Raw genomic sequence first — 144,179 nt, forward strand, 5'->3', positions numbered from 1 at the left:
TAGGCAGGTGGGAAGGAGTCCCAGCAGTTCAGTTCAGGAGAGATGAGCTGAAGGAGAGAAGCAGTTGCAGGCTGAAAACCCTTGGGCAGGGAGGTCCCTAAAGTACTGAAGCAGGCTGAAATTCCTTGGGTGAGAGGAAGTCCCAAAAGTATTGAATTCACTGTGAAGCTGATGCAGGGGAAAACCCTTGGGTAGAAGGAGTCCCTAAAATATTGAACTCTCCTGAAGGTAAAGAGGATAGAAGGTAGAAACTGCTGCTTGGTGACTGAACTGTGATGATGAACTGAAAGAACTGTTTGTCGTGGGAATTGAATTACTGTTTATTGTGCATTGGATAAAGAGCCCAGACTGGAGCCTGTAAGCCTGTATTGAATCCTGGTATGTGCTATGCTGCTGTTGGAACTGTGTACTAGAAACCTGCATGGAATAAAAGTCCTTAAGATTGAAGTTACTGGTGGACATCTATTTCTTCATTGTACCGGGTACCTGTGGCTGGAGGAGATTGATCTATCCTTGGCTGCACAAGAGAGGCGCCTGGTTACAATCTGTTCATATAACAGCATAAATTTGCCCACAGGTGAAACTCGGAGAAAAACTAGTATTGTAATTCAGGCAGCCAGGGCTGGTGGTAAAGATGCTGAGACCCAGGGCAGAAATTTGGGAGACCCAAAGCCCATTCAACAGGCTCTATCTCCTACTGCATCAAGCAGACTTGACTACAGCAAGAGCCCTAGTGCATTTTGCATGTCTGTACCCCGTTAATGCCAGCCCTGCAAGCAGCACAGCGTAAATGGGATATTTAGTAGTGGAAAAGTGAAAACAAGACAACAGTCAAATAGTATAGGCAAGGTATTATTGCAGCAGGATAAAATGTACTGGAAGCTTTTTTTTTAATTTTCAAATACAATCAAGTAAAACACTTGAACAGAAAAGAATTTTGGTTTAACTTCTTCCACCACCAAATGAAAAAGGAAACATTTACCAATTTTACTCAAGTCCACATAATAGAGAGCTAGATGTTTCAAAATGGAGATAATAATTCAAAAAAAGAAATTTGCTTAAGAAATCTGCTCGATGAATACCCTATTGGTTCATACATTTATATAACAAGAGAACTGATGTTAAACCCTCCATTAATTTTAGCTGATAGAAAAGTTGTTAACTGGGCTGGCTCAAAAAACCCCCCATACTTTGTAGATTGATATTTAACCACACATTTACACGGAAATCTCAAAAAGAAAGTAGCCCCTAATTGTAAAACTCCTGGTTTCAAAAGAAGAAACTGTTGACGTATTTTCTGTGTATTTTTGGAAACATCTGGGAATATTTGGATTCTCTGTCCCAAAAATAACTTTCCTTTATTTTTTTTTTTAAATTTTTTCTTTATTCGATTTTCAAATTACAAGTATACAAACACTTGATTAGGCAAAATTGGATAGAGGAGGAAACATTATTATAAAGCAAGAAAACTATTTACATACATAATTTCCTACACTCCAATACAAGTCCACTATTGGGAGTTCAAAATGTACAATAAGTTGAAGAAAAATAGCAAGCAATCTAACCTAATTAAGTTGAGATAACGGACGTATATAGGTTCCTTTATTAATTATCAAACGCTATCACTAGTTGGAAGCACTGTTCCAACAGTCTTTCTAGCTGTTATAAACATTTCCAGTTGGGGTGGATCAAAGAAAATAAATTTTTCTGTTTGATAGGTGACTAAACACTTGCATGGAAATTTTAGGAAAAACGTGGCTCCCAATTTGATCACTTCTTGTTTCATCTGAAGAAACTTTCTCCAGCGCAGCTGTGTTTCCCTTGATACATCTGGGAAAATATTAATTTTTAAACCCTTGAATGACTTTTCACGGTTTTTATAAAACATTCTCAAAATCCAAGGTTTATCTGGCAGTAAAGCCACTGTAGCCACCAAAGTGGCTGGCACTGCTAGATATGTGACTGATGTCTCTAATAATGCTAATACATCAAGGGGTGATTTTCTTGTGTTGTTGCTGTCGCAAATTCCAGATGGTAGATAAAATACTTGTGTGAAAGGAGGCATATTCTCCTCTTTAATTTGAAGAATTTCTTTAAGGTATGATTTTAATATCTCTTTAGGAGCCATGTTAGACACATAGGGAAAATTCACAAACCATAAATTATTGTTCCTAGTAAAGTTCTCCATATTCTCTGCTTTTCTTCTTAAGTTAACTACATCCTTTAACATAACATTTTGAACTTCTTGCAACTGCTGTATTTCTTTGGCTTGTTTTTCAACCTGTGTGTTTAACCGTTTAACTTTATCTTCAACACAATCTACATCTTGTTTAAGTTTTGTATTTGCGGTAACAAAGCTTTGCCCAGATCTGCAATTAAGTTCCAAAGACAATCAAGTGTCACTTCGGGAGGCTTACTTTGAAAAACTGCCAGTGAAAAGGCTCCTACCTCCGATTGCAAGGAAACTTCACCCCCGCTGGAAATGACTCTTTCCTCCATTGTTGTCTCAGCCAACGTGTCCAGCATCGCTCCTTCGCATTCTTCAGCCCTCGGTCTACCTTCCACTAATTCCCTTTCTGGGATCAGACTTGGTGACGCCGCTAGCAAAGAAGCGAATCCTCGTTGCGCTGGAGGAAGAGGAGGCGTTCGAACGTCGTGGCTCAAAGATACTTCCAGCTCCAAGGATCCCTGCACGCCTTCAACTGCAGCAGAAGACACCAGCGAGCCGCTCACCGGTGTACTTGCATCCTGAACCCGCTGCAGAAAACAGTCTATTGCACCGCTTTGGGTCGGGGTTCCCAGTCGCTGGTAGGCTACGGCAGCAGATTTCCCCCTTCTCTTCGGCATTATTAAGGTACTAGTAAAAAAGGCCCGTTTCTGACACATATGAAACGGGCACTAGCAAGGTTTTCCTCATAGTGTGTATGTTTTGGAGAGTGTATGTGAGAGTGACTGTGTGTGATAGAGAGAGTGAAAGTGTGAGTGTGTGTGTGTGTGAGAGAGAGTGAGTGTGTCTGTGAGAGAGTGTGTGTGTGAGAATGAGAGTGTGTGCAATTGGGAGACACAGTGTGATAGAGAGAGAGAGAGTGTGTTTCACACAGATACAGTGTGTGTGAGAGTGAGTGTGTGTGTGAGGCACAGATTGTCTGTGAGACTGAGTGTATGAGACCAAGCGAGTATGTAAGTGACTGTGTGACACATAGAGAGTGAATGTGATACACTGTGAGACACAGAGTGTGTGAGAGTGAGAGACAGAAAGACATTGTCTGTGAGAGAGAGAGAGTGTGTGTGTGTGTGACAGAGATACCTCCCTCCCTCCCTCCCTCTCTCTCTATGGTGTCAGGCCCCCCTCTTTCTCTGGTGTCTGAGATTGCTGCCACTGCACCTAAGCAATTGGTGTGCTGGAAGAGAGGAAGAGAGAGAGAGAGAGAGAGTGTGTGTGTGTGTGGGGATGTGTTGGAGGGGTTCAGCTTGGAAGAAGAGGGGTGTGGGGATTCAGGATGCGCTGCCGATGAAAGTGAGAGAGTGAGTGTGTGTGTGTGTGGTGTGTGGGGGGGGGGGGGTTCAGGAAGCAATGCCAGATGAGAGAGTGAGGGAGTTGTGTGTGTGGGGGGGGGGGGGCAGGGGGGTTCAGGAACCGCTGCCAGATGAGAGAGAGAGTGAGTGTGTGTGTATGGGGTTTCATGAAGCGCTGCCAGATGAGAGAGAGTGTGTGTGTGTGTGGGGGGGGGGTGGGGGGGGGGGGGGGGGTTCAGGAAGCGCTGCCAGATGAGAGATAGAGTGCGTGTGTGTGTGTATGGGGTTTCTGGAAGCGCTGCCAATGAGAGTGTGGGTGTGTGTGTTTTTGGGGGTGTGGGGGGTGTGTGTTGGGGGGGTTCGGCTTGGAAAAGAGGGGTGTGGGTGGGTTCAGGAAGCGCTGCCAAGATGAGTGAGTGAGTGTGTGTGTGGGGGGGGGGGGGGGGGCGGTTTTTCAAGTTTTGCCAGATGATAGTGAGTGTTTGTGTTTGTGGCGTGTGTTCAGGAAGCACTGGCAGATGAGAGAGTGAGTGAGTGTGTGTGTGTTGGGGGGGGGGGGGGGGGGTCAGGAAGCGGGGCTAAATGAGATGAGTGAGTAAGTGTGTGTGTGTGTTGGGGGGGGGGGGGGGTTCAGGTACGGCTGCCAGATTAGTGAGTGACTGTGTGTGGGGGGTGGCAGGGGTTTCAGGAAGATCTGCCAGATGAGAGAGAGAGAGTGTGTGTGTACGGGGTTTCAGGAAGCACTGCCAGATGAGACAGAATGATTGTGTGGGGGTGGGGTGCGTGGAGGGGGGGTTCAGGAAGCGTTGGCAGATGAGATTTTGTGAGAGTGTGTATGTTGGAGGGGTGTGGGGGGTGTGTTGGGTGGTTCGGTTTGGAAGAAGAAGGGTTTGTGGGGGGTCTGGAAGCGCTGCCAGATGAGTGTGTGTGTGTGTGTGGGGGGTGCGGTTTATCAAGCGTTTGCAGATGAGAGTGAGTTTGTGTGTGTGTGTGTGTGGGGGGTTCAGGTAGCGCTGCCAGATGAGAGAGAGTGTGTGTGTGTGGTGGTGGTGGGGTGGTTCAGGAAGTGTGGCTAAATGAGAGTGAGTGAGTGTGTGTGTATGTGTGTGTGTGTGGGGGGGGTTCAGGAACGGCTGCCAGATTAGTGAGTGACTGTGTGTGGATGTGGCAGGGGTTTTAGGAAGCGCTGCCAGATGAGAGTGAGTGTGTGTGTATATGTGTGTGTGTGTACGTGGTTTCTGGAAGCGCTGCCATATGAGACAGAGTGTGGGGGGGGGGGGGGTTCAGGATGCGCTGGCAGATGAGATTTTTAGAGAGAGAGTGTGTGTGTTGGAGGGTTGTGGGGGGTGTGTTGTGGTGTTCAACTTGGAAGAAGAGGGGTGTGGGGGGGGGGGGGGGTCTGGTAGCGCTGCCAGATGAGTGAGTGTGTGTGTGGGGGCAGGGGTTTCTGGAAGCGGTGCTTTGAAGATGAGTGAAGGAAGCGCTGCCAGATTGCAGGGGTTTGTTTTTTGCCGTCACTGCCTCCTCCGCGCAATGTTCTCCCCCCCCCCCCCGCCGCCATCCCACCCACCGCGATGGCCCCCCTCCGCCGCCATCCCACCCACCGCGATGGCCCCGCTGCCACCATCCCACCCACCGTTGCGTAGTTTTGCTGGCGGGGGACCCAAAATCCCGCCAGCAGAAGTCCTGTGTTGTCTGCTGACTCAGCATGTTCTTCAGCATTGCTAGCCTCTGCTAGGCGGGGTTATGTGCATCTGACGTCCTGCACGTGCATGACGTCAGACGCACAGAAGCCCTGCCTGCAGAGGCTAGTAATGCTGAAGATCACGCCGGAGTCTGAAGACAGGACTTGTGCTGGCGGGGTTTCGTGTCCCCCTCCAGCAAAGCTACGCGACGGTGGGTGGCTTGGGGGGGTGGGCGGCTCGGGGGGGGGGGGGGTGTTGCACCTCCTGCTTTTTGTGGGATTGTCTTCTTTTCTTCTGTTGAGTTTTGTTGGTTGTTTTGGGGGGGCGTTGCGCGAGGGGGGGCAGGGGGGTGTTGGACCTCGGTCATTCTGTTGGCGGGGCTTCATTTTATCTACGTAGCTTTCGGGTGGTTTTCGAGGTTGGTGGCCAGCGTGTTTCCCTACTCCTCCCCCTTCCTTGATGCGGTCCCTTCTTTCATTTTTCTGTTGGTTTTCCGCCCTCGACGTCATGACGTTTGACGCGAGGGCGGGGCAGCAAGTCGTTCAGTGGCTTCACCACCATGAACTTACGAACCGTTCTGGGAGTCTGAGTGACTTCAGAACGTTGTCCTCAGAACGTTGAGGGTGAGTTTTATTATATTAGATTATTTGGTGGAGAACCACCCAAACTAAAAGAGGAAACAACTTTCTGCAGGAGCTCCAAAATACGTCCGTCCTACTCGGCGGCCATTTTGAACCAACAGACCTTTCCTTTATTTTTAAAAAACAAAGTCAGTAACCAATTTTTGTCCGGAGTTAGAGCAACCGTAGCAATTAATGTTGATGGTATAACTGTATCATTACTCGAGGATTCAAGAATAGCTGAAACACTAACTCTTGAATTTCTCGATTTTGTTATTGTTTATCTGGAAGATAATAAATCTGTGAAAATGGCGGAATGGCCTCTTTACTGGAAGCTTTTATCTGCATCCAACTTTTATGGTTCTTTGTATATTCAGAAATAACTAAAAATAATGCAAAACAACCCCCCTGAAAAATCTATTTAGAAATTTGGGAACAACAGAAAGATTATAGGAAATTCAGCTGTAGGTTAAGCTTTGACCCTAGAGAAAAAGACTATTTCCATTTGCATGAGCTAATCAGTATTGACTGTATCTGGCAGGAGGTACAGTGCTTTATCAGAAAAATTCTGACTGAATTTCTTGTCACTCAGCAAGCATTTCCTCTCTTAGTTACGCATATAAAGATGAGGTAAGTGGCATAACTATCAGAAGCACAAACACTGGTTTACAGACCAGCAGATGAAATTATTTTTAAGATAGACTTCAGCTGGTTTTCGTCTTAAGTTGATGATAATCCAGGAATCTTCCATCAAGGACCTCAAAACAACAGGACACAGCGAATACTGAAAAAAAAAAAAAAAAAAAAAAGAAAGAGATTATTATTAATTTTAAACCTGATATTGGAAGCCAGTTAAGGCATTTGCCAGCACAAGGAAATGCATAACTTAGCATTTTTCAGCCCTTACATGGATAACATCAGGCTGTTTAACTAATCAGCCAAATTTTATCCATATCTGGGCCGATGATCAGAAGCAAATCCAGGCGCTAGAGACTATTAGCACCATACTAGCACCCACGTTTGGTCGCAGGCTCTGACCACAGGTAGCATGCAAATACATGATAAACAGGTATTTTATTATTCCTCCCCAATACTCAGCGGGCAGCGCAGTAAACCTACACAAACTCAGAGCTGGCATTATGGGGAGGAATGGGGAGCCCTGTCCAGCATGCATTTGCATGCTAGCAGGCCCTTCCAACAAAACCCCCCGCAACTCCCCACCCGAAGCCGGCGGACCTCCAGTCCTCCCGACCCAAGTTCACGGAGAGCTGGAGCCCCTCTAACTTCCCCACACACCCAAAAAAAGCCCTGGTGGCCGAGTGGCTGCAAATGCAAGCTTTCCGCCCCCCCCCCCAACCTGGTTTAGTGGCCTCCATATCTTTACGGTGGAGGAGGGAGTAGCACACTCCCTCCTCTTCCAGCGCCACCTGGAAAATGGCCCAGCCCTGCCCAGTGCATCCTGGGATGCACTGGACGGGGCTTCAGCACCATATAAAGGAGAACTCTCACATTTTTATCCTATGATCAGAGATAATAGTGTGTTTAAACCTGCATACTATTATCTCTGATCATAGTGGTGGTAAAGCCCCGCACTGTTTGGAACAGTGTGGTACTTTTGATCATCTGCACCATAATGAGGGGCCTATGCTGGAAAGGGACAAAGGTAGAGGCAGCATTTATATGTTAAGCGACAATACTGGGCTGTTAAACGGATAAGTTATGTTTATTTATTTATTTTATTTACCACCTGTGGTGAAACAGGGGATTTTCCTGCTTGTAAATTATATAGCTATTACTTATGATGTGCATTTGTTTTGTTTGGCCAGCAGTTAGTGACTGTCTGTTGTTTATAAAGTTGTTAGAGAACTTGTTAGTTTTTTCTTCCCGCCTAAAGCTGTTACCTTAAGCTGTAGGTATTTTTTTTTAGTTTCAGATAAGGGAGTGGAAAGAGAAAGTTTTCTTTTCCTGAGACCCTGTGAACAGTTAGCCTTCATAACCTGTGAGCAACTATATCTTGTTCCTGAACTCCCCAGGTACTATTTAGGTAGTAGATACATTTTATATTTGATCCATATTCAGTTATCTGTTATTGCCTGTTAATTTTCCATCTGTTTTATACGATTCACTGATCAAATCTTGTGACAATAAACCTATTAGTTATTGGCTCTGATGTCCTGGACTGACTAAGAATCCTGGTGGTTTGTGTGTTGGGTCTGTGAGTGCTTTCTAGAAACTGTGGGAACACTGGGAGTGTGGCCCTAGTAACCTAGAAATCACCGGGAATAACTTGAGAGCGGGAGACTCGCCCAGAGGCAGTTGGGATCCAGTCGGTGGGAGGACGGTGCTGGGGATAGACCCTCTAAGTGGTTGCATGGCTGTGCTGGGGATAGACCCTCTAAGTGGCTGCATGGCTAGCCTCAGGCGAGTGGCTAGGTGTTTCGTCACATCGCCTTTTGAAGTAATTCACTGAAGGCGGCGTACAGCAAGAATAAGTCAAACATAAGCAACAGACAATTACAACAGTAAAAATATTCAAACACTATGGCATAAGACATTGTCAACACAGTATGCAGTAAAACATTTTAATAGACAGCATAGTGTGTAAGCAAAGATGGAACATATAGATAGAGAAACAGGAGTAAGAAAATAAGGAGCTAATATAAAGAAAGTTGCAAATGAGGTCAGAAAGGTGCTTGAATATTATTTAGCTAGGGTAGGAGTGGATAAACATGTCCCGCTATAGTATGTGCAGCCCGTGTCACTCCTTTTGTGTGTGTGTGTGTGTGTGCCAAGCTTTCATCTGCTTCCTGAAGTACAGATAGTCTTGTATTAAGTGAAGCCTTTCAGGGAGTGCATTGTTAACATTAGGCCTGCAAGAAAGCTCAGTTTATTTTTACATTATCCTACTGCTGCTGCATCTTCACCCAGACCAGCCGCAACTCTAGAGGCAGTATCGGGAGGGGTGGGGGGGAAGCAACGATCCATAAGTACTATTCTGCAGCCATTAAACACTAACCAATATTCAAAAGCATTTAACTGGCCAGAATCGGCACCAGGTTGGTTCAATGCCTCATAACCGGCTATAGCCTGCTGACTCCCGCTGAATATTGCTGGATAGTGGCTAGCCGGTTATATCAAGCAACATAAGCGGCTATCTGCTGATTTTCAGCCCCATTTTGGCAGCTATATTTGGCCACATGAATACATGGGATATCTCTGGCCGATTTGAATATAACCGGCTAAGTCTGAATATCGACTTAGCCAGTTATGTTCAAACCAGCCAAAAATAAACTGGATATTTAATGCTGGCCACCAGAAATGGCTTGGCATTGAATATCTGGGTTTAGTGCTGACCACGGGAGGTAGCTAACTCCTACGGTCTGAATATTGGCCCCTAAATATTAGGGTATCATTTATAAAGCATCCAGCTTTCAACCCTTAGACCAGCTAAGTTTAAGTAAATTTATATAATGTTATTACATTTATAGTCTAATGTTTTTGTTCTTATAAAGCACCTTTGTCCGGACTGTAAAAGTTCAAACCCTTCGTTGATTTTATCAAAAGGTAAAGTGTGGGTCACCAGTCCATCCAAGTTAAATTTCTTTGCCATGTAATCAGAAACCAGTCTGGGGACACAGTCCTTACTCTTCCAGCCTGGAAAACACAATAACCAAAACACACAACGGTCACAGGAAGAAGAACCACTGAACCCACCACCAAGAAAGGAAGTAGTTCAATCCTTGCTAATACCAATCCACTCTATCACCTTAATGCTCTTCTCAAGGTGATTATAGTATATACAGACTGGACAATGAATGAACATGCAAGCTCTTATCATGGTACATCATATGAAAACCTTTTGAATAAAGACAGTTGAGTCAATATTCAGCATGGTTTAAGAAGGCTGGAGAGTTGCAGCCCACTTACACTAAGCTGAGTGGGCTAGCCATGAGATATTCAATGGCATTTAACTGGGTAGAACCACTAAATATCAGCTCTGACCACCACAGCACTGGCCAGGAACAGGTCATTGGAGACTTTAGAAATGGCTATTTCAGTTGAATGTAGACAGAGAAAGTCAGTGTGAAGTGGATCAAGAATAGTTTGAGATGAAAAAGTCAAGACAATGGTGGTGAAGAGCATGTTCAAGTATCCTGGATAGGAAAGGGAGGAGGAAGATGGGGTGATAGTTGAAAGGGCAAGTAGGGTCCAATGAAGGTTTTTTTGAGGAGTGATATAACTACAGCATATTTGAAGGCATCAGGAACAGTTGCAGTGGAAAGTGAACGATTGAGGATATGACAAATAGAAGGAATGCCAATAGAAGAGATTGTGCTGAGTAGATGGATGGGAATAGGATCAGAGGAACAGATAGTCAGTTTGGAGTAGGAAAGAAAATGTGCAGTTTCCTCTTCAGTGATTTCAGAAAAGGAGGCAGAGATTGAAGGAGGGGTTGACAGAATGGACTGGGGGAAAAAGAGGTGGAAGTGACTTGGTTGAGAACTCAAGGTTAATCTTGTGAACCTTATCATGAAAGTGCTTAGCCATAGTCTGGGGAGAAAGTGAAGAGGGGGGGGGGGGGGGGGTGGGGGGGTGTTGGAGATGATGGCACTTTGAGGAGAAAGTTCAGTGTGGCAAAGAGACATCAAGGATTTGAGCCCAGAGTTTTTAATCAAGTGGATGCAGTAGTCTTGCTTGGCAAGTGAAACAGCAGACTGGAAGGAGGTCAGCAAGAATTTGAAATGTATGAAGTCAGCATGGACATGGGATTTCAGCCAAAGGCGTTAAAGCAGATTGGGAACAGGAACATAGTGGATTCTAGAGGTCAGCCAAGGCTGGGGTTTGGTACACCTCACGGAATGGGAGGAGCAAGAGTATCCAAAGCAGAGGAGAGAATAGTATTATAGGAAGAAACTAGTAAAAATGGCCTGTTTCTGAGACCAATGAAACGGGCGCTAGCAAGGTTTTCAGCGGAGTGTGTATGTTTGAGAGAGAGTGTGTGAGACTGACTGTGTGAGAGAGAGAGAGAGGGAGTGAATGTGCGAGTGTGGGTGTGTGTGACATAGTTTGAGGCTGTCTGTGTGAGAGTGTGTGTGTGAGAAAGAATGAGAGTGTGGGGCAGGGCCCCCCCCCTCCGTCAAGGTGTTTTGGAAAAGAAGCAGGAGATCCCAAGGGGTCACGTTGTGACGCGAGGGCGGGGCAAACACTCATGGAGAAAAAGCGATCTACACCATGACACATTTAGAATGTTGGGAAACTTGAGGCTTCATTAGAATGTTGGAGGTGCGTTTTATATAGAGAGATAGCCTCACTGACAGACTTGGATAGCATCGTGGTTGAGAAGAGGGATGAAACACTGGTGGAGAGAGTGCAAGAGTTAAAAGCCTGAAGATTCCTACATGCATTAGTGGAGATTGTACAAGACTAGGGGGAGGGTGTTTGAGTGTGAAAGTTATCAGATGGTCAGAGAGGGGCAGAACTGAGGTGCAGATACTGGGCGGTGAGAAGTTGGAAAAGAAGACAAGATCAAGACAGTGGCCATTCTGGTAAGTAGGGTAGTGAAGCACAGCTGAAGATTGAAGGAGGATGTTAAAGCAAGAAACTGAGAGGCATAAGAGTCAGAGAGATCATGAGCATGAATGTTAAAATCCACAAGAATGAAGGAAGGAGACGAGGGATCGAGAAAGAAGGAAAACCAGGAGTCAAAGTAAGGAAGAAAAGGACTTATCAAGGGGTCGATAAATGACTACTACTCAGAGAGGTAGAGGAGTGAATAGACGGATGGAGTAAACTTTGAAGGAAGAAAAGTAGTGAGACTGAGGTGGTACTGCTAGGTACTAGTTTATCTCTTCCTCAGTACAGTCTCTAATAGATTTCCCACCACATAGCCCAGATTAAGCTGCTTGTAGTATACTATTTCCTCCCTGATATCCTTGGTAAAACTGGTATCATCTACCCTTCCCTGGTTCTGTGGAACCACTTCCAGTTTCTGAAGATTAACTTAAGAGATCTGTCAAAAATTTCACTGAGTTCCCTAGCTACATCTAAAGTTCTGATGACTGATGCTACAACTCACAAGCCTAAAGGTCTGAGCAGCGGACTGAGAACCAGGGGACCCGGTTCATATTCAACTGCACTAAAAGGCCCCTTATGATCTTGGGCAAATCATGTAGTCTTCCATTGCCTCAGGTACAAACTTAGATTGTGAGCCTTCCAGAGGCTATTCTACCTTTATGAACATTGCTTTGATAGCTTTCTGATGATATATAAGAAATTAAAGAACTATTTTCACATATTTTCCTATGTAATTACAGTCACACTTCCTTGAAGTCATCACAACCTTGCACATTTTCACATTTTGCTATTAAAAATACAATTAAAAGTACATTAAAGTAGGAGTTTGTTTCATTGATCTATACAACATCCTCTACACCATCATAAAATTACAGACTATTCAAGAATTATGAATAAGAATCAAAAAAGTCTCACTGCATGAATCTTCACATCTTTAGCCACAGCACACCTAAATTAGTTCTGTTTGAAAATCTGTCTTTACAAGGCACTAATTTGAATATTTTTGAATGAAGAATCAAGATGTTTTGCTCTATGAAGTGAAGCAAAATTGTAAAAGTATTGAATACAGAGTTGCCCAAAGAAACACCAGAATAAAGTTATTCAAGGGTAGAGGCTGGGGAAAGGTTGTAAGAAAATTTCAGTGTGTTTGAATAATCCTTGGGGCACTGTCAGGCTCATCATTGTAACAACAAAACAGTTTGGCGCTATCCAGACATTGCCTCATTCAAGGTAATCCTCCAAAGTCAGCAGCCTTAGGATAAGGAAACTGCTGAGGAAGGTCACTCTGGGGGTAATTCTACACAGGTCACCTAAGGTTAGGAATCTAAAGTGTGTGCACTAAGCACAAATCCTATAATGACAATTAAATGCTTAACTGGTGTCACAGAATACTAGCATAGGTCTGTGGTTATGCGCCTAACTTCAGGAGCAAGTACCTACACCAGCTCTATGGGACGTGTAAATGCTTGTACCTAAATGTGGCAGTTACACACCTGACAGTATTCTAAAAGCTGAGTGTGTAACTGCTTGGCAGTTACATGCTAGAATTTAGGTGCTAACATTTCAGAATAGCACTCAGGAACTGTTACACATAACATTCTAGAATAGCGATCAGGTGGTTAAACACAACTGCAAATTAGGGCTAATTAGTGACATCTGGAATTCTCTCCCACAAATCATTACAGTCTTATCAAATTACAAAAAATTCAGGACAATGCTTAAAAATCTTACTACATATTTCTGAAAAAGCTATGACAAAACTTATCCTAATCTGTAAATTCAAAGGTATGCCTGGCTATTCTCCATTAACCACAGTGAGCTGTAAAAGCTATGTATGAATACAAACAATTTTAACTCCAATAACTGGCAATTATTCATTGTTAGTGTCAAATTAATTCCTAATTATGTGCATAACTGGCACTACTCTATAACCTGTGCATAGCAAAAATGTGCACGTTAGAATGACAGGGTGCGAGATTGAAGATTACTTTAAACTAATTACAGAGCTTTATGGCCGAGACTGGGGGAAATATTGACTGTTCAACAATTTCAAGATGATTTCACAAACATGGCCTGTATGGGAGAGTGGCAAAAAGGAAGCCACTGCTGAAGTCACAGGTGTCACATGGAGTGGAGGATTAGCCTGGTGGTTAGTGCAGCAAGCTTTGATCCTGTCAACCTGGGTTCGATCCTTGTGACCTTGGGCATGTCACTTAACTCTCCATTGCCCCAGGTACCAAAAAAAACCCAAACCAAAACAACAAAAACCCTTACATTGTGAGCCTCCTAGGGACAGAGAACGTACATGTACATAACGTGTACAGCGCTGCAAATGTCTAGCAGCGCTATAGAAATGATTAGTAGTACTAGTACATGTGCTGCATAGTCTTCATGAAGAAACACTTAGGGAACACTGCATCTGGGAGAAGAATATTTGCTCTAATGAAACCAATGTGGAACTTTTTGATCTCTGTGATTAGTAAGGTGCTTAGTGTCATGGTGTACTACACCACACTGCTAATAGCACCCCTACAGTAAAGTGGCAGTAGGGACACGGAGGCTAGTGAAGATTGAGGGAAAAAGGGATGGTGCAAAATACAGGCAGATCCTGGAGGAAAACCTGTTCCAATCTGCCACAGACCTGATCCTAAGCACATAGCAAAAGCAACAATGGAGTGTCTTAGGAAGAAGTGAATGCACTTGAATAACTCAGCAAAAATCCAGAACCGAATCCAATAGAAAATCTGAAAACTGCAATGCACAGATGATACCCACCTAACTTGAAAGAGCTTGAGCTATTCTGCCAAGGAGAATACGTGAAAACTGCACCATCCTCTTAGAAGCCACTTATCCTAAATTAATTATCACTGTTATTTCCACAACAGAGGATCCCATGCTCCTTGTTATGTTGGGCAAGTCAATCAACCCTTAAGTACAAAGTGTAGGAGGTAGTTTTAGGTATACCTTTCCAAGCACAAGGGTTAGATTCTATATGTTGGCACCTGAAAATATTGAATGGAAAAAAAATACGCCTAGGCGTATTCTCTACGGTATGCCTAAATTTTATAGAATAGGCTTAAATTTCCACACGGTATATGGAATTATGCCAAGCACATCTCCACGTGACCAAATCTAGTGGCAGCCATTTACGCCGTGTTTTACTTGGTGTAAATCCCGATTGCCTAAATTAGGTGCAGAGCTGTTGTATTTTACAACAATGTGCATAGAGTTTAGAAACATGGCCACACCCCATTTTCAACTATGCGACTTAGAATTTATGTACACCATGTTACAGAATGCGCTTAGTGAGTTGTGCGTGTAAATCTTAATGTCAATTAGTGCAGATAATTGCTTAACATCTAACTAACAGTGCTGATTAGCTAGTTAAACAATTAATATACATACATTGTTGAAGAATATGCTTCGATTTCCACATGGAAATTGAGGCACAATATATAGAATCCCGGGGAAAATGCTGATTTACACAAGGAAAAGGCCTCCTATAAAATTAAGGGAACTATGGCAGATTTGACCACATAACATTCTTGCTATATTTTTTGTGATTTTAGCTTGTCACCCAACACAGCATCCCAGTCTATGTGCATCTGTCCTAGCTTCTTTCCTCTCTATTTCCCTCCCCCAGTCAATCACATCTCCCTATAATATTGCCCCATTGATATTTAGACTTACTAAAGAAGATCCTTGAGGCTGTAAAGGACTAAAATACAAGCTGATACACGCTACCACCTTCTCTTACATGAGTACACAGTTGTGGAATGCACTACCTAAGGCCCTGAAAACTATTGACGAAATAACTAATTTCCGCAAATCTTTGAAGACACACCTATTCAACAAAGCCCACAAAGAAAACCCATAGCCACACTAAACTCATCCTACCCAGCTATTCAAGTCCACCGTTAACACTATCCTGCCTAACACTTTCCTTCTCTCTTCCCTTACTTAATGTCTGAACATTGTATCTGACATCTTGGAATGACTAAGTCATAACCAAACTCTGTAAGCCACATTGAGCCTGCAAATAGGTGGGGAAATGTGGGATACAAATGCAATAAATAATAAGATGGTTTCAACGCACTTGTTTACTCTGATACTTTAAATCTGACAAAGTTCTTTGAGGATTCTCAGGATCTACTTCCTATTGTTATTGAAAAGCTTGAATAAACAGAAATTATTTGAACACTTTCAACTAGAATGTCTACCCTTTCTAAACCAAATTTGAGGCAGCTGAATAAAAAGGCAGCTGCTTCTTTGATTCAATGCTTTCCATTTGAATTTCTCTCTTTTATATGTTTTTTTTTTTATTCACACTTATATGCACCTGAAACAAAGGGCTAAGTATTGTTTCCATCTCTTTCCTAAGGTTGTTTCCCATTCTTCCTTACTTTTGTTTGTCTAGATTTCTGGCCATTACCGTGTTGATGTCAAAACCTAATAGAAGCTCTTGAAAGATAAATAAGAGGCGGCTTTTCAAAGAGCTGGCCTTTGGTTGCTAGCTGGTTGCTCCCGTGAGTGCTAACTTCAGTGTTAACTTTTTAACACATTTAAAATGGACCCAAGGGTGGGCAGTGATTATTAATAAAATAATGCAATAGGAGAAAACCAGTCATTGTTTGCAAATGGTTGTATACGTGCTTATATGTGAGTGCTTACCTCTATCGACCAGCTGACAGCTAAAGGACAGCTCTTTGAAAAGCTGAAGCATCTATGATTAGCAATTCTGCTTAAAACATTCAAAACATGCTATTGTAACCCAGGGCTGCCAAGAGGCAGAGCCAGGCCCAGGGCAGAATCATCATTGCCACCCCCCCCCCCCCCCACACACAAAATCATCATCGCCACCGCCACCCCCTCCCTCTCGAAGTACCTTGGCTGGCCCCGCCAGCTGCAGGAAGCGCAGCTCCTTCCTCTGTCCAGCATTGCCTGCTCTTGCGGCTGCTTTCCTCAGGTCGCACATGCTCAGTCTCAAAACTGAGCATGCACAGCCTGAGGGCCCAGCAGCTCCTAGGCAGGCAATGCATGGGGGGGTCCAGTGCCAGAGTTTTCTCTCTCCTGCTCCTGTCAGGACACGATCACCCGGGTCCCATCAGGATCAGGAGAGAGAGAGAGAGACCCCTGCACCAGGGCCTCCTGGAGGCCTGGGCCCTGGAAATTTTGCCCCCCCTCTCGGCAGCTATGTTGTAACCTCTTTTTGTGCCTATACAATCTGAGGAACAGTTGACAAAATGAAATCCTAGGCCTAGGTTCCCTCCCCTCCCTTCCCACTAGTACAGGTGCATTGCCTACAGGCAGGATAGCTACAGTACTGATACCAGAGCAGTGGTTCTCAGTCCAATTCTCAGGACACCCCCTCCTCTCCAAGCCCAGTGGTGTGCTGGGAAAAGTTTAGCAACAGGCTCTCTCCGGGTGTAGCCAACCCTGCAACTAGTGGGGAGTGGGCATTTTCCCATTGGCATTTACATCTCCTTTGAATCATACACAAGTGTAAGCTAACTGTTCACTGGAAGACAGATCAAAACCTCGTGCTGTTCCAAACAGCACTCCAACCATAGCGCTGGAACAGCGCGGGGCATTATTAGACCTATGATCAGAGATAATTACATGCAAATTTAAGCACATTATTATCTCTGATCATGGGGTAGAAGTGTGGGAGAATTGTGCCTGAGCATTCGCTCAGCACAATCCTCCTGCACTTGTTTGACAGGTCTGGGCTGTCAATAGCCCAAACCTGTCAAACACAGGGGCTGGAGGTCCATGGGACCACCAGGTCCCAACTACCCCTGGCCCGAGCAACGGGGGCCGGAGGTCCGGCGGACCTCTGGTCCCCCCGACGATCCCCCCCCCCCCAGGTTCATGGAGGGCTGAAGATCCGGTGGGTCTCCAGCCACCCCTAACTCCCCCAGCAAAGGGTCCCTGCTGGCCTAGTGGGTGACCAACCAACCTCCCCCCTAGCGACAGGGGAGAGGTAGGGGGGCAGAGGGAGGACAAAGAGGAAGAAAGCAGAGAGGTGCTGCATCAGGACGGTGGAGAGAAGATGTCCGAGCTACAGAGGAGGAGGACACCAGGACGGGGCCTGAGCCCAAGTTTTGGGAGCCAATTGTTAAAATAGGCTCTCATGAGCCAGTGTAAGCCTGCTCCAGCACACCACTGCCCCATATTTATAATAACTTGGAAACACCTCTTTTGGGATCGTTCTCAAGGACTGGGCTGAGAACACTGTACTAGAGCCTTGGTGAAGTATACTGATTTGGGGGGGGGGGGTCCTTTTACGAAGTTGTGGTAAAAGGGGGCCTGCGTTAGCATCAGTGCATGTTTTTGACGTGCACTGAGGTCCCCTTTTACCGCAACGGAATAAAAGGCTTTCTTTTTTTACAAAAAGAAATGGTCGTGCAGTAAGTGAACCACTTGCCACGTGGCCATTTTGGGAAGGGGGACACCTTACCACCACCCACTGAGTTGGCGGTAAGGGCTTCCAACCTAAACCAGCGGTAACTAGGCAGTGATTACCACCAGGAAAGCACCAGCACTACAAAAATAAAAAATATTTTTGTAGCGTCGGAAATGGTGCACTCTGGATGGGGGAATGGGGGAATACTGCCAGGCTCCTGCGGTAGTTCTGAATTGGTGCATGGCAAGCCTGTTGCCATGTGCCAACCCTTTAGTAAAAGGGCCCTTTGGTGCACAAAATCATGGTATATCTTTTTAAACAAACAGAAGCTTTCCTGCCTCTGATGTACAACAGTTGAGCACTGAGAAATATGTTTACATTCATAGCACTGGTCTTCTGCCATGTTTCTCACCACATTAATTATTACCTCCAAAAATGCTCCCTTTCCATGTGCGACCTGTGAAAAGCAGTACGGGACTGAAGGAAATCTCTGCTCCGGCTGGTGCTTCTCCAACAATCACACTAGTTCCATAGCCTATGTGACAGGCCTCCAGGGCAGCTTTCTGAACAGGACAATAAGCAATTAAAAGCAGCACAGAACTGCCCAGCCTGCATCACCAAGCCAAGACTGCAGTATAATAGTATAACGCACAGAATTATGAACCAAAGGTGTGTGTGTGTGGGGGGGGGGGGGGGGGGGGGGGGGGGCCTGCAGAGAAGGTAAAATTATGTACAGTGGGGGAAATAAGTATTTGATCCCTTGCTGATTTTGTAAGTTTGCCCACTGACAAAGACATGAGCAGCCCATAATTGAAGGGTAGGTTATTGGTAACAGTGAGAGATAGCACATCACAAATTAAATCCGGAAAATCACATTGTGGAAAGTATATGAATTTATTTGCATTCTGCAGAGGGAAATAAGTATTTGATCCCCCACCAACCAGTAAGAGATCTGGCCCCTACAGACCAGGTAGATGCTCCAAATCAACTCGTTACCTGCATGACAGACAGCTGTCGGCAATGGTCACCTGTATGAAAGACACCTGTCCACAGACTCAGTGAATCAGTCAGACTCTAACCTCTACAAAATGGCCAAGAGCAAGGAGCTGTCTAAGGATGTCAGGGACAAGATCATACACCTGCACAAGGCTGGAATGGGCTACAAAACCATCAGTAAGACGCTGGGCGAGAAGGAGACAACTGTTGGTGCCATAGTAAGAAAATGGAAGAAGTACAAAATGACTGTCAATCGACAAAGATCTGGGGCTCCACGCAAAATCTCACCTCGCGGGGTATCCTTGATCATGAGGAAGGTTAGAAATCAGCCTACAACTACAAGGGGGGAACTTGTCAATGATCTCAAGGCAGCTGGGACCACTGTCACCACGAAAACCATTGGTAACACATTACGACATAACGGATTGCAATCCTGCAGTGCCCGCAAGGTCCCCCTGCTCCGGAAGGCACATGTGACGGCCCGTCTGAAGTTTGCCAGTGAACACCTGGATGATGCCGAGAGTGATTGGGAGAAGGTGCTGTGGTCAGATGAGACAAAAATTGAGCTCTTTGGCATGAACTCAACTCGCCGTGTTTGGAGGAAGAGAAATGCTGCCTATGACCCAAAGAACACCGTCCCCACTGTCAAGCATGGAGGTGGAAATGTTATGTTTTGGGGGTGTTTCTCTGCTAAGGGCACAGGACTACTTCACCGCATCAATGGGAGAATGGATGGGGCCATGTACCGTACAATTCTGAGTGACAACCTCCTTCCCTCCGCCAGGGCCTTAAAAATGGGTCGTGGCTGGGTCTTCCAGCACGACAATGACCCAAAACATACAGCCAAGGCAACAAAGGAGTGGCTCAGGAAGAAGCACATTAGGGTCATGGAGTGGCCTAGCCAGTCACCAGACCTTAATCCCATTGAAAACTTATGGAGGGAGCTGAAGCTGCGAGTTGCCAAGCGACAGCCCAGAACTCTTAATGATTTAGAGATGATCTGCAAAGAGGAGTGGACCAAAATTCCTCCTGACATGTGTGCAAACCTCATCATCAACTACAGAAGACGTCTGACCGCTGTGCTTGCCAACAAGGGTTTTGCCACCAAGTATTAGGTCTTGTTTGCCAGAGGGATTAAATACTTATTTCCCTCTGCAGAATGCAAATAAATTCATATACTTTCCACAATGTGATTTTCCGGATTTAATTTGTGATGTGCTATCTCTCACTGTTACCAATAACCTACCCTTCAATTATGGGCTGCTCATGTCTTTGTCAGTGGGCAAACTTACAAAATCAGCAAGGGATCAAATACTTATTTCCCCCACTGTATAATCATACCTGATAATTTTCTTTCCATTAATCATAGCTGATCAATCCATAGACTGGTGGGTTGTGTCCATCTACCAGCAGGTGGAGATAGAGAGCAAACTTTTGCCTCCCTATATGTGGTCATGTGCTGCCGGAAACTCCTCAGTATGTCGATATCAAAGCTCCATCCGCAGGACTCAGCACTTAGAGAATTACACCCACGAAGGGACACTCTGCCCAGCTCACCACCGCCGAAACGGGGGAGGGGAATTAACCCAGCTCATCCCCACACAAGTGGAGGAGGGGAATCCGTCCAGCTCATCCCCGCGGAGCGGGGGAGGGACACCACACCCGCCGATGCGGGGGGATCTGGCTTATCCTGCAACCGCAACCGCGGGAGGAGCTGACTGACCCTAACACCGCCGAAGCGGGAGGGGTACAAAGCTGCCCTACAGCCGCACGAAGCGGGAGGGAGTGCAGGCAGAATTTTAAGTCTCAATCCAGCCCCGTAAAACGGAGGGGAGAGGAATGCAGCAGCTCACTGTAACACAAACTCGTCTTAACTCTTGAAGAATCCAAGTGAAAAAACTTGAACACGAAGTCTTTCTGAAGTAACTGAAGACTAAACTTGAACCTGAAATGCAACCAGAATAAAAACAGTACAGATATCTGGGAGGGGCTATGGATTGATCAGCTATGATTAATGGAAAGAAAATTATCAGGTATGATTATACATAATTTTACCTTCCATATCATCAAGCTGATCAATCCATAGACTGGTGGGATGTACCGAAGCAGTACTCACCCAGGGCGGGACATTGAAATCCCTGACCTCAACACTGAAGCTCCAAACCGGGCCTCCGCCCGTGCAGCCACAGTCAAACGGTAATGCTTGGAGAATGTATGAGCCGAAGCCCAAGTTGCCGCCTTGCATATCTCTTCCAAGGAGACGGATCCGGCCTCTGCCATCGAGGCCGCCTGAGCTCTCGTGGAGTGAGCCTTCAGCTGGATAGGCGGCACCTTCCCCGCGGCCACATAAGCCACTGCAATGGCTTCCTTGACCCATCTTGCCACTGTAGGCTTAGCAGCCTGCAGACCCTTACGAGGACCTGCAAACAGGACAAACAGATGATCCGATTTCCGGAAATCATTGGTCACTTCCAAGTATCTGATGATGACTCGTCTCACATCCAGATATTTAAGAGCAGAGTACTCCTCTGGGTAGTCCTCCCTACGAAAGGAAGGGAGACAGAGCTGCTGATTCACATGGAAGCGAGAAACGATCTTGGGCAGGAAGGAAGGCACTGTGCGAATAGTCACTCCTGCCTCAGTGAACTGCAGAAAAGGCTCTCGACATGAGAGCGCCTGGAGCTCGGAAACTCTTCTGGCTGAAGTGATAGCCACCAAAAAGACTGCTTTCAACGTCAGGTCTTTCAGAGATGCCCTCGACAAGGGTTCAAAAGGCGGCTTCTGCAAGGCTCTTAGTACCAGGTTGAGATTCCACGCAGGCACCACTGAGTGCAGAGGAGGGCGCAGGTGATTAACTCCCTTGAGAAAGCGCACCACATCTGGCTGCGAAGCCAGGGAAGCACCCTTCAGGCGGCCCCTGAAGCAAGCCAGAGCCGCTACCTGGACTTTAAGGGAACTGAGCGACAGGCCTTTCTCCAGACCTTCTTGCAGGAACGCCAACACTGAAGAAATTGGAGCAGTGAAGGGAGAAAGTGAGCCTGCTTCACACCACGCTGCAAAGATACGCCAAACCCTGGCGTAAGCAGTAGAAGTAGAGCGCTTCCTCGCTCTCAGCATAGTGGCGATGACCTTGTCTGAGAAGCCCTTCTTCCTCAGACGCTGCCGCTCAATAGCCAGGCCGTAAGACCAAAGGGGGAGGGATCCTCCATCACCACGGGACCCTGATGTAACAGGCCCTGCTCCACTGGCAGCCGCAGAGGATCGTCGACTGAGAGCCTGATCAAGTCCGCATACCAGGGACGCCTGGGCCAATCCGGACCCACCAGGATTATCCTGCCGGGATGCTTTGCCACCCGGTCTAGCACCCTGCCCAACATGGGCCAGGGCGGGAACACATAGAGAAGCTCTTGTGTCGGCCACTGTTGGAGAAGAGCATCTACTCCCAGGGATCGAGGGTCCCGTCCTCTGCTGAAAAAGCGCGGCACTTGGCAATTGGCCGATGACGCCATCAGATCTAGGCTCGGCTGGCCCCAGCGCTTCGTGATGTCCAAGAACGCCTGAGCAGATAGCTGCCACTCTCCGGGCTCCAAGGTATGGCGACTGAGAAAGTCCGCCTTGACATTCATGACTCCGGCAATGTGGGCCGCTGAAAGCTGCTCCAGGTTCGCTTCCGCCCACTGGCAAAGATTCATAGCCTCCTTGGCTAGAGGGGCGCTCTTGGTACCTCCCTGGCGGTTGACATAGGCCACAGCCGTGGCACTGTCCGACAGGACCCGTACAGGCTTCAACACCAGTACCGGGATGAACTCCAAAAGTGCCAACCGAATGGCTCTGAGTTCCAGGAGGTTGATAGACCACTTTGCCTCTGCAGGAGACCAGAGCCCCTGCGCTGTCCTTCCCAAGCAGTGGGCTCCCCAGCCCGACAATGAGGCGTCCGTCGTGACGACAATCCACTCTGGGGTCACCAGAGGCATTCCCGCAGACAACTTGTCTGTCTGCATCCACCAGCTCAGCGCCTTGCGCACTGCTGGGTCCAAGGGAAGGCGCACAGCATAATCCTCCGACATCGGAGTCCAGCGCTGCAGCAAAGAGTGTTGTAGTGGTCTCATATGAGCCCTGGCCCAGGGCACAACTTCCATCGTGGCCGTCATAGAGCCCAACAGCTGCACATAGTCCCAAGCCCGAAGGGGAGAGGCTACTAGGAACTGGTCCACCTGAGCCTGAAGTTTGACAATCCGATTGTCTGGCAGGAACACTCTGCCCACTTGGGTGTCGAATCGAACTCCCAGGTACTCCAGGGACTGAGTCGGGCGCAGCTGGCTCTTCTCCCAGTTGATGATCCATCCCAGGGAGCTCAAAAGAGCAACTACCCGGTCCACAGCTTTGCCGCACTCTGCATAAGAGGGGGCTCGGATCAACCAGTCGTCCAGATACCCCTTCCTTTCGTAGGAAGGCCGCGATGACCACCATTACTTTGGAAAAGGTCCGCGGAGCAGTAGCCAACCCGAAAGGGAGGGCTCTGAACTGGAAGTGTCGTCCCAGGACTGCAAAACGCAGAAAGCGTTGATGAGGAGGCCAGATGGGAATATGCAGGTACGCTTCCTTGATGTCCAAGGATGCCAGGAACTCTCCTGCCTTCACTGCCGCTATAACAGAGCGGAGAGTCTCCATGCGAAAGTGCCGCACTTTCAAGGCCCGATTGACCCCTTTGAGGTCGAGGATAGGCCGGACAGAACCTCCTTTCTTTGGTACCACAAAGTAAATGGAGTAACGTCCCTTGCCAAGCTGACTTTCTGGCACCGGAACGACCGCGCCCAGGCGGATCAGATTGTCCAAGGTCTGCTGCACTGCCACAGCTTTGACCGGAGACTTGCAGGGAGAGAGTACAAACCCGTCTTTTAAGTGTCGGCAGAACTCTAGTTTGTAGCCGTCTCTGATGACTTCCAGCACCCACGCGTCTGAAGTTATTGTGGTCCACTCGCCCAGAAACGAGGACAGCCGTCCTCCAATCTGCACTGGGGCGTGGACCAAGACCCCGTCATTGGGTACGAGACCCTGGGGGAGGACCGGAGGGAGCACCTCCGGGACGGCGGTCTCTGCGAAAGGAATGCTGCTTGGGGGAGAAATTCCTCTTGAAGGAAGAGGGGGCAGAGGAACCCGACTTGCCCGGGCGGTACCGACGGGCTTCCTGCAACCGTCCTCTGGAGGTACAGGGACGAGTACTAGCCCGAGCCCTGACCTCTGGTAATTTCTTGCCCTTAGACGTGCCGAGATCGGTCACGATTTTGTCCAGCTCGACCCCAAAGAGCAGCTTGCCTTTAAAAGGCAACCTAGCCAGGCGGGATTTGGAGGCGTGGTCAGCAGACCAATGTTTCAGCCAAAGCCACCGCCGCGCAGAGAATGTCTGAGCCATGCCTTTCGCTGAGGCCCTCAAGACATCATACAGCAAGTCTGCCAAATAGGCTAAGCCCGATTCCAGGGCCGGCCAATCAGCCCTCAAGGAATGATCCGAGGGGGAAGCCCGCTGCACCATAGTCAGGCACGCCCTGGCCACATAGGAGCCGCAAACTGAGGCCTGGAAACTTAAAGCAGCCGCCTCAAAGGACGACCTTAAGGCCGCCTCCAATCTTCTGTCTTGGGCGTCCTTTAGGGCCGTGCCACCTTCCACCGGCAACGCCGTTTTCTTAGCCACCGCAGTGATTAAAGAATCCACGGTAGGCCACAGATAGGCCTCACGTTCACTCACAGCCAAAGGATAGAGGCGGGACATAGCCCTAGCCACTTTAAGGCTCGCTTCTGGGACATCCCATTGAGCCGAAATTAAGGTGTGCATGACATCATGCACGTGGAAGGTTCTAGGCGGGCGCTTCGTCCCCAGCATAATGGAAGAGCCAACAGGGGCTGAGGGAGAGACGTCCTCCGGAGAGGAAATCTTCAAAGTGTCCATGGCCTGTAACAACAGGTTGGGCAAATCCTCTGGGCTAAAAAGCCGCGCTGCAGAGGGGTCATCCGCTCCATCCGAGCGGGGATCCGTCTCCTCCAAGGAATCCGCAAAGGACCGTTGGGAGACCTCAGACACGCTGCCCTCATCTACATCGGAGGAGACAAATTCCTCCAAGGCCTGGGAATCAACCCGAGGGCGTTTACCTCTGGGAACCTCAACCTCTTTACCAGACGAGGGAGCAGGGGCAGCGTTGTGCCTGAGGAAGGCCTGATGCAGCAGCAAAACAAACTCGGGGGAGAAACCCCCCAGACTGTGCACTTCCGCAGCCTGGGCAACAGCCCTAGACGCACCCTCAACCGGCGCTCGCAATAGCGGGGGAGAGACATGCTGCGCATCCAAAATGGCGTCCGGCGCGAAACTCCGCGAGGGAGCCGCGCGGGAAGAACGGCTCTTAACTTTAGCCGCTTCTGTGCCGTCGCCCAAATTAAGGGCGTTCATGGCATTAATGTCTCCAACCTCAAGGGCGGCCCAAGAAGAAGCCGTCCGAGCCGCGTGGCCGGCCAAGATGGCGGAGGCGAGGAGCGGGGGATGGGCGTTTATGGCGGGAAAAACCGCCACTCCGGAGGAAGGACCGGGACATTCATCGGTCACGAAACTGTCACCCAACAAGGGCGAATCAGGCTTTAAGACCCCCGCATCCCCTCTAGAAGCGCTCAATCGACCCGGGGAGCGACCCTTTGCGCCCTCGCCCTCCGACGCCATATGCCACGAGGAGAAGAATCGGGGAACCCCCTGCCCGCTATAAAAAGGTAAAAATTACCTGCTGTCCGCTCCGAGTTGTAACGACCTGGTGTCCCAGTGAGTAGCTGCAATAGACGCTTAAATAAACGTCGAAATAAACGCCTTTAAGGACGTTCAAAATTTTTTTTTTTTTTTTTTTTAACGGAGCCAGCGGGAGGGGGGAGAAAAGGAGGGACCTGGCACCACCAGGTTTGCACTTGCTCAAAAGAGCCCTCAACCCCAGGCACTCAACAAAACCTAAAAATTAGGCTTGGAGGCCTAGCCAGAGCTGCTGCTGTGTGTAACCACCACCTGCTGAGATAGAGAACATACTGGGGAGTTTCCGGCAGCACATGACCACATATAGGGAGGCAAAAGTTTGCTCTCTATCTCCACCTGCTGGTAGATGGACACAACCCACCAGTCTATGGATTGATCAGCTTGATGATATGGAAGAGCACAATTTTATAAAGGACTTGAGATGGCAGAGAAACATTTTATGCAATCTAGTATGTGTTTATAAAAATTGCCCAGGGGTATATGTGAATAACATATCACAAACTTTTATGCGATATACAGATAGGCATTCCCAGGATTGGATTGGGTTATTGTATAAAAAGCATAGGCAGATATGTTGCCTTCATAAACAGATGCAACGTAGGCTCCTATGCTGCTCATTTTCAAAGCAGATAAACATTTTTAAAATGCTAAAAAACAAAAGGTCCATCTGATTAAAAACGTCCAAATCCTGATTTTGGAAATTCAGAATTTGGACATTTCACAGTGCAGTTTGTCCAAATAGCAAGGGAGTGTGTTGTGGGCATGTTTGGGGCAGGACTAGGAAAGGCCCAAAAGTAGGATGTCCAATAGGGATTTTCAAATGGGAAGAAATGTCCATGTCTAAAAATAAGGACATTTTTATCTAGACCTGTTTTGGTCACATCCAAGTTACACAACATTGCTCTAAATGAGCACTGGAGGGATTAAGGCATGGCCTCTCCTTAATCCCCCCAGTGGTTGCTGTCCCCCTTCCCTCTCCCCTGAAAGTGAAACTGGAAAGGAAAACCAGGCTCTCAGCAGCAGGTATTACAGCCATTCTGAACAAAGCAGTAGCCTAGTGGTTAGTGCAGTGGGCTGTGAACCAAGTGACCCAGGTTCAAGACCCACTTTGACTCTTTTGTGTTAAATAATTTCCAGAAACAGAAAATACCTAATGTACCTAAATATGACACCTGATGGCCTGAAGGCTATTGAAGTAGTATATTTTCCAGGTGTTAGCGGGATCACATTTACAAAAAAAAACCAAAACAACAGAAAATGGAAGAAGGAACCAACTGAAAATAATAAGAAACAGCATAAGGAATGCCAAGTCAAATGCAAAGCGCTAATAAGGAAGGCAGAGAGAGACTTTGAAAAAGTTGGAGGCAAAAACACATAATAAAATTTTTTTAGGTATATTAAAAGCAGGAAGCCAGCAAAAGAATCAGTTGGACCGCTAGATGACCGAGGGGTAAAAGGGGCGATCAGGGAAGACAAAGCCATAGCGGAGAGCTTAAATGAATTCTTTGCTTCGGTCTTCACTGAGGAAGATTTGGGAGAGATACCGCTGCCAGAAATGGTATTTGAAACTGACGAGTGGGAGAAACTGAATGAAATTTCTATAGACCTAGAAGATGTAATGGGGCAATTTGACAAACTGAAGAGTAGCAAATCTCCTGAACCTGATGGTATTCATCCCAGAGTACTGATAGAACTGAAAAATTAACTTGCGGAACTATTGTTAGTATTATGTAATTTATCCTTAAAATCGAGCGTGGTACCGGAAGATTGGAGGGTGGCCAATGTAACGCTGATTTTTAATAAAGGTTCCAGGGGAGATCAGGGAAATTATAGACCGGTGAGTCTTAGGTTGATGCTGGGTAAAATGGTAGAGACTATTATAAAGAACAAAATTACAGAGCATATTCAAAAGCATGGATTAGGGAAATCTTTCTCACCAATCTATTACATTTCTTTGAAGGGGTGAACAAACATTTGGATAAAGGTGACCAGTTGATATTGTGTATCTGGATTTTCAGAAGGCATTTGACAAAGTACCTCATGAAAGACTCCAGAGGAAATTGGAGAGTCATGGGATAGAAGGTAGTGTCCTATTGTGGATTAAAAACTGGTTAAAAGATAGAAAACAGAAAGTAGGGTTAACTGGTCAGTATTCTCAATGGAGAAGGGTAGCTAGTGGGGTTCCTCAGGGGTCTGTGCTGGGACCGCTGCTTTTTAACATATTTAAAAATGACCTAGAGATAGGGGGTAACTAGTGAGGTAATTAAATTTGCTGACAATACAAAGTTATTCAAAGTAGTTAAATCGCGGGAGGATTGTGAAAAATTACAAGAGGACCTTATGAGACTGGGCGTCTAAATGGCAGATGATGTTTAATGTGAGCTAGTGCAAAGTGATACATGTGGGAAAGAGGAACCCGAATTATAGCTATGTCATGCAAGGTTCCACGTTAGGAGTCATGGACCAAGAAAGGGATCTAAGTGTCGTCGTTGATGATACGTTGAAACCTTCTGCTCAGTGTGCTGCGGCGGCTAAGAAAGCAAATAGAATGTTAGGTATTATTAGGAAAGGAATGGAAAACAAAAATGAGGATGTTATAATGCCTTTGTATCGCTCCATGGTGCGACCGCACCTCCAATATTGTGTTCAATTCTGGTCGCCGCATCTCAATAAGGATATAGTGGAATTAGAAAATGGTGCAGAGAAGTGCAACGAAAATGATAAAGGAGATGCAACGACTTCCCTATGAGGAAGGCTAAAGCAGCTGGGGCTCTTCAGTTTGGAGAAAAGACGGCTGAGGGGGGATATGATAGAGGTCTATAAAATAATGAGTGGAGTGGAACAGGTAGACGTGAAGCATCTGTTTACGCTTTCCAAAAATACTAGGACTAGGGGGCATGCGATGAAGCTACAAAGTAGTAATTTATAACGAATCGAAGAAAATGTTTCTTTACTCAACGTGTAATTCAACTCTGGAATTCGTTGCCAGAAAATGTGGTAAAGGTGGTTAGCTTAGCAGAGGTTAAAAAAGGTTTGGATGGCTTCCTAAAGGAAAAGTCCATAGACCATTATTAAATTGGACTTGGGGAAAATATTTCTGGGTTAAGCAGCATAAAATGTTTTGTACATTTTTGGGGATCTTGCCAGGTATTTGTGACCTGGATTGGCCACTGTTGGAAACAGTATGCTGGGCTTGATGGACCTTTGGCCTGTGTATGACAATATGCACTAACCACTAGACTATTCCTTGGGAAATAATGTTAACATTAGTGTGGTTTTAGGCTAGTTTGTACATGCAATCTTTTAAAGATATAAGATATGATGTTAAGAATTTTTTGACCATGAGAGATTTAAGGCAAGAAATGCTAATTTTAAGTGTTGACCATATTGATTTTAGTAAACCTGTAAGACGACATCTATTGTTATACGTTGCCTTACAGGAGGTAATTCTGTAAGATGTTTGTGCACCTAAAATAGTGCTTTATACACAGATGCTGTTTATAAAACTGCCCAGGATATATGCAATGGCATTCCCAGGGGCAAGGTTTTGACTTAAATATTTTTGTAAAATACATACGTATATAAAATAAACTGAGAATTTTGTGCGTGCCTCAGAACAAGTGTAAAATGTGTGCATGTACTTCCTGTGGGGGTGATTTTAGGAAGGTCACATGTGTGTCACTTACTGGCATACCTGCCACATATTTTAGGCAGCCTGTTATAAATGACCCCTATAACAGTCAACTGTAGGAGTATTTTCCCTGTTTCTCACCTTTGCTAAGCCTGAGGCTTGGTTAGGCCTGAACCATCTTTTCTGAACCAATATGGATTCTGCTGCCTGTGGCCTGATATAAAATGGAATAGCTTTTCTCCAAAGAAAACTACCTCTTAGCACAGCTGTGCTAGTGACTTCAGTCAAGGACATGATGTTTACTTTGCATTAGCCTTCCAGTTTATCTCCTGGGAAAGTGCAGAGGAGCAACCTTCAGAGAGAGAGTCTCTGATACCATCTGTTGAGGGGAGTTTGGTACTGCCAGCCTACTACTGATAAGATGTTCTTGCTGGAAGCCCACAAGGCCCCTCACTGTCATATTGGACAGATGGACAGACGTTTCATGATTGGTCCATGATTGTCACCTGGACCTGGAGGGCATCTCTTTCTGGGAGGAGAGAGACTTAATTGCCGGAACACCTGCAAACTGGAATTCACTGTGCTAATTGCAGCACAAGGTCAAGTTCAGAAGCAGCTCTGTGGCTTTCTATGAACTGAGTAACCAGTAGTATTTCTGAACAAAACCTTGGACTAAAACTTGACCTAGAAGTGGCTCACAGGAGGGAATTCTGTTACAGCCTGAATAGGAGGAGCCGATTCATCACCCCATCTGGACTCTGAAGCTACAGACCACAAGGATGAGAGAAATAGGAATTTCCTCATGCTCAGGGTTAGCTTTGGTTTTTGACTGGTTGTCTCAGGACCTGTGGTCATTAGCCTAACTTTGCTGCTAAGTTGGTAATCTCTTCTCAGGATATATTATAGTTGTGTAATTACATATTTACATATATATTCATATATCTATTGGTGTAATAATCAGTATCTTATTTTTGTATATTCCTTTGCTGTATTATTATTTTTATATATAATATGTTTCCACTTTGGCACTGTTCCTTTCATTGGTGGATAGCCTTGTACGGATCTAAGGCCACATTTAGGTACTGGTCATATCCTTAGCCAGGGTTGTTTATAAATGCTTTCTTCCATGAACGGTGCAATATATTTACTCCATTTCCAGATATACCCTCGGCAGCCAACTGCAATTCTCCTCCAGAAGTTTCTACCGTGAACACCGAAGAGAAGTATTTGTTTAGCACGTTCGCTTTATCCTCATCACTCCACATACCTGTTCTCAGCATCTTTCAGCCTTCCAGTTCCATTCCTAGCTTTTCTCCTTTACCCAATATATCTGAAAAAGGTCGTCACCTCTCTTTACATCTTTAGCCTTTTTTTTTCTTCCATCTGCGCTTTTGCTAGCTGTATTCCTCTCTTTGCCTCTTTGAGTTTATTTTGGTAATCTTTTCCGTCATTGGGAAGTATCGAAATGTGAGTATAGGTATCCTTAAAGTCCAGAAAGCACAGACAATCTTGTTCCCGAATCATGGGGAGAAGAGTGCCCAGGGAAATCCTCTTCAACTTTTCTTTGAAAAGGAAATTTGTTCAGGGTCCTTAAATCTAGGATGGGATAAAATCCTCCCGTTTTCTTGGGCACAAGAAAGTATCTGGAGTAGAATCTCTTCCCCTGGTTTATGTTTATTAAAATTTGATGAATTGCTTTTTTTTTAGCACATAAGTCAAAGCAATTTACAATAAAAAAAATGTATAATAGGAAAGGAACGCCAAAAACATTTAAGAAAAGAGTACAATCAAACCAGAAACCAATCATACAAACTATATATATATCAAACTGTACCAGATACCTGCTACCTCCAGTGACTTACTGAGAAAACAGGCAAGTCTTAAAGGTTTTTAAAGAAAGGTTCAGAGCTAATGTCCAGAGGGAGGTGTTCCAAAGAAAAGAAGCCATAAAATAAAAAGCACTTTTCCGTGTCACTTCCCAATAAGCTTTTCTTAGACTTGGCAAGACGAGCTTATGATCGTTCATAGAGTGTAGGCAACGAGCAGAAATGGTCAACTTTGCCAGATAATCCGGAAGTCCCGTGTGAATAGCTTTATGGGTCAAAGTAAGAAGGTAACACGGGCTTGATTGCACTGGTCTGTAGAAAGGCGGAGATTTCCTCTACAAGTACCTGCTTGTGCTGAGAGCTACTAGATGGAGATTACAAGAGACCACCTTTTATGGAAAAAAAACATAGCCTCCCCCTCTTGTACTGAGGCTATGCTTTCCTGGGGCTAGTCAAAAGCTCATCCCCTACTTTGACTGGGGAGCCTGCCACAGCTTCTGTGGTCAGGCAGACGAGGCAGAGAATGCTAAGCCTGGGGGTTCTGAGCGAGAATGAGGTGGAAACCTATGTATTTGAGTGTAGTAGGGTCACTGTCTAGGTCCGCTCGTAAACCTCCCAGAAGAGGCTACTGAGATGGTATCAGTATGTTTCTCAATGAGGTCAGCAACCTCCTCCACCTTGTCCCGGTCTCCTCGGCAAGGTACGTCCGCCAACCTCTCCTGAACTGCTGGTTCCAGATCAGAGACATACAGCCATGAGAGTCTGTGCATCCTTACACCCATGACAGCCTGGACGCAATAGCAAATGAATCTTAAGCACACCTGGTCAGATATTTCCTACACTCCAGCTGCTTTACAGCCAACTGGTAAAGCTCTGAGGCCTGCTCCTGAGGGAGAGAATCCACAAGACTTAGTTTATTGTTTACCAAAGGTTTTAAGTAAAGGCTCATATAGAACTGGTAGGACTAGATGTGGGCAATGAGCATCGAGGCCTGAAAAGTCTTCCTCCCAAATGAGTCTAGTGTCCGATCCCCTATACCTGGGGGAGCAGAGGCATGAGTCCTGGAACTTCTAGCTCATTTGAGAGTGGATTTAACAACCAAAGAGTGTCCTGCACTGGGAGGAGAGATTCCCAGTTCTTCGTCAGTGCATCTTTAAGGATAGGATGCAATAGTACTGTGATTCCTTAGGAGGCAAATCATAGTCTAGAACATCACATATGTTAAGTCTCTGCCCTGGGCTCCTCCTCTGCCTCCAACTTAAATGGGATGGCCGAAGCTATCTCCTTGACAAAACTGGTGAAAGAAACCCTAAGGTGGAGATTTATGTCTCTCTTGTGGTGGGGAGGGATCAGGATTCCATAAGTCTCATCCTCACAGAACTAACAAGGGCCTTCTTCTGAGTCCCATGAGCGGTTCCAATCAGACTCCTCTTCACACTCAGATCGACTGAGCGAGTCTGCACCTGCCATGGCTCAGTAGAGCCAAATCCGTGCTCCAAAGAGTGCCAGGGTGCAGTCCTAATCTCAGACTCCATGAAAGCTTCCTCCCCTGACACCGAGAGCAGTGCTGCATGGGTCAGTGTCAACATCGATACCCTTCAAGGCACTGATGTCAAGGATCTCTCCAAAGGCATAGATGGATCTTCAGGAAGAATGTGGGACTAATCAGCAGTTAGTGCAAGTGTCCTCGATGCCTGAGCAGATTGCAACAGCAGTATCTGCACCAGCTCCTCCTTCAGTATGGCTTAGTACTGCTCATCGAAGGAAGGCATCGTTAAAAGCAAGGCGGCTGGGATAGAGGCAGACTGAAAAGGTATCAGTGCCAAACCGGAACCTGGCTGCTCGGAGACTTGCACAATGGCACCTCTATCAAAGAGGGGGAGCGCTCCTCTCGATGTCTGCGCTTCTTGGGTACCAGCAATGCCGATTTCCTGAATCTCCCGGCACCCTGCATCGAAGAGGACTGATGCTTATGCTTCTTGGGTTTTCCCTGACGCTCAGCATTATGGTCCTTCCATGCTGACGAAGATGACATCGAACCTGTTCATGCCGTCGGTGTTGGGTCTGATGCTGACCAGTCCCAGAGCCTAATTTCAGCACCCAATGTCGAGAGAGGTGGAAATCTCCTTGATGCCTGTGCATTCCCAGTGGTTGTTGAAGTCTTAGCAGACAGATGGTTCCAGTGCAGATGTCAATGGCTTGGCCTTTGAGGAGTCAAAAAGTCTCTCCTGTTGGCTCTGACACACCCCGTGTCCTTAGCTGCATTTTTAAACAGAGAGAAAAAGTGTTACGGTCATACACCTGATGCACTGGGAGTGCAGGTCCATTATCTAAATCACCCAATTACATTGGGCACACTGATTGAAGCCACGGGGGTCTCCTTGGACATCAAGCCAAGAAAAAGAAAGAAAACCTGAAGGGCTGAAAACACTAATAGGGAAAATAAACGTGAAATTTAAAGACAAAAATGATGGAATGAGGGAAAAATACCCACATAGGAAGGCACTTAAAAAGCAGAGAAAAAAGGGCAGAGGAGAGACCGCGGAGACACATCCCCCCTGCTCCACGGAAAAAGAAGACTGAGGGACCCACACTTGTATGTCGGGTGGAAAGGCACCAGCATATGCATGATAGGGACACTGCTAAAAACTTCTACAATCTTCTTACTAATCAGCATCCGTGCCGGGCTCCATCGGATGATGTTACCAATTGTGAGAATGCAACTGGCCTGTTGTCCTCAAAGAATTGGCACATCAGCCACACTTCATCTCCCATCAGTGTGTACACTGCTACAGATACTGAACATAGTCTGAAATATCTCTTCATGGTCCACATTATATGGTTGTAATGCTTTGAAAAGGAAGACCAGTCCTCTATTTTAGAGCGATCCAGTGGCAAAAAAAATGTATGGAGCTAAGTAGCTGCACCAAGCCTAGTGCAGCACAATCAGTCAATAAGACTCAATATCGTTTGGAATTTCTTTGCAGAGAATGATGTGCCTGGGAACCGAGAACACATCTGTCTCTGGAAACCCCCACAGTGTTGTCATCATTCAAAATATATGCTGCTCCCATCATGGCTTCCACCAAAGCAACCCAGTCATCTCTCCACCTCCTGTCTCTGTCATCCCTTTCTTTTATCTTCTGCCACAGGTGGTATGCAAGCAACAGAGACCTGAAGCACATAAATCATGCTGGCAAAATGGCTGGATCCTACCATGCTGGCACAGCAACAGATTAAAATGTCCAACAGAAACGTGAGTTTATTTATTGGGATTTATCAACTGCCTTTATGAAGACAGTCAGCCAAGGTGGTGTACAGTATGTACACTTTCAAACTTACAATTCTGTTAACAGCATAACAATAGTAAAATGTACAAGTATAAACATAAATACAATGAAAGAAGAAACTTGGAAACAGCAAACTGAAACCTAATAATAAGACTACCATGAAACAGGATCAAAAATATAAACATTTAACAGCACTGTTAACTTTTACGCCACCTTGATTCAGGAGTTAAATATCCAGCATTATAAAATGAGCTTTAAGTACTCTGGATTTTACATGCTTTCTTGCATCAGGAAAAAACAGGCAATCCTGTCATTAACATGGGATTTGTATGGAAATGTCCTTATCTTCCAACACATTGTTATATTTTAGCTTTCTTGATTTCTTTGGGTGCTAACTTTACTCCCAATTTTAACAAGGATTTTATCAACTGCATGCCAAAACGTGGAGTAAAAATGCGCATGAATTTCAGTGTATTTTTATTACATTGACTAGGAAATTATTCAAGCAACATGGAAGTCTTTGGGAAGATTCAAGAGACTTGGGCTACCTGCACTTGAATTTACTCTCCATCACAAATTTAAACACATTTATACTCTCCCAAATGCACATGACACTTCATAAGGGTTTAAGCAAGAATGCATTTGTGACTTCGATGTATTGTATGGTACAGCATTGAAATATATTACCCTAATGTCCTAACACTATTTCTTACAGTTGGAGAGATTTTTGCCACCCAGGAAATACAAAACTGAACTCCTCATTATGTCAGCTTTCAGGGACCTTCTTGTTTGAAGAGGTTTCCCGAAGGTGAAAAGGAAAGAAAGATGGAGTACACAAATAGTTTCAGGTGGAAACCTTGTAGTAAAACAATGGAAGTAACTTAGAGACAGGAGTTGCAGTTACAATACAGTTTAATTTAGAAAAGCCACTGAAAATATACTTCAGGATGAACAAAGATGCTCTGAGCATGGTGTCAAACAACTCATTTCAGTCAGTTATTTTCAGTAACTATTTAAGTGAACATAACCAGATAGATTTTGTGCAGCTTTTGGTTAGTGCCCGATTTCCAGTATGTACCAGCCAAGCCCAAAGTTAGCTAGAGTAATGTTTTTGAATACTGAATTCCATAGCTTTCATGCTAAGAATGCTTATTATACAGACTTCTAGAGGCACTGCACACCATTCGTTCCATCTCACTTCTCTTTTCAATCTGGCTAATAATAAGAAAGCTTGCTATTCATGCTCCCATCCATGTATCATTTACAAAATAGAGGGCAACTTTCAGCCAAATCAATTTACTCAGGTAAATGGCTTTGAAACTTAACCCTACAAAGAAGGCAAAGTCTTAGTCAAATACTTTCCTAAGTACCTGGTAAAAAAAAACTAATTATGACTCGCACGCCAGATCTAGCTGCCGATCACATACCATGACATCAACGTTTCCAATGCACTCAAAGGAATAGGCTACGCCTTCACCGCCAGTCATTTCAAGCAACACCTCCTGAATAGGCTTGTCATAGTCCCGAGGGTTAATGCATTCGGTGGCCCCGAACTGTTTTGCCTTCTCAAACTTGCCCTGGTTGATGTCCACAGCAATGATTCGACTAGCCCCAGCTGCTTTACAGCCTATGACGGCCGACAGACCGACTCCTCCCAAACCAAACACGGCACAAGTAGAATCAGGTTGTACCTGTGAGGTTAGGAATTAAAAAAAAGAAACGGCATCAGAATCTGCAATAGATGTGTGGCATTTTCTGCACCAGTTAGAGGGCTTGATTAAAACTGTGCTACTGTATGCCTCTATCACTACACATGGATACAAATTTATAGTTACAACTATAAAGTGAATGTTTAGATTAAAGGGCTGTTCAAAAAATGACCGTGACGCTTCACAGGATTACCAGCTCCTGACTGTGTTTTACACGGACAGCCTGCTAGATTTTTACTGACGTCTTAGCTTTGAGTTATGAATGCATACTTCACCATCACTGTTTTGCGTACACCTGGACTTACTAGCAGGGCTGTGGAGTCGGAATCATGGAGTCAGAAACAATTTTGGGTGGAGTTGGAGTCAGTAAAAATGTACCGACTCCAACACAATCTTCAAAATTTATCATTTTATACTTACACATTTTTTGTCCTGTTAAAATCTAATATCAATCCACTTTTTTCGGGGTCATTAGCCAATAGGAGTTCACCAACCCCATGTGACACATTCTGACTGGTTGGTGGCTGGTATTTAAGAGCATCACCTACCTAAGTCAGTCATTAGCTTCTTCAGCTTGTAACTGAAAGGAAGGGGACATATTTGGAATTTTGTTTCACAATTTTTTAAAAATATAAATTCATAATGTCAAAGAAGCTTCCAATGAAGTCAGCTGTATTTGAACATTTCATCATAACTCAAGATGGAAAATATTTTGTGCATCAGTATATAACACAGGACCCAGATTCTCTGATGCCAAGATCAGCACATGTTCAGACAGTGATAAAAATGCTCCTACAAGAGCTTCCGATCTCAAAAGACATTTACAGTGCTTTCATCCAGACTTATTCAAAGCTGTGACAGAGAAAGATGACAGCAAAAGCAAGGAACCCATGCCCAGTACTTACAGCCAGGCAAAGGACCAGAAAACCTCACAGACATCACATATGCTATGTTGTATACACTCTGCAGCTGGCAATAAGAGACAGTCTGCATGAAGGACATGCTGCTGCTCTGATTGACAAGGTGTGGAATGTTGTTATTGCTACCAAGGAAAAGGGAAGTAGTGTAGCCAGCAAAGCTCTTCCAGAAAAACCACAGAAGATGAAATACAACACTTTATTCCTTAAAGGATCCGACACGGCACTGTGTTTTGGCTAATGTGCCTGCCTCAGGGGTCTGTTGGAATTCAACCTATGGAGGTAATAAAGCACGTTGTCTTTAAAAAGACACCGTGCTGTGTTTGCACATTGCTGCTGGTTTTCCGTTTTTTCCCCCCACAAAGCGTACTGTGTCTTTTTAAAGACAGCGTGCTTTTTTACCTCCATAGGTTGAATTTTATTGTGACCTTTCCAACAGACCCTTGAGGCAGGCACTTTAGCCGAAACATGGTGCCATGTCAGGTCCTTTAAGGAATAAAGTGTCGTATTTCATCCAGTCATCCTTCTGTGGTTTTTCCGGAACAGCTTTGCTGGCTGCACTATTTCCCTTTTCCTTGATGTAGTTACTGCTGCCAGAGCATCTAATGTTGATTCCATTTTGAAGAGAAGTGCCGTAAAAGTGGCAATTATTGATCAAGCCATACGCTAGAGCAGTATCTACTTAGCATAAACTGGAAGATGAATTTGGTTTTGAAAGATATCTGGATCAGGAGGAGCATGCAAATCATCTCTCCACAGAAAAGAATTCCACTGAACCCACAGAGAACAAATTAAAAACATTTCAACTAAATTTCTCATACTAAACTCCTGGATTCTATACAGCGTGCCTAGAGATCCGCGCCAAAATTGGCACGTGTTCTATAACCATGCGTGTAACTTAACAAGCTTAACAAACTAATGAGCACTGATAATAGCACTTAAAAAGCAAGAATGAGCACTAATTGGCACTGATTAGAATTTAGGCACACAACTCTCTAAGTGTATTCTATAATTCACGCTTTCCAAAAATACTAGGACTAGGGGGCATGCGATGAAACTACAGTGTAGTAAATTTAAAACAAATCGGAGAAAATGTTTCTTCACCCAAAGCATAATTAAACTCTGGAATTCGTTGCCGGAGAACATGGTGAAGGCGGTTAGCTTAGCAGAGTTTAAAAAGGGATTAGACGGTTTCCTAAAGGACAAGTCCATAAACCCCTACTAAATGGACTTGGAAAAAATCCACAATTCCAGGAATAACATGTATAGAATGTTTGTACGTTTGGGAAGCTTGCCAGGTGCCCTTGGCCTGGATTGGCCGCTGTCGTGGACAGGATGCTGGGCTCGATGGACCCTTGGTCTTTTCCCAGTGTGGCATTACTTATGTACTTATGATGTGCGCCAAACTTCTAACACGCACAGGCTAAAAGAGGCGTAGTCATGGGCGTTTCATGGGCATTCCAAAATTTACGTGCCTAGTTATAGAATATGGCCCAGTGTGTCTAAATTTATGCACCGGGATTTACACCACGTTTTCATTGCTGTAAATGGATGCACGTAGATTTAGACACTGAAATATCAACTAAATGTATTTTATAATCGGCGCCTAAATCTAGACGCCAATTATAGAATACACTTAGTTGGCACTGATTTCAGAGCCGATATTTTAGGAGTCATATAATCTCCCCCTAAATGTCTTACTCTCATTTCTTCATAATTTCCTTTCTCCATGTGTGTTTGTCTGGTCATAGTCTACCTCCCTGCAGCTTCTCTCACCCGTTCTCACCTTTATATTTTTTCTTTCCACCATATACCCCCCAATACACAGATTTCCAGCCCCTTTTCTCAATCCCACCTATGTACTCTCCATATTTTCCAGCTTCTCTTTCCTCTGCAGCTTGTGCTCCCCTTCTGCTTGCTCTTCCTGCACTCTGCCAGCTCCCTTCCCCCATTTACAGCTTATGTTCTTTTTCTAAGTTTCTCAGAGGCTGTTTCTATTCATCTCAAACAGTTCCATTCCCAGCCCCTGTCCCCATCACCCAGCCTCTCTTCCCCTTACAGATCCTTTCTACCTCTTTTTGTCCTTCACAGCAGCATTTTTTTCCTACTGTTTTTGTCTTTTTCATCTTAACTGCTTAACATTTTACTTTTGGCAACACATGTAAAATTGTCATGCCAATAAAGCTGTCTCCCTCCTTTCTACAAAGTCTATCTGCAGTACTTCCGCTCCCGGTTTGCAGCACAGGCAGGAAATGTTTATATCCTAGTCCAGTGGTTCCCAAACTTTTTCAGTTCAGGGTACCCTTCGTGTCTGAGCAATTTTTCATGGCACTCCCCAACCTCTGCCCCCCTGCCCGGCCACATTGGTCTTGCCCCCTCCCCCAGCCACACAGGTCTCCATCTTTTTATCTGCACAAATATATCAGTGCTATAGGGTGTCCCTATAACAAGACCCTCCAAATAACACACTGATTACAATTTATAACAAATTACCATTCTACTTATGAAAAGTCATTCCATTATTATACTTCCTCTTTGTACATCTGTATGCTGCACAAACCCAACATGGTTAAAAACATAAGTGAGTTAAATAAAAAAATGCTACCAACAAAAAAGAATGACAATTTGGATACAGCAGCTCATAGTTTTGTGTATCTCTTTCCTGTCTTCTTTCCCCTCCATCCATGTCCAGCATTTCTGCCCTCCCCTCCATCCATCCATGTCCAGCAACTTTCCTCTGTCCCCTGCCCTCTCCTCCATTCGTCCATCCATGTCCAGCAGCAACTCTCCTCTCTCCCGCCCTCCCCTCCCCCAGCCATGTCCAGCAGCGACTCTCCTCCTCCAACCATCCATATCTAGCATTCTCCTCTCTCCCCTGCCCCCCTCCATCCATCCATGGCCAGCAACTCTCCTCTCTCCCCATGCCCTCTCCTCCATCCATCCATGTCCAGCAGCAACTCTCCTCTCACCTGTCCTCCCCCCTCCCATCCATGTCCAGCAGCAACTCTCCTCTCTCCCCTGTCCTCCCCTCCCCCATCCATGTCCAGCAACAACTCTCCTCTCTTCTCCATCCATCCATATCTAGCAATTCTCTGCTCTCACTTGCTCTCTCCTTCAGCTAGGGTTACCATTTTGTGTCCTCTGAAAAAGAGGACACATATCACGCCCCCTACCCCGCCCCCGCCACGCCTCATACCCCGCCCCCGCCACGCCCCCTTCGGGTCCTCGTTCCGCCCCTCTATTCCCCGCCCCCCGTCACATGGTTCCCCCCCCCTCACATACTCCCTCCCTCACTTACTATCTAGCCCTGGTGGTCTAGTAGGGTCTTCTCTTCGGGGCAGGAAAGAGCCCCCTCTTTCCTGCCCGGAGCGCTGCCTGTCCTTGCCTGCTGCATCCTCCTCGGTCTGGCTGGAGATTCAAAATGGCCACCGAGAGTTGAAGTGGCCTCGCGAGAGTTCAACTCTCGGTGGCCATTTTGAATCCCCAGCCAGACCGAGGAGGATGATAGACAGGGGAGGCAGCGCTCCAGGCAGGAAAGAGGGGGCTCTTTCCTGCCTCGAAGACGTCACTAGACCACCAGGGAACATGGTAAGGAAGGGGAGGGGACGGGAGTAGGGTTACCACGGCGCCGATCGCCCGCCCACACGCACGCGCCTGCCCGCACCCGCGCCCACGTTTGTCCAGAAATCCGGACAAACGTGGGTGCAGGCAAAATCCGCCGGACGCCCCGGACATGCCCTCAAAAAGAGGACATGTCCGGGGAAATCCGGACGAATGGTAACCCTACCTTCAGCCATCCATATCCAGCATTCTCCTCTTCCCCTATCCATCCATGTCCAGCAATTTTCCTCTCTTCCCTGCCCTCCCTTCCATGTCTAGCAATTTCTCCTCTCCCCTGCCCTCCCCTCCCATCCATGTCCATCGATTTCTCCTCTCTCCTGCCCTCCTCTCCCATCCATGTCCAACAATTCTCCTTTACCCCCAACCTCCCCTCCCATCCCCTTTCAGCCCCCGAGTTCCAGTTCAAACCCAAGCCCCACCTGCCTGCCCTCTTCTCCCGCAACATCCCCCTTTTATTCCTGCTGCCCAGTTTTTAAAAAAATCTTTTATTTTACCTCAGAATCAAAGTGGCGGCAGCAGCAAAAGAAACAGGCTCGCCTCGAGCCTTCCCTTCCCTCTCAGTGTCCCGCCCTCGCGGAAACAGGAAAGTACATCAGAGGAAGGCGGGACACTGAGAGGGAAGGGAAGGCTCGAGGCGAGCCTGTTTCTTTCGCTGCTGCCTAGTCTACAGAAGCTCCCTCCAACCCCATCAGACACAGCTAGCCAATAGACTACAGGGGGAGGCATGAGAAGTAGCTAGGATACAGACACTTTCCTTCCTGCCTTCCCCTGCAGCATGGAATTTTGTTTGACAATTTTTTTTAATATAAATTTATAATATCAAATAAGCTTTCCATGAAGTCAGCTGTATTTGACCATTTCACCATAACTCGATGGAAAATATTTTGTGTGAGTGTACGACGCTGGACCCAGATGAAGACAAATGCTGTAATGTCAAGATCAGCACATATTCAGACAGTGATAAAAATGCTCCTACAAGAGCATCCAATCTGAAAAGACATTTACAGCACCTTCATCCAGAAGTATTCAAAGCTGTGAGTGAGAACGATGACAGCAAAAATAAGGAACCAATGCCCAATACTTCCAGCCAGGCATAGGACCAGAAAACTTCAGACATCTGTTACAAGATATTTAGTCAGGGCAAGATGCACTAAAGACTCATTAAAGTCCTCTCCTTACCGATTCCCTTAGCAAATCGGTAAGGAACGGGCATGCATCAAGGAATAGGAATGCAAATGAGCTGCTCGTTGTAGCTCACTTGCATTCTCTATTCCGTCGTTAAACAGTCGGCCGGTCGAGCATGCACACAGCAGCCAAGCGTTATGCTGGCTGCTCTGCGCATGCCAAATACGCCTCCCTGTGCCGAAGACGCCGCGCTGCTCACACCCTCCGATGCGGCTCAACAGAGGACAGTACAGTTCAGGACGCCCATCCAAAAAAAACGTCCATTTTGGATGTCATTCCCCCCTGCAATAATAAAAACATCTTTTTTGGCAGTGCTTCACTCAGCTGAGAGACCTGGAAGTCTCTGAGCCAATCACAGCGCATTTAGCTCGGCTAAACGCGTTGTGATTGGTTCAGGTACTTCCAGGTCTCAGCTGAGTGAAGCACTGCCAAAAAAGACATTTTTATTATTAAGGGGGCCAAAATGGACGGTTTTTTTTGGATAGGCACCCATTTTGTCCGCCTTCCCCCCTTGCAATAATAAAAACGTCTTTTTTGGCAGTGCTTCACTCAGCTGAGAGACCTGGAAGTCCCTGAGCCAATCACAGCGCATTTAGCTTGGCTAAACGCATTGTGATTGACTCAGGGACTTCCAGGTCTCAGCTTAGTGAAGCACTGCCAAAAAAGACGTTTTTATTATTGCAGGGGGGGGGGGGAGGCAGCCAAAATGGGCGTGGTTTTTTGGATGGGCGTCATCGCAGGGGGTGAGTAGTGTGGCGTCTTCGGGGGGGGGGGGGGGGAAATAGAAGTTTTTATTATTGCACTGACGAGCTCTTGACTTTTTTTCCCCAATTTTTTGTTTTTTTACTTTTGTAGTAGTTTTTCAATCCCGCACAGCCCCAACGAGAGGTACAGACCTCTCGTTAGATTTTCCAGCGTTAAGGCAATCGGAAAAGGTTAGTGCATCTCATTACAACAGGGTTTCTACACAATTTGCTCATCTGCATTCCGTTTTCGTTAGCTGCTACCGTAGTCGGAAAAATGTCTTTAGTGCATGCCAGGGTTTACTACTTGCTCGTTAATGGCTCATTAAGTTTAGTGCATCTGGCCCTCAGTGACAAAGTTACTGTAACAATGATGGCAGATACATTCAAAAAATATATCATACAACATGTTGTAAAGGATAGTGTGCTTCTATCATTATTTTCACAACCAGCTTTTATGGGTGTGAATGGAGAAATGGCCTGCAAACTTGGTGTTTCTCTGGAAAGAGACAGTACTTAAAAAAATGGTGTGTGAAGAAGCCCTTAACCAAAAGGAAGAACTTAAAAAAAAATTCTCAAGGGGTGCTTTGCCTGCACACACTACAGAGTGAACTACTTTGCCATCAATGTCCAATTTGTTTGCAACAAAATTGAAATAGCTACCAAGACACTGGCAGTAAAAGACAAAGAAGCTCATCACACCAGCGAGTTTCTCCATTCTTAGTGGAAAAGGTTCTGCCACATTATGAACTTTAAAAAAGACCAAATTCTACATATCGTAACTGACAATGCTTCAAACATGCTAAGTACAATTAAACTAATGAATGCAGACAATAAAAGTGACCAAAAGCTACATAAGTATTGCCATACTGGGACAGACCAAAGGTCCATCAAGCCCAGCATCCTGTTTCCAACAGTGGCCAATCCAGATCACAAATACCTGGCAAGATCCAACAAAAGCTCAATACATTTTAAGCTGCTTATCCCAGAAATAAGCACTGGATTTTCCCCAAATCAATAATGGTCGATGGACTTTTCCTTTAGGAAGCCGCCCAGACCCTTTTTAAACCCCAGACTTCGCGCCTTCTATCTCGCTGCACCCTACGCCTGGAATAAACTTCCTGAGCCCCTACGTCTTGCCCCATCCTTGGCCACCTTTAAATCTAGACTGAAAACCCACCTCTTTAACATTGCTTTTGACTCGTAACCACTTGTAACCACTCGCCTCCACCTACCCTCCTCTCTTCCTTCCCGTTCACATTAATTGATTTGATTTGCTTACTTTATTTATTTTTTGTCTATTAGATTGTAAGCTCTTTGAGCAGGGACTGTCTTTCTTCTATGTTTGTACAGCGCTGCGTATGCCTTGTAGCGCTATAGAAATGCTAAATAGTAGTAGTAGTAGTAGTAGTACTAAGCTAACTGCCTTTACCATATTCTCTGGCAACGAATTCCAGAGTTTAATTACACATTGAGTGACAAAAGATTTTCTCAGATTCGTATTAAATTTACTACTTTGTAGCTTCATTGCATGCCCACTAGTCCTAGTATTTTTGGAAAGAGTAAACAAACAATTCACGTCTACCCGTTCCACTCCACTCATTATTTTATAGACCTCTATCATACCTCCCCTCAGCCATCTCTTCTCCAAGGTGAACAGCCCTAGGCGCTTCAGCCATTCCTCACAGGGAAGTGGTCCCATCCCCTTTATCACTTTCATCGGCCTTCTCTGTACCTTTTCTAATTCTACTATATCATTTTTCTTAAACATGGGGATGACAAATGGATGATGCGCCTGGTAACGTGTTACTTGTGGCAGGGCAGAAGACCTAGACTGCAGGCATCTAAACTTTATCTCCCGTGCATGCAGGGGGGACTGGGGCTATTGAATGTAAAGCTATTTTCGGTAGCAAGTAATGTGCGACATCTTACTGACTGGTTCAGAGGATCCTCTTATTTCTCCTGTACTGTGGCTGAGACTGGGTTGTTTGCCCGGCTTCACTTTAGCGATTGGCTACACGCGCCATCGAAGAGATTGCACACACCCGCGGCGTTTGCGCCATTGCTGATGTCGTTGAGGAGAGTGTGGCGCTGGATCTGTCATGTTTATGGCTTACATGCTGAGTCCTCTCCATTGCTGCCGTTACAGGGTAACGTGGATTTCTCGCCGGGTTCTTCCTTGGTCCATTTTGCAACTTGGGCGTCTAGGGGACTACAATATGTGCACCAGTTATATACAGAAGAGGGAACTTTGAAGTCATTGGAAGATTTGAAGGCAGAGTATAAGCTAGAGGGTGTGAATTATTTTTCTATGTTTCAGCTGAGACACTATATAAGATTTCTCCCCCTCTCCTCTTTGCAACCGCAGGTGTGGGAAAGATTGCTAACTATTTTGGCCTTGATGCACAGCTGGCAATTCCTCTCAAATATTATCATTCCACTTTGAGAGAACATTTGGGTGAAGTGGACTATGACCAGCTGGTGACTAGTTGGAAAGAAGAATTCCCAATTACTTTACACAGAGATAATTTGAAGACCAGTCTCTTGGGCATTCAAAAATTAACCAATAATGTGACGCTGCAAGAGCTACATTATAAACTTATGCTGCGGATGTATATATCCCCACACAGGGCTTATCGAGCGGCCATGAGGAAAGATGACATACGTGCAAAATGCGCTCAAACTTCAGCTGGGCTGGGACATATGTTTTGGTCATGTCCAAGGGTTCTTGAATTTTGGAAGCAGGTTTGCCAACATGTTTCCTTGATGTGGGGGATTCAGTGGCAACCAGGCCCGTCCCAACTGTTTGATATTTTTCGGGTGTTCCTGCATCTGTCTAGGGGCTTGAAACCATTTTTGAAACGGGCGGTCCTTATTGGCAAGAAATGTATTCTCAAGCATTGGATAACTGCTGAGTCTCCATCCCTACAGCAATGGCGATCCCATATGATTTTTCTTTGTGCATTAGAGCGTAGAGGAATAGGAGACCTGGCTTCCTCCAAGGGTGACCTTTTTTTGCCAGAGGTGGTTCCTGTTTTGGGAATCCCTGACTGCTGTGGCGTGTAGTAGAATCCTAAATTCTTAAAGAAGAGGAATTGAAATGTGGCGACAATGGTAGTAGGGGGGGAGGTGGGGGAGAAATAGAAATATGCTTACTCTACTTTGGGTAATGTTACTCAGAGATTGAGACAAGACATCATATGGGAAGACGTAAGAAGTGGTGCTTAAAGTGGTTTGATTGGGGGTGGGGGAGGGGTGAGGGGAGGGTGAGAGTAAGGGGTTTGGGGGTTAGGGAAGTCTAGGTGGGGAGGGGAGGGATATAGTAAAAGCCTTGATGATGTAATGTCTTACTACACTAATGTTAGACGGGATTGTGAAGTTTCTTTAATATCATACTCGGATTTGTTATTGCTTGTGTTTTGATAAGATACTGCCCACCCATCACCAGGGGGGTCATCAGAGTCAAGGCCTCACGGGATATAGATGGGGGGGGGGGGGGATAATAGTAAGGAAAGAGGGTAAACCACATGGTTGGGATAGCCTAATATTTACTAAGACTCTCTGATTATATTTTTATTTGGAGTTAGGGATAAATGTCAGTGGGATTATAGAAATATAATTGATTCATGTTGGGACTGGGGGGAAGGGGGGGATAGGGGAGAAAATGTTAAAAAAAAACCTTTTGATGCTGTTTTGTATTGCGTTAAGTTTATGCAGCAAGATTTGTTAGTGGAATTTGTACAGTGAAATGTATTAGTAAGATTTAATATGCCGAAGCATCAATAAAATCATTTTAAACATAATTAAAATTACATGGATGAAGCCTGAGATGTTTTGGCGGAAAGCCTGCTTCAGGGAACACTGGAGTACATGCACGATAAAGGCACGATGTCAAATCAGGCAGCATACGAAACCCACCAAAGTCTGCTGCTTGTCACATTCTATAAAACAGGTGAAGGATTTCATGTAAGAAAAGTAATGTTGCTTAAGTGTGACAGGTGTTTTCTGTAGAAAGCAGGATTGAACAGGCACACAAGTATGTGATGTCATTTGAGCATGTGCAGCCCTTCCCATGCACAGCAGTCTCCTCAGCTCTTCAGCTAGTTCTAAAGCTGTAGAAGGAAAATGCTTCTCAGGCAGGTGGGTATCAATCCTTCTGTCTATGGAAAACATCTCTTATAGGCGAGCAACACTGCTTTCCATCAGCAAATGACTGAGTGAAGTGCACAAGTGGGGGACTCTCAAGCTTTGGGCTGCTCAGTACTTTCAGATTTATACAGTGTTTACAGCAGCCCGCATTGTCATAGAGCAGTCCATTTGTTAACGTGGACAGACTGGCCCTCACAGCTTGACCAAAAGGCAGCGTGATGTGATGAGCAGTGTTCCCAACAGAAATGGGTGGAATCTTGCATCTTAACTAATTGCTTTGTGAACAAGGATTGTGGAGATGAGTTCCCCACTCTTGAATTGAGCCAGCTGTAATGAGGACTTCCACTGCCATGGCGCAAAGGGTACACCAACTGCTAAATTAGATTTGTGAGACCAACCCTGTATTACCTGGTACAGCAGGGGAGAGGGGCGGGAATACTGATGAACACGTTTAGGAGCATTAATTCCATTTCAAAATGAGATACCACTGAAGATGCCTCATAATTAAATGGGGAAGGGAACGACCTAATAAGACACTGTTTTGTGCTCCAGCATCAGGAAGTCTGCTCTTGCTATGACACCAAGTGGTGACTGAAAGGCAAAAGTATCATCGTAACCTGGATCCTATCTTCTGGAAGAAAGGCTTGGAATTCTAAAAACATCAAACTACCCATATAAATGAAGAGAAGAAGTTGGTTGAATGTAGGATGGATTTCTGAATGTTTGTAAGAAGGGGCAGAGACAGAAAAGGGATTGTTTCAATCAACACAGTTAAGGTCTGTGACTTAGAGTGCCATCCAAAGGTCCAAAGAAACCTTGAGCAAGGCACGTGTTGTATGGCCTGGGAACCTCTAAAGTAATAGAGCAAGGAAAAAACTCCACCCATCGCTCCTCTGCTTCTGGACCTCTTGGACCACTGTACAATGGGAGGTATTTGCCCCTAGGAGCATACAGAGCTAAAGGTTAGACTGAAATAACCCCCCCCCTCCCAGATAACTTGCGTGGTCTGATCAACCTCTACCGCAGAAAGGAAGGCTGAGTTGAAACCTATGAAAGAGGAGCTCTATAATTCTATTGTTTCAATGGGCTTATAAACATGACTATTCAGAACATACAATAACCTCTTCATCAAGACTCAGTCCCAACAGCTGAGGCAGAGAAGATGAAGGTCTGTGTGGAAGTTTCCAGTATAAAAAGGGCACAGCAGAAGAGTTAACATTTCAACAATAAAAAAAAACAAAAACATAATGTTCACTTAATTGTTTTGGGACTGGCGGTATATCAAACACTGCAAAATAAAGTAATAACTAAACAGACACAATGAGACAAAGAACTGTGTAAGTATATTACAGAAAACAAAACAACATGCATTGCTGACTACTGGAGGCACAAAATGACCTGGATATTCAATAGCAGGCCGAGTTTGGACACTGGTACTGATCATCAGGGTCATCAGTGGCCACCAAAGTTATGCAGGTACTGGCTGACATTCAGGCCGGTACCCAGATAAATTTAGGACAGCCTTTTTTCACTGCAGTGCTACCTGAACATTGCTGCAGCGGTCTGTCTGGATAATCAATGGCCTTATCCGAGTTTAAGTGCTGCTGAATATCTGGTTATAGCCCGGTCAGTGCATTTTAACCAAACAGGAGCCTCTTCAACATGGTTTAGTAGCACTGAATATTGGCCCCATAATAGAACTAAATTTGTTGACAGAATTTTGTCACACATCCATTTGGCAGCGCAGAAGAAAACTGATGATCTGAGGAGACTACTGGGCTTGGGAAGGGTCATACATGCTTATAACTTTCCACTACATCCTGAGCTCTCATAGAGCAGTTCCATCTTGGGGGGGAGACGTTATTCACTTGTGTGCCTGATTCAATCCTGCTTATCAATGGAAAATACCTTTTCACCTAACTCAAGGGTGATTCCTTACCTTAGCAGTGTTGACTACAGCCCCATAACCAGTGGAAAATCCACAGCCAAAAAGGCAGGCTTTATCTAGTGGCATAGCAGCATCAATTTTTGCAACAGCATCCTCTGGTACAACGGTGTATTCGGAGAAAGTGCTGTTCCACAGAAAGTGGTGCACCTGCAGCCCTTTGCAGGTAAACCTGCTGGTTTTATCAGGCATCAGATTCTGAGGTTCTTTCAAGCTGTTGAACAAAAACGTATCGGCCAGTTAGAAAAATGAAAAAGTTAGGCTTAGTAACATCCACTGCTCTAAGAAAAAGTTTGAATAATACAAACTAACTGGGTCTTGAAGCAACAGTTGGTCGCTGGATGCAGACAAGAACTACACGTTCCACATTGAGGAATACAAAGTGGAATGACCTTGTCCCCTAGGAAAAAAAAAATAAGATAGATAAATATTGTTGCACAAGCACCCGGTAAGATCCCAAAAGAGCAAAACAGATTTTATGCAGCTTATCCTAGAAAAAAAGCAGTGGATGTTCCCAAATCCATCTTAATAATGGCTTGTAGGGAGGAGGAGTCCAGAAAAAAAGCACAAAGGGCTCTCAAGAATAAAATAAGTGTGCTTTATTATGACCCGACACAGGCCGTGTGTTCTGGTGTAAACTAATGCCTGCTTCAGGGGTCAATTCAAACAAGCAACACTCAATACATAGGTTGTTGTTATGCAAAAAGTGTATCTCTGTGGCATCTGGTGGGTTCATTTCACTGGTGCTTTCTTTGTTCATCCCAGGGCTATTAGTATGTACAGGTGTTTGTCTTTGCTTAATCTGGGGCACTCAGCTCTGGCTAAAACAGAAGAAAGAACAATCCAAAGCCAGGATAAAAGATGGCAAAAGGCCATTAGTGGTTGCTTCCTTCCAGCCATACAGCAATGCTGGTGGTGGAGGGGAGAGACAGCACACTTATTCCATTCTTGAGAGCGGTTTGTGCTTTTTTCTGGACTGCTTGTGTTGTGTACTCTGACCCCCTCCGTTGTACGTTGTAGGGAGGAGTAGCCTAATGGTTACTGGGCGGACTGAGATCCTGCGGAACTGGGTTCGATTCCTACTGCAGCTCCTTGTGAGCCTGGGCAAGTCATTTAACCCTCCATTGTCCAAAGTACAAAAACTTAGAATGTGAGCCCACTAGGGACATAGAAAGTACCTGTATATAAAGAATACAGTGCTGTATACATCTAGTAGCACTACAGAAATTATTAGTAGTAGTAGTAGTTTATGGATTTTTTTAAAGGAAATTATCCAAACCTTTTTTTAAACCCTGTTAAGCCAACTGCTTTTACCATATTTTCTGCAAAAAAACCCAGAGTTTAATTACACACTGAGTGAAGGAATATTTTCTCCAGTTTGTTTTAAATTTACTATTTAGTAGCTTCATTGTGTGACCCCTAATCCTAGTATTCTTGGAAAGGGTAAACCAAGGAGGTTTGATAACAGAAGACAGAATGAACCTATCTGGCACATTATGTGGGCTGAAGCCAGTAGGTGGAGCTTGTCGCCCTATGAATTTCATTGTTTTGGTTGTAGTAAGATGGTGGCAGCTGCATTGGGGAGAATTAAAACCTCTTTGGTTGGAGTGGGTGGAGACTGGCTTCAGCCTTGTGATGCAAAAGCAACAGTGGATCCAAAAAAACCTCTCAGATGGTGTCTTCTTAAACAAGTTCTTTATTGTAAAGTGAATAAAAATGAATAAAAACAACAGCCCCAGTGTGGAACCAATGGGGCACTTTGCACCTGTCTTGTCAAACAGCTCCTATGTTCTATTATTCTTGTTTTCACTGCCCTTTTAGTTTTCCCCACATATAACAGACCACAGGGGCATATAATAATATAAATTACACCCACAGTATTACAATCTGAAAACTGTTTTAAAGGATAGTTTTTTTGATTGTTTTGACAATAAAATGATGTTAGAGTCAAAGAGTGTTTGCATACTGAACACCTACCACAAGGGATGTGACCATTACCTCCATCTATAGTTGAACTGGGACCTGGAAGGGTAGATGGTACCAAAAACTCCTTCAAATTACGGTTGCGTGAATATGCTATCACTGGTACTAAATCAGTAAAGCACTTTTCTGTTTCTAAAATGTGCCAGTGTTTTTTGATAATTTTCTTGATGCCTCCTGAAAAATGTGAAAATTTAAGCGTACAAACTAAGTCTGGGCTACGTCTGTCTGTCTTCTCATATAAAAGATCTTGTCTGTCCTTCCCAATGGCCCTTCTTAGACTTTTCTTTACGCATTCTTGGGGATAACCTCTATTGTTAAACCTATGAGCCATGTATTTAGATTTGTCCTTGAAGTCGTCAAAATCTGTGCAAAGTCTCCGTAACCTCAAAAATTGTGAATATGGTAGATTTTCTTTTAATGACCGGTTATGAAAACTAGTGAAATGTAAGTAATTATTCTTGTCTGTAGACTTCCTATAAATCGTTGTTTTAAAGGAATAAGTGGTTTTTTTAATCATAATGTCTAAAAAAGAGATCTCATGATAATGATAATGCATCTGAAAATGTAAATTTGGGTCCCTGGTATTCAACCAATCTAGGAAAGTAAATAAACTTGCCGTCTCCTGTTATCACTGTTATCAAAACTACTTGGGGTAAACAAGTAATTCACATCTACTGTTCCACTCCACTCAGTATTTTATAGACATCTATCATATCTCCACTCAGCTGTCTCTTCTCCAAGTTGAAGAGCCCTAGCAGGGGGTTTCAACCTATCATCAACTATGACAGCTAGATCTTTTTCCTGGGTGGTGACTCCTAATATGGAACCTTGCATCCTGTAGCTATAATTTGGGTTCCTCTTTCCCACATGCATCACTTTGCACTTGCTCACATTAAATGTCATCTGCCATTTGGATGCTCCTTAATAGGAGAACAAGAAGGGAGTTTCGTTACAGATTTTTAATTACATTTAATTATTTTCTGAGAAGCAAACACTAAATAAATCACATACTATACCATATTACCTTAAGGCTCTTTATATTAATCTAATATCCCCAGTAGCTTAACAAATTTGAATTAAACAACTCAATAATACTAAGACGCAGACAGCAGTTCAGCAGCAAGAGAGGTGCTATCCAGTCTTTTGCATTGAGAGTCACATGTATGATTATCTCCCAGTTGGCAAGAGGTTATATGTGTGTGCTTGATGCAAACAGAATGAATCCGTTCTCTTGAGTCTAGAGCAGCATACTTGGAGGAGCTGAGGGAGGCAGGAAGCTGAGGGAGGCAGGGAGGTACATGCAGGAGACCTACAGGGACGATGTAAAGAAGTCCCACATCAAGTCTGACAGCCCCTGTACTGCCTTGGAAGAGAGAGATCTCCTAAAAGGAGAGCATCAACCTTGTGAAGTAAGAACATAAGGATAGCCATATTGGGTCAAACAAATGGTCCATATAGCCCAGTATCCTGCTTCCAGCAGTGGCCAATTCAGGTCACAAGTACCTGACAGAATCCCAAATAGTATCAAGATTCATGCTATTGATCTCAGGGACAAGCAGTGGCTTTCCCCATGTCTATCTCAATAGCAGTCTATAGAATTTTCCTCCAGGAACATGTGCATACCTTATTTAAACCCATATACACTAACCGCTGATACCACATCCTCTGGCAAAAAGTTCCAGAGCATAATTATTCGTTGAGTGAAAAAATATTTCCTCCTGTTAGTTTTAAAAGTAGTACCAAGTAACTTCCTTGAGTGTCCCCTAGTCTTTGTACTTTTTGAAAGAGTAAAAAAAAAAAATCGATTTATGTTTACCCATTCTACACTATAAAGTACTTTGTAGACCTCTACCATATCCCTTCTCAGCCATTTCTTTTCCCAGCTGAAGAGTCCTAATCTCTTAAGGCTTTCCTATGAGAGGAGTTCCATCCCCTTAATCATTTTGGTCACCCTGCTTTGAACCTTTTCTAATTCTGCTATATTTTTATGATACAGCGACCAGAATTATACTCAATACTCATGGTGTGGTTGCACCATGGAGTGATACAGAAGCATTATAATATTACTAGTCTTATTTTCTATCCCTTTCTTAATAATTCCTAGCATTCTGTTTGCTTTTTTGGCCATCACCAAACACTGGGCAGAAGATTTCAGCGTATTGCCTACACTGACACCTAGATCCTTTTCTTGGGTGCTGACTGCTAAGGTGGATCTTAGCACCTAGTAATTATGATTTGGATTATTCTTCCCAATGTGCATTACTTTGCAGTTGTCCACATTAAATTTCATCTGCCATTTGGATGCCCAGTCTTCTAACTTCCTAAGGTCTTTCTGCAACTTTTTACAATCCGCATGAGCTCTAACTAAGGCTGCACATTAATTGTGATTAATGCTGCAATTAATGCATTAATTATTAATTGCGATTAAAAAATGTAATCACAATTCATAATTAACTGCCTCCTCGCATGCACACATGGTCAGTCTGGCATCTCTCCCTCCCTTCTCTGACTGCCGGTGGCTCTCTCTCCCCTTGCCTCCCCTCCTAATTTATCTTGTTTTTCAGTGAATCTTCACCCTGCAGCGGCAGCTGTATTGAAATGCTGCCTCAGCTTGCACTGGGCCTTTCCCTCTGCCCCATTCTGCCCCCTTCTGACACAGTTTCCTGTTTTCAGAAGCTGGAGGGACAGGTTATAAGGAAAGGCCCGATACAAGTCAAGGCAGTGTTTCAATACTGCTGCCACTGCAGGGCAACGATTTACTGGGGGGGGGGGGGGGGGGGGGGAATAAACCAGGAGGGGAGGAGAGGGAGAGATGCCAGACTGACTGTGGAGGCGGGGGAAGGCATTGAAAGAGAACCGTGGGAGGGGAGGCACAGCACGGCACATTTGAGAGACAGACAGAGGGAATAGGTGAAGGCATGGGGGGGGGGCACATGAGAGAGAGAGAGAAATGGGTAAAGGAATGGGGGGGGCACATATGAGAGAAGGAGAGAATGGGTGAAAGCACAAGGGAGAGGCACATATGAAAGAGAGAGAATGGGCTCAGGCCTATTCCAAAGCTGCAGTACCTGTTCAATGGATGGTGGGGTAGCTGAAGCCCTGTCAGCCGAATAAATCCACTGCCTGAATCACCTCCTTCCTCCTCATACTGCCTCAGGAGTGAGGAAGTCAGCGGAGTGCCTCCAGCCACCAACATTTACACTTCCCATGCATGAACTGAGCATGCTCGAGGAGTGTCAGTATTGGTGGCTGAAGGCACCCCACTAACTTCCTCACTCCAGAGGCAGCACGAGGAGGAAGGGGGCTGCTTTGGCAGTGGATTCCTTCGACTGGCAGGGCTTACACATTCCCACCAGCAAAAGTATATCTAATGCTGGGGGGGGGGAGGGACAGGAAATGCTTCCCCCTCCCAAGTGGACATTTCCAGATCATTAATAAATACGTTAAATAGCACCGGTCTCTGTACGGGGCACTCTACTATTCACCCTCCTCCACTGAAGGAATTGGCCATTTAACCCTACCCTCTGTTTTCTATCCATTATCCAATCCCTAATTCACAACAGAACATTGCCTCCTATCCCATGACTCTTTAATTTTCTCAGGAATCTTTCATGAGGGACTTTGTCAAATGCTTTCTGAAAATCTTGGTACACTACATCAACCGGCTCTCCTTTATCAATGTTTATTCACGCATTCAAAGAAATGAAGCAAATTGATGAGGCAAGGCTTCCCTGAATCCATGTTGATTCTGTCCCATTAAACCATCAAGTACATAAGTAATGCCACACTGGGAAAAGACCAAGGGTCCATCGAGCCCAGCATCCTGTCCATGACAGCGGCCAATCCAGGCCAAGGGCACCTGGCGAGCTTCCCAAACGTACAAAAATTCTATACATGTTATTCCTGGAATTGTGGATTTTTCCCAAGTCCATTTAGTAGTGGTTTATGGACTTGTCCTTTAGGAAACCGTCTAACCCCTTTTTAAACTCTGCTAAGCTAACCGCCTTCACCACGCTCTCCGGCAACGAATTCCAGAGTTTAATTATGCGTTGGGTGAAGAAAACTTTTCTCCGATTTGTTTTAAATTTACTACACTGTAGTTTCATTGAATGCCCCCTAGTCCTAGTATTTTTGGAAAGCGTGAACATACGCTTCACATCCACCTGTTCCACTCCACTCATTATTTTATATACCTCTATCATGTCTCCCCTCAGCCGCCTCTTCTCCAAGCTGAATAGCCCTAGCCTCCTTAGTCTTTCTTCATAGGGAAGTCGTCCCATCCCCGCTATCATTTTAGTCGCCCTTCGCTGCACCTTTTCCAATTCTACTATATCTATCTTGAGATGCGGCGACCAGAATTGAACACAATACTCAAGGTGCGGTCGCACCATGGAGCGATACAACGGTGTTCAGTGATTTTACTCTATACAATAGTTTCCACTATTTTGTCCAGCACCGACGTCAGGCTTACTGCTCTGTAAATTCCCAATCACCCCTGGATCCTTTTCTAAAAATAGGTTAAAATGCAATGAAACTTGTTTGGGTACTGCTCTCCTGTATGAATTTGTTATTTTGCCTGTTGGCTGTTGTCAGAACTAAACCTTATATTTCTCACTATTTTTAATAACCTTTTCAGATGGTTAGTGCTGTCTCTATAACTGGTAAATGATCCCAGCATTTCATTCATTTATTTAGCATGTGGCCTGTAGGTGCACTTTTTAAGAAATGTGTGAACCCTGGATTTTTTTTTTAAAGGATCTCAGTGTGCTACAAATACTGAGGGCTCCTTTTACTAAGCAGCAGTAAGCCCAATGTGGGCTTACTGCTTGCTATACAGGAAGTATCGCCGGACTACCGCAGCAGCCCAGCGATACTTCCACCTCTAGCGTGCTATCATTTCCGGCGCTACAAAAATTAATTTTTGTAGCGCCGGAGTGTAGCCTGAGATAATCGAGCAGTGCCACGTGCTGCTCGGTTACTGCCAGGTTAAAGTGGGAGCCCTTACCACCACTTCAATGGTGGCGATAAGAGTTCCCCCCTGAAATGGCTGCGCGGCAAGTGCCTTACTTGCCGCCTGTCATTTCCTGTAGGAAAACAAAGACGGGCTAAAAATGTTTTATCCAACACAATCAGGACAAACCCGTTGTCAGATAAGTAAAAAGTCAGATAACAAGGAAAACACTGCATAACCAAATGTATAGAGTTCCCAATTTTGAAAAATTGTTCTAAAACAAAGATTTTTAACAGAAATAAATGTGATGACATAACCGTGGGGAGGGTCTGTTAGATATACCAGATAGTCGGATTATGGAAGGTTGGATAATCAAGACAGTACTGTAAATAACTATGCACACAGTACTAGCAAATATTTTTACTGTATATTGATATGAGTGAAATGTAGGCACTTGTTATTCTACAAAATAACAAGAATAAAAACATTTAAAAATTACAATCACCAAGGTAGTAACTTTTGCACTGCTATGGAAAAAGGCAGAACTCTGTAAGGATTACTGTGGTCTGTAGACTGCTAAAAATGAGAGATACCGACAGTAAACCGGGGATGGATCCTGTAATGCCTCCCTGCCCATCTTCAAATCCTTGCTCAAAGCCTACCTCTTCATTGTCGCCTTCTGCACCTAACCACTATACTTCTATTCAGGAAATCTAGACTGCCCCAACTTTACATTTCATCCTTTAGATTGTAAGCTCCTCATCCTTTAGATTGTAAGCTCCTTTGAGCAGGGACTGTCCTTCTTTGTTAAACTGTACAGCGCTGCGTAACCCTAGTAGCGCTCTAGAAATGTTAAGTAGTAGTAGTAATGCTGTGTAGCTGCCTGCAACCACTCAAGAGGACCTCACAGGCCATATCCCCGAGCTATCCAACGGAATCAACAGCTTTTTACCTGGTTTTAGATTGGTCACTCCTTCTCCAACACTTTCAACAACTCCAGCACCTTCATGGCCTAGGATCACTGGGTAACTAATGCCTCCCATTTCTCCTTCTAGCACTTGATCATCTGTCCGACAAATTCCAGCAGCCAAGATCTATAGGATATATAAAGTAAGGGTAGGACAGTTTGTGCAATTGCATTTCGTTGAGTGGTTTGAGAAAGTTGCATCACAAAAATAAAAGAAACCGGTTGCATTCATTCCACAGGTTAAGTAGAGGAGTGTGGTAGCCGTGTTAGTCCACTCTTAAGGTTATCAATAGAAATCAAACAAAATAAAACATGGAAAAGAAAATAAGATGATACCTTTTTTATTGGACATAACTTAATACATTTCTTGATTAGCTTTCGAAGGTTGCCCTTCTTCGTCAGATCGGAAATAAGCAAATGTGTTAGCTGACAGTGTATGTAAGTGAAAACATTCAAGCATTACTATGACAGTCTGACAGGGTGGGTCGGAGGTATGCATGGGGACATCAAAGCATATCATTGATATTCTAACAGGATGGGTGTGGATAGGTGAGGGGAGGGGACTGTACCAGTGACTTCACAGTGAGAATCCTGAAAGGTAACTTTAAAACCATACAAGAACGTAAGACCTTTGAAGTCAGAATGATTGAATATTTTAACACCCAACATAAAGGACTTAACAAGGACCTGGGGTTCCTAGCCCATTATAAACCATAAAGCTGTATGTCTCTGTTGATCACCCTCCCCTCACCTATCCACACCCACCCTGTTAGAATATCTATGATATGCTTTGATGTTCCCATGCATACTTCCTACCCACCCCCCTCCTCCCACCCTGTCAGACTGTCATAGTAATGCTTGAATGTTTTCACTTATATACACTGTCAGCTAGCACATTTGCTTATTTCCGATCTGAGGAAGAAGGGCAACCTTCGAAAGCTAATCAAGAAATGTATTAAGTTATGTCCAATAAAAAAGGTATCATCTTATTTTCTTTTCCATGTTTTATTTTGCTTGATTTCTATTGATTCCACAGGTTAAAAGGTCTTGGCTGGTTGAAAATGCAGCAGGTCCTGCTAAGGCTTCCAAATCCCAGACCTGTAACAGTGGTACTGTAACTCTCATTTTATCTGTCTGCAACAGTGCATAATTCATGTGTTTACTGGATGGTGAATAGCACATGGGATACTGCAACAATTCTCATCAGTAAAAGGGACCCTGGGATGGGGGGCCAGCCACAGCTGAAGGACAAGACAAAATGAACCACAGGACCAAGCACCCTGGCATGGGAACAAAGAGGATCAGGAATTTTGTCTGAAGCAGCTATCTTCCCTTTTGTCCAAAGCAGTGTCTTCCCTGGACACAAATTCAGCACAAAGGGATCCTATACCAGCCACAGAGAAAATGTTGAGAAGAAGACAGTGTTTTCTTTATAAGTAGTCTGTCTATCCTACTAAAGGTACAACAGAAAGCGCTCCTAACAGTTTGGGCCACTTCTGAACTAGTACAAACTGCAGCAAGAGAACAATGGGGAATCAAGGCCTGGAAAATCACTGAATTACAGAGGGAACTGGGGTATGAAGAGTAGCAGCAACTTAGCGGGGTCAGGTAATATGGAGGTACACGTTACAGCAGTGGAAGCCCAGGTTCTGTTATCTATAGAAATAATTCTTCCCCCCCCCCCCCCCCCTGGATTTTGGGGAGATGATTTATTTTGCAGGAATAAACTGTTTTGGGGAGATAAAGGAAGGGATTATTTTGTTGGAATAAACTTCAACACAGGACAGAAGAAATCAGTACAGGAAAACAAAAAGCTACAAACTTTAATATAATCCTTCAGTGGATAACAAGGTAAGGGCTGTACTCAGACTACATAGAACAGGACATGCAAATTTCTAATTTTCACTGAGGGGAAGAAATCATACATTACTATTATTTATACACATAAACAATAGTATTCATCACTAAAGGGTAAGAATATACACACTGAAATACATTAGTCCTGCAGGACTTTTGTGCGCCTCTTACCCTCTAACTTCTAAAGACCCTCAATCCTGTGTGTCTCCAAGGTTCCTCTCCATGTACATACCCTCACCTATCTTTTTTTCTCCCCCCACCATCTCAGTATCTGCTCTCAAACCACAGGCACATACGCCCATCTTGTCTTCTTTCTTCTCATGCACACAGCCCAAATTCTTCTCCCCTTCCCACATATCCACACCTCTCATTCTTCCCCCACCACCACATACCTAGCTTGCTCCAGTGGACTCCCCCATGGTGCACCTCCCTAGTTTGGTCCAGAGAACCCCACCCCATGACACCTAGCTTGTTGCCCTATCTTCATGGTACACCCCTCCAACTTACTCCAGCAACCGTCTATCTCCTGATAACCCCAGCTTGCTCCAGCAAACCCTCACCCCCATGGCACACAATACCAGCTATCTCTAGCAAACCCTATCCATGATATGTACAACCCTGGTTATCTCTAGCAACCCTACTCCCATGGCAAACTCCCCCCCTAGTTTTCTCCAATGACCTCTATCCCCATGGCACACATCACCCCAGCTTGCCCTAGTGCTCCTTGCTTTCTTCATCAACCTCACCCCATGGTAAACACCCTCCTAGCTTGCTCCAATGACCTCCAACCCTATTGCCCGCCCCTCCAAACTGGTGCCCACTTTAGCCTGCTTAGTCTTCTCTCACAGCCATACTCTCTACAATATTACAAAGGTCTTTCTTAAGACCAACACATCACTAACAAGAGACTTCATCCTGTAAGCTATGTCTATTAACTTTTCAAGACAAAGTATCCAGACTCCTGAAGAAGGCACTATGTATATATGCTAAAAAAGTAAACAAACCTTGATGTGTATATTTGACAATCACATCTATCCTTGGCTATATGTCTTGCAAAATAAACAATGTCTTATATTCATCTCACAACATAATACAAGTAAATTCACCACCATAAATATACCAAACTTTTCCCTTCCCGTCTCTAACACTTTGAAAATTCTCGGAGTGACCATTGATCGAAATCTCACACTCGAAAACCACGTGAAGAATACAACAAAGAAGATGTTCTACTCTATGTGGAAACTCAAAAGAGTAAAACCTTTCTTTCGAAGAGCCATTTTTCGCAACCTGGTACAGTCAATGGTACTAAGTCACCTGGACTATTGCAACGCACTCTACGTTGGCTGTAAAGAACAGACCATCAAGAAACTTCAGACAGCCCAGAATACTGCAGCCAGACTCATATTTGGAAAAACAAAATATGAAAGTGCAAAACCCCTAAGAGAGAAACTACACTGGCTCCCACTAAAAGAAAATACTGCATTCAAGATCTGCACGATGGTTCATAAAATCATTTACAGGCACGCTGAAAAATGGATCTGCATGCGCCCAAAACCTGCAGGCCATTTTTCAGCGCACCTTAATAAAAGGACCCCAGAGTGAGTAAATGCCAAAAGAAATCTATGAATATGGAAGTGGAGAATGTAGAGTACCGCACAATGTATATATCATGAAAGACTGTGTGCAATGAGTGAATGTGTAATAGCACTCCCTGTGTCAATATTGCGATCATGGTGATATCATGTGAAAAAAGTGCAAGTGAAGAATGAAGAGTAGTACATTGTGAGTGTATACTAAAAAGAAAAAAAAGAGTGCTATTGGACATGAACGATGTCTGATAAAAAATATTATAAAGAATGCGCTTTAAAAATCAATTGAACCATGTGACTGTTCCCAAATGATATTGGCATTGAACATAGAGTGCTATAAAAAAATTGCCAGTGCGGCAGCCTATATCAAGATCAAGAAGAAAATAAAAATATATGAGGTAAAAGTATAAAAAAGGAGAGAAAAAAGAGGAATCCATGTTATACTGAGTAAACAGAGAAGTTACTTATCTGCAAAATAAAAATAGGAAATGTGAACTACCAGTGTAACAATTCTGTATGTATGTAAACAATAAAGTAACGTGAAGCGTTGGCAAAGTGATAATGAGAATGAGCATGGAGCGAATCTAGGCTAAGACACTGAAATAAAACTATAAACTGAAATCAATCTATCTTATGGGGAAAGTTTATCTTGCAGAGGCCTGTGTGCTATTCTGTATGTTAACAATACAAAAGTGTAAAACGCTGACATAGCAAATAATGAGAAGAATCTATATAAAGCAATATGAGTTAAAACACCATAGTGGTTAGGGTGGTGGACATTGGTCCTGGGGAACTGAGGAACTGAGTTCGATTCCCATTTCAGACACAGGCAGCTCATTGTGACTCTGAGCAAGTCACTTAACCCTCCATTGCCCCAGATGCAAATAAGTACCTGTATACAATATGTAAGCCACATTGAGCCTGCCATGAGTGGGAAAGCGCGGGGTACAAATGTAACAAAAAAAAAAACCTCATCCTGCAGGGGCATATGTATATCAAAAAGCAAATGTGCTTTTGTAAGCGTATATTTGAATAAGTGTTAATGGTGAAAAAGTACTTTAAATCTTACTTTTAAAAAGACTGTTGATAAGTGAAAAGAAATTATGGATAGCACATGAAATGTTGCTGTTATGCTGAAAAAAATACACTGCATTTAGAAGGGAGTTTTTAAAGGCGTAAAAAGGCGCCAAATATAAACACATGCATGCCAATCAACAATCAGTAAACGGCACAGAAGTGAAAAGTGCACCGAGGGTAGACTACTGATGAATGCTAAAGAAAAATAATGGAAAACAACACTATTATTTGAAAGATATATTTAAAAAAATACATTAAGGAAGGCTTATTACTATGTGTATCACATAGACCATAGAACTGGTAAGAAAAGAGAAACAACTGTGAGTGGGAGAACAATAATACCGCTGCATGCAAGAGAAAAATAAAGCCAATGAGGCATATTTTCAAAGCACTTTGGGAGGCTAAGTTCCATAGGTTTCTATGGAACTTTGGAAGGCTAAGTGCTTTGAAAATATGCCTCAATGTGTGTGATTGTAAATCAATAAAAGATAAATGTGCCTTACGTAGGGGTATGTTTACTAAGGTGCTTTAGCGTTTTTAATGAACCTGTAAATGTAAGGTGCGTTAAACGCTAACACACCTATACATTTCTATGGGCGTGTTAGCATTTAACACTCGTAAACCATTTACACGCGTTAAAAATGCCACTGCGTCCATAGCACCACTTAGTAAACCTAGCCCGTAGTCTAAAAGGACTTGTTGAAAAATAAACACAAAAAATGTGAAATGGCAATGCAGAACATCACCACAAGAGGGCATGAGTGTTAAAGAATTGAATAGAAGAACTTAGTATTAAAGTATATATGTGGTGAATCACCTTAAACAGACGTTTCTATTGATGCACATGTATCTTGAAGGCAAAAAAAGTGACGACTCTGAATGTGCGTAATTTTAAGGGTGAGGGGAGTGAAATTATGATTCTGAACGTGTGTAACTATAAAGTGATGAGGTGAGTGAAATTATTTATTTATTTATAGCATTTATACCCCGCTCTTTCCCGCTCGATAGCTGGTTCAGTGCGGCTTACAAAGTATGGTACAGAGTATCACAGAGTTAACCCTGGTATATAGAGTAGGATAATAGGTAGAGACGTGGGGGAGAGGATAGGAGTATGGACAGTGTTGGTGGAGAATTAAGTTGGGTTGTTTGGGTAAGCTTGTTTGAAGAGGTAAGTTTTCAGCAGCTTTCAGAAGGGTAGGTGTTCATTGGTTGATCGGATGTGTCGAGGTATGGCGTTCCAGAGTTGGCTGCCTATAACGGAGAAGTTGGATGCGTAGTAGGTTTTGTATTTGAGGCCTTTGCAATTGGGAAGATGAAGATTGAGATATGTTCGAGAAGATTTGGACCCGTTCCTGGTTGGGAGATCGATCAAGTTGGTCATGTAGCTTGGAGATTCGCCATGGAGGATCTTGTGGATCATTGTGTGGGCTTTGAAGTTTATGCAATCCTTGATAGGGAGCCAGTGAAGTTTTTCGCGAAGTGGTGTTGCACTTTCAAATCGTGATTTGCCAAAAATGAGTCTAGCTGCTGTGTTTTGGGCGGTTTGAAGTTTTTTCATGATTTGGGCTTTGCAACCGATGAAGATGCTGTTGCAGTAGTCGGCATGGGTGAGTACTGTGGATTGTACTAGAGTGCGGAAAGTTTTCTGTGGGAGGAATGGTTTTACTCTTTTCAGTACCCACATCATGTTGAATATCTTCTTCGTCGTGGCTTTTGCATGAGTATCCAAAGTTGGGTGGTTGTCTAATGTTACTCCTAGGATTTTTAGATTGTCAGATATTGGGATTGTAACGTCGGGGGTGGTCAGGGTGTGATGTGATGGAAGACCAAAAAGGAAGAGAAGAATAAGTATCGCAAAGAGCTACATAAGTTGTCTATGATAAATGAATTGAAATGTGTCACAAAAAGCCACATTGAACATCTGTGGACGTAAGCATAGGTGAAAGTTAAAGCCAATGAAGTCCATACCTGAAGGAATAGCCTTCCATAGGTTGAGAGTTATATATAAAAGTAAAACATAAATATCTGGAATCAAAAATTACATAATGTAAATACCTATAATACAGATAATACAGAATAAATTGAAAACAGGAACTAGATTATAAACTACATCATAAAAAATAAAATGCTAAAAGAAACTGAATTATATATGAAAAGTATCTCTAATGACCATGTGAACTTACATGTAAGAGGGTTCACAAACTGAAATGACACATATAAAAGGCAGATATAAAAACAAGCCTCAGCTATACCAATGTAAATGGTATTGTTTCTTAAAAACTTTGTGACACAAGCATCTAAAAGTACAAAAACAATGGTAATAGTATCATATCTGTATTAAAAAATCAACTGTATGCCTGATGATCATGTGATTTATTAATATATAAGTAGACGTAAATGGTATGTATGCAAAATGATGCAAGGTGAGTGCACAGCCTATGTAGAAACACATGAAAAAAACCTGAAACTGAAAAAATGCATATTAAAGAAAGGGCCGTAAATCTAACTCGGTATTAAGTCCAAATGGGACTACAGTATTGAATTCAAATATCGATCTCTGTTCTTAAAGAAGAACAGAGATAGATATTTGAATTCAATACTGTAGTTAAAGAACAAGTTGTCTAAATTGCTACATCTCCAATTAGGTGTAAAGATCTTATATACCAAAAATTTTAAATCATCTATGGAATGGTTTGCTTTTTTCCAATGTGTAACCATGGGTGCGCTCTCAACATTATGTCTAATACAGGTAGGATGTTCAATAATGCCTCATTTGATCATTCTATTGGTCTTTTCAATATATAATTTCCACTCCTTGTTTTTGGCTTTGTCTCTCCACTTTTTGTGGTCTTTTCACATGTGCAAAACTAACACATTTGGAGAAATTGCCCCAGAGAGGAAAAAAAGGCATTTTTTTTTCCAATACTAGGTCTAAAGGATAAATCAAGGTCAGGTATACATATAAAGTAGCACATACGAGTTTAGCTTGTTGGGCAGACTGGATGGACCTTACAGGTCGTTATCTGCCGTCGTCTACTATGTTACTATGACCATGTCTCAAAAATATCTTCATCAATAAAGTTGTTCTATATGTTTCTGCATTGCGGTGACCCACCTCTAGTTATATATAATGGTAAAGGCAGTCTTCTGAACAACTTATGAGGGCCACCACTTGTGTGACAGTTGTTTTACAATTAGTGGAATGGTTCGCCATTGCCTTCCTCCTCCCCCACCCCCCCACCCAATGGCTACAGTTGTATCCTCATTTACCAACCAAAAGTGGACAGATGGCTGAATTGGCCGGAGGCTGGCTACGTGACAAAAATCCCATGCTACTGTACGTTGTTGCGTAACAATTCATATCTTCATGGTCCTGTTCTTATGTTGGCATTCCTTTTGATAAACAGCTTATTAAGCTGAGATGCTGCCACTGTTCCCTATGAGCTGAGCGGGTGTCCTCCAACTTCACTGCTGCCAGTAGGGGGTGGTGCTTCACTATTATGTTTTCAGTTGCTAGGGACAGGCAGGAGTCCTGCGAATGCGATTCATTAAATCCTAATACAATATTCAAACTGTGATAGTGAAAAAGCAACCACCACTGGCAGGACTGTAGGTAGAGCACTCCCACTCAGGTGCTGCTCATAAGATGCACACCATGGTGGTCTTTAGGACTGTGGTATCCAAGTGGGCTGCATCAAAGGCAGAAGTAGCAGTAATATACAGCAGAAGAGCAAGTGATACTAAGTCAAGTTGCAGTGGAGGCCGCAGCATCAGCCCCAGCAGAGGCAAGCTGTGTGACGTTGACTGACCATGAGGGTCACAGTGTTGGTCATATAGTGCTTCAGAGATAGTCGAGGGCTGTGATTAGAGTGCCATAGGGATTGTGCCATGGGGCCTAAGAGTTTGGTGTGCAGTGGATGCTGGAAAGTAGGAGGATGCATCAGAGAAGAGAACATTAAGAGAGAATCTGCACTGGGGAAAATAAGTGGAGTGGCCTTGTGGTTAGAGCAGTGGGCTGAGAGCCAAGAAAACCAGGGTTCAAACCTCAGTGCTGCTTTTCGTGATCTTGGCCAAATTGCTTGACCCTCAATTGCCTCAGATACAAAATTACCCTCACTCATGGGCTGTGTCAGCACTACCACATGGCTTAGTAAACTGGGGGGGGGGGGGGGTGTTAGATTGTAAGCCCTCTGGGAATAGGAAAATACCCACTGTACCTGAACGTCAATCACCCTGAGGTACTCCTGAAAAGGTATGAGCTAAAGCCAAAAAAACATTAGGGATTAGCTGGGGGAACACAAGGAGCATTAGAGATAATTGACTCAGACTGTGCGCATTGTGTGGGTATGTGGATGATTTGAATTTGAGAGAACACCATGCATAGGATGGGTGACAAAGGAATACAAGGGATTGGGGTTGGAAGTGAGTCAAAGAGGACTGCTATATGGGGGGGGGGGGGGGGGGAAGAGGGGATGTGGATAAGGAGAACAGTATAGAGTCAAGGGAGAGTAGCACTTTTATCTTCAATGAGATCCTCCCCTGAGCGTTTTTTTTTTAAATTTTATTAGCAATTCAAATATACATCAAAAGAAATCTGAGTCAAGGTACAGAGATTCAGTGGATAATTACACCAAGTGCAAAGATAACACGACAAAGTAGGAAAAAGTTAATGAACTTATCTGTTAGACCAGTGTTTCCCAAGTCAGTCCTGGAGTTGTTAGACCACATCAGAGGCTCCCCTGAGGTTTTGATTATATATCAGTCTTTGGTTAAAAAAATTAAAAAAAAACCCACACAACCTAAAAACCCTGCAATAGAAGGTGTTAATTCGACTGTAAATGCTTTGCAGGTTTCTGCTAGTTTTTTAATAAGCCATGGTTCCAGAAGAAATGGTAGAATTAAAAGAAAAAGAAAACAAAACCAGGTTTAACCAGATATAAACATTGTGAGCGATATCTCCATTACCTTAACACGAACTTCATGTGCTTTAGGGGGAGCAACCTCCACATCCTCAATGGACAGTTTATGAGGACCCCAGGCAACCGCTGCCCTGCACTTTATAACCTAGAAAAAGGACATATTCAGGACTTAAAACAACTTAAACTCATAGGACTTGATTTAATGGCTCATGTAAAAAACAAAAGCAGGCTGCCCTGTAAAGAATGACACAGGGACAAGGTTTGCCCCCACAAACTCAAACTTCACCTCACTAATTCCATCATTTTTGATGTAAGACAATCACTTAATTTTTGTAGAAATGAGATTTTGTACTGTTACGGGACGGGGTGGAAGTCAGGATGTGGACAAACTTTTTCCCTGTGTCTCTCTACTGCCATTGTTCCTCCAAATGTTGCACTGGGGCATTTCGTACTTCGAAGAATGAACCCTGGGAGTTAGGTACCGATTTCACAGTACTCTGCGGATGATTGTTTACACTGACGTAACAATCTACATGGATGTAGTCAGGTATATACGGTATTTACATATCACAAGCCGAGATTTTGGGGCCCATTAAAAAAAAACCAAATGGGATCTCATCTTATAGTTGAGCTGGTACAAAATTTGTCCTTCCCCCCTTCTCCTGAGGTGACTGGCACCTCTCCCCACACCCCAGCAGAATTTCTCTTCATATCGGTACTGCCCGGACGCTGACGGTGAAGTAACTGCAAGCTGAGGTGATGCAGATGCTCAAGGCCCTGCACCAGTCCAGCTTGCAGTTAGTTCTGTGTCAGCAGCACTGTCCAGGCAACACTGGTAAGGAGAAATGCAGTTCACTAAGGGGGGGGGGGGGGGGGAGAAGAGAGAGAGGCCTGCCGGTCACCTTGCATTTATTTATTTATTTAATTTCAACAGTGAAATTTAGAAAAAGCCTACAAGTGCTACAGTCGGAGATCTAAGGTACCGTACAAAGTACTAATTCAGATCCTGCTGGAACAGAGATGCTCTGAAACTTTATGATTTCACTATGAACAGTGAACCGATACTGTACAGCTCAATAAGATCTTTACCAACAAAACACACATATCATAAAGCTTTCTTTGGCAGTTGCTCTAGTGCAGCCAAACTAAAGTCAGCACTGTGCTATTATGAAATGCAGAAACTCACAAAAACAATGCGATGCAGCTTGCTGATAATAAAATAACTTTAATCTCAGAACAAATCATATCCCCCCCTCAGCCATCTCTTTTCCAAGCTGAAGAGCCCTAACCTCTTTAGCTTTTCCTCATAAGGGAGGAGTTCCATTCCCTTTATCATTTTAGTCTCTCTCTGAACTTTTTCTAATTCCGCTATATTTTTTCTCAGATATGGCAACCAGAACTGAATGCAATACTCAAGGTGAGGTCGCACCATGGAGCGATACAGAGGCATTATAATATTCTTGGTCTTATTTTGCATCCCTTTCCTAATAATTCCAGGCGTCTTGTTTGCTTTTTTGGCCACAGCCGCACATTATGCAGAAGATTTCATCAAATTGTTTACAATGACACCTAGATCTTTTTTTTGAGGGCTGACTCTTAAGGTGGACCCAGCATCAGGTAGCTATGATTTGGATTATTCTTCCCAATGTGCATCACTTCGCATTTGTCCACATTAAATTTCATCTGCCATTTGGATGCCCAGTCTTCCAGTTTCCTAAGGTCTTCCTGCAATTTTTCATAATCCGAAAACATTTTTATAACTTTGAAAAGTTTTGTGTCATCTGCGAATATAATCACCTCAATCATGGTTCCATTTTCCAGATCATTTATAAATAAATAGCACCAATCCCAGTACAGATCCCTGTGGTACTCCACTATTCACCCTCCTCCATTGAGACAAATAGCCATTTAACCCTACCCTCTGTTTTCTGTCCTATAACCAATTCCTAATCCATAGAAGGACATTGTCTCCTATCCCATTAATTTTCTCAGGAGTCCTTCATCAGGAACTTTTAAGCTTTTTGAAAATCTGGATACATTACATGAACCGGCTCACCTTTATCCACGTTTATTCACGACTTCAAAAAAATGAAGCAAACTGGTGAAGCAAGACTTCCCTTGGCTGACCCCATGCTGATTCTGTCCCATTAAATCATGTTTGTCTATGTGTTCTGTAATTTTATTCTTTAAAATAGTTTCCACTATTTTCCACTACACTGAAGTCAAGCTAACAGGTCTGTAATTTCTAGGATCACTCCTGGAACGTTTTTTTTTTTTTTTAAACGGTGTTACACTGGCCACCCTCCAATCTTCAGGTACTACAGACAATTTTAATGGCAGGCTACACTTCAAATTGTGTTTTTTCCTAGCATCTACAAAGTGCTTTGAAGCTGACGGTGATAATTTGCATCCTTCAGAAAATGCTACCTTTGAGATCTGGATTTCAGCTTTCTTCCTAAGAGCCTAAATTTGGCTTCCAGAACCTCCCTCCCACATTTTCCTGTGTCATTGGTACCCACAGCACCAAGACAGCCGGCTCCTCTCCAGCACTATCTAAAATTTTATCTAGGTGACTTGTGAGGTCTGTCACTTTCGCATCAGGCAGGGAAGTGACCAGGCAATCCTCATGTCCACCCAGCTATCTACATGCCTAATGATCGAATAACCAACTACAGCAGCTGTCTTAACCCTTCCCTCCCAGGCAAAGTGTTTCAATTCCATTAGGCTTAAGGGGTTCCCCCCCCCCCCCCCCCCCCCCCCAGAGGCAGTGACTTTTACAATCTTCCCTGCCTCAGAGAATCACTGACACTTGCTAGCCTCAACACACACAAGCTTCTATCAGAGGCTTAAGAGACTTCTCCCCCCCTCCCCCCACCCAATGTCAGCGACTTAAAATCTTCAAAGAATTTCTCTGAGACTGGAACTCAATATGACAAAACAGCCTCAAATTCTTCCAGCTGACTAGTCAAAAAATTGTCATTTACCTTTCTTTTATCAGTTATAGATAAAGTTCAAAAGTGTAGGTAAATACTTTTATGTTGCCATTACACAACGTTCATACACATAGAATCCTGCAGCCAAAATAAACCAAGTGGCTTCTCGACTTTAACTGTTCCAGATACACAAGCTTGCCAAATTTGTCTTTAAAATTAACTTTCACACACATCCTCTACAGCCAGCATCGCCCACCCAACTGCCAAATTCAGAAGTTTAGAATCCTCCTGGAATATTCCACCACCTTGTGGAAGTTAGCACGTGCTGCAGAACTTAACCCACTGCAAGCACCATACTAACAATGGAAGCCCAGCTACGGACTCTGACAAACATAATTTGAAGACCCCAGCTTTTTCACTTATCTTGAGTACAGGAGTGTGGTAGCCGTGTTAGTCCACTCTTAAGGTTATCAATAGAAATCAAACAAAATAAAACATGGAAAAGAAAATAAGATGATACCTTTTTTATTGGACATAACTTAATACATTTCTTGATTAGCTTTCGAAGGTTGCCCTTCTTCCTCAGATCGGAAATAAGCAAATGTGCTAGCTGACAGTGTATATAAGTGAAAACATTCAAGCATTACTATGACAGTCTGACAGGGTGGGAGGATGGGGGTGGGTCGGAGGTATGCATGGGAACATCAAAGCATATCATTGATATTCTAACAGGATGGGTGTGGATAATTGAGGGATTGAATATTTTAACACCCAACAGAAAGGACTTAACAAGGATCTGGGGTTCCTAGCCCATTATAAACCATAAAGCTGTATTTCTCTGTTGATCACCCCACCCCTCACCTACCCACACCCATCCTGTTAGAATATCAATGATATGCTTTGATGTCCCCATGCATACTTCCTACCCACCCCCCTCCTCCCACCCTGTCAGACTGTCATAGTAATGCTTGAATGTTTTCACTTATATACACTGTCAGCTAGCACATTTGCTTATTTCCGATCTGACGAAGAAGGGCAACCTTCGAAAGCTAATCAAGAAATGTATTAAGTTATGTCCAATAAAAAAGGTATCATCACTTATCTTGAAAAGGTCTTCTCTAACAGCAATTTTAAATATTCATTGCACCTTTTGCTGCAAGACTCTGCACGAGTCGGCAGCACTCTTTATCCTCTGACGTTGTCTCCATGACACCCGACACTTCCTCCCGTGGGCATGTGTGCAAAATTGTCCTGAACCGCACCAAAAGGTGTCCTGCAAAATTTTTGGGAGTCTCTCCAGAGCTCTCCCTATCATGCCCACAACAAACTGCATCTGTTCTCCTCCTCCCAGCATTGGCCCAGCTCTCCAAATCGGGCTGTCACCACTCAGGCCTGGACCCTGGCACTTCTGTGCATGCGCGAAGAACTATGCATGTGCAGAAGAGCCCCGAGCAGGCCCAACTCAGCCTTCCCTTTTAGCCCCTCACACTACCGGCACATGTGCGAAGAACCCGCACATGCACACAGATACCCAGACCACCAACACTGCGGGCCCAACCAGCGGCCTCTACCAGAACCTTTGCTAGACTACCACAGTAGTGCCAGTCCAACGTTGCCTCTTGTCCAGCACTCCTGTCACCGGGCCCAACATCCCAGCAGCCAGCCCTTACCAGGCCCTGGCTCTGCAGGACACCTCCTAGGTAATCCAACAACCTCTTCCTGCCTCCAGACCCGGACCAACCTGGAACAACTACACAGGGCAGATACCTTTTTTTTTTTTTAAACTGCCAAGTTACATTTGAAGTGATATAGTGCACAGGTAGCCTAATATAGTGGCAGTTGCAGTGCACGCACGCCTTTGAAGGACACCATTATTTTTTCAGCACATATAAGTTGTCACTTGGAACCAAGAGAGCCCGACAAATTAAAAAACGTATCCACCCTCTTTAGTGATCTGTACTAATCTCGATCGCTGCATGAGTGAGTTGCTACTCTGAGGGCTTCTCTTTTATCAATTTATATACCAGCTGTTTAAGTTATATTTATGATGACTCTGGTTTTCTTGGTTCTAATTTAAATTGTACTTTTACCGGAGAACTTTTTGTGATTGTGTTTGACTGGCTGGTTTACCATATATATAGAACTTGCAGTAGGAATATTATATACCTTTTACTTATAAAAAATCTTACCACAAACCTGTTCTCTTACCCTTAAAGCATCATCAGACTTGGTGAAATGATTGTAGATAAACGAACAGGGCACAGCCCTCATCTCATCACTAGACCTGGAACTGATTAAACTTCTCATATCTTTAGCATGTTAAATACATTACTTATGTTTCCAGTATGTATACTGTGATTTAAGCTGATAAAATGGTAAACGTCTGTATGGTGCACACCTATCTGTCCTCGGAAGTTTGATAAAGCAGAGCACAGGCAGCTCCTCACTATAATATATTTTTCAATGGTAAACAGGGTTGTATGACTTCTGTCACGTAACACTGCAATAAAATGCTTGAACTAAACCCTTGCAACAGTAAAAATGTGGCAAAGTGTAGTTTATATGACTATCAAGAGCTCTCAATTCTTAGAGAATTTCTAATGGTTTACCTCCCTAAGCATAAAATCTAAATATATATATAGCCACAGTAGTTAAGAATTAATCCACTTATATGTTTCACTCCCATTAGACTGGTTTTACAGTACATTTTTTTGAATCACTGAATAATAGCACGAGTACTGAATGTTTTCCCCATGCGCGCAACCTTGGAGTCATCTTTGACTCCACTCTCTCCTTCTCTGCCCATATTCAGCAGATTGCCAAAACCTGTCGTTTCTTTCTCTATAATATTAACAAAATTCGCCCTTTCCTCTCCGAGGACGCTACCAAAACCCTTACCCACACCCTTATCACCTCTCGCCTAGACTACTGCAATTGCTTCTCGCTGGTCTCCCGCTCAGCCATCTATCTCCTCTTCAATCTCTCCAAAACTCTGCTGCGCGTCTTATATTCCGTCAGAGTCGCTATACTCACGTTAGCCCTCTCCTCAAGTCGCTTCACTGGCTCCCTATCCGCTTCCGCATACGGTTCAAACTTCTCCTTTTGACCTACAAGTGCATCCACTCCGCAGCTCCTCAGTACCTTTCCGCTCACTCCGCTCCGTGAACTCCGTTCGCTGGGTAAATGTCTCCTGTTGTCCCCCTTCTCCCCCCCACTGCTAACTCCCGGCTCCGTTCCTTCTATCTCGCTGCTCCTTATGACTGGAATAGACTCCCTGAGCCAGTATGTCAGGCTCAGTCTCTGGCTGTCTTCAAGTCTAGGCTTAAAGCCCACCTCTTTGCTACTGCTTTCGACTCCTAACCATGACTCTCTTACTCAACACCCTCACTTATCACCCCTACCACTGCAATTTCCCCACCCCTAGCTGTCTGTTCGTCTGTCCAACTCAGATTGTAAGCTCTGTTGAGCAGGGACTGTCTTTTCATGTTAATTTGTACAGCGCTGCATAAGTCTAGTAGCGCTATAGAAATGTTTAATAGTAGTAGTAGTAGTAATGTGAGTGACTTGCATTTCTCCTTACCAGTGTCACCTGCACACTGCTGCTGACACAAAACTAACTGCAAGCTGGGCTAGTGCAGGGCCTTGAGCATTTATCTGCATGCTTATGGCCCCACACCACCTCAGCTTGCAGTATGTGACAGAGTCTGCAGCCACCTTTGCTTCTCTCTTCTTCTGTTGGGAGTGAGCTTGATTTTTTACTCATTTTTGCTTCAGATTTGGTGGTTGTTGGAAGGCCAGCATTGGTGGAGCTGGGAATATCTCGTTCAGTAATTCATTGTCCTTGAATAGTCGCTGTAGATCATTTGTGATTCTTCTTGTTTTTTCCAGCTCTGATTGCATGTCGCTACAAGGGGGACTATCTCTGAGGTTTTCTTTTCTTTGTACCCGCCTTGAACTTTGTGGTTAGGCAGAATATAAATATATGAATTAAATTAAATAAAAAATTTGTACTGCAGTAGTTTTTTCTTGGGGTGTTTTAAGAGAAGAGACAGTCTTCCTGAAGATCAGGATTCAGTCAGGATTGAGGTGTTTCTCCGTCTCTTGAGTCAGAACATATATGACGATATGGTACAGTATGGCTTGTATAATGATCTTTCTTGTTATGTGATGGGGTGGAAGCTGGAACTGTGGAGATAGTTGAAAGTTCAGAGGTCTCTCTGAAACAACTGAGGTAACAATAGATGAACAGAGGATATGACATCAAAAGGGAGCAAAGGCTTGAAAGGTGAGCACCTTTCTGTGTTTATAGCAGAAAAGCCTGCTATACTGCCATGCTCTCAGAACACAAACCTGTGGACTCCTGAGATTGTCAGTGGGGAGGTAAACTCTGCTTCGGCTATGTCACTATCCAGGCAGAGGTTTTTGTTTTTTTTCCAATGCTTGACACATAGCTAAACCAAGTATTTAATATCACCAGTGAGGACGCAAACTTAATCCAATTATTCTTTAATGCAAAGGCAAAGGGAAAACAACATATACTATGAGAAAGTACTGGAACAGAGTTTACACTTTATTCAGCCCCTCAAACAAGCAGGGAGGCTGGGGAAGTCTGCCACAGGCTGGCTGGTAATGCTGTAAATGCTATTACAGTGGGGGAAATAAGTATTTGATCCCTTGCTGATTTTGTAAGTTTGCCCACTGACAAAGACATGAGCAGCCCATAATTGAAGGGTAGGTTATTGGTAACAGTGAGAGATAGCACATCACAAATTAAATCCGGAAAATCACATTGTGGAAAGTATATGAATTTATTTGCATTCTGCAGAGGGAAATAAGTATTTAATCCCTCTGGCAAACAAGACCTAATACTTGGTGGCAAAACCCTTGTTGGCAAGCACAGCGGTCAGACGTCTTCTGTAGTTGATGATGAGGTTTGCACACATGTCAGGAGGAATTTTGGTCCACTCCTCTTTGCAGATCATCTCTAAATCATTAAGAGTTCTGGGCTGTCGCTTGGCAACTCGCAGCTTCAGCTCCCTCCATAAGTTTTCAATGGGATTAAGGTCTGGTGACTGGCTAGGCCACTCCATGACCCTAATGTGCTTCTTCCTGAGCCACTCCTTTGTTGCCTTGGCTGTATGTTTTGGGTCATTGTCGTGCTGGAAGACCCAGCCACGACCCATTTTTAAGGCCCTGGCGGAGGGAAGGAGGTTGTCACTCAGAATTGTACGGTACATGGCCCCATCCATTCTCCCATTGATGCGGTGAAGTAGTCCTGTGCCCTTAGCAGAGAAACACCCCCAAAACATAACATTTCCACCTCCATGCTTGACAGTGGGGACGGTGTTCTTTGGGTCATAGGCAGCATTTCTCTTCCTCCAAACACGGCGAGTTGAGTTCATGCCAAAGAGCTCAATTTTTGTCTCATCTGACCACAGCACCTTCTCCCAATCACTCTCGGCATCATCCAGGTGTTCACTGGCAAACTTCAGACGGGCCGTCACATGTGCCTTCCGGAGCAGGGGGACCTTGCGGGCACTGCAGGATTGCAATCCGTTATGTCGTAATGTGTTACCAATGGTTTTCGTGGTGACAGTGGTCCCAGCTGCCTTGAGATCATTGACAAGTTCCCCCCTTGTAGTTGTAGGCTGATTTCTAACCTTCCTCATGATCAAGGATACCCCACGAGGTGAGATTTTGCGTGGAGCCCCAGATCTTTGTCGATTGACAGTCATTTTGTACTTCTTCCATTTTCTTACTATGGCACCAACAGTTGTCTCCTTCTCGCCCAGCGTCTTACTGATGGTTTTGTAGCCCATTCCAGCCTTGTGCAGGTGTATGATCTTGTCCCTGACATCCTTAGACAGCTCCTTGCTCTTGGCCATTTTGTAGAGGTTAGAGTCTGACTGATTCACTGAGTCTGTGGACAGGTGTCTTTCATACAGGTGACCATTGCCGACAACTGTCTGTCATGCAGGTAACGAGTTGATTTGGAGCATCTACCTGGTCTGTAGGGGCCAGATCTCTTACTGGTTGGTGGGGGATCAAATACTTATTTCCCTCTGCAGAATGCAAATAAATTCATATACTTTCCACAATGTGATTTTCCGGATTTAATTTGTGATGTGCTATCTCTTACTGTTACCAATAACCTACCCTTCAATTATGGGCTGCTCATGTCTTTGTCAGTGGGCAAACTTACAAAATCAGCAAGGGATCAAATACTTATTTCCCCCACTGTATGTGGTGAAAACACCATGAAATCTCAAGGAACTTGTGGTTACAAGCAGCAGAATCACAGGGTGAGCATAGCTGACACAACTGAGCATTAAAGTTCAACTTGCCATATATTCAGTTCCTGAGAAGTAAGAGGCTTTGCTCCAAAGACACGTTCTTCAGGAAACAGTCCACAGAAATTACCCAGTGTTTCCAGTCCAAAGGATACCCTAAGGAAGCAATTGCCACAGGCTATAGGAGACCTTCATAAGCTAATAGAGAGGATCAAGTCTAACCGGCACTTCCGGCACCTCAGATGGAACTGTGTGCTCACCCAAAGTCAGGTGTTTGTAGTCGGGCCTGAATGCGAGCACACTACAAGTTACCGGAAATGTGTTAGAATCACTATCCTCGTCTTCCGTTCTCGAAGAACGGAAGAGGAAAATGAAACTAAATTTAGGATTCTCCCTAATGGGCTCCCACAAAATTCAATCAACCATAGGGTTCTTTTCAATGCAATAAATTGGTATTTATTTTAAATTTTTGCAATGCAACCCAAACTAGATTAGAAACAAACCTAAAAAAATTGTACAATAGATCCCAGAATTTATGTACAAGAATAACCCTTTGTGTTTAAAAAGAAATACAGACTCGCTTCTTTTCTCTTTACAGGTATTCTTACAGCAGAACCAGAACAGACATCAGATAAGTATTATTTTTTTTTATTCTCACTAAACCTTTCCCCTGTTAACAATTCTTTGTACTCTCTCAAAGGATGTTTCTCCGGACTTTGATACTTTGTGTTCCCCTTTATGTTTTGCAGGAAACGTCTTCTTCCCCCCCCCCCCCCCCCCCCCCCCCCCCCCCTTCAGAAACAGATAAGTATTTGGTTTGGATTTTTTTTTCTCTTCTCTCTTTTCCCCTTTTTCCCCTTTAAGGTAAGTAACCCCCACTTTCCCCTTGATACTCAGTCCCAGTATCTCAGTCACTTAGCTGTCGGTGTATCAATTCCTTTGGTTCCAAGCGTGCCGGTGAAATCTTTCTTGCGCCGAGGCCCTTGTAGTTTTTCTGAAATGCACAGCTGGTCTTCCTCCTAAACCTCCCCTCAAAAACAAAGTAAATGGAGAGAAAACCCTGTCTGCTCTGGGTAACGGCAGAAATTCTGCTTTTAGGAGAATTTTACACTGTGGCCCTCTGTCTCTTAAAATTAAAATAAGTTCAGTTTGTCCCTTTCTCTCAAGTCTTCTCCTTTTCTAACTATTTTTTCTTTCCCTAACTAACACTAGTGTAATAGTGTTGGCCGGTCTTAGGCACTTTCACTACTCTTTCACAGTACTTTATACCACTTTACATTCCATTCATACTTCTATACTGTTTTCTAGCCACTATAGTAATTTAACACTTAACTCCTAAAAAAAACTATTTTAAATTCCAAACTTCATTAACTATTGCACCCCTACTATATTCCCAAACACCCCCTTATATAACTCACACCCCGCACCCCTTACAAACCCAATTACTATTAATCCTATTTCCTAAACTTAATAAATTTTAACCAAACTTCCCCACTAAACCACTATAACCCCCTCAATAATACACTATTCTCTAATTATTTTTTCCTTCAAAATTTCTCAAATTCCTCCACTTTTACCCTTCAAACACCTTCCACTCTCTCCCCTCACACACCACACACCTCTCTCCTTGACTGACCAACACCTTCTGACCAACTGCCTCAACCACAGGGTTGCCAGGTAGAAATTTTTTTTCCAGCCCAATCCGGGCCAGAAACCAGCCCAAAACCCGCCCAAACACAAACCCCGCCCCTGACACCCCCACCCCCGCGTCACCGGCCCCGCCTCCCACGTCATCGGGCCCGCCTCCCCGTCATTAGCCCCGCCTCCCACGTCATCGGGCCCGCCTCCCCGTCATCAGCCCCGCCTCCCCGTCATCGGCCCCGCCTCCCACGTCATCGGCCCCGCCTCCCACGTCATCGGCCCCGCCCAAAACGTCACTAACCCCGCCCAAAAACGTCACTAACCCCGCCCCCCGCGGCCGAAAAAAATCAAAAAGCCGCCCAAAAAGCCACCCGGAAGCCTAAAAAACCGCCCAAAAAAACCGCAACCCGCCGCGGGCAAAAAATTTCCCGCGGCGGGGCGCGGAAAACCGCCCAATTGGGCGGTAAAACCGCCCACCTGGCAACACTGCTCAACCACCGTTTCCAGGGAGACCAGCGCTGGCTTGCCATTCCGAGACCAGCTCAGCCAATCACTATCCCTTTTAAACATTCCAAGCTGGCTGAGCTGACCTGCGGAATGTTGGCCAGCGCTGCTACAGCTCCATTTTAAAAAATAAAACCCCATAGACTTTAATGGAAAATCATACTAATTAACTAAAATCACCTTAAAATTTTCTCAAATCACTTCAAACTTGACCCAAAAATTAAACTCCCCATTCCCTATCCATCCCTGTTTTCCAATTTTAAAAATCCCAAATTCTGACGTCCGCCTTCAAACAAACTATCCCAGACCCCTCTAAAATTCCCAGATCCAATTAAAAACTATCCCAAAAATTTCCAACTCCCCTCACGGACCTACCCTGTCGAATTTAAAAAATTAACCCTTTCCTAACCCTATAAAACCCACTCCTGTCAAAAACTCCTATTTAAAAAACAAAAATTAAAAAACTAAAGTACTACAAAAATCCTAAAAAATTCCCTAACCCCAAAACCAAAAACAGAATTTAAATTAAACAAATCCCTGATTTTTTAAAAATAAAAAACCGAATTTACACATTTGAAAAATAAATAAATTAAAATTTCGGGTCAAAAGACCCCTTACCTTGACCGGAATTTTCCCCTCACATGACCCCTGCCTTCGGTTCCGGTCCTCGCTGTCTTCCCGCAAAAACGGAGGCAAAAATAAAAAAGCTCCGAAGCCGGGCCCAAAATTTAGGCCCCGGCTTCGGCCTAAACGCGAAAACGCGCGTTCGCGATGTGTGCATGAGGCGCGCCGCCTCATGCACTCTCGCGCCGACGTCCCCGAATCGCCGGCCATTTTAAAAAAATTCGCTGGCTCTTCAACAGGCCCCGAAACCTAGGACCGCCCGGGACGCTCCTTCGGCGCTCCCGCCTCTGTGACGGCCCCACGAATCGGCCCCAAACCAGCGCCCCGGAACGACGGCGCTATTTCTCCTCTTCGGCCCCGGGGACTCACTCGTCCCTGGGAGCCAAAAATCATAGCACTGCCTGGCCCCAAGCAGCGCCAGCTTGCTGACACTGCCACTGGCCAAACGAGGCCGAACTCCATCAGGAGCACCTCCGGCAGCGCGCCCCTCACTCTTCCCGGCCCCTTCTTGGGCCCGAACATCTCTTCACTCCCGGGGGCAAGCGCAAACACCCCCAGGAGACAGAAAAACATAGTGCTGCCCTCTTCAACCCCCAGCAGCCCCCAGGAACGATGCCAGAAGCCCCCAACCGGACCTCCCCAGGTAAAAAAAATAGGTAAAAAAAAACCCTTTTATATATTTTACTCTTTCTACCCCCTGTTACACAAGACTTGGGGTGAACCCTTGGGCCACAACCGAGTTGACGCTACCTAGCCAACCCAAGGGCCGGCTAGGTCCCAACTGGCGGCGGGCGACACCAAGGCAAGGCTGGACTAAAGACAATGCTGAAGAGCTTGAAGACAGGACTGGAGTTTGAAGACAGGGCTGGAGCTCGCTATTGAAAGCAGATGTCCACCTTGATACAAAGGGAAACCACGTCATCCAAACAGGTGGGGAAATTCCGTCCTGCCAGTTCATCCTTAATGTGCTTTGCCAGACTGCCAAAAGACAGCCACCAGAGCTTCCTGATTCCACTGCAGTTCTGAAACCAGGAACCGGAATTGAATGGCGTACTGACCCACAGTTAGTGTCCCCTGTTGCAGGTGCAGGAGCTCAGAAGCTATCGAAGACAGATGCCCTGGCTTGTCAAACACCTGCTGGAAGCACATGAGGAAGGTCGCCAGATTGGACACAAGCACATCATTCTTCTCCCAAAGGGCAGATGCCCAAGCCAATGCTTACCCGGCAAGGAAAGCGACTATAAGGTGATCTTGACCTGATCAGATGAAAAGCTGGAGGGCTGTAGCTCAAAGTTCAAACTGGTTAATAAATCATTGACATGCCTTGGGGTTCCCATCAAATCATGGCGGTGCTGAGACTCAAGGCTGAAGCACCGAGTGAGCCAGAGGTGGTGTCGCTGGGGCAGGCCCCGGAGGTGGGTACAGAACCAGAGGTCCTGCAGTTTGCATCGCAGCAAGATGAGTACAGACCCCCTGAACGGTTTCTGTAAATTCTCTAAGTTGAGTCCGTTGTAGCTGGCCCTCCTGAGCGAGGACCTGGAGGTGACCCAAGTGGGTAGTCAGATCTTGAACTGAACCAGACAGCTGCTGAAGCTGAAAGGCCAGTTGCTGGAACAGCTACAGAGCAGGTGACTCACCCAAGCTAATGGCCTTTGCAATCTGTTACGACTTGGGGTGAGCCCTTGGGCCGCAGCCGAGTTGACACTACTTAACCAACCCAAGGGCCAGCTAGGCCCCGACTAGCAGCAGGTGAGACACCCAGGCAAGGCTGGACTGAAGACAAGGCTGGCACTCGAAGAAAGGGCTAGAAACAAACTGGGAGCACAGTAGACACAAAACTGGAACAAGGGGCAGTAACAGGACTGAAACATAGGCAGGAACAAGGCAGTAACACACACTAGACAATGCTAAGAGACCTGCTGCAAAGGCACTGGCTGAGAGTCAAACATTTCCTTAAACACTACCAGACAGGAAGAGATGACATCAGCCAGCGCCCGGGGCTATAAAGGAAGTGCTAGGGTTCCAGGAAGTACACAGATTCTTCTTGGCACAGAATGCTGCTGGAGACCACAGCGAACAGGTAAGGGACATGACAAGAAGGTGGTCTGCGCCTTACCTTTCACTCACTTGTCTAAGGACATTATTAAAATATTGCGACAATACTGGCATATTGTTCAAGGGATTGAACATTTCAGGGATAAAGAGACTGACTGCACACAAGAAAGGGAAAAGCCTCAAAGATATTCTGGTTCACTCTGCTCCCTTCTCAACAGCATAAATGTGGTAACTGTTCAGTTTGTGGTGTTAATATTAATATCAAAGCTTTCACCCATCCAGCTTATAAGACTGAAACATCATCTTTTCAAATTTACCAACTGTAAAAGTGCTGGGAACGTGTATGTTGAAATGAGTCCATGTCAGCTGATAATATATATATATATATATATATATATATATATATATATATATATATATATATATATACATACTAGTAAAAAAGGCCCGTTTCTCACACAAATGAAACGGGCGCTTGCAAGGTTATCCTCCGAGTTCCAGCTTGGCCCCCTCCCTCCTCCCCTCTTATCCGAGTTCGAGGGCCCCTTCCTCTCCTCTGAGTTCCAGGCCCCCCTCTCTCTCCTCCAAGTTTCAGGCCCCCCTCTGTCTCTTCTGAGTTCCATGCCCCCCTCCCTCTCCTCCGAGTTTCAGGCCGCCGCCCTCCCCCCTCTCCTCCGAGTTCCAGGCCCCCTCCCTCCGAGTTCCAGGACCAGAGGCAGAGCTGAGAGAGAAGGGAAGGAGGCTGAAGCGCGGTGCCTGCTCGCCTTTCACTGCTGCCGCCGGACCCCGAGGTAAGAACTTTTAAATTCTGGGCAGCACGCAGGAAGGCGAGGAGCAGGCAAAGGACTGAGAGAAGAGGGCAGGCAGCGCAGGTTGGGCTAGCACTCAGAGGAGAAGGAGAGAGGGGGGCCTGGAACTCAGAGGACAGGGAGGGGGCCTGGAACTCGGAAGAGAGGGGGGAGGGAGGGGGCGATTCTCCCGCAATTCTCGCCTCCCCTCAATTTGTACCTGAACATTCTCTGGCTAGCTGGCGCTGGCTTCCCTTCCCTCTCACTGTTCCGCCCTTGGACGTCATTACATTTTGACGCGAGGGCGGGGCAATGAGTGGTTATGGATGTTATGAACCCAGGCATCCTGATGTAGAACGTTGGAGGTGCAAAATATTATATAGGATAGGAAGACTATAAGCCCTTTGAACAAACACATTCTTGAACATAAAAATGCAATAAAAAGATCCACAGCTGATAAGCCACTAGTACAACATTGCATGGAGAAACATCATAAGTTTGAAAATTTGGGGGTTTTTTGTATTGAGAACGCCACGCCCCTCCTGGAGGGGAAGTGATTTGGATAGACTAGTTTTACAAACAGAACAAAGGTTTATCCATGATTTTAATTCAGTTCCTTCATTTGGACTTAACCAGGGTGTGGACTTTTCAGTCTTTTTGCGACATTGATGCACTGCTGTATCTTATTCTGTATTATATCTGTTCTTTTCCTTCCCTCCCCCCCACCCCCCCACCCCCATTTACAAAGCCATACTAGTGGCTAACAATGTGGCAATGCCGACACATCCCATTCACTTTGGATGGGCTGTGTCGGCATTGTTGCGTGGCTTTGTAAACAGGGGGGTTAGCTCCTTGTTTGATTTTAGCTATATTTTAACTTTCGTTCTTTGAGAGGATTAAGGAATTTTTTTTTATAGTGGATGTGTGTTTTTAGTTTACTGTACTGTTCTAGGCAAAGTATAGTACAGCTTAAACAACCAGCACAAACCATCCCCAAGTACAAGCTTCAACAGCAGACTCTTAATTCTTAAGCAACAGAAAAGGGGTGGAGAGGGCCCAATGTCAAGAGATCAGTCACCACACTCAAGGGTAAGATGCTCCAGAAAACCTTTATTTGGACCCAACACAGTCCGTGTTTTGGCTAGATCAGCCTTCTTCAGGGGTCCATTTTTCTTTTTTGCAAGTAAGGGCCATCAGCAAGGTTGGTCTCTATCTGTTTCCTGTAATTATTATGGAGGCTATTTGCAGGCAACTGGTGTAGCTGTAAAGTCAGAAGTAATTTTCAAAAGGAAACTATGCCTGCCGCCTTTGATCAAAAATTTTCAAGAAAACAGCCCATGGAAATCTTCCAACCTTGCTGATGGCCCTTACTTGCAAAAAAGAAAAATAGACCCCTGAAGAAGGCTGATATAGCCGAAACACGGACGGTGTTGGGTCCAAATAAAGGTTTTCTGGGGCATCTTACCCTTGAGTGTGGTGACTGATCTCTTGACATTGGGCCCTCTCCACCCCTTTTCTGTTGTGTCCGATTGCTGTGGAGAGTGTGAACCCCACTTTGTTTTTCTCAATTCTTCAGCAAATCTTCTTTATTGTAGTACTCAGAACAATGAAAATCCAACTTACAGTTCAGCTGCTCGTAAAAGAATTATGGCCCTCTGCCCATAGAGTCTGTATCTAGCCACCTCCGAGGCAAGGAGATGGCCAGAACCTCAGCCCAGCTGAGAAGAAAAGCAGTAACACTCAAAGAACATAAGGGGGAGAACTCATAGAAAATAAATGAGGAATGACTTGGGGTAATGCTTGAAATGTCTTTGGGAGATGGTGAAAAACCTTGATGTGAGAGAAGCCACCTCTAGCCCAGCAGCCAGAGAGGGGTCGCTATCTGCAGTCTGACCAAATCCACATACCATGGTATTCTGGGCCAATCTGGTGCCACCAGAATCGCTAGTCCCACATGGAATGAATGCGGCTGAGAACCATTGGCCACAGAGGGAAGACAAAGAAGTTCGTTTTGACAGTCAATGTTGCAGAACAGCATCCAGGGCCTTTGTGTTGAACTCCCTCCTTCTGCTGAAAAATCGAGGAACCTTGGCATTGTCTTTCCTAGACATCAGATCTATCAACAGAATCCTCCATCGGGCCATGATCTGATGAAAGGCCCACCCACTGAGAGAGGAGTGCCAATTCTTGAGCCAGCAGACTGCCTTGCGCCGCAAGATGGCTAGAAATTGTCTGCAGAGCATTCCAGATGGCTCTCAAATCCAAGCAACTGATCAGCCACAATGCATCTGCTGGCGACCAGAGACCCTGAGCTGTTTTGCCTAGGCAGTGGGCTCCCCAGCCCAAGAGATTAGTGAAATTTTTGTCCTCAGTAATAAGCACTATCCCCTGGTTTCTATATAGAGCACCTAGAGATTGGTGTGGATTCTATAACAATGCGTGCAATTTAACAAGCAATAATGAGCACTGATTAGAATGTAAGCGAACTCGCTAACGTATTCTGTAATTATGTGCGCGGAACTTCTAACATGCGCAAGCAAAAGGAGGAATGGTTATGGGCGTTCCGAAATTTGCATGCCTACTTATAGAATATAGCCCAGTGCACCTAAATCTACACAGGGATTTACGCCATGTTTTCGCTGGTGTAAATGGATGCACATAGATTTAGGTGCTGAAATATCAACTAAGTGTATTCTATAATCGGCGTCTGATTAAAGTATATGCTTAGGCACCATGTATAGAATTTCCCCCTATATATGATATGAAGTAAACACAGCACATCACTCTACTAATACCATCCTATATAATAAAATGCACCTCCAACATTCTGAAGCTGACTGCATGGCTGAGGCATTCCTGCTCTCTGTATTCATCTCCTGAATTGACATCACGTACTTTCGGGTTCGTCACAAGCAGAAGTGACCAACCACATGAGGTTTCTCGGCTTCAGAATGTTGGAGGTGAACTCTACTAAATAGGATTGGTCAGTTCCTTGAAGAACAGCCAGAGCTCAGCATCCTGCACAGTAACGCTCAGACACCAGAGGGAGGGAGGGGAGGTATCTCTGTCACACACACACACACACACACACTCTCTCTCACACACAGTCAGTGTCTTTCTCTCACTCTCACACACTCTATGTCTCACACTGTATCACATTCACACATATTTTCAAAGCACTTAGCCTTCCAAAGTTCCATAGAAACCTATGGAACTTTGGAAGGCTAAGTGTTTTGAAATATGCCTCAAATGTGTCACACAGTCACTCACACACTCTACACTCAGTCTCACACACACACTCTCTCTCTCGCACGCACTGTATCTGTGTGAAACACACTCTCTCTCTCACACTCTCTCACATACGCACTTGTACACACTCTCATTCTCACACACTCTCTCTCACAGACACACTCGCACCCAGACTCACTCTCTCACACACACACACTCGCACATTCACTCTCTCACACACAGTCACTCTCACATACACTCTCTCAAACATATACACTCCGAGGAAAACCTTGCTAGCGCCCGTTTCATGTGTGTCAGAAACGGGCCTTTTTTACTAGTCCATACAATAAAAAATAACCGAATGCCATTGGGATGCTTTACAGCAGGGGGCCTAAGCTCCTTTGAGCAGTGACTGTCCTTCTTTGTTAAACTGTACAGCGCTACGTAACCCTAGTAGCACTCTAGAAATGTTAAGTAGTAGATTATGAAGATTGCACCACCTATTTTCTTCTCAAAGTAAAGGCAGATTCTGAAGGAAAACCTATTCTAATAGTCTGCCACAAAAATGGGACCTGGGAGATTTACCATTTATGGATAAACGACCTTAAGCACAATACACAAACAATGGAAAAGAACTGTAAGGTGAAAGTGAATGTCCTGGAGTACACCAGTCAAAACATCTGAATCTGATAGAAAATGTGTGGCAAGACTGGAACAATCCTCAGCCAACTTAAACAAGCTTGAGCTATTCTGCCAAGGAGAATGGGCAAAAACTGCACCATCCCATGTGCAAAATTAATAGACACCTACACTAGGTCAGAACTCAGGATAACCTCCCACATTTTATTATATTGGCCCCTAAGGCCTGAGATTTCCTGGAGAAATATGAAAAGTGATGGGAGTGAGACAAGCTTTGGGGAGGGAGGTGCAAGGGCCCAATGATGGAAAATTCTGCAAACAATTATTACACATAAAGTATGTAGCATTTTACATAGAATTTTTATTAATTTTTGTAGAATTTCTCCAAGAGAATTCCTTGCACAAGAGAGACAGAGAGCCACTCTTGATACAGCAGCTGTGTTGTGTATCACTGTGAGGAGGGGAAGAACGGCCCTCGCATACTGCATCATCCCAAAAACAACCAGACGCATGTCCCATTTCAACCGCACTTTCCACACTTCTGCTACTAACCTACTCCAACTTTCAGCAGTAGTCTGACCTGATCGCTGTGGGGAGAGGAGAGGACGAGAACTTTTAATGAATCATCCCGGAAGGAAAGGAAATTTAAGAACAGCATAGGAATAACATCCCGGCAACTATAGAATTAAACTTGACTGGCAGGTTGCACGTTTTTCTATTGTTTTTTTTTTTTTTTTTTTTTGCTTTTAATTTACATGAGATACTGATTAAATAAATAATTCGCCTAATCAAACTAGTACACTGAATAATGATTTAGCCCTCCAAGTTTAAATGCTTCTTACTTTCGCACAGGTTTGCATATTTTTCCTTTTCCGTAGATGTCGCAAAACCTTTGCCTTCCAAAGACAGACCCTCGCTAACAGCACGCATGAACTATGCAAAAAGGCCCGCAACACACCGCACCCCTTCTCGACTACTCTCAGGCGGCACCACCTCCCTATCCAGATCGAGCACTCAGGAAAGCCCTGCCCACTCCTACCAGGAAAGGCACCGCCCTCTACCCGATTGTAAGCAAGGAGGTTACATTGAGAACAGAGACGGCATAAGGCTATCTAGTTGAAGCCAGTAGGCGGAGTCACAAATACTTCCCAAACTATATAGCAAACGCTATTTAAAGCAATACTAAAAGATTGCTACAAGCTGTGCGTGGTCCATCTGTAAAAAGTGAAAAGCTGTTCCAGTTGGATAGGCAGTGCCTGTTTTTTAAGCTTATTTGACAGATTTTTAATTTATTTGAAAACGCCCCATTTGTAGATATAAATATCATTAAATCAAAACTGAATATCCCTACAGCTTAAAAAATTATTGTAGCTCATGGAAACAGAACTAAAGGCTGTATTTTATGCTCATTTTCCTGCACTGTTCTATACAATACAGTAATACATGGCCAAATTTCAGTGAAAATATCCTGTGTACTGATGGGTTCATCTTAACTGTTACTGATCTGCTTTGGGATGCCTGGTGTTAAGATTGGAAGTAAACTCTCCTTTCATTGGGGCACTTGGAATCACATCTTCACCTCATCTCTTTTGTACAAATGGATTACTTTGTTTTTTTTAGCATGTTACATTTGTTACATTTATATCCCACATTTTCCCACCTATTTGTAGGCTCAATGTGGCTTACATAGTACCGGAGAGGCGTTACAGACTCCGGTGTAAACAAATACAAAGTGATGTTGTGGTAAGATAAAGTTCATGTGGCACAGCCACACTAGGGAATTGTACAACTGAAGAGTTGTGTTATGTCCATTACGTTCTTTAGTTTTGTTGTGTTGCAGAGATCAGGCATTTATGTTGGATCGGTAGGGTATGCTTTTTTAAACAGGCTAGTTTTTAGTGTTTTCTGGAAGTTTAGGTGGTTGTTCGTAGTTTTCAAGGCTTTTGTTAATGCGTTCCACAGTTGTGTGCTTATGTAAGAAAAACTGGACGCATAAGTTAATTTGTATTTGAGTCCTTTGCAGCTTGGGTAGTGCAGATTTAGGTACGTTCGTGTTGATTCGGATGTGTTTCTAGTTGGTAGGTCTAGGGTTACCATTTTTTGTCCTCATAAAAAGAGGACACTTGCCCCGCCCCTTTCACGCCCCCTGACCCACCCCTTTCACGTTGGAACAGCACGGGGCTTTACCGCACGGATGATCAGAGATAATGCATGCAAATTTAAGCAGGGCAATTATTTCTCATCATCGGGTAGAAGTGTGGGCGCTCAGCACAATCCTCCCGCACTTGTTTGACAGGTCTGGGCTGTCAAAAGCCCAAACCTGTCAAACACCCTGCCCTGTCGGTCAAACACCCTGCCCCGAGGCCCGAGCAACGGGGGCTGGAGGTCCAGTGGACCTCCGGTCCACCCCCCCCCCCCCGACGATCCCACCCTCCCAGGTTCAGGGAGGGCTGGAGATCCGGTGGGTCTCCAGCCCCCCAAACCCCCAGAAAATGTCCACTGGCTACCGGCCAAACCCTCTCCCATCCTCCCACCCAGCGAGCGATGGGGGGGGGCTGGAGGTCTGGCGGACCTCCAGCCCACCCCCGACTCCCCCCCTCCAGCGTTGACTACCGAATTCCCTGGTGGTCCAGCACTAGTAGTAAAAGAGACCCCCCCTCCCGGCCCCCCTACCTTGGTTGGAGGAGGGAGGTAGCCTGCCTCCCTCCTTTTCCACGGGTGATGCCGCCGCAAAATGGCGGCGCCCAGCTCCGCCCAGTGCATCCTGGGATACGCTGGGTGGGGCTACAGACCATATAAGGGGCGGTGGGGGCGGCCTTGCCCCAGGCCCCGGCCCAATCTCTTGGCGGCCCTGCTTGGAATCACTATGGATTGAAATTCCATGTATAAAGGGGAAAAGGATAGTGATAGGAGTGTACTACCGTCCGCCTGGCCAGGATGAACAGATGGATGCAGAAATGTTAAATGAAATTAGGGATGCAAACAAACTAGGCAATAAAATGAGAAGAATAGTGAAAAAAAACTTAGAGCAGCAGCTGCGAGGGTCAAAAATTTACATTAGGCGTGGATGCTGTTCAAAAACACCATCCTGGAAGCCCAGGCCAAATATATTCAGCGTATTAAAAAAGGAGGACGGAAGACCAAACCACAGCCGGCATGGTTAAAAAGTGAGGTGAAGGAAGCTATTAGAGCTAAAAGAAAATCCTTCAGAAAATGGAAGAAGGAACCGACTAAAAATAATAAGAAACAGCGGAGAGATTAAATGAATTCTTTGCTTCGGTCTTCACCGAGGAAGATTTGGGTGGGATACCGGTGTCAGAAATGGTATTTGAAGCTGACGAGTCGGAGAAACTTAATAAATTCTCTGTAATCCTGGAGGATGTAATGTGGCAGTTCTAGAAACTGAAGAGTAGCAAATCTGCAAGACTGGATGGTATTCATCCCAGAGGACTGACAGAACTGAAAAATGAACTTGCAGAGTTATTGCTAGTAATATGTAATTTATCCTTAAAATTGAGCGTGGTACCAGAAGATTGGAGGGTGGCCAATGCAACGCTGATTTTTTAAAAAAAAAGAGGAGGAGGAGATCCTGGAAATTATAGACCGGTGAGTCTGACGTTGGTGCCGGGCAAAATGGTAGAGACTATTATAAAGAACAAAATTACAGAGCATATTCAAAAGCATAGATTAATGAGACAAAGTCAACATGGATTTAGTGAAGGGAAATCTTGCCTCCCCAATCTACTACATTTCTTTGAAGGGTGGTGAACAAACATGTGGATAAAGGTAAGCCCCAGGGAGCTGCCATGACTCATATATTTTGTCCAACTCAGACATAGGCCGCAATTTCGCCAATGGCATATATGGTGAAGGCTGGTTTTTGGATGAGTAGCTTGACTGTTTGCACCGCTGTGTGACATCCCCCACTCCATGTCGGCAAAAACAGGGGTGCAGGGACATTGTTGAGGGGGATGGTAGGGCAAACCCATCAGGGGGAGAGGTGCGAGGAGTTGTGATGTAAAAAAAAAGTAAAGACTCTCTCTCTCCATTCCTGTACTTTTGGAAGCCAGAGGGTTGTAGCGGTGGGCCTGGCTATACCAGCAATAGAGAACATTGATAATAAACATATGTGCATTGTCTTTTGTTTTTTGTAGGGGATGCCGGATATGGCTGCAAGCCATGGCTTTTGACACCGTGCCGGTGCCACGTTCCCCTGAAGAGGAACGTTATAATGCCTCGCATATCAGAACTAGGAATGTTATCGAGCGTACCTTTGGTGTGCTGAAGAGCAGGTTCCGCTGCCTACATCTTTCTGGTGGTGCACTACTATACTCCCCGAAAAGTTATGCAGATTATTGTGGCATGCTGCATTCTGTATAATATTGTGCTACCCCATGGGATTCTGATGAACATAGATCCAGCATTGCTGCCTGTGGTGGAACACCACCCACCTCCTGCTGATGGCATTGGTACAAAGGCGATGAGGGGGAATCAGACAAGGAGAAATGTCATACGACAGTACTTCTCATGTAAGTTACATAGAAACATGTTTTGGTCCATTTGCATCAGTTTTACTTCCTGTTAATTTTAATTCCTCCCCATACAATTTTGGGGTAAGCTTACAGCTGCAATGAACACCCTTGCTGCATTTTGGACTCTGAAGATCAAAAATGTTCATTGTGTGCCAGAAAGACAAGCTTGTTGGCAGTGGCGCACCAAGGGGGATGGGCGGTGGGGGCGGTCCGCCCCAGGTGCACGCCGATGGGGGGGTGCCTCGCGCCGGTCAGCTTCCTTTGTTTCCATGCTCCCTCTGCCCCGGAACAGGAAGTAACCTGTTCCGGGGCAGAGGGAGCATGGAAACGAAGGAAGCTGACTGGCGCACGGCACCCCTCCCTCCAGCGGCGTGCACCCAGGGGGGCGTTTCCTTCGCCAGGGTGGGGGGGGTGTCCTTTTGCCGGGGGTTTCACGCTGCACCTGGGGGGGGCGCTGCACCCGGGAGCAGGGCGCATCGGCGATCCGCCCCGGGTATTAGCCCCCCTAGGAACGCCACTGCTTGTTGGCTCTGACCACAACTCACATGCAAAAAGTATGATAAACAGGTCATTATGTATTTCTTCTCGATGACCACAAATGTGCCCAATGTGACAAACGTGGGTGACTGCTCATATGTGTGCTATTTTTATCAGCCTGTTTTGTTAGACCAGTGGTTCCCAAACATCCTGGAGGCACCCCAGGTAGTCAGGTTTTCAGGATACCCACAATGAATATCCATGAGCAATATTTCCATGCACTGCCTCCACTGCATGCAAATCTGCTTCATGAATATTCATTGTGGATATACTGAAAACCTGACTGGCTGGGGTGCCTCCGGGATCAGGTTTGTGAACCAGTGTGTTACACTATTCCTGCATGGAGGATTGTGTGATTGGATCACATAATAGAGCGGGAATTGGTTTGCATGCTCTACTCGATATTGACAGATTTTACATTCAGGAACTGTAGTGACCATTTTGTGAGCTGCTTTATTGTTATTTGTTATTGCTGCTGTTGTGACACTCTTTGTTTTCTGACTCTTTAATTGTACGATGAGCTGTTGACAATTCGACTGGATGTGTGTATACACTGTCATTTCACACAATATCTGTGATTTGCCATGCAGTTTCCTATTCATCTACTCAAGTGCGCTCATCCTGCAACTTGCAAGTCCTCCTGCCTTCTGTTGGGTCCTGCCTGTGTTTTTTCCACCCACATCCCATGTCACACCGCCCATCGAGACCTTTTTCTACTACTACTACTAATAGCATTTATATAGCGCTACCAGACACACACAGCGCTGAACACCTGACATAGAGAGACAGTCCCTGCTCAAAGAGCTTACAATCTAGATAAAACAGACAGACAAGACATTACGGTCAAGGGAAATACAGGGTAAAGAGGAACAGGGAAGGAGGAGAGCAAATGAGTAGCAGTTAGGAGCCAAAGGCAGTAGTGAAAAGGTGAGCTTTCAGCATAGATTTAAAAACAGGTAGAGAAGGAGCTAGACGTATGGGTTCGGGAAGACGGTTCCAGGCATAAGGTGCCGCAAGATAAAAGGAATGAAGTCTGGAGTTAGCGGTGGAGGAGAAGGGGGACGACAAGAGAGATTTGTTCAGAGAGCGGAGTTCACGGGGAGGATATGGAAGCGGACAGGGAGCCAGTGAAGTGACTTGAGGAGTGGGCATAACGATGCTGGCGGAAAATAAGTCGAGCTGCAGAATTCTGGACAGATTGGAGAGGAGGAAGATGATTGAGTGGAAGACCAGTGAGAAGTAAATTGCAATAGTCCAAGCGAGAAGTAACAAGGGTGTGAATAAGGGTTTTGGTGGAATGTTCAGAAAGGAACACGCCGCAACATTGGTTCAAGAATCCCACTTTACTGTGGGAAATGGAAACGGCTGTATTGACTGTTAACTATTAACTGTTACCAGAGTAACAATGCAAAGAACAGTAAAAACCTGGAATCATCAACCAGACTGACTGAATGGCCTCCAATGCTTTACATTGAAACCATTACTGCTGAAGCAGCAATACAGGGCATTCCAGCTTCAATCCATCACATCTGCTCTCTCAACACAAGCATCAGAAAAAATGGCAACAGTTAATTTATTGTGGCAGATGGAATGATCTGTATTAACAGTGCAGCACAGTTGTCATTAACTTGTCAAACACAATTTGTCCAAGTGACAGTACAACACAGCTCTTGCTGGAGAGGTGCGGATGCAAGTTGCAGTACTCGAAGATAACATAAACACAGCGAATGCAAGGGACGTTATTTTAATCAACATAAATTAACACGAGAAGGTCTTCAATCTCAGGCTGAGCAATTTGTTTTCCGGGCCTAATTTTGTCCATGGATATTTTAAAGTAGCTATCCTGACCCATGCTGTTAACATGTTCTGCAGGTCAAACGTTTTAGAAACCAAGAAGATGACAGTTCAGTTGGTGATGTTTTAATGTCAGTATGATGGTTACAGGGACAAAACAAACATAAGTATAAGCTTTGGGCTCTTCTTCTTTTCTTTTTTTCAGTCTGTAAAAAGCAGCTTTAAGCAATACATGAATACAACTGTGAATCCTTTTAGTGTGATGTAACTTCAAAAGGTTAGAGACTGGAGAGCAGTGGCATTATCAAATAGGTATACCTAGGAAATATCCAGGTATGGCCTCTATACTCTTGTTTTCTGCAGGCTAGCTAGAAGGGGGCTAGAAACAACAGGAAGAGAGGGGCTGGAATAGTGTGGCTCTTTCCTACTGTCGGCTTCAGACTCACCCTCATTCTCTCCTCTCCTGTACCTTGAAGCTGCCTGGGAGAGGATGGAAGGGACAGGAGCAGAAAGCTGGTCTCAGCTAAATGAGATTTTGGGGCATGAGCCCTGTGTACCCGGGACCAGTGAGGAGGAGACTACTGGGGGTTAGCAAGGGAGGAAGGGGAGGAATGCTGGAGTTGGCACTGAGGAGTACTGTGGTCATCCCTGGAGGGGAGAAGATAAAGAGAAGTGTTAAAAGAATTTACCAATACTCACGAACACCACGAGACCAAGTCAGGCTTAAAGCAGCTTTATTACTTGCAAGGAGACAACATCCAGGAGATTAATCCAGCACACATGCAGGAGGTTGTTGTCTGACTCTGTACAAATTCCCTTGCTATTTTATACCTTCTTTTACCATTAGATCAATTCCCATCCTGTTTGTCCAACTATCTATTCCCTTATATGGTCTATCTGCTTAATTTCCCATCTACATTTCTCCATGTCTTACCTCATCCTGCACCTGCATCATTACTTTTCATTTTCCCAGTAACCTCCTTTTAGATGAACTTCAAGATCCATACAATTAGTACATTCTTGTACTTCTACCTTCTAAGCTTGGATAAACATGTGTTGTAAGCTAGCCAAAAGCATATCTAAGAACAAACTAGTGTTTCTTGTCCAAAAGCTGTATATGTAAAAAATGATTAACCCTATACTTTCCCTACAAGAGGGAGGGAGAGAGAGAGAGAGAGAGAGAGAGAGAGAGAGAGAGAATCCAGCTTATTTTCGAAAGAGAAAAACACCCATATTTCGACCTAAATCGGGAGATGGGTGTTTTTCTCGCAAAAGCGCCCAAATTGGTATAATCGAAAGCCGATTTTGGGCATCTTCAACTGCACTCCGTCGCGGGAATGAATAAAGTTGATGGGGTCGTGTTGGAGGCGAGGTGAAGGCGGGACTGGGGTGTGGTTATCGGCCAAGGAGAGATGGGCGCACTCGTCCGATAATGGAAAAAAGAAAGGCGTTTTTAACGAGAATTTAGGTAACTTTTTCTGGACCCTGTTTCATCATGAACAGGTCCCAAAAAAGTGCCCTAAATGACCAGATGACCACCGGAGGGAATCGGGAATGATCTCCCCTGTCTCCCCCAGTGGTCACTAACCCCCTCCCACCCTAAAAAACAAAATGTTTAAATATTTTTTCCAGCCTCTACGCCAGCCTCAAATATCATACCTAGCTCCATGACAGCAGTATGCAGGTCCCCGGAGCAATTTTAGTTTAGTTGGTGCTGCGCGGGACCCATGCAGAGAACAAAACTCGGAAGAAAAAAAAACATGCAAATGCAGTCAGGGACGTCCAATTAAAACAATAGTAATAGGGGGATTCAAACCAGCCACATTCTGATTACATGACTTGTGCTCTAACCACTGCACCACTTATTTAGATGCTCTTCCCTTTCCATTAAGTCCCTCCAAGTTTCTGTCAGCCAGTCACAGCTGTTTAGCTGACACCGATGTCTTGTAATCAGAAGGTGGCTGGTTTCAATCCCCCTATTGCTATTGTGTTAATTTGGGCGTCCCTGACTGCACTTGCATGTTTTTTTCTTCCGATTTTTGCTCTCTGTTTGGGTCCCGCGCAGCACTAACTAAACTAAAATTGCTCCGGGGACCTGCATACTGCTGTCATGGAGCTAGGTATGATATTTGAGGCTGGCATAGAGGCATCTCAGGGGGACCAGTGCACTACGAATGCTGGCCCCTCCCACGACCAAATGCCTTGGATTTGGTCCGTTTTTGAGATGGCCGGCAGCGGTTTCGATTATCGCTGAAACACGAAAATGCCCAGCTCAAAAAACGCCCACATCCAATGCATTTGGCCGGCACAAACCATCTTTTCGAAACTAAAGATAAACGTCCATCTTTTTCAAAAATACGGTTCGGCCCACCCCTTCACGGACCCATTCTCGGTGATGGACGTTTTTACACATGGGCGTTTGCATTCGATTATGCCCCTCAATGTGTGTTAGCAGGTGAGTAAATAGAAGAGAGAAAGATGATGTCTCCTCGGTGACACAACAGACCAAACTCCCCACTTCATGCATTTTCTCAGACACAAGTTAAATACTGAATTTGTGGCCCTTTAATAAACATAATTCTCATATTTGTTTCATTTTTTTAATTTAGATATGCTGTACAGCTCTGGGGATGATGAGGTATCCAGCTCTTCAGAAAGATTAATTTGTATTCCAATTCGTGAAACTCTAAGGATGTAGAATACTCCAGAGGAGAAGCAATCGGACTCTGAAGGCACCTTAAAATGTCAAGATGGTACGAATACTGAAAAAAGTATGAAGCAAAATAAATAAGTTAGCAAGCAATGATGCAAGAAAAGATTTACATATTAGTTAACATATAACTACAGAAACCCATGAGATCAAAACTATACTTCATACTGTAGCTAATAACCTGATGGTTTTATGTGACAGAAGACCCACTAATCCTCTTCCTCCCTATAAAAAGAATACGGCATGTCTAAATATGTTCAATATTCTTATGAACAAAAATGTGTTAAAGGAATATTGTTATTGATTGATAAATACACAAAAATCAGGAAATTAATTTATTTTGATTTTAGCTCACACCTTTTCCTTGGTAGTTCAAGGAGAGTAACATTCAGTCATGTCCCTATCTGGAGAAGGCTTACAGTCTATAGGCTACATTTACTTACACGCCTAAATGCACTTTCCTCCTAATTCTATAAAGTCACTAAAAATTACACTCACAATTTAATTGAATAATGAGCTAATTGACTTAACAGGCAATTATTGGCACTGATTATTTAATTGAAATGTACGTGCGTAAATTTAGGCACAGGATCCATGCCTAAATTTTACATGCAAGTCAAAAAAGGGGGTGTAGAAATGGGAGGGTCATGTCATGGGCGGATCGGGGTATTCCTTTTTAAGTTATGCATGTAATTAGATAATAAGGGTATCTGTGCCTAACTTTATGCATGGGCATTTGCACCACATTTTAGTTGGTGCAAATGACCATGCTTAAATTTAGGTGCAATTCCCAGGTATAAGCATTATTCTATAAACCCCACCTACCTTTATGCAAATTTTATATAATAGCATTTTTTGGCACAGATTCTTTTGGTGCCATATATAGGGGCCGATATTCAGACCATGGGAGTTAGACTGGCTAACTCATGTGGTCTGCTCTAAGCCTGAATATTCAAAGCTGGGCTGTCTCCGGCATTGGACAGAGGAGTGATGACTATACACAGGGGGAGAGGATAGGGACATAGAGTGGTGAAGATGAATGCAGGGAGATGGACATAGGGGAGATGCTGGACAGGGAAGTATAGAGGACACAGAGAAGGGAGATGCTGAACAGAGATAGAAGACAGAATATGAGCATGGAGAAAGAAGAAATGTCAAATGGGCAGCAGACCCTAGCAAGTGAGTTGAGAAGACAGAAGGAAACAGAAACCAGAGCCTGGGACCAACATGATTTGAAAAATAAAATGACCAGACAACAAAAGATAGAAAAAAATGTTTATTTTCTAATTTGTGATAAGAATATATCAGATTTGAAATGTGTATCCTGCCAGAGCTGGTGTTAGTCGTGGCTAGGGCCCAGTGCAGAAACTTCATAGGTAGAGTTACCACATGGCTCCAGAAAAAGGAGGACACATCGATCCAGTCTGGCTCAATCTTCCAGGCCATGCCTTCTTCAGCTTCCAGCAGGCTTAGGGGGCAGTTGTCCTAGTTGCATGCCCCTAACACCATCCCTAGCATGTGTGATTTTTATATTGTGCACGGTATAGGAGGGAATTCATCTCTTTCTGTTTATATGGTGTGGCTTCATGGGGTTTGGGTTTAATATATGTTTATCATTTCTGGTCAGATATTATGTGTGTTGCATTGGTGTCTGTCTGTGAGACCGAGGTATTCTGTTAGCATGAATTTATATGTAGCATTCTGTAGTAATTTGGCTTGTTCAGTTTTCAAAATAGTGGAAAGGATATTTGTGAGAGGGGAGGGAAGACAGGGTTTAAAAAAAATCTGTGTTCTGTATTGGTTGTGATCTATAAAACGACAGCTGTACAGAATATTATTTCTTTTTATACTTTAATAAAATGATTCAAATATAAAATCATAATGGTTTGAGGCTTCTGCAGATGGGATCAGACAGAGCTCGTGGGGATGTGGACAGAGCTCATGGGGATGGGGACAAACTTTGTCCCCACATCATTCTCTATATGTGCCATGTAAAATATGCACATGTTTACAGTATGTTGTTGAGGCACTTATTTGGCATTATCATACCTATGTGCACACAGGTCAGACCCGTTTCAACACATACAAACATACATGCCAGTATTCTAACCATTTATGTATATAACAGGGGTGTAGATGTTGTTCTCCGAGGACAAGCAAGCTGCTTGTTCTCACAATTGGGTTGTCGTTGTCCACGGCGGCCCAGGAACCGGAATAAACATTTTGCCAGCAAAAATGAAGATTTTCGGGAACATTCACCGTGCGAGCAGGAGGGACTGTGCGAACGGCTTCCCACCCGCTGCACGAGCGTGTCTCCTTAGTCTTTTTTTCTCCGCAATTAGGTGTGGCTGTGGTTTTTTTTTTTTTGCTCCATTCCGTTCGGCCCAGGACGAAGACTTCTTAGCGATCCTTGTTCATTTTCTTTTTCTTTCTTTTATTTATTTAACATATCTGAAAAAAAAAAATTATTAGTCTCCCTTACTTTCTTAGTCTTTTTTTGCCATTTTAAAGTTTCCTTTCTTTTTTGCTCATGGCCGACCTTTAGGCCGCTCAGTCGGGTTCTCCCCTTTTTGTGCCCTTCCTTTTTAGCACAATCATGCTGTTTGATTTTGCCGAGGCTGTGTTTTCTTCCATGTCATCGAAGACACCCAGCGGCTTCAAACATTGTACTCGGTGCAACCAGACCATCTCAGATACCGATATCCACGCTTGGTGTATCCAGTGCCTTGGGCCTGACCATAGCCCAGCCACTTATAGTCTGTGTCTTCGTATGAAGAAACGGACTCAAGCGTCTCGAGAGCCTCAATGGGAAAAACGTTTTGGAGCCGGGTACCTGTTTATAGAATTATCCCCCAAGTGGCTCAAGTTTTCTACTAAATAAATGTAAGTGTCAGCACTGTCCACAGTATACCAGTGGTTCTTAACCAGTGTGTCAGGACACATTGGTGTGTCCCCAAGAGGTGGGAGGTGTGTCACAAAAAGATTTGGTGTAGACAGCAAGCCTTTGTTTCCTTTACAACCATCAGTGCCTGCATGCTGGGAAGAGCTGCACTCTTAAGTCAGGTTCTTGAAATCCTTAACTGGTCCCTATTTCTGCTTCCTCACTACCCCCAATAATAACTGGTGCCTTCTGCCCCAACTGAAAATGTTGCAGGTCTGCTGTCCATAGATTCTGTTTGCCGTATAGTTTGAGTAGCATATTTACAGGTTCTTCTGTTGCTTCACAGTATCTGGCAGTGGAGGGATTTTGTGTTGCTGTTACTGAGATGACTCTAGAATTTGAATATATATTTGTTTTGATGTATAAGTGAGAAATCTGGGACTGATGTGTTGCAAACATTTTTTGATATGAGATAGGTAAATCTATACTAGACTTACAGTTAAAGAATGAAATATTTAGGCATGCTTTGTTCATCTGTGAATGTTAGTGTTCATTATGTCACGTACATGAACATTGTCTGTCAGGTATGTCACAACAGATAACACATAAGAGCCTGTTATAGACTGGTGAGTCTGAGGTCGGTGCTGGGCAAAATGGTAGAGACTATTATTAAAAACAAACTTACAGAGCATATTCAAAAGCATGCATTAATGAGACAAAGTCAACATGGATTTAGTGAAGGGAAATCTTGCCTCACCAATCTACTACATTTCTTTGAAGGGGTGAACAAACATGTGGATAAAGGTGAGTCAGTTGATATTGTGTATCTGGATTTTCAGAAGGCGTTTGACAAAGTACCTCATGAAAGACTCCAGAGGAAATTGAAGAGTCATGGAATAGGAGGTAGTGTTCTATTGTGGATTAAAAACTGGTTAAAAGATAGAAAACAGAGAGTAGGGTTAAATGGTCAGTATTCTCAATGGAGAAGGGTAGTTAGTGGGGTTCCCCAGGGGTCTGTGCTGGGACCGCTGCTTTTTAACATATTTATAAATGACCTAGAGATGGAAGTAACTAGTGAGGTAGTTAAATTTGCTGATGACACAAACCTGCTTATTTTTGAAGGAGATGGCCGGCCATTTTCCGACACAAATCGGGAGATGGCCGGCCATCTCCTAAACCTGGCCAAATCGGTATAATCGAAAGCCGATTTTGGCCAGCTTCAACTGCTTTCCGTCGCAGGGCCAGCCAAAGTTAAAGGGGGTGTTTTGGCAGGGTACGGAAGGAGGGACGGGGGCGTGGTTACGAGATGGCCGGCTTCGGCCGATAATGGAAAAAAGAAGGCCGGCTCTGACGAGCACTTGGCCGGCTTCACTTGGTCCATTTATTTATAAGACCAAGCCTCCAAAAAGTGCCCCAACTGACCAGATGACCACCGGAGGGAATTGGGGATCACCTCCCCTTACTCCCCCACCAGTCACCAACCCCCTCCCACCCAAAAAAAAACATTTTTTGCAAGCCTCTATGCCAGCCTGAAATGTCATACCCAGCTCCATGACAGCAGTATGCAGGTCCCTGGAGCACTTTTTAGTGGGTGCAGTGCACTTCAGGCAGGAGGACCCAGGCCCATTCCCCCCTACCTGTTACACTTGTGGTGGTAAATGGGAGTCTCCAAAACCTCCCCAAAACACACTGTGCCCACATGTAGGTGCCCCCTTCATCCCTAAGGGCTATGGTAGTGGTGTACAGTTGTGGGGAGTGGGTTTTGGTGGGGACTTGGGGGGCTCAGCACACAAGGTAAGGGAGGTATGCACCTGGGACTTTTTTCTGAAGTGCACTGCAGTGCCCCCTAGGATGCCCAGTTGGTGTCCAGTGCACTACAAATGCTGGCTCCTTGGATTTGGCCGGGTTTGAGATCACCACCATTAGTTTCCATTATCGCTGAAAACCAATGCGGGCCATCTCTAAAGCCGGCCAAATGTTGAGATTTGGCCGGCTCAGACTGTATTATCAAAACGAAAGATGGCCGGCCATCTTGTTTTGATAATACGGTCGGGACGCCGCTTTACGGTGCCGGCCTTGAAGATGGCCGGCCCCGTTTGATTATGCCCCTCAAATTTATTCAAAGTTGCTAAATTGTGGGAGGATTGTGAAAAATTACAAGAGGACCTTACGAGACTGGGAGACTGGGCGTCTAAATGGCAGATGACGTTTAATGTGAGCAAGAGCAAAGTGATGCATGTGTGAAAGAGGAACCCGAATTATAGCTACATCATGCAAGGTTCCACGTTAGGAGTCACGGACCAAGAAAGGGATCTAGGTGTCGTCGTTGATGATATGTTGAAACCTTCTGCTCAGTGTGCTGCTGCGGCTAAGAAAGCAAATTGAATGTTAGGTATTATTAGGAAAAGAATGGAAAACAAAAATGAGGATGTTATAATGCCTTTGTATTGTTCCATGGTGCGACCACACCTCAAATATTGTGTTCAATTCTGGTCGCCTCATCTCAAAAAAGATATAGTAGAATTAGAAAAGGTGCAGAGAAGGGCGACGAAAATGATAAAGGGGATGGAGAAAACGCGGCTGAGGGGAGATATGATAGAGGTCTATAAAATAATGAGTGGAGTTGAACGGGCAGATGTGAAGCGTCTGTTTCCGCTTTCCAAAAATACTAGGACTAGGGGGCATGCGATGAAGCTACATTGTAGTCAATTTAAAACGAATCAGAGAAACCTTTTCTTCACTCAACGTGTAATTAAACTCTGGAATTCATTGCCAGAAAATGTGGTAAAGGCGGTTAGCTTAGTGGAGTTTAAAAAAGGTTTGGGCAGCTTCCTAAAGAAAAAGTCCATAGACCATTTTTAAATGGACTTGGGGAAAAGCCACTATTTCTGAGATAAGCTGTACTTTTTCGGGATCTTGCCAGGTATTTGAGATGCTGGGCTTGATGGACCTTTGGTCTTTCTCAGTATGGCAATACTTATGTACTTACTAGTGGAACCATACCCGTTTCCTCACAATGAAACAGGCCCTAGGAAGGCTCTCATGTAAGCTTTTTTTTCTCTCTCCCCTGCCCTCCCCTCCATGTCCAGCAATTCTTCCCTCTCCTCCCCTCCCCAGCGATTCTCCTCTTCCTTGCCCTTCTATCCGTGTCCCTCAATTCTCTCCTCTACTCTCCCTCCCATCCCATCCTCTACTCTCCCTCCCATCCCATCCATGTCCATCAATTCTCCTCTGCCCTGCCCTCCCCTTCCTCTCCCCTCGATGTCCTACGATTCTCTCCTCCCCTCAATTTGTACCTGAACGTTCTCTGGCTGGCTGACTGGTTTTCGTTCTGTTCGTAACATGCCTCCTGACGTCAGCTCGCCTCCAGCTTTCCCTCCCCTCTCACTGTTCCGCTCTCTGATGTTATTACATTTTGACGCGAGGGCGGAACAGTGAATGGCTGACGTCAGGAGATGTTACGAACCCAGACAGCCAGCCAGCCATGGAACATTGGAGGCACAAATTATTATATAGGATGTTCTATAAAGAAAGGTAGGCAGCTATATTTCTTTATAGAATATCATAGTAACATAATAGATGATGGCAAATAAAGTCCTGTATGGTTCACCCAGTCTGCCCAACAAGATAAACTCATGGCATTTATTTATTTATTTGTTACATTTGTATCCCACATTTTCCCACCTATTTGTAGGCTCAATGTGGCTTACATAATACGGTTATGGTGTTTGCCATTTCCGGTATGAATAAATACGATGTGATATTATGGTAGATTAAGGTTCATGTTTTGTAAATACAGTAGGGGAACTTAGAGTAGGAAGAAGAAAATTTGAAGATGTCCATTTCGGTCTTTGGTTTCATTGTGTCGCAGGTGTCCAGGTTTTGTTTATGTTGGTTCGGTGGGATATGCCTTTCTGAACAGGTTTGTTTTTAGTAGTTTTAGGAAATTTAGGTGGTCGATTGTAGTTTTTACTGCTTTTGGCAGTGTGTTCCATAGTTGTGCACTTAGATATGAAAAGCTGAATGCGTAAGTTGATTTGTATTTGAGTCCTTTTGTGCTTAAGGTATGATGTAATACTACTACATATTTATACTTGATCTTGATTCGTCCTTGCCATTTTCAGGGTCATGAAGTCTTTCTGGCACTAACCTTGTTCCCGAACTACTGAAACTGTCCATTCTCCCAAGCCTTTTAATACATTGAGTTACTGACTATACACTCACTCTGCACCTGGACTAGCTTGAACACACTGTAACTTAGACTAGCTCCTTACATCCTGATTAACTGCACAATGAACTTGCCTTTGATTTAGCCACCTATTTATTTATCCCAACTGACTCTATACCACATATCTGGTCCCCATCTATATATCTGCAATTAGCCCATCAGCTATATGGTAAGCTGTATTGTGGAAAAGCATTAGTATCATAGCAATGTTATTTGAATGTTCTAATTGTGTGCTTATTAGATATTCTATCACTGTTATGCTTACACCGTATTATAGCTCTGTTATTTGAATTTCAGTGCTGTTAAACGTGTATATTTTTGATCCTGTTTCATGGTAGTCCAATTATTATGTTCAATTTGCTGTTTTCAAGTTTTCCTCTTCATTGCATTTATATTTATACTTGTTCATTTTACTGTTGTTATGCTGGTAACAAAATTGTAAGTTTACTGAAAAAGGTGTGAGCAAAATCTAAATAAATAAAATAAATAATATTAAACTGTATCTACTGTACACCACCTTGGGTGAATCTCTTCATAAAGGCGGTTAATAAATCCCAATAAGTAAATAAATCCAGATCTGCCCAGCCATGATCAGGGCACACTGTAGCAGTCTGCCCAGCACTGGCCGAGTCAAAGCAGTGGGTTTCTAAGCCTGAAAACTGTATTATTTCATGAAATGTATTTCTCCTAATTGGCCAGCAGATGGCACTTGCTTTGAGTTTAAAGCTGTTGCAGAAGAAGACTTTCTCTTTTCCAGTTTAAGTTTATGGAAAGGCAATCTGCAGTACCATTGGGCAGCTACTTTTGAAATTGATGCCCTGGGCTCTGATTGTCCCTGGATTTCAAATCTAGCCTGAAGGTACTGGATTTTCCCCAGTTTCAGTCATGTCCACCACCTCCTGCAGGAGAGCATTACAGGTATCTACCTACCTCTCTGTGAAAAAGTTCTTCCTGACTTTATTCCTCAGTCAGCCCCCCTGCAACCTAAATTCATCTCCTCTAGTACTACCGCCTTCCTGTCTCTGGAAAATAATTGTTTGTATATGAATACATTTCAAAATTTGAATGTCTGTATCATATCACCTCCTATCTCTCCTTTCCTCCAGGGAATACATCTTCAGGTCATCAGATCTCTCCTCATACGTCTTGTGGTGCAAACCCCATACCATTTTTATCTCTTTTTTTCTGAACCATTTCTAGTCTTTTTACATCTATAGCAAGGTACAGCCTCCAAAACTGAACACAATACTCCAAATGGGGCCTCACCAACGAATTGTACAGGGGCATCAAAACCTCCTTCTTCTGCTGGTTATACCCCTCTCTATGCAACCTAGCATCCTTCTGGCCATGGCCACTGCTTTGTCTCATTGATAACAGCACAACAGATGAAATACGTCAAACTGGTGTAAATAGTGCAGCCTAGATTGCGAAAGTACACATATAGATTACAGTATTTTATAATGTATGTGTGTAAATGGTAAATGTGCACCTGCCCACGCTCCGTTCTGCCTATGTGAATGTAAGTGCTATAGGGACAATTCTACAAATAGTGATAAACATTAGCCACCAAAAATCTGTGTGCTAAGATAATACACTATAGTAGCATTTCAGCCCCCGGATTCCATTATAGAAGAGTGCAGTTGGCATTTGCATGCTGTCTTTTAGGCATTATCACATACACCATGGTAAGGGTAACTGTTAGTGACTAAATTATTCTTACTTCTCTTCCTCCTGTGAGAACAAAGGGGGGGGGGGGTAACGATTCTTTTCTCTAATCATTTTTCTATAAAGGAGCAATTTGTTTCTGATTTGTTGTATAAGGAGGTTTCATTATTTAAAATGTCTTCTCCTGTGGTTTTTTTAATCTGGTCTTTTTTTGTTGTCCTCCACGACATTCTTCGATTCGGTGACCAACTTAAGCGATGTTCTAATTTTGGGAGATTTTGGGACTCATTTTCAAAAGAGAAAAACATCTCAAACGTGACACAAAGAGGGGCATAATTGAAAGGGCCGCCCAAGTTTTGCTGAAGACGTCCTCGAAAATCGTCCTGGCGAAGGGGTGGGGAAACCTGTATTATCGAAACAAGATGGGCATCCATCTTTCATTTCGATAATACGGTCGGGGACGCCCAAATCTTGACATTTAAGTCGTCCCTAGAGATGGTCGTCCCTAGAGATGGTCGTCTCTAGACTTGGTCGTTTCTGATTTTCGGCGATAATGGAAACCAAGGACGCCCATCTCAGAAACGACCAAATCCAAGCCCTTTGGTCATGGGAGGAGCCAGCATTCGTAGTGCACTGGTCCCCTTCACATGCCAGGACACCAACCGGGCACCCTAGGGGGCACTGCAGTGGACTTCAGAAATTGCTCCCAGGTACACAGCTCCCATACCTTGTGTGCTGAGCCCCCCAAATCCACTACCCACAACTGTACACCACTACCATAGCCCTTACAGGTGAAGGGGGGGGGCACCTAGATGTGGGTACAGTGGGTTTGTGGTGGGTTTTGGAGGGCTCACATTTACCATCACAAGTGTAACAGGTAGGGAGGGATGGGTCTGGGTCTGCCTGCCTGAAGTGCACTGCACCCACTAAAACTGCTCCAGGGACCTGCATACTGCTGTGATGGACCTGAGTATGACATTTAAGGCTGGCATAGAGGCTGGCACAAAATATTTTTAAGATGTTTTTTGAGGGTGGGAGGGGGTTAGTGACCACTGGGGGAGGAAGGGGAGGTCATGCTATTTAAGTTACTCTACTTATTTAGCAAAGGCAGTTTAAGGAATTAGAGTTTTCTTTGTTTAGCATTCAAAGTCTTTATTCAGTGCATTTTTTGTAGAAAAAAAGGTGCCGGTACTCATTATGGGCGGGGTCACCACATATGGCTCCACCCCTATGATAGCCCCACCCACATTAGCCACACCCCTTATATCAGCCATGGCGCATATAAACAGACATCATTGAAAATATACTAGTATAGGAGAAAAACAATAACTTGTGATTTTTTTTTCATTATAAATCATTTCTGTAAGATGTTACAGCTCCAGTATACCCAGTGCAAAATAAGACAACAGATGTAAATTCTCAAATTGGACATATTCCAAACACTAAAATGAAAATAAAATAATTTTTTTCTACCTTTGTTGTCTGGTGACTGTTTTCTATCCATACTGGTCCAAGTGTCTGATTCTGCTGCTGTCTATCTGTTCTCTTAACTCCGTTTCCAGGGCTTCCTTTCCATTTATTTCTTTACTTTCCTCCTTTCTTCTTCCATGTCCAGCATTTCTCCTCTCTCCCCGCCAAACCCTCTATCCATCCATGTCCAGCAATGCTCCTCTATCTCCTGCTCTGCTCTCCTCTCCATCCATTTCCAGCATTTCTCCTTCCTCTCCTGCCATCCCATCCATGTGCATCTCCTTCCTGTCTTCCCTCCCCTCCATCCATGTCCAGCATGTCTCCTCTCCCCTCCCCTCCCATGTCCAGTGATTCTCCTCTCTCCCCTGCCCTCTTCTCCTATCCAAGTCCAGCAATTCTCTCTTCCCTGCCTTCCCCTTCCATCCATGTCCAGCAATTCTCCATTCTCCTCTCTCCCCTGCCCTACTATCCCATCCCCTCCATGTCCAGCGATTCTCTTTTGCCCCCTATCCTCCCCCTCCCTTCAATGTCCAGTGACTCGCCCCAGCCTCCACCTGCCCCTGAGATCATTCAAACCCCAGCCCCATTTGCCCAGCCCCCTTGCCCATACACACATACCCCCAGCCCTACTTGCCCATACACACACCACCAGTCCCACTTGCCCACACACACACCCCAGCCCCACTTGCCCACACACACATACCCCCAGCCCCAATTGGCCACACACACCCCCCAGCCCCAATTGGCCACACCCCACAGCCCCAATTGGCCACACAACCCCCCCAGCCCCACTTGCCCACACACACACCCCCCCAGCCCTACTTGCCCACACACACACCCAGCACTAATTGGCCACACACACACCCCAGCCCCAATTGGCCACACACACATACCCCCAGCCCCAATTGGCCACACACACCCCCCAGCCCCAATTGGCCACACCCCCAGCCCCAATTGGCCACACACACCCCCCCCCCAGCCCTACTTGCCCACACACACACCCAGCACCAATTGGCCACACACACACCCCAGCCCCAATTGGCCACACACACACACCCCAGCCCCAATTGGCCACACAACCTCCCAGCCCCACTTGCCCACACACACACACACACACAGCCCTACTTGCCCACACCCCCCCCCCCAGCCCCAATTGGCCACACAACCCCCCCCCCCCAGCCCCACTTGGCCACACAACCCCCCCCCCAGCCCCAATTGGCCACACAACCCCCCCCAGCCCCAATTGGCCACACAACCCCCCCCCAGCCCCAATTGGCCACACCCCCCCAGCCCCACTTGTTCACCCTCCCCTGCTCGCTCCCTGCTGTTTGCACCGATCCCTGCCTCCTAAAACTTATTTTTTCGCGAACCGGCAGACTGAAGAAATAAAACAAACAGCTGACAGGCTTGCCTCCTTCGATCGCGTCGGCCGCTTCCTTTCCCTGCATTCTCAGCGCGTCCCGCCCTCGAGGAAAGGAAATGACATCAGAGGAGGGCGGGACGCGCTCAGAATGCAGGGAAAGGAAGCGGCCGACGCGATCGAAGGAGGCAAGCCTGTCAGCTGTTTGTTTTATTTCTTCAGTCTGCCGGTTCGCGAAAAAATAAGTTTTACGAGGCAGGGATCGGTGCAAACAGCAGGGAGCGAGCAGGGGAGCCCCAGAAAAAAGGTGCCGGTACGCCGTACCGTCGCGTACCGGCACAAAAAAAGCACTGTCTTTATTACAGTTCCATAGGCTAGCAGTTAAGGGACTATGCTAGAGTCTAAGCTAGAAATTGGTTATTTATCTGTGTACATGCCATTTAACATTTGGCAGCTCCTTAAATAATTACTGCCTTAGAAAATGGATAAGTTATCTGTTCAAGTTTGTTTGGAAAAATAGCAGGCCGACAAATAGATAACCAGTGTCAATGTTTGCTGCCTATACATATATTCAGCATCTTCAGTCTCAGTGTTTGAGGGTTGCCAGCAGGTCAGACTTTCAGGATATTACTACTGAATATGCATGAGAAGGATTTGCATTCAATGGGAGTAATAGGCATGTAGATCTTTCTCATACATATTCATTAGGGATATCCTGAAAACCTGACCTGCTGATAACCCTTGAGGACTGGGAATGAAGACCAAGGGCTTAACTGGATAGCACTACTGAATACTGGAACTAAAGCAAATCAGGCTTTATGGGAATAGCGTGTCTGATGCACCAATACCCATGGAATACAGGAGGTCAGTTTATAAAGAGTTCCAGCCAGCTAAAGAAGATTTTCTTCACAACATCAACTCTGTGACTCTCCTGCCCTCTAAATTTGAAGCTTGAGGTACTATCTGGATCCATGAAGATTTCCTAAAGCTCACTATCCCAAGCTGACATGTATTATTCTCCTTCTTCAATGAAAATACACCCCTGGGAACGCCGCCTCTTAATGAGTTCAAACGTCTGTGTGCTGTGGAACTACACATACAAGGGCTGATATTCAGACCATGGGAGGTGGCTGAGCTGCCTTCCGTGGTCAGCACTGAGTCCGGAAATTCAATGCTGTGCCATTTCCAGTGACCAGCATTGAATATCCAGTTTATTTTTGGCCGGTTTCTACTTAACCAGCCAAGCCGATATTCAGCACTGGCCGGTTAAGTTGGAAGGGGCCAAAGATAGGCCCACTATGAACATGGTCAAATTTGGCGCCAATCTTAGCCAGCAACATGCTGAAAATCGGCGGATAGCCAGTTACATTCAGCGGTATAACCGGCTATCTGCTAGGCACTAACTGGTGATATTCAATGGGAGACAGCCAGCTATCTCCCGCTGAAAATTGCCAGATTACCGGCTAAGTACCTTTTAACTGGCCAGGTGCCGTTCCTAGCCACTTAAATGTTTTTGAATATCAGTGGGACAGACTTTTAGCTATATGGAAAACAATCTCATAAATCCAATTTACATGGGTAAACTGATTTTTACCTTCCTAAACGGCTTTGAAAATAGCCCTCTTGAAAGACAAAACTTATTTACTGAAGGGATGATGCAGAAAACATTATCATGGATTTAACATGGTTAAACCACAGGTTTTACTGGCCAAGCAATGAAGGACGAGTTTCAGTGGGGGTGTTAACGTGCACTGAAACCCTTACCGCAGATTGAATTAAAATGTATGGTAATGTAGTCATTACAGATTTTACAACCATGCAATAAAAACAGAGTTTTCCCACACATTGCACACAGGAAACTTTTTGCCAGGTCCGGGGCAACTTACAAGGGTTGTTTTGAGAGGAGGGAGTATCTATGCCAGCCCCTCTCTCACTCCAACCTGACCACCCCCTCTGACCTGGATTATCTTCTGCACTGGCCCCTATCCCTGGTAGTCTAGCAGCCTTCATCTCTCCTCCATCTCTTCAACCCGACCCAACCAGATTCTAACCTCTCTGTCTCCCAGCATTAAGACATAAAAATACCAGATGGTCTAGCAGGCCCCTCACCTCCCAGATCCAACCACCCAGTGGTGTGCTGGAGCGGGCTCTCACGGGCTCGCAAGAGCCGTTTGTTAAGTTTTTAAGAATTTTGGGAGCCGGTTGTTAAAGTAGGCCACCCCGTAGCTACTTTAACAACTGACTCCCAAAATGTGGGCTTGGGCCCCCTCCTGAATTCTCTTTTACTTTGCTGGCAGTGATGCTGGCCCCACCAGCCAAGTAAATAGACTGCTGCTGCTCCCTGCTCCTTGTTTCTGACTCTGAGCACCAGGCTGGGACTTTTCATGCAAGCGCAAGAAGGTTCCATCATGCTGCTCAGAGCCAGAAACAAGCAGCAGAGAATGGTGGCAGTCCATTTATTGGCTGGTGGGGCTCGGCAAAGGTATGCCTAGCATGCCTGCACAAGGGAGGGGAGAGAGAGGCATGTATCCCCCCCCCCCCCCCCCCCCCCAAATTTCAGGGCTGGCTATGCCCGGAGAGAGAGCCCGTTGTTAAAAATTTACCAGCACACCCCTGCAACCACCCCATCCCCAACAACAACGTACAAAAATCCCTGGCGGTCTAGTATGGCCCCTTCCTTTCTCCCACCCCAATTTGCCTGCCCCCAACTATTAAAAAAAAACTTCTAGTGACACCTCCTGACCTCCAAACACTTTTTCCAAGCTCCTCTGGACCCCCAGTATCTGATTGAGGTAGGTGAGATGCCCACTTGCTCCATCATCTACAAAAGTGGCAACATCCTTCCCCACATGGTACATCATGGGATGCACTGGGTAGGGCCAGTCTACCAATGGTGATGGATGAACAGCTTATTTATTACAGTATGATGCCAATTATCCAGATTATCCTTGGCAGGGTGCTGGTGCGAATAATCATAAATCCGGATGATTATGCATACTTGGTGAAAGGGAAAATTGCTTTTATTTCTGCAGCTCTAAAATGGCAAAAGGAGTATAGGCTATCTCAAGTTAAAACACAGTTGGTGGATCATGAAAATGGGAGAGTGATTTTTAGTGCTGCCACTTGGATGCTGTTTAGGCGCTGTGACTTTTGGGCAGCGGCAGTCTGCTTCTTGACTTGCCAGCAGTGGTGAAAGAGTCCAGCACAGTACTGTGGGCAGCACTGGTCTGGGCTGGCACTGGTGCACTTCCCTAAGTTCTGAAAGGCAGTGCTGGTCCTTGGAGCAGAAGAGAGATCACAGCTGCCTCAGCAGTGCCTGTGAGGAAGGATGCCTCCCTTGCAGGCACTGCCTAGGGCAGCTACGATGTCCCTTCTGTTCCAAAGGGCAGCACTGCCTTGTGAAAGGTTGATTGGCATGATATTGTTTTCAAATGAATGCCAACAAACCTGCAAAACTGCTTATATGGCAATTAAATTGGCAATATATAAAACAGTGGGTAGTAAAACTGGCAGACAAGCCTGGTAACATCACTACTTCAAGTACAATGGTAGGTATTTTTGCTGAGTTTTACGTTTTCCCAACTTTTGTCTGATCCGGATAATTGGGCATCCGGACAGTCGGCGTTCAGATAATCAACGTCATACTGTATTTAGATTTAGTTCACACCTTTTCAGTAGTAACTCAAAGTGAGTTACATCCAGGTGCATGAGGTATTTCCCTGTCCCTGGAGGGCTTACAATCAAGTTTGTACCTGAAGCAATGGAGGGCTAAGTAACTTGCCCAAAATCTCAAGGAGCAGCAGCAGGGTTTGGACCAGGCTTCCATGGTTATCTGTTCACTGCTCCAGCCTATTCCTCGACATGCTCTCCAATGTGAATCTTTTATCTTGTCATCACAGATTTGTAAGCATCTTGTGAAGAAGGTAGAGAGATTCTAGATATATTTGGAAATGTCTGCAGAGAGCAGCAGTACTACTACTACTACTTAACATTTCTAAAGCGCTACTAGGGTTACGCAGCGCTGTACAAATTAACATAGAGGGATGGTCCCTGCTCAAGGAGCTTACCTGAGAACTTGACATTCTGCTATTGCTTATCTTCTACTGAGAGGTGCAGATATAACTCAGATACTGTGATATGACAATCTGAATTCACAGATGGTACAGTCTACCTCTTGCTCAGTTATAAATGCTCGTGGGTCCACTATTATTTGTCTTTACCTATTTTCACCTTGGCACCCATAGAAGATCTTGAATATTAACTCAATGAGAAAGCTGCAACAGTGGGATAAGTGTAGAGTGAGCAAGAGGAACTTCTTAGTGCAAATGAAATATTCTAGGACTGTAGCGTCACAGTTCTTGTATTCCCATCTGAGAGGCTGATTTATGGAACAAGCTTTCTCTTTCTAGCATCTTTTCTGAGTACACCAGGAAAGTACTGCTATAAGGGCAATTCATTGCAAGTGGAGGCTTACAGAAGAAGGCCTCAAACTTTGGGAATATAGATACATTCTCACCTTTTTCCAGCACGCAGAAGTTCAAACCCTTCATTGATTTTTTCAAAAGGTAACGTGTGGGTCACCAGTTCGTCCAGGCTAAATTTCTTTGCTATGCTATCGGAAACCAGTTTAGGGATCCAATCTTTGCTCTTCCAGCCTGAAAAACAAACAGTGCACAAGCAACAGCTAACGTATCATGCCTTCATTTTATATCAAAAGACAAAGCTGAAGTACAATGAAATATTTTTGCATGCAGCTGTTAGAAAACCCCAGGACATGAACCCAATGTGTCAGGGCATCAAAAACAGGAGATATAGTCATATTGAATGCTTAATAGATCTGATAATGCACCTTTCTAATTCCAGCAGCAAGAAGGTGTTCAATAACAAATAAAAACAATTCAAGACAAAAGCCTAGAAGCCCCAATACTCCCACAACCATAAGACCACAAAGGCAGTGAAAGGAAAGCTCTAGGAAAAAGAGATTGTAGCAAGAGTATAGTTTTGTCTGGGATGCCATTGAAATTGCCCCTTAAGGTTATTTGTGTTTGGAGAACATCCAAGGTCTACTGCGAAACTCTTGGGTAAGACCGCTCGGAGACTGCATCCAGTCTCATTCACAGGAGTTTTGGATAGCCGTTCTGCACTTGGGTTCAGATCGACTGGTACATTGGGTGGTAAGTAACATAATTACTCTCTATCTGTTACACATCCTAGCCACCGTACCTCACAATTATAGTACACTAGTGTCTCTCCTATTTACTATCCACCAATTGCACCTCATGCAATTGCCTAGCCATAACGGGTAAGTCAGGACCGAGTCTCTCCCCCTACTACGGAATTCTCAGACCTGCAACCTATTTTTGCATGCTGCTGTTAGAAAACTCCAGGACATGAACCTAATGTGTCAGGGCATCAAAAACAGGAGATGTAGTCATATTGATTGCTTAATAGATCTGATAATGCACCTTTCTAATTCCAGCAGCAAGAAGGTGTTCAATAACAAATAATAAACAATTCAAGAGAAAAGACAAAAGCCTAGAAGCCCCAATAGTCCCATAACCATAAGACCACAAAGGCAGTGAAAGGAAAGCTCTAGGAAACAGAGATTGTAGCAAGAGTATAAAGCCTTAACAAGTAACAGGATAAAAGGCTCAAAGGAACAAATAGGTCTTTGTTGATGCAATGATTCACTTGCTTGGTTCCTGACTTCTGAATCTCCTCACCTAGATCCTGAGCTGTAGACTACCATATTCAGTCCCTGAGTTCGGTCTCCATTCTTTCAACTTTAGTAGTGTATGATCTGTGTGGATATACATGGTGCCTCTGCCTCATGGGTACTTTGGCAAATTTTGTCTCTGTCCCTGTGCTCCTTCCCTGTTCAGTATCTCTTTACTTTATTTCTGTTTGTCCTCGTGTCCAGCTTCTTCCCTCTCCCTTTCCTTCCTCCTGCACCAGCTACTCTGGGGCCAGCAACTCCCCCTCTCCCCTGCCCCCCCCCCCCCCACCATTGTCCAGCATCTCTCATTCTGTCCCTCTGTCTCTGAATCCAGGGTCTATCCTCCCATCTTCCCTACCCAGTCCAGTCTGGTCTCTCTCTCTCTCTTCCTCCCCTCCATTCCCTTTTCCCATTGTGGGTCCAGCATCCCTCCCTATCTACCTCCCTCCTGTCCTTTTCCAACCCCCACTCAACTGGCAGTCTTACAAACTTGCTTGTCTTTCTGACAGCTATTAAGCAATTAGGGGGCCCTTTTACAGAGTCACAGTAAGCCCAACGCGAGCTTACCACTCACTCTTCTGGAACTACCGCCAGCTCAACACTGCTGCCAGTGGTAGTCCTGCCCCAAGCGGAAGCGATTTCTGGGGGAAAAAGAAAACCCCCAGAAATGGCTTCCGCGGTGATAATATAATCTGGCGATAATCGGGCATCGCAGTGCGCTGCCTGGTTACCTCTGAGTTAGCACGGGAGTCCTTATTGCCAGCTCAGTGGGTGGCGATAAGGGCTCCCCGCCGCATGGCCATGCGGTAAGAGTTCTCTTACCGCATGGCCATGTGTATCTGGAGGCTTTTTATCCACTGCGCTAAAAAAGGGCCCTAGCATGCAGGAAAAACAGCCCTTGCTGCTAGCGAAGGGCCCTTTTTCCTGCACGTTTCATGGAATTCTTTAAATATTATCATGCAATTACTGTTACCTCCGAAAATGGCTCCTTTCAAGGTGCGTCCTGTGAGCATTAGCATGGGATCAATGGCCATTTTATCAGTGGAAGGAGCTACTCCAACGATCACAGTGGTTCCAAATCTAAAATTGGAGGACTGCAGAGCGGCTACCTGATATACAAAGAAATATAGAAAACAGCATAGGCTGTAATTCAACCTCTACATAAAAATTAAAACCCAACAGCCTTTAATTAAAAACATATTGTGAGTCTTTCTTAAGATACATTTTAACACATTACTTTTCTTCTTCCAGCAATTAACAGAAAAGGAAATACATTTCTATCTACACTTCAAGTTTTTAAATTTAGTAATATTTTTTCTTCTTAAGCAAACACCTGTATTCACCCCTCTCTCTCCAAAATACAATCCTTAATCAAGTATGCTGTAGATGACCTTGAAATGCAATCCAGCTGATATTCAGAGGATGGTGGCCAACCTTTTTATGTCTGCCACTGACTGTATTCCTGGACATTTAACGCTGAGCCATGTCTGGGCATTGAATATCCAGTGTATGTTGCTGGCTAAAATGTATGTAGGAATCAGCACTCAAGAAAAAGATCTGGGTGTCGTTGTAGATAACATGCTGAAATCTTCTGCTCAGTGTGCGGTGGCGGCCAAAAAAACAGGATGCTAAGAATTATTAAGAAAGGGCTCATTTAGATTCATTTTGTCGGACTCCTAATAGCACTACCTGATAATTGTATAATTGCTGTTTTGCTATGGGTATTGTCATGGTATGTTGTTCTGTCTTTTCATTTTTGTTTCTTTCTTTGCCATGGATTATTGTTATTTTTGGTTTTTTAATTTTTGTTTTGTGTTATGCTTGAAAACCTTAATAAAAATATGAAGGAAAAAAAAAAGAAAGGGATGGTGAATAAGACTGAAAATATTATAATGCCGTTGTATCGCTCCATGGTGTGTCCATGTTAAATAATATATGTTCTATTCTCCACCAATTACCTATAAGGTAATAAGATAAGAATAAGAATATGTAAGAAAAGGGGGAATTAAATACTATATTTGTTGAATTACATTAACCTGCACTGCAAGGTTTAAAGACATGTGCTCAGAACATAAAGACCATATATTTAACTTTAAAATGTTTATTTACAATACAGGTAATGTAATATTGTTACAAGAGAGAGGCAGTTTTTAAGAATCTTTCCCAAGTGAAATGTGCTTTTCAAGATTAAAAGGTCTGAATTATAAATTATGCTGGATAATGGTAACTCACTTCGATAGATGCTGCTGGGTGGAGTGATGGAGATCCTTGCTGAAACAGGAGTCTTTTGTTGCAGATTTGTAGTTGTTGGAGCTTGGAGAAAGTTTTCTCAGGGTGTGTGTGAAGTCCAGCAGAGAGGCAGAAGGCAGATCCCCAGAGCTGGGCATTTTCCAGGCTTTTTTATATTTTCTTGCTGGAATAGGCTGAAGTCAGGTGGGGTGTGCTTGATCCAAAAACTCAGGGATAGCTGAAAACTGGTTTCATTTAGTTTTGAGATGGAGCATGGTAACTGGTCACATGTTTAATGACATCATAAGACTTTCTGTCTGGACATCTGCTGGTAGATACACATCCATAAGGCATCTGACAGGATTACAAGAGTTTTAGGTGGGCTTCTTTTGTCAGATTAGATAGCTAGATGGGCTTTTCAGTCTGAGTCATTGTCTGAGAATAGGTGGAGTTTCACTGTCTTTGGTTAACTGTAGTCTTTGTGGGTGCTGTCCATCTTCAGAGTTGTGTTCTTTGCAGATGCGATGATGGGCTTAGGTATCCACCCAGCTAGTTTTTGTTATTAGTAGTTTCCGGGGGGGGGGGGGGGGGGGGGGGGAGATGAAAGCCAGACCAGTTTATCTGATTCTGTCCCAATAAGTCTTTGCAGCTGTATTTTTTTATATATACATTTGTATCTGATCCAGCAAAATCAATAACTCTGACAATTAAACTCATATCATGCTACATCCACACCTTGAGTATTGCGTTCAGTTCTGGTCACCATATCTCAAAAAAGATATAGTGGAATCAGAAAAGGTTCAAAGAAGAGCAAACAAAATGATAAATGGGATGGAACTCCTCTCGTATGAGGAAAGGCTAAAGAGGTTAGGGCTCTTCAGCTTGGAAAAGAGGCGGATGAGGGGAGATATGATTGAGGTCTACAAAATCCTGAGTGGTGTAGAATGAGTAGAAGTAAATCAATTTTTTACTCATTCCAAAAGTACAAAGACTAGGGGTCACTCGAGGAAGTTACATGGAAATACTTTTAAAACAAATAGGAGGAAATATTTTTTCACTCAACGAATAATAAAGCTCTGGAACTCTTTGCCGGAGGATGTGGTAACAGCAGTTAGTGTATCTGGGTTTTAAAAAGGTTTGGACAAATTCCTAGAGGAAAAGTCCATAGTCTGCTATTGAGAAAGACATAGGGAAGCAACTGCTTGCCCCGGGATTGGTAGCATGGAATATTGCTGCTAATTGGGTTTCTGCCAGGTACTTGTGACCTGGCTTGGCCACTATTTGGAAAACAGGATACTGGCCTAGATGGACCATTGGTCTGACCCAGTATGGCTACTCTTATGTTCTTTAAGTGCAATATTCAGCCCATAAAGATAGGACTCCTCCCTCTCCTTCTCTGCCCATGTCCAGCAGCTAGCCAAGACCTGTCGCTTCTTCCTCTATAACATTAGCAAAATTCGCCCTTTCCTCTCTGAGCACACCACCCGAACTCTCGTCCACTCTCTCATTACCTCTCGCCTTGACTACTGCAACCTACTCCTCGCTGGCCTCCCACTTAGCCATCTATCCCCCTTTCTATCCGTTCAGAACTCGGCTGCACGTCTTATCTTCCGCCTGGACCGATATACTCATATCACCCCTCTCCTCAAGTCACTTCACTGGCTTCCGATCAGGTACCGCATACAGTTCAAGCTTCTCCTACTAACCTCCAAATGCACTCAATCTGCAGCCCCTCCTTACCTCTCTACCCTCATCTCCCCTTACGTTCCTACCCGTAACCTCTGCTCTCAAGACAAATCCCTCCTCTCAGTACCCTTCTCCACCACCGCCAACTCCAGGCTCTGCCCTTTCTGCCTCGCCTCACCCCATGCTTGGAATAAACTCCCTGAGCCCATACGCCAGGCCCCCTCCCTGCCCATCTTCAAATCCTTGCTCAAAGCCCACCTCTGCAATGTCGCCTTCGGCACCTAACCACCACACCTCTATTCAGGAAATCTTGACTGCCCCAACTTGACATTTAGTCCTTTAGATTGTAAGCTCCTTCTTGCAGGGACTGTCCTTCTTTGTTAAACTGTACAGTGCTGCATAAACCTTGTAGCGCTCTAGAAATGTTAAGTAGTAGTAGTAGACTGCGTTTTATGCAGTTAAGGGTGAAACGCCCACAAATTAGCCGGTTTCAGCTTAGGTGTTAGATATGCATATTCAGTAACACTAACTAGTTAAGTACTGCTGAATATTTGTGGTTGGCTCCAAACAAGCGATTTAAACAGCCAGAAGCCTCCAGGCCATTTAAATTGCTTTGAATATCAGGCGGATTATATCTATTCAGATTTAGTTCATGCCTGTTCAGTAGTAGTTCAAAGTGGGTTACATTCAGGTACAGTGGGTGTTTTGCTGTCCTCTTTGGAACTTACTATCTAGGTTTGAACCTGAGACAATGGAGGGTTAAGTGACTTGCCCAAAATCACAAGGAGTGTCAGTGGGATTTGAACCCTGGCTTCCCTGGTTCTCAGCCTGCTGCTCTAAACATTTGACTATTTCTTCAATCTCAAACAGTGTCATCCCCCCAAAATGGATTCCTCAGCAGTCACCAATGGGTGTGGTTTTCTGGATAGTCAACATGGATATTTATGAGCTATATTTGTATACACTTTGGCCATAAACCAGAATAATTTCCAAGGTAAATTTGCATGTTGGCAGTACACTTATTTGAGGGTCATGAGGACCAGGACTGGTTATTGATGCACAAAATAATTAAAGGTTATTCATATAATAAGATTAGTCCTCTCTGACCATGCATGAGCAGGATTTACAGAGCTCAGAAATAGCAAAGTTCCTATGGGTATCTCAGTGTTAACAGTCAGCTGATTTCTACCGCAAGCTAAAAACGCTACCGCGGCTCAGTAAAAGACCCCCTTAGAGCAGATTCCTATGCCTAGCTTTAGCCATCAGCATTTATGCCTGCTAAAACCTGGTGGAAATGTTGGCGCCTAAGTTTTAGGAGTTGAGCGTGCAAATCATAATATTCGATAATGTGGCACCTAACTTCTAGGAATGCCTCCCAATCCATCCAGATGCCTGCCATGGTTCATCCCTTTTCAGTTGCATGCTAGAAAACTTAGGCATAGATGTTAAAGAATAGGGACTAGGGCAGATGCATGCACAAAATCCAAATTGGTGGCAGTTAAGTCCAATTATTAATTGCTAATGCCTCGTTAACTAATTGATTTGTGCACATCTGCCCAGCATGCGCAAATTCATGCACCTACATTTTGGTGACCTATATAGAATCCTTGGGCATGTGCATAAGTGGCAGCGCCCAATCATACTTCGCCCATGTATACACCCCTTACATTTATGCACTATCACACGGATTCTATATAGCGCGCCTAATGTTCTGCGCCAAAATCCAAGCATATTCTAAAACAATGCACATGTTAATTGGCTTAACAAACTAATTAGCATTGATAGGTCTTAACAAGTAATAATGAACACTAATTGGCAATAATTAGAATTCTTGTGCACAACTCGCTATGAGTATTCTGTAATACACTGCACCTAAATGCTAACGTGTGCTGCCAAAAAGAGACATGGTTATGGGCAGAGAAATGGGCGTTTCATGAGCGTTACAAAATTTATACTCACTGTTACAGAATATGTCCCAGTGTACCTAAATCTACATGCTGGCATTTATGCCACGTTTCCCTTGATGTAAATGGATGCATGTAGTTTTAAGCACTGTGATATCAACTTAGTGTATGCTACATACCATGCATAAATATAGATGCTGCTTACAGAATTACACTTAGGTGTAAATGCATTCCATATGAGGTTTTCAGGCACCATATATAGAATCTGGCCCTATGCCACTGATGCATGCCCTTACAGAATAGTGCTTAAGTGCCCTGTCAGCACTTGCATGGGTAAGTATATATGCTCTGCCACCTATAGGCACAAGTGCTAGTATTCTGCAATTCTGTGTGTTAAGTTACCATAAATACAGGCACCCAATTATAAAATTGTTCTTCACATATTTAAAAAATCATGTGCCTCTTATTCATGTATGTGAATTTTCTACAAAGCTAAATGGATTGGCCATAATTATGCATAAATCATGAAAAGAGGATAGGGGCGTTCCAGGGAGGAGGGCCTAAATCTGTACAAATAGTGGTGGTACTGAACCTTATAATAATCCATATAAGTCAGATGGCAGAACTAGCAATCTTAACTTGGATAACTTATATGTAGAAAGGTAGAGCTGCATATTCAACAGTCTCTTACATCTATACCTTCACTGAATACCTGAATAAACTTATATGCAAACCTTTTACACTATCCAGCTTATTTTCGAAAGAGAAAGATGCCCATATTTCGACCCAAATTGGGAGATTGGCGTCCGTTTCCCGTGGGCGCCCAAATCGGTATAATCGAAACCCGATTTTTGGCGTCCTCAACTGCAGTCCGTCACGGAGATGAACAAAGATAACGGGGGCGTGTCAGAGGCGTGGCAAAGGTGGGACTGGGGCGTGGTTATCGGCTGAGGAGAGATGGGCATCTTTAGCTGATAATCGAAACAAGAAGGGCGTTTTTGACGAGAATTTGGTCTGCTTTATTTGGACCCTTTTTTTTCCGGTCCAAGTCCCAAAAAAAGTGCCGCACTTGACCAGATGACCACCGGAGGGAATCAGGGGTCACCTCCTCTGACTCCCTCAGTGGTCACTAACCCCCTCCCACCAAAAAAACCCCACTTTAAAAACTTTTTTCCCAGCCTGTATGCCAGCCTCAAATGCCGTACCCACCTCCATGACAGGAGAATGTGTTCTATCCTCTGACAGCCTTTCCCTGGTTTAGTGAAGGGAAGTCTTGCCTCACCAATCTAATGCATTTTTTTGAGGGGGTAAGCAAACATGTGGACAATGGGGAGCCGGTTGATATTGTATATCTGGATTTTCAGAAGGCGTTTGACAAAGTGCCGCACGAAAGACTCCTGAAGAAATTGCAGAGTCATGGAATCGGAGGTAGGGTATTATTATGGATTAAGAACTGGTTGAAAGATAGGAAGCAGAGAGTAGGATTGCGTGGCCAGTATTCTCAGTGGAGGAGGGTAGTTAGTGGGGTCCCGCAGGGGTCTGTGCTGGGTCCGTTGCTTTTTAATGTATTTATAAATGACCTAGAGATGGGAATAACTAGTGAGGTAATTAAATTCGCCGATGACACAAAATTATTCAGGGTCGTCAAGTCGCAGGAGGAATGTGAACGATTACAGGAGGACCTTGCGAGACTGGGAGAATGGGCGTGCAAGTGGCAGATGAAGTTCAATGTTGACAAGTGCAAAGTGATGCATGTGGGTAAGAGGAACCCGAATTATAGCTACGTCTTGCAAGGTTCCGCGTTAGGAGTTACGGATCAAGAAAGGGATCTGGGTGTCGTCGTCGATGATACACTGAAACCTTCTGCTCAGTGTGCTGCTGCGGCTAGGAAAGCGAATAGAATGTTGGGTGTTATTAGGAAGGGTATGGAGTCCAGGTGTGCGGATGTTATAATGCCGTTGTATCGCTCCATAGTGCGACCGCACCTGGAGTATTGTGTTCAGTACTGGTCTCCGTATCTCAAAAAAGATATAGTAGAATTGGAAAAGGTACAGCGAAGGGCGACGAAAATGATAGTGGGGATGGGACGACTTTCCTATGAAGAGAGGCTGAGAAGGCTAGGGCTTTTCAGCTTGGAGAAGAGACGGCTGAGGGGAGATATGATAGAAGTGTATAAATAATGAGTGGAATGGATCGGGTGGATGTGAAGCGACTGTTCACGCTATCCAAAAATACTAGGACTAGAGGGCATGAGTTGAAGCTACAGTGTGGTAAATTTAAAACGAATCGGAGAAAATTTTTCTTCACCCAACGTGTAATTAGACTCTGGAATTCGTTGCCGGAGAACGTGGTACGGGCGGTTAGCTTGACGGAGTTTAAAAAGGGGTTAGATAGATTCCTAAAGGACAAGTCCATAGACCGCTATTAAATGGACTTGGAAAAATTCCGCATTTTTAGGTATAACTTGTCTGGAATGTTTTTACGTTTGGGGAGCGTGCCAGGTGCCCTTGACCTGGATTGGCCACTGTCGGTGACAGGATGCTGGGCTAGATGGACCTTTGGTCTTTCCCAGTATGGCACTACTTATGTACTTATGTACTTATGTGGGTATCGGGTGAGTGTGACACCTTTTCTGTTAAGGGCACTGCAGAGTCACATCAGCAATGCATTGTGGTGGGTGTAGGGTATTGGGCTCCGTGAGTCCACTAGCTTGTGTTAAATGCTCACGATGTTGGTAGTTGGTAGGCTCTACTCCCATGGTGCTTTTCCCTCTGCTTACTGGGTCAGAGTGTGCCTTGTTTTGTTTCCGGTAGTCCATGAGGTAGTGGCCATTTGTGTAAGACAGCTTTAGATTCCTTTCATGTGTTAGCCACGTTACAGCACTTAGTTCTTACCTTGAATGTTGCTGAAAGAGGGCATTGTACACCATTCTGCCAGCTCGGACCTACTGCTAATCTCAGTACAGGCGAGGCTCGTTGCCAGTGGGGCACAACCTCTGATCTGCAGTTAACTGTGAGTAAACGTGCTTATTCAAATAAAGGACGTTTTCAGCGAGATTAGTCTTCAGGTGTGAACTGCTGTGCCAAGGTTATACAGCAGCAACAAGTCCTGTCCCTGGAGCACTTTTAGTGGGTTCTGCAGTGCACTTCAGGCAGGCAGACCCAGGCCCATCCCCCCCCCCACCCGTAACACTTGTGGTGGTAAATGGGAGGCCTCTAAAACCCACTGTACCTACATGTAGTTGCCCCCTACACCCCTAAGAGCTATGGTAGTGTTGTACAATTGTCCCTCCCACGACGAAATGGCTTGGATTAGGACGTTTCAGAGCTGGGCGTTTTTAGTTTCCATTATCGCAGAAAACCCCCCCGCCCATCTCAGAAAGGACCAGATCCATGGCATTTGGTCCGTCCAAACCGTATTTTCGAAACGAAAGATGGACACTCATCTTTTTCAAAAATAAGGTCTGTCCCGCCTCTTCACATACCCGTTTTCAGACATAGACGCCCATGGAGATGGGCGTTCGTGTTCGATTATGCCCCTCCACGTGTTCGTGACAACGTACCATGGAATCAGTTCGCCCAATGCATTCAAACGAATAGTCCACTCCGCCATTAGTCATTTCAGTCAGCACTTCATGAATGGGTTTGTCATAATCGTGAGGGCTAATGCAGTCAGTGGCCCCTAATTCTTTTGCCTTTGCAAACTTGGTCTTGTTGAGGTCAACTGCAATAATTCGGGCAGCTCCAGCTACTTTGCAGCCAATGATAACTGAGAGGCCCACTCCTCCCAAACCAAACACAGCACAGGTAGAGCCAGGTTGCACCTAAATGATAATAATCATAAAGAGTACATTACAAAAGAGCAAAGAGCCCATGGTAATTGAAGTTGGCAAAGAAGTATATAAGTACTTATGTACTTTGCCAAATGGCTGAAAACATCAGAACAAAAAATAGACCCCCCCCCCCTGATATTCAGCCAGCAGCAGGTACTGCTTTAACTGCCCACCGCCTGCGTTCAACCCGGATTTTCAAAGTTGGGCCATTTCTGTCATCTGGCATTGGATATCCAGTTCTTACAATGCTGGCTAGTGCATGACCAGTTAAGTCAACATTCAGACTTATCCAGTCATGGCTTAACAGGCAAAGATAGGACTACTGTTTATGTGGTCTTATGTGCCCATTAAGCCTGGTCAGTTAAGTTATGAACATCGGAACTTAACTGGTTATGCCCTCGGAATACCCCCAACATTGCCGGATTTATTTTCAGTGTTAACCGGGCATTTTAAGTATCGATAAATGCCACTGAAAATGACCAGTTATTTGCCAAGACATGAGTTAAATGGGCCCATCCAGTTAACTCGCACTGAATGTTGGCTGGAGATTATCTTTAGAAAGAAGCAGAATGCAGGTTCAACAAGGGTAAAGGGTAATGTATTTTGATATACCATCTTTCTGTGGTACAACTAAAGTGGTATTATATATAGGTACTTTATTATTATAATAAAGATAGAGAGAACTAATGAAGGGAGATATGTGCTAGTTGAAGATCATCAGTTATATCAAAGGGAATCTGATCTCCAGTTGACACTGGCCTAACCATCCTTACCTTGGCAGTATTGACTGCAGATCCATAACCAGTAGAAAATGCACAACCAATCAGGCAGACTCTATCCAGAGGGGCCTTAGCATCAATTTTGGCAAATGCAGATTCATGCAGAATCGTGTATTCAGAGAAGGTGCTTATATTCGACATTCTGTGAATCTGCTTGCCTTTGCACATAAATGTGACTATCTTATCCTTCGACTCTTCAGAGTTAGCAATACTGTTAAACAGACAAATCAACAGCTTTAAGTAATTTTGAATTTAACCGATCTAAATTTATTGAGAAATATAGAAATGTATGAATTGAAAGCAATGACACTCACGAACAGTTTATACAAATATTAGTGTTGGGATTGCGGCAGTAGACACATTTCCCACACTGTGGCATAAAGAGTGGGATGACTTTATCGCCTGAAAAAAGAAAAAGGAAAGTAAACAGTGTTTAATAACCTTCCAAAATTTAGAAGTGGCATTTGCCACAAAACTGTAGTGTAGCTAACACAGAGGGGGAGTTACTAAGCTGAAGTAAAATTCATAGTTTTACCACAGCAAAATTTACAGCCCCATTTTAAAAAGAAAGTAGAAGTTGACGTTGGACATCGCAAGTTTCACTAATATTTTAGACAAGAATCTGCTGATGTAGAGGCTGTTCTAAACAACAAGAGAAATGGACATTTATGTGCTGAGTGAAAATTTCAATAGGTTGAAAACCAGCACATAAATGTGTTTGTGCCAGCACATGAACGTTTATCTTAGTCATTTTAGAAATATAAATATGTATTTTCTTTATCCTGTCATAGAGACCAATATCCCATGCCAGTTTGGCTTTGTGAGGGGATAAAAATCACAGGTGGATTATGGGGGCAACCTCCCCTAATACCTTTAGTGGAGTGCTGCTTAAGCAGAGTAATTTACCAAAACCTAAATGTGCTTTGCAGCAAGTGTAGACCCTAACATCAATCTGTTAGGATAGTGACGTTTATTCACATTTATTCCCCTTCTAAAATAAGAAATAAACATTCTCTAGTCCCTCCCAAAATATGCCTAGACCACAACCTCTTATCATTTTCATGCATTTTGGTTCTTGACATGCTTATCCCAGCTTTGTAAAATGAGAACTTAGATGTTTATGCAAGATAAAATTTTAAAAGCTTTCCTCCTTAAAACAAATTTGTATAAATAGAAAATGATCTCCCAGCATAACTAATTCTGTTGTTAATTTTGGCTATTAGGAAACTGTGTGGTTCAACAGATAATTTCAAATTGGAAGCCAAACAAATGTACAATAGGTTTAGGGAACGTGGTTACCCACCCAAATTATTGAAGACCTCTTGGAAACGAGCATCGAATACTCACCAACAATGGCTACTCAACCCATGTGAAAAACATTCTGGTGGCAAACAAGAAAGGTTCCCGTGCATTTTACTCCACTCAATAAGAACAGCTTCAGTCCATCAAACATATAAACGGCAAGTGACCGACTCAACTGCAAATGCGCAGTACTACTACTACTACTACTACTATTTAGCATTTCTATAGCGCTACAAGGCGTACGCAGCGCTGCACAAACATAGAAGAAAGACAGTCCCTGCTCAAAGAGCTTACAATCTAATGCGCAGTAGAGACTTCCCTCTCTGTCCCACCCTTGCATCAAGACGTGATGACATCAGAGGGCAGAACAGAGAGGGAAACGGAGTCAGAGTCACTGTCGGACGTTGCCGCCTGGAAACGAACATCGCGCGCACCAACCTCCACCCTCCCCCCATCCCCGCCACCGCTCCCGCCCTCCTCCGCATCGGGCCCCCTGCACTGACCTGACAGCGCCTCTCACCTCCATGTGGAAGCGCTGCAGGCAGCAGCACAGCGATTTGCTGCTGCCTGCAGCGCTTTCACACGGAGGTGAGAGGCGCTGTCAGGTCTGTGCAGGGGGCCCGGCACGGAGGGGGGAGGGAGTGGCGGCGAGGAGGGTAGCTGGAAATCACTTAATGTCTAGTGGGATTATAAAACAACATTGGCCTATACTCTCTTTATTACAATTTAATTACTTCCCACTATTCACAAACACGAGAGCAAGAAACATGGGTGAACTATTAAGATCAAGGTCCCATTTAGAATATAAGGTGGGAAGAGAAGCTAGAGGGGGCCATAAGCCGTGCATGAGATGTGTCTACTGTAAATATGTATGGCAAACTGACCAGGTAATCCATCCGAAGACTGGTAGACCTTTTCACTTTACCACAGTTACTTCTTGTGAGTCAGTTCAAGTGGTATACGGAATCACATGTCCCTGCAATACATGGTACATTGGATTTACCACTCGGAAGATCAAACAGTGTATAGCGGAGCATGTCAGCAATCTGCGTCTTCTAAAGAGAGAAGCCCCACTAGTAGAGCACTGGACCACTCAACAACATACCATCTCAGATTTAAAATACCTTGTGTTGAAACAAATAATCACTCCTCATGGAGGAGATGCAGCCAGAATGTTGAAACGTAGGGAACAAAGATTCATATTTCATTGGGATAAGGTTGCCCCTAGTGGCCTAAACCGTGAAATTGAATGGTTACACGTATGATGAAATCCATACGTCACTTCCCATAACAGATTTAACTCGCTCACAGGTGTTTTTTTCAGTCAGCCGTGGAAGAGCAGGACGGCGCACTCATTAGGTAAGCCTCTAAATTGTGACAAGACATGCCAATGATTAGATGATTTAAAAGCTTATGAGCTAACAGTTTTCAAGTACAATCATACAGGTTATAGGATTACGGCCACTAATGATATAATATCTACCTTTGTATCTAGTTAATCACAGTGGAAGAAAACACTGTGAGTAGTCCTAAGACTAAGTTCACCTGATGACACGATGGTGAAACACATGATGTGTTGAGAATGAGAAACAGAGAATGAGAGAATGAAAAATAGTGAATTTCATATGAAAAGATGAGAATATACAAAAGTTAAATGAAGAAAGCAGGATTTTAGACACCAACACGGATTATTATAGATAGAGCGGAGGCACTATAGAGGAGCACCCAACAGATTTCCGTCTTAGAATATACAGCCCCAAGCTAAATACCTATTTTGCTATTTTCAGCACTTTAATATTAAAGAGATCATAAAATATCAACCAGGTGGCAGATAGGGCAGAGGTGCGATGATGTTGGGTTTATGTGTTGCTTATCAGTAGTCCAGCCTCACCAACAGCACATGTTTTACTGAGCACTCATATATCATTAGCTAGAAGCTGTCACCTTATTTCACGTGTTAATCACAGCATATAAAAAAAAGGAAAAAAAAAAAGATAATATAAGTATTCAACAATGGTTTCTATTGTATCTATATAACAAGTTAAAATTTAATGGCAAAAAGTGCAGAGTGGTGCATTTGGGGTGTAGAAACCCAAAAGAGAGATACTGAATAGGAGAGGAGAGATTAGTAAGCTCGACTCAGGAGAGAGACCTTGGGGTGTTGGTGTCGGAGGATATGAAGGTGAAGAAAAAAGGTGACAAGGTGACGGGCGTGGCCAGAAGGATGCTAAGCTGCATAGAGAGGGGTATGACCAGGAAAACAAAGGAGGTGTTGATGCCCCTCTACAAGTCGTTGGTGAGGCCCCACTTGGAGTATTGTGTTCAGTTTTGGAGGCCGTATTTTGCTAAAGATGTAAAAAGAGTGGAAGCAGTGCAAAGAAAAGCTACAAAAATGTTATGGGATTTGCATTGCAAACCGTACGAGGAGAGACTTGCTGACCTGAACATGTATACCTTGGAGGAAAGGAGAAACAGGGGTGACATGATACAGACGTTCAAATATTTGAAAGGTATTAATCCACAAATGAACCTTTTCCGGAGACGGGAAAGTGGTAGAACTAGAGGACATGAATTGAGGTTGAAGGGGGGCAGACTCAAGAGTAATGTCAGGAAGTATTTTTTCACGGAGAGGGTGGTTGATATGTGGAATGCCCTCCCGCAGAAGGTGGTGGAGATGAAAACGGTAATGGAATTCATGCATGCATGGGATAAACAGAAAGAAATCCTGTTTAGAAGGAATGGATCTATGGACTCCTAGCAGAGATTGGGTGGCGACGCCGGTATTTGGAGAATAAAAACGGTGCAGGGTGGACTTCTACGGTCTGTGCCCTGATCGTGACTGAATAGATATAGAGGGGCTGGAGTGTACATTTTAAGGGGCTTCGACATTAGCTTCAGAACTTTTAGTACAGGAACAGTGCTGGGCAGACTGTTACAGTCTGTGCCCTGAGAAAGGCAGGGACAAATCAAACTCAGGTATACATACCCTGACATTAAAGGCCTTGTCATTGGAGGGGAGGACTGTAAAATCTTCTTCACTGATGATGTGATTCTTACAATATCTCACCCTCTGATATATATTCCCAATCTTATTTATTTATTTAACACATGTATACCCCACATTTTCCCACAAGTTGCAGGCTCGATGTGGCTTACACGATAACATGGGTAGGCTACAGATCAGTATAATATCATTAAACAATGTCATAGTAAAAGAATGTATCGTAAACATATCGTCTAAGACAACAAAGATAATAAAAGATGATGGGAAAACATTTAGGCAGTGCATTCCATAGCTGAGTTCCTATGAAGGAGAAGCTTGTTGCGTAGGTAGATTTGTATTTGAGGCCATTGCAATCTGGATAATGTAAAATTAAATAGGATCGGGAAAGACTGGAACTATTTCTGGGTGGTAGATCTATAAGATTTAACATGTATCCAGGAACTTCACCATAAATGATCCTATGAATCAAGGTGCAAATTTTAAAGGCAATACGTTCCTTGATGGGAAGCCAATGTAATTTTTCTTGAAGGGGCTTGGCAGATTCGAATTTAGATTTTCCAAAGATCATTCTTGCTGCTGTATTCTGTGCGGTCTGAAGGTTCTTGATTAGTTGTTCTTTGCAGCCTGCATAGATGCCATTGCAATAATCTAAATGGCTTAGTACCATTGATTGTATTAGGTTGCGGAAAACATCTCGAGGAAAGAAAGGTTTTATACGCTGTAAAGAGGAGGTGGAACGGTCTAGGGGACAAGAAGAGAAAAGGAGAGAAAGAGACTACAAATCCCAACATGCACTGAAGGAACCCAGTGGTAGGAGAGGGTACGTGCATTCCCGAGAGTCACCAGAGGAGGGCTGCAGGGAAAGGAGTAAGGCCGAGGCTCCAACCTGGTGGAGGAGGTGGTGGGACAAGTGGGCGGAGAAAGAAAAGATACAAAAGATCCTTAATGAAGAAAAGGGGAGGCAGCTGAGGGAAGGGCGGGGTGAAGAGAATATGGACTGGGCTCCTGAAAAGGGGGAGGAGGAGGCGGACCCATGCCCTATGGAACTGACTGAACCGGAGAACGCCCAGGAAGAGCCGATGGACTTTTCAGCGCTGGCTCAGCGAAAGCCCGGGAGATAACGGATGCCAAAGTGGGTCCAAGCGGGAGGAGGTCAGGTGAGAGTGTGACTGACCAAGAGGGTGGAGGCCCTTGGCTTTGTTCCCGTGCAGAGCCAGAGCGAGAGAGAGAGAGAGAGGTACGGTGTGAAGGACTTGTTACGTGTTTGAAAAGCTAAAGAAGGACTGGGCTGCGGCTCATGGTTTTTTGTTTCACAAGAGCCACTTACCTGTGAAGAGAGAACAGGCCAGAAGTTTAATGTGGGGGTGGTTTTTTTACTACAACTCTCCAGGAGAGGGAGAGGGGAAGCAGCCGAGAAACACGGGACTGTATTATTGATTTGTTTTTGTGGCAAATTTTCTTCTTCTAAGAGCTAGAGGGGAAGTAGCTGCTGAAGCCTGGGCTGTGTAGCGACCGGCTTGAAGAGAGTAAAAGTGTTGAGGGCTGGGACTTGAATAAAAAGCCAGACCAAACAAGAGACTCTCTTCCTATCCCCTGAACAGTTTTCTTTGTGTTTTTTTTTTAATTGAACTGTACCTGAATTTGTTTGTGATTTTTGGAGCTGCGACGGATGAGTTAAGGAGGAGCAAGCTTACAATTGGTGTCAGGAGTGGGATTTCAAGGTGGTTTCGTGACCTGTCGCTCGAGGAGGCCAGGACATACAAGGAGGAGAAGCCCGACAGAGGGGCCAACGCTGAGAAAAGCGCAGACCCAGCTTGGGTTCCGGTAAGCGGGGCCCAAAGAGGGGAATAGAGGGTTCCTAGGATAAGGGAGAACTTAAGTGGTGAAATCGCACTTGGAGTTTTTTTTGTCTTCTGCTTTCTGTTCCGCAGGAGTAGCTGATCCCCAAAGCCAGGATGGACCCCAAAGAGATCTTCGCCTGGATGACTATGCAGTTCCAGAAACAGCAAGAACTGGCCGCGAAGATGGTGGAGGAGTCCTTGACGGCCGCACGAGAGCAACAACAGCCGGTGTTGAATCTGCTCCAGGACTTTTTTCAGAGGGGGATCAGTACCCCAAGGGATTTTGGACCCGGAGGGATCGAACAGGGCCCCGGAGGAAGCGGTGCGGTAGGACCTTTATCCATGAACTCACTTACCTGGGGAAAGTTGTCTGAGCAAGATAATGTAGATGATTTCCTGACCGCATTTGAGAGGGTGGCGGTAGCCGCAGGATGGCCGCAAGAGCAGTGGGCCATGCGGATAGCGCCTTCCTTGTCCGGGGAGGCTCTGGCAGCCTTTAGAGACTTGGCACCGGGGGATGTGGCCCACTATGGGCGGTTGAGAGAGGCCATTAAGGACCGATATGGACTAAGTACCCAGGCTTACAGGCGAAAGTTCCGGGCCACTAAATGGGAAAAAGGGGAAACCCCTAAAGCCCTGGCCAATAAATTGATGGACTTAGTAAAAAGATGGTTGGAACCAGATCACCACACCATTGCAGAAATTCTTCAAGAACTGGTAGTGGAACAATACCTGCAGGGCTTACCCGGGGAGATTAGGGCAGGGCTGATCCAAAGGGGCTGTAAGACGGTGGAGGGCGTGGTAGCTGGGTTGGAGTGTTACCTGGAAGCCCAACATTGGGGCGGACCCGACCAGGGGGGGGGGAAAGCCCCGATCTCAAGAAGGCTGGGGCCCCACAGTTCCTGGCCTTAAGAATGACCCCCAGAAAGGGAAGGCCGGTACAAGTTGGGTTGGAAAAAGGCCAGTAGGGCTAGAAGGCCATAAAGAAAAAGCCACCTCTTACGAGGGAACGGGGTGTTATGAGTGTGGGAAAATAGGGCACTTCAAGAAGGATTGCCCAGGGCGCGAGGGATGGATCTCCCAGGTGGCCCAGGGGTTTAGGCCACGGTATACTGCCAAGATAGAGGTAGAGGGTTTACCCATTGAAGCCATGTTAGACTCTGGGGCCGACCAGTCCATGATATCTAGGAGCTTATGGGAGCAAATAAGGAAGAGGAGGACAGGAGGTAAGGATACCTATGAAGGAGCAGTGGCCATTCAATGTATACATGGGGCCAGTACTCGTTATACCCTCCATAGAGTTAACTTAAAGGGGCCCACAGGAGAGGTAGAGATAGCCCTGGCTGTTCTGCCCAGGTTGCCCCAGGAGGTGATTTTGGGAAGAGACTGGCCTCCATTTGCAGACTGTATGGAAAAAAAAAGAGTGTTAGTAACTACCCGTGCTCAGGCGCGACGGGACCCCGAGGCGGAGGAAGAGGGAATAGGAGGTATTTTTCCGTTTCAGGGAGAGGTCTTAGGGGAGCCTGGGAAAGTGAGGAGGGATAGAGCTTCGAAGAAAAGGGAGCAGAGGGGTAGACGGGGGGGGGGGGGGGGGGGCATTGGAGCAGGTGCAAAAAGAAAGCTACCTGCCGGCGGCCCCTAAAGAATTGAAGGAGCAGTTTCCCCAGTTTCATAGGGAGCAGGTGGCTGACCCTACTTTAGAATATGCCTGGGAGAGGGCACGACAAGGGGAGGGCATTGAGGCTCCGGGGTTCCTGGTGGAAGAGGACCTGTTATATCGTAGGGTGCCAAATTGGGAGAACTCTGAAGGAGGGAGGCAGCTAGTAGTTCCCCAGGCTTTTCGGGCTCTAGTGGTAAGGCTGGCTCATGACCATCTGTTGGGGGGGCATAAGGGCTCCCAGGCTACCCTGACTCAGATACTGGCGCGATTTTATTGGCCTGGAGTTTATGGGGAGGTGGAGAAGTATTGCAAGTCTTGCCCAAATTGCCAAAAGGTGGCCGACCGGCTCCCACCTAAGGCACCTCTAAGGCCCCTGCCCAGGGTGGAACAACCAGTGAGGAGAATAGCAATGGATGTTATTGGTCCGGTAACAAAATCGCAGAGAGGCTTCCTCTATGTTTTGGTAGTCATGGACATGGCCACTAGGTATCCCTGGGCCATACCGTTAAGGAGCATATCAGCGAAGGGCATTGCCAGGGAATTGATAAAAATCTTTTGTGAGGTAGGGTTCCCCCGAGAGGTTTTAACGGACAGGGGATCCAACTTCATGTCAGGCACCTTAAGACAAGTATGGGAGGCTTTTGGGATACAGCATATTCGGACAGCGGCCTACCATCCTCAAACGAATGGGATGGTGGAACGTTTTAATAGAACCTTAAAGGGGATGTTAAAAAAAGCGCTAGGCGAAGATAGGACAGGTTGGGACCAACTGTTACCCTTCGTGCTATATGCATATAGGGAGAAGGTGCAGGACTCATTAGGAGTTTCTCCTTACGAACTAATGTTTGGCCGGAGACCCAGGGGAATTTTAGATATATTGCAGGAACACTGGGTACCTCCGGAAATGCCCGGTCAGTCCGTGGTAGAATATCTACAGGATCTAAGGGCCAGATTGGATAAGTTACAGGAATATTCCCAGGATAGGCTAGAACAGAGCCAACACTTACAAAAGGAATATTATGATAAAGGTACCCGAAAGAGGGAGTTTGTAGCAGGAGATAGGGTCCTTATCCTAATCTCTGAGGATCCTCATAAGTTTGCCTCTAGGTGGAAGGGTCCCTGGGTGGTGAAGAGGAGGCTAGGGCCCCTCACGTATGAAGTGGCGAACGAGAAGGGTCGGGTCCAAACCTTCCATGTGAACCGGATGAAACTCTGGGTAGCAAGAGTGGGGTGGCAGACCGGGGTAGAGGAAAAGGAAGGAGAGGAGTTGGGCCCGCAAATAAGGGAAATTTTCAAACCCGGGGAGCCAGGGATTAATCCCCGATTGACCCAGACACAAAAAAAAGGAAATAAGAAGGCTCCTGAAGGGGTTTGATGATGTGCTAACGGCATGTCCGGGAAATACTCACCTCATGGAGCACGACATTATAACAGAAAGGGGTAAGGTGGTTAGGCAGAAACCATATAGGCTTTCCCCCTTGAAAAAGAGAGAGGTTATAAAACAGGTGCAGGAAATGTTAGATTTCGGGGTAATTGAAGAGTCAAATAGCCCCTGGTCAAGTCCAGTGGTGTTAGTGCCAAAACCTGAAGGGGAGTGGAGATTCTGCATTGATTTCCGCCAGCTTAACACCATTTCTCAAACAGACGCATATCCTATGCCCTATGTTGAGGAGCTGGTGGACAGGCTAGGATCCGCTCAATATCTCACTACCCTGGACTTGACAAAGGGGTATTGGCAGATTCCTCTTACTCAAGGAGCTCAAGCTAAGACGGCTTTTAGCACTCCCATAGGCCTGTACCAGTTTAAAAGATTGCCCTTTGGCCTGAATTCGGCGGCGGCGAGCTGTCAGAGGCTGCTGGACAGGGTTCTCCGACCACATCAGACCTACGCGGCAGCGTATATGGATGATGTGGTAGTACATAGTGCAAGCTGGAATGACCATTTAAAGCAGGTGGAGGCGGTTCTGCAGGCTTTTAGGAAGGCAGGGCTTACCTTAAACCCCAAAAAAATGTTATTTTGCTCAGTACCGGGTGAAGTATTTGGGGTATAATGTGGGCCGGGGAGAGGTGCGACCCTTATTAAACAAGGTCCAGGGCATCCAGGAGTTTCCCCGACCCAACACCAAGAAACAATTGCGTAGATTTCTAGGGATGGTGGGGTATTACCGCAGGTTCATCCCTCATTTTTTCCGTCATAGCCGCCCCCCTAACTGACATGTTGCGAGGGAAGAATCCTGACCACTTGAGATGGGGAGGGGAGGAGTTGAGGGCCTTTGAACAGATGCAGAGGGCCTTGTGCCAGGAACAGGTATTGAAGGCAGTGAACTTCGAGAAACCCTTTGTCCTTCAAACCGATGCTTCGGGAAGGGGGTTAGGGGCCGTTATGTCCCAGGAGTATGATGGGGAGGAGCATCCGGTGCTTTATTTAAGCCGGAAGCTCCTTCCTCATGAGGATCATTACTCCACCATAGAAAAGGAGTGTTTGGCCATACGATGGGCAGTGCTGGAGTGTAGGGTCTATTTAGAAGGGAGAAAATTTAAGCTGGTAACAGACCATGCTCCATTGAAATGGCTGAATACGATGAAGAATAATAATGGGAGACTGATGCGATGGTACTTAGCTTTGCAGCCATTCCAATATTCCGTGGAGCACCGCCCAGGGCGATGTTTAGGAAATGTTGATGCCCTGTCCCGGGTAGATGAGGAGCGAGAGAAGAAGGAGGAAGAAGGGGTGGGAGGAAGCTTAAGGGGGGGGGGGTATGTAAAGAGGAGGTGGAACGGTCTAGGGGACAAGAAGAGAAAAGGAGAGAGAGACTACAAATCCCAACATGCACTAAAGGAACCCAGTGGTAGGAGAGGGTACGTGCATTCCCGAGAGTCACCAGAGGAGGGCTGCAGGGAAAGGAGTAAGGCCGAGGCTCCAACCTGGTGGAGGAGGTGGTGGGACAAGTGGGCGGAGAAAGAAAAGATACAAAAGATCCTTAATGAAGAAAAGGGGAGGCAGCTGAGGGAAGGGCGGGGTGAAGAGAAAATGGACTGGGCTCCTGAAAAGGGGGAGGAGGAGGCGGACCCATGCCCTATGGAACTGACTGAACCGGAGAACGCCCAGGAAGAGCCGATGGACTTTTCAGCGCTGGCTCAGCGAAAGCCCGGGAGATAACGGATGCCAAAGTGGGTCCAAGCGGGAGGAGGTCAGGTGAGAGTGTGACTGACCAAGAGGGTGGAGGCCCTTGGCTTTGTTCCCGTGCAGAGCCAGAGCGAGAGAGAGAGAGAGAGGTACGGTGTGAAGGACTTGTTACGTGTTTGAAAAGCTAAAGAAGGACTGGGCTGCGGCTCATGGTTTTTTGTTTCACAAGAGCCACTTACCTGTGAAGAGAGAACAGGCCAGAAGTTTAATGTGGGGGTGGTTTTTTTTACTACAACTCTCCAGGAGAGGGAGAGGGGAAGCAGCCGAGAAACACGGGACTGTATTATTGATTTGTTTTTGTGGCAAATTTTCTTCTTCTAAGAGCTAGAGGGGAAGTAGCTGCTGAAGCCTGGGCTGTGTAGCGACCGGCTTGAAGAGAGTAAAAGTGTTGAGGGCTGGGACTTGAATAAAAAGCCAGACCAAACAAGAGACTCTCTTCCTATCCCCTGAACAGTTTTCTTTGTGTTTTTTTTTTAATTGAACTGTACCTGAATTTGTTTGTGATTTTTGGAGCTGCGACGGATGAGTTAAGGAGGAGCAAGCTTACAACGCTTAAGTTTCCACATTGAGTAAAACATTTTCTTTGTGGTGCAATTTACTTGGGTTTCCAGGGTCAGGTGCCGATCAATTGTGACACCAAGTAGTTTTAGACTATCAGAAATAGGGAGGGTGTAGTTGGGGATATTTAAAGTTGTAGGTTTAAATTTATTATGCTGAGAGGATAAGATGAGGCAATGCATCTTCTCAGTGTTCAGTTTTAGTTGAAATGAGTTAGCCCACTCGTCCATAGTACTCAAGCCTATCCTAATTAAATTGGTAAATTCAGTCAAGTCCTGACTAAAAGGTATATAGATTGTCACACCGTCAGCATAAATAAATGGATTTAAACCTAGGTTGGATAGAGAATTAGCCAATGGAATCATCATAATATTAAAGAGTGTTGGTGATAGAGGTAAACCTTGAGGGACTCCGCAGACTGCTTTCCATGACGATGATATAATTGAATTCAATTTCACCCTATATGATCAACATGAAAGAAAGCCCTTAATCTATCTAAGTACGTTTCCACCAATCCCAAAATAGTCAAGAAGATGTAGTAAGATGTCATGGTTAACCATGTCAAATGCGCTGGACATGTCGAATTGGAGAAGTATACTTTTGCTGCCAGCAATTAATTTTAAAGGAAATGGAGGATTATTGGACAGTCTCAGATTTTAACATCAATCTGTACAAGACTGAAGCACTTAATATCAATTTGTCAGATAGTGAACTCTCTCAGTTGAGAGCCAATTTTCCTTTTAAATGGGTTAAATCTGCTTTAAAATATTTAGGGGTCATGATTCCTGCGAGAGTGGAGGAGGTGTATAGTGTTAATTATGGGCCCTTGGTGAGAAAGGTGAGACTAGATTTGGGAAGGTGGTATAAAGGACATTTCTCCTAGATGGGAAGGATAGAAGCAATATAGATAAATATCTTACCTCGCTTTTTGTATCTTTTTCAGGCTCTTCCAATCCCTCTAGCGGAGGGATATCTCAAAATTTATCTGGCTGAGGGATATCTCTAAATTTCTTTTGGGGGTAAACCACATAGGTTTGCTTTGCATAAGTTGGAGGGGAGATTGGGCCTCCCAGATTTGACAGCGTATTATGAAGCTACACAGGTTAGGCATGTATGGGATTGGAAGGCTGGGGAAAAATGTAAGAGGTATGTACATTTGGAGCAAAGTTTTCCTGGAGATCACAAGCTGAGTCATATTATGTGGACTCAAAGAGAACTTTCTTTATCCCATGAGGCCACTATTCCTTCTGATTCAACAGGCAGTTTATAGTTTTTCTTCTTCTTCTTCTTTACTTACTGATTTAATATGCTTGTCTTCAGGTAGCTTTTCTGAGAGATTACATAGCCTGCTGGTTTTGTGCCCAGTAACTTTGAAGAGAGTTCGATTTCTCAGGATAGCAAAGACAGTCTTTTCTAATTTTATGATCCCTTTTTGGAATGCACTCTCCACTAATATTAGAGCAGATGATGATAATTATTCTTCTTTTCTTGTTTTCAATTTTTTTGTTACATTTGTACCCCGCGTTTTCCCACTCATGGCAGGCTCAATGTGGCTTACATGGGGCAATGGAGGGTTAAGTGACTTGCCCAGAGTCACAAGGAGCTGCCTGTGCCTGAAGTGGGAATCGAACTCAGTTCCTCAGTTCCCCAGGACCAAAGTCCACCACCCTAACCACTAGGCCACTCCTCCACAATTTGACTATAGTGAGATGTAATTGATTTTTAGTATTCATGTATTGTTTAGATTGTTTTTATTCTTCTGATGTAAACCACACTGGACCCATTTGGAGAGGAAGGTGGTATATAAGTGTGTATTGACATTGACATTCAGATGGATAGAGTTGATTTGTTTAAAGAGTATCAGAAAGAATAGCAGGTATAGCTCCCATTGATTAGGGCAGAGGTGAAGCAAAGAGCAAAGTGATGTAGAATACATTTAGAAAGCTACTGCTGCCTTAGTAAACAGTGTGTACTGTAATATTTCATGCCTGGTTTTGCACCGGTCACTCCTTCTCCAACACTCTCAACAATTCCAGCTGCTTCATGCCCCAGAATGATGGGGAATTCTGAACCACTGAGGAGGCCATGGATTATATGTTCATCTGTGCGACAAATCCCAGTGGCTACAATCTGCATGGAAAAATTAAAATAAGAATATTCAAGCAAAAAGAGACGGAGGATGTCACAGCATCCACAAAACGGTCAAGCAACACCAACGGGGGTGGAAGTGAGGAGAAATCCAAATGACCAAGGCAAATAAGTAGTAAGAGTGTCCTAAGAGTTTATTTGCCAAAAACCTGATAAATAGACCCTACACGGTCCGTGTTTCGGCTCGAAACCTTCATCAGGGGTCATAGCAGTACAAATGTAGTAAGCTTCACAGAGATTTTAACTGAGAAAAAGCCTTAAAAGCACCGGAACAAACGTGTGCTATAAAGCATGGCAATCAGATGCCTCTGCAAAAAAACAGACGTCTGATTGCCTTGCTTTATAGCACACGTGTGTTCCGGTGATTTTAGTGCTTTTTCTCAGTTAAAATCTCTGTGAAGCTTACTACACTTGTACTGCTATGACCCCTGATGAAGGTTTTGAGCCAAAACACGGACTGTGTAGGGTCTATGTATCAGTTTTTTTTGGCAAACTCTTGGATGCTCATTATTTATTTGCCTTGCCAGCTTATAATCGAACGAGAAAAACGCCCAAGTTCCGACCTAAATCGGGAGATGGACATTTATCTCACAAAAACGAATAAAGCGGTATAATCGAAAGCCGATTTTGGACGTTTTCAACTGCACTCCGTCGCGGATGCGGACAAAGTTGATGCGGGCGTGTCAGAGGTGTGGCGAAGGTGGAACTGGGGCGTGGTTATCTGCCGAACAGAGATGGGCGCATTTCACAGATAATGGGACAAAAGTATGCGTTTTTAGCTAGAATTTAGGGCACTTTTCCTGGACCCTGTTTTTCCACGAATAAGGCCCCAAAAAGTGCCCTAAATGACCAGATGACCACTGGAGGGAATCGGGGATGACCTCCCCTGACTCCCCCAGTGGTCATAAACCCCCTCCCACCACAAAAAATGATGTTTCACAACTTTTTATTTTCACCCTCAAATGTCATACCCACCTCCCTGGCAGCAGTATGCAGGTCCCTGGAGCAGTTGTTAGGGGGTGCAGTGGACTTCAGGCAGGTGGACCCAGGCCCATCCCCCCCCTACCTGTTACAATTGTGCTGCTTAATGCTTAGTCGTCCAACCCCCCCCCCGAACCCACTGTACCCACATGTAGGTGCCCCCCTTCACCCCTTAGGGCTATAGTAATGGTGTAGACTTGTGGGCAGTGGGTTTTGAGGGGGATTTGGGGGGCTCTACACACAAGGGAAGGGTGCTATGCACCTGGGAGCTCTTTTACCTTTTGTTTTGTTTTTGTAAAAGTGCCCCCTAGGGTGCCTGGTTGGTGTCCTGGCATGTTAGGGGGACCAGTGCACTACGACTCCTGGCCCCTCCCACGAACAAATGCCTTGGATTTATTCGTTTTTGAGCTGGGCGATTTCATTGTCCATTATCGCTGAAAAACAAAAACGCCCAGCTCACAACTTGGCGAATAAAACATGGACGTCTATTTGTTTCGAAAATACGGTTGGGTCCGCCCCTTCACGGACCCGTTCTCGGAGATAAACGCCCATGGAGATAGGCGTTTCTGTTCGATTATGCCCCTCTTGGTCATTTAGATTTCGCCTCACTTCCACCCCCTGCTGGTGTAACAAGAAGAATGTTTTCATTTGTATATTGTGCTAAGCAATAACTTTCCGTATTCTGAAGACTTTCTCATTTATCACTGGCAGTTGTTTTGAAATGAGGGTGTTGATTCAAGTCCTAAGCACTGAATCTGCAGTTGGTGAATAGTAGCTGACCATTCTGTGTTTTTGTGAATATAGAGTACTATTTGAGGGTGTTTATGAAGAGGCAAAACAGCTGGCTTGGCTGGGCAAAAAGATATTCAAAGGAGATAGAAGTTTATTCCTTTCATGAAGTTAATCTAGGAAGTGAGTTTTGGGATGAAGCTAATCCCCCTGATCTGAAATTAGCTTTTGGATATCTTTTGGAAATTTTCTTAGATAAGCATCCAAGATGTCTGAAAGTGAATGAAGGGAAATGCCCTCTCAATTCTATTAGCAACGAATATTTATAAAGCTGGAATTAATTTGTAGATAACTGGGAATTTTGCTGGATGTTCAAAAGCACTTATGTGCATAGCAGCAGCAGCAGCAGCTGCTATATGGATAAGAGGCCTATTCAGGCCTTATCCATAAATTTTGAACAACACTGTATGGATAGTTTCACAGAAGATTCATATAGACCATCTCACCACTATCCAGATATTGCTGAGGTGGATGGAGGACAATCAACCTAACTCTATTGATAGTCAATGATAATCAGCCACTATCCATACATCTTAATGGTTTAAGTTAAAACAGTGAAAAGGTTGACTATACATATAGACGGTAGTGAATTCAAAATCTATGCTTTAACACATAAGATCATTTATGGAGAAGCGCCAGTCTACATGTGTGATTTGATTGATTTACCTCCCAGAAATTCATCGGTGTCCTCTCGTACTTATCTTATTCTGCACTATCCTTCCTGCAGGAATCTAAAATATAAGTCAATCTACGCTTCTTCCTTTTCGTTCATCAGCCCGCAATCCTGGAATGCTTTGCCATCGGATCACCAAACATTTAAGACATTACTAAAAACTTATCTGCTTAGTAATGCATATCCCAAAGACCACAATACTCTTTAATCCCCTATTTCCATTTTGTTTGATTAACCGCATTTGGCCTTATGACTGTTTCCCTCTTGTTGCTCCTGTATTCCCATCTGTATTCTTTTATTAAGCTGCTTACGCTATTGTCTTTGTTAATTTTTATATAACTATTTTATCCTGCTGTACTATGTAATTTCTTGTCACTTTGTTAGCCACATTGAGCCCGCATAAACTGGGAAAATGTGGGATACAAGTGTACCAAATAAATAAATATTAATTTAAGAGGAGGGATGATACAGAAATGGTAGCTGGGAGCAACTGCAAGACAGAGATTGCAATGCAGAAACCCAGAGCATCAATGTATTGTACTGAACTGACATTTATCATGTTTCTGTTAGATGGTTGCTCTGCAGTGCTGTTAAATGTATATATTTTTTAAACTGTTTTATGGTAGTCCTATAATAAGAAGTCATCAACAATCTCAGCATTCAGTCCCCTTCTCCTCTACTGCTAATTCCAGACTCCGTTCCTTTTATCTCGCTGCACCTCACGCCTGGAATAGACTTCCCGAGCCTGTACGTCTAGCCCCATCCTTAGCTGTCTTCAAATCCAGGCTAAAAGCCCACCTCTTTAACGCTGCTTTTGACTCCTGACCACTTCTCACTTGCTTTTGACTCCAAACCACTACTCACTTGCCCTGTACCTTGTATTCCTACCTCTTTAATTCCCTTACCTCTTAGTTGTTCTGTCTATGTGCCTGTATTTAGATTGTGAGCTCTTTGAGCAGGGACTGTCTTTTTTGTGTATGGTGTACAGCGCTGCGTATGCCTTGTAGCGCTTTAGAAGTGATAAGTAGTAGTAGTAGTAGTAGTAGTCTAGCTCTCCTATATTATACAGTTCTTCCTGCAATAGAATATGTCTTCTTAGAAGATGATGTGCTGGTAGCAGGATGTACAGCATCCCCCATGCAAATTTTGCTAGTTGTGACCAGCACGTTTGTTTGTTTTTCCAAAAAATCTAAATATTGTTGTCTGCATCACTCAAACATAAATAACAGTTCAGTTCATTGACAGGCTTCAAAGTAGAAAATGACACGGGGACATCCCCATGGGCTCTGTCCCCATCCCTGCCCCATCTCCGTGGGATCTGTCCCCACCCCGTCCCTGTGGGCTCTGTCCCCGTGTCATTCTCTAATCAGTGTAAGTCTGTGGTTCACCTCCATGGCTACAAAGTGAATGGAGGATTTTTATGATCACTGGTGAAGTGGTGTGCCACTTTTTACTGTTGACTGTATAAAACATAATAATTTCAGGTCTGGGCTAGAAAGGAAAATCAGAGAGAGATGCATTTCTATACATTTGTACCTTGACGCGGATTTCATGTGCTCTTGGTGCTGGGACTTCCACTTCCTCAATGGAAAAGGGTTTCCCTGTTTCCCAGATGATAGCAGCTTTGCATTTGATAACCTTATAGGAATGAGAGAAAAGCAAACATTAAAAATTGGGCTACAGTGCTGAGTTTACTTAACATTATACTTACTTTAAAAACTGAACAAATCTTTACTGGTCTGGTTTTAGGGGCCCTTTTACTAAGCCTCATAAGCGTCTACACATGCCCAACATGCGCCAAAATGGAGTTACCATCCAGCTACCACGTGGCGCGCGTGCGATATGCGCATTGAACAAATAATTTTTTTTCTGATGCGCTTATTGGGTGTGAGCCAAGTGGCATTTGACATGCATAGGTCATTACCGCCTGGTTACCACGTGAGACTTTACCATTAGGTCAATGGCTAACAGTAAGGTCTTAGACCCAAAATGGACGCGTGGCAATTTTCATTTTGCCACACGTCCATTTTTGGCAAAAATAAAAAAAGGCATTTTTTTGCAGGTGCGCTGAAAAATGATTCTGTGTGCACCCAAAACATGTGTCTACACTACTGCAGGCCATTTTTCAGCACAGCTTAGTAAAATCCTTAGTTTATTCTATTTAAACCAGGTCTGGTTGCAACCATTCTCAGAGCTGCCCAACATCAAATAAGTATTTCCTTATCGGTATATTGTAATGCTTCCACCACTGCGGTACAATATTGATAGGCTATAGGTTCCTTCTGCTAGGTATAAGGAGACAGGTTGGTAGGTTATAGGAGAACCTTCTCAACTCTGAAGGCTTTGTTTGAGATTTACAGAGTGAGAGACCAAGAGATTTGGTTTAACAGTTGAAATGAGCTCAGCCTGTTACCCTTCTTTGTACAGTTGCAGTGTAAGGATATTAAGGATCTACATTTCAGCTATTTCATGTATGTGCAAATTTCTTACCAAGGGGACAGATTGGATCAACAGGAGCTGTGAGGTGTTTGTGCAAGGAGGGGATGACAGGGAGAGCCACTCCCAGTCTGGCTGACTGGTGTACCCTAAGCTCCATCTCTCAGCCCCGGAACATCAGGCCAGCATGCCAAGGCATGTAGCCATTGGGACATGACCAAAGGGGCACACCCTTTCAAAGCCCCTTCAAAGCACTTTGAAGGGCTTCGGGGGACTTTTGAAGTGTTGAGCGATGGGGAAACATAAAGGATCTCCGACGAAGCAGGTTATATCTACCCCTAAGATTAAGGGATCTATGTATAAACATCTGACTGCAACAGCACCAATTGTGAGTACTTCTTTTGTTTCATCTGATGGCGTCTCTTTAAGCCCAGAGACTCATGTTCCCCCTGATCAACCCGCAGATAATATAGTTCATCAGACAGCTGAACCTGAAGGGTTACAGCAGAAAGATGAGATGGAGGAATCCCACCCTCTAGCTCCCTCTGATTCCCAATTGAATTAATTGGAGCCGGTGATTTACTGGACTTGCTGTCACCGATGGTTGAGGAAGGGATGATTTCCTTAGTAGACATTTGGCGAGTGGTCACCAGAACAGAGGAGATGTTGAAGGGAAAGATTGCTCAGTTATGGCTTTTGTTTTTCAAATGTTGTTGCTTCTCTTTCTGAAATGCGATATAAGATCAGTCATTTGGATACTTCTTTAAAAGTACCTCAAAGTCAGGTGAATACTTTACAAGCTGTTCAGGTTTCAGCAGTAAAGGATAGCCTGACAGTGCATGATAAGATAGTCACTTGAAAATCAACTGCGGGCTAACAACTTGCATTCCTAATTCTCCTCTAATATCAGGTGAGTAATTGCTGCAGAAATATTTCAGATAAATTTTAATGCTGGAGAATGTTCACTCTATTATTCCTGTGAAATATTCATATATGTAGTGCCTGGCTTGGGACCAGGAGAATTAACCACTTCCTTAGAAGATACTCAAAATAAAGTTGCCTCTAGAGTCACCCTTTTGGTGATTTTTGCATCTGAAAGAGAGAAATTGATGGTGTTATCTTACTGTAGAGTGAAAAAGCAGGTGTTTTTGAGCAGCCTTCCCGAATTTTTCCAGATGTGACTAAGGTCACTCAGGAACATAGGGAACAATTTTTGTCATTGAAGATCAGAGTAACAGCTTTAGGGGTCTTTTTCTTTAGTTTTTTGCATTTCTCATGTAGGTGCTTGGTACATCTCAGGGATAAGAAACATATTTTCTATGATCCTACACAACTGGAGAAATTTGTATGGGAATGTGAGAAAGCTTAGATTTAGGGAACTTGAAAGATTTAAGTTCAATTGATAGCAAGGTTATGTTTAATTTTCTTTTGGTAGATATTTCTTTACCATTAAGAAAGTAATCCATTCTCTTCTCTTGATGTGTGCTTAAAGTTAGGCATCATTTATAGAACAGCACTTAGCACTTTATGCAAATGTAATTTTATATGTATGTATTCGTTTTTATTGTGATTTTTAGACTCCTGAGGCAGGTACTTTTGCCAAAACATGGTGCCAAGTCAAGTCATAATACAGAATAGTGTATTATCATTTTTCATATTGTCTCCCTTGTTCTTTGGAAGAGTCTTGATGACCATGCTACCCCCTCCTCATTGACTTATTTGTTTGTAGCAGACCCAGTTTCTCCACATAGGTGGTTTTCCTTTACACTTAGGTGTGACCATTTACACCAATGAAACCTTGGTGTAAATCCCCATGTGTAAATTAGGCTTGGATCCCCTTTATTCTATAACAGCATAAATCAAAGGAATACCCCCAATCTGCACATGGCCCTCATGGTCATGCCCCTTTCTTGGACCTGTATATGCACAGATCCTGTGCTTAAATTTATGCATATAAATTTAAATTAAATCTAATTACCACCAATAATTGCTTGTTAAGATCTCAATTATTGGCGCTAATGGGCACATTATTCAATTACATCGTGCATACAAATTGGGTATGGGACCAAATTTGCAAGCATGCCAATATAGACAGATTAGATATTCACACTATTAAAACTAAAAATAAATCAAAGCAAAGTGTCTGCTCCAAGTTATAAAATGATAAGCATGACTCTCTCCTTCAAACATCTGCTTCTCAAAATAGTATGCTAAAGATACAGAGATAGCCACGACCAACCATTTCTTTTAATAGGAGAATAGAATTTTCCAACAACTTTCAGGAGTAGCGATGGGGGCAACAAGAGCCCCCTCCATCACCAATCTGTCTGTGGTGGGTTTTGAAGAGAACATTGTATATTGATTTCTGTACCTTTCTTCTATTGAATGCTGGACTCGTTTTATAGGTGATATTTTCTTTTTATGGGAAGGATCGACAGCTGATCTACAAGCATTTGTTACCTGGATTAATGGATGTCACCCCGCTTTGAAGTTTACGATACAATCACATTTAACTGAGATGTCATTCCTAGATATAAAAATCTTGACGGGAGATACAGATTTTTTTTACTACCATCTTTCGGAAGGAAACGGATCATAATTCTTTCTTATCATATAAAAGCTGTCACCCTCATTCTTTAAGAGATAGTTTGCCTGTATCTGTTTCTAAGATACAGACGTATTTGTTCAACAGATGAAGAACTTAAGAGACATGGAGGGGCATTTTCGATAGAATGTCTAAATCAGAATTTGGATGTTTGACAAAAACGTCCAAACTCTGAACAGGAAAGAAGGTCATTTTCGAAAAAGATAGACGTCTATCTTTTGTGTTCAAAAATGCTATGGGCGTCTTGTGATTTGGACGTTTTTTTTTGGTTCATTTTCGAACAAAAAACATCCAAATGCAAAAAATCCCAAACAGAGGAGGAGTGGCTTAATGGTTAGTGCAGCAGGTTTTGATCCTGGCAACATGGGTTCAATTCCCACTGCTGCTCCTTGTGACTTTGGGCAAGTCAAATGCACAAGGGGCATTTTTGGGATATGACATCTAAGTCTGAATTTGGATGTTTTTTGTAAAATGTCCAAAATCTGAACAGGAAAGGTCATTTTCTACAAAAAAAAGTCTCTTTTCCTTTTGAAAATGCTGTTTGGGAAAACGTTTTGTGATTTGGATGTTTTATTTTTAGGTCTATTTTCAAACAAAAAACATCCAAATGCAAAACGTACAAAATACACAAGAAAATCCACAATGGAGTGAAACCATTCACGTGTTCTTAGTGTGGTAACAACTTTGGTTGTAATGTAAATCTCAAAGTGCATCAGAAAGTCCACATGGGATAGAAACCATTTGCATGTGTAGAGTCTGGTAAAAGCTTTGATCAGAAGGTAAACCTCACAATGCACCAGAGAATACACACCGGAGTGAAACCATTTACATGTCCTGAGTGTGGTAAAAGCTTTGGTTGGAAAGAAAGCCTCACACAGCATCAGAGAACCACACAGGGATGAAATCATTTACATGCACTGAGGAGGTAAAAGCTTCAGTTGCAATGGGACAGGTAATTAGGAAATATACACTCTTGCTATGAAGTATGAAAATCAATAGCACTCTGGTATTTAGATATATGTAATGAGAC

General features: G+C 44.5%; 2 protein-coding genes across 2 annotated transcripts in view; both read right to left on the reverse strand.

The window, feature by feature from the left end:
* Positions 1-6,538: 6,538 nt before the first annotated feature.
* Positions 6,539-85,605, reverse strand: LOC115461130 (alcohol dehydrogenase 1A-like). Its single transcript, XM_030190726.1, has 9 exons — positions 85,485-85,605; positions 65,987-66,085; positions 56,484-56,625; positions 48,910-48,997; positions 48,592-48,811; positions 35,756-36,019; positions 18,229-18,364; positions 9,337-9,475; positions 6,539-6,605 (listed from the first exon to the last, which is right to left on the reverse strand). Exons 1-9 carry the CDS (start codon positions 85,500-85,502, stop codon positions 6,581-6,583), a joined length of 1,131 nt encoding a protein of 376 aa, XP_030046586.1. The 5' UTR covers positions 85,503-85,605; the 3' UTR covers positions 6,539-6,580.
* Positions 85,606-94,047: 8,442 nt separating this feature from the next.
* The window catches only part of LOC115461131 (alcohol dehydrogenase 1-like), a 66,538-nt gene continuing 16,406 nt past the window's right edge, over positions 94,048-144,179 (reverse strand). The window contains exons 2-9 of the mRNA XM_030190727.1: positions 139,645-139,746; positions 135,506-135,647; positions 122,280-122,367; positions 121,960-122,176; positions 120,917-121,177; positions 112,509-112,644; positions 110,336-110,474; positions 94,048-94,267 (exon numbers count right to left, since the gene is read on the reverse strand). Coding sequence (XP_030046587.1) covers positions 94,243-94,267; positions 110,336-110,474; positions 112,509-112,644; positions 120,917-121,177; positions 121,960-122,176; positions 122,280-122,367; positions 135,506-135,647; positions 139,645-139,746 — 1,110 coding nt within the window. The 3' untranslated portion in view covers positions 94,048-94,242. The remainder of the gene's footprint in view (positions 94,268-110,335; positions 110,475-112,508; positions 112,645-120,916; positions 121,178-121,959; positions 122,177-122,279; positions 122,368-135,505; positions 135,648-139,644; positions 139,747-144,179) is intronic.

The sequence above is a fragment of the Microcaecilia unicolor genome, chromosome 2 (assembly GCF_901765095.1).
Source record: "Microcaecilia unicolor chromosome 2, aMicUni1.1, whole genome shotgun sequence".
Lineage (NCBI taxonomy): Eukaryota > Metazoa > Chordata > Amphibia > Gymnophiona > Siphonopidae > Microcaecilia > Microcaecilia unicolor.

Bases quoted from the DNA above. Each gene is read 5' to 3' on its own strand.
- LOC115461130 (XM_030190726.1), bottom strand. The intron at 48,812-48,909 runs GTTAGTTTGTAT...TTTGTTCAACAG, and splicing joins AACTGTTGCTTCAAGACCCA to CTTGAAAGAACCTCAGAATC. The intron at 36,020-48,591 runs GTAAGGAATCAC...CTAACCTCACAG, and splicing joins CTGTAGTCAACACTGCTAAG to GTACAACCTGATTCTACTTG.